General features: G+C 47.2%; 1 protein-coding gene across 1 annotated transcript; it reads right to left on the reverse strand.

Moving 5' to 3' along the window:
* Window positions 1-249: 249 nt before the first annotated feature.
* Window positions 250-100,732, reverse strand: ZMIZ2 (zinc finger MIZ-type containing 2). Its single transcript, XM_035140137.2, has 19 exons — window positions 100,262-100,732; window positions 34,296-34,443; window positions 33,681-33,795; window positions 32,312-32,514; window positions 29,338-29,530; window positions 27,477-27,740; window positions 24,025-24,204; window positions 23,342-23,422; window positions 22,161-22,332; window positions 19,868-20,009; window positions 15,949-16,159; window positions 15,020-15,125; window positions 14,280-14,437; window positions 13,363-13,430; window positions 12,653-12,721; window positions 8,291-8,532; window positions 6,527-6,699; window positions 4,517-4,762; window positions 250-2,021 (listed from the first exon to the last, which is right to left on the reverse strand). The coding sequence occupies exons 2-19, from the start codon at window positions 34,343-34,345 to the stop codon at window positions 1,914-1,916; spliced, it is 2,781 nt and encodes a 926-aa protein (XP_034996028.1). The 5' UTR covers window positions 34,346-34,443; window positions 100,262-100,732; the 3' UTR covers window positions 250-1,913.
* Window positions 100,733-128,853: the final 28,121 nt, after the last annotated feature.

The raw sequence follows: 128,853 nt of genomic DNA on the forward strand, positions 1-128,853 counted from the left end.
ATTGGACCTGATGGTCAGGGGCCTCTTTACCTTTTTTAATGTTCTAATTACAATCAATGCTCCCAATCACTGTGTCTTCTAGGATGTCTCTGCTGATTGTAAGCTAATGTAGCTTGGACAGATAAGCTGGAAAGGGGTAAAGGGCACCCCTGTGAACTTCCCCAAGTTCTGAGAGATGACCTACTGTGTCCCCACATTCACCCTTGATGTTGCAACAGGTATATTTTAAAACCAACAGCACACAAACTATTTGGTGAGCCCCACCAAAAAGAATCCTTTAATATATAGCAATAATGAAACAAGATACACAAAACTCAACAGAGCTGTCAGCACTTGGACACAGGGACTCCCTGGCTCAGGAAACCCGGCCACAAATAATGGTTTGATTCTTCCACAGGTAAGGTGACCTTTGGGACCTCTTTGACACCATCCCAAATGCAACCTGAACTGAAGTGGGCTCCTGAGTGGGATGGAGGGGGAAGGGCAGGTCAACACACACACATTGGTTTTTTTGGATGGGTGGGTAGGGACTGACTTTGCTGCACTTATTTCTGGGGCTCAGGATTAAAATGAGTTAACTCTCAGCATCCAGATCCTACTTTGGTGGGACGCACACATGTCAAGATGCAAGGGCTGGACCCCAGCTATGGCTAAACGCATCAAGTCTCTGAATAGTGCACACAGCCCCATGTGGAATGGTCTATATTACAATCTAGGAAGCTTATGCACATTTATACAGAGGACTTTCGCCCCAAGGCTGGGAAGCCCTGGAGACTATACAACAGTGTGATGTGGCTTGCTTTTAAATAGTTCCTCCCCTCCCTTCCCCACTTTCCTCCCACCCTCACGTTTGTTTCCTTTAGTGTTTCTACATTATTTACATTGTTGTGCTTGTAGGCGGATCCACTGACAGATGGAGGCAAGTCTGTCAGGTTGTGTCCTGGGAACTGTCTTTTTTTCCTTTCCACCAGAGATGCGTTTCCTTGCTGCTGCTGTAGTCCGTGGGGAGAGGCAATGGGGGGGGGAGGGAAAAAGTTTTCCAGCTCAAGTTCTTGTGGGTCTGTTGGACAGGAACGGAGCATGGGGAGAGTGGACAGGTTTCTGATCCCGATTCATTTGGGCACATCTATGAGGCTGGGAGCCGTAAAAGAGAAAAACCACTGCTATGCCCCGTCCGAGGAGTTTGGGAAAGCAGAGGTGGCTCCTGAGGACCTCCAGGTTCAAGAACATGCAAGAGCAAGCAAGCTCCATCTTCTTCCAGACACCATCACTCTCTGTCCTTTCTTACTGGAGCTTGTGGCTTAAGAATGCTTGGGAAATGTATAAACAAGGAGGAGCCAGTTTCATTTGACAGTGTCACATGTTACAGGTGGGCCTGCGTACCCCAAAGCTAAGATCCAGCATGATGTGCCCGAGGAGGGGAAGGTTATTGACTGTGCTAACATTTCAGGGGAAACCCTGTGGCTCTATTTCCTCCTTCCCTGGCTGTGGGTTTTCTAGGCTGTTTCGGGGCAGGGGGGCAGATCGGCTGAACTGCTACAGCTGCCATGTGGCTAACCTTGCCCTGATGTGAGCATCTTGTTAACAACTAAGTCTTCGAGGAACAACGCCCCCTCCCCAACTCTCCTTTGGGCTTGAAGGGTTCCCAGTATGGCTAAAGCAAGCTGCTCTACTGTCCACTGGAGCCCTTCTGGAGGGTAGAGACAATTCTGATAAAACTGGATTACTGCCTGGCCAAAGTTTCTCGGGCTGCCTCTCGCCGGCAGGTTTCTGCGGGCACTGCCACTTTACCTATGGGATGCATTATGTGAGTGTCGATGTATGTGTGTGTGTGTGTGTGCTTGTGTATGTGATGTGCAGGTGTGTGTAGGTGGTGTTTGGAGCTTGGTGACTGTGTTCCTTAAAGGGTGACTTCAGTTGTTCTCAAACAAAGAAAGCAGGTCATCGTTGCTGTTATTGGGGAGGTCAGGGGGTCCTAAGTAGGAGAGCAGCTCATCTGGATTCGTCAGCTCAGGAAGAAGCTGAAGGCGAAACAGAAAGAACAGGGTTAACTCGTAATCACCTCTTCTGCCTCCCCTCCTGAAATTCCTTCATGGGCTTCCCTGACTGGGCAATCATTGATCCTGAGCAAACTTCTTGTCACTCCCTGTGACCATGCTCATCCAGTTCCACCACCCTCATCCTGCTACCTCATACGGTTCCACCAGTTTCCCCTTGCTGCCCCATATGCATGGAACTGCCGCCTGGAATGTCGTCATGCAACCACCTCCCTTATTTCCTTCAATTCCTCCCCAAAACATGCCTTTTCCAGGAAGTCTTTTGGATGGTTTCTTTAGCCCAGGCATCCCCAAACTTCGGCCCTCCAGCAGTTTTGGACTACAATTCCCATCACCCCTGACCACTGGTCCTGTTAGCTAGGGATTATGGGAGTTGTAGGCCAAAACATCTGGAGGGCCGCAGTTTGGGGGTGCCTGCTCTAGCCCTTACTGAAAACAAAGCCAAATACGTGTAACTGAAGTTGTTGCTATTCTTTTCCTGTCTATCCAGGCCTCCATTTCCGCCCTGCTACTGTTGTTTCCCTGTCTCTATTTTTAGACTGTAAGCCCCCTGGGGCAGGGAATTTGTCATCTCTGTACTTTATAAAGTGCCATGTGGGCAGATGGCGCTATATAAATAAGCAAGGGCTAACTTCTACGCTTTTGAACCGAACGGCAGTGCAATGAGCATCCTGAGTAGGACCTGGACTTGAGAATCAAAAACACGCCCAGAAGATTCTTCAGGGGAGAGGATAGGTGAAGCTCTTGCAAGATGCAAGGAGGCGTTCTGCATGATGCACCATGGAAATATTTTTTGATCACTCACAGAATCAAGGTTCCCCCCTAAAAGTCAAGTCAAGATCTGATCATCGGAAGGGATACACTCTCCTTCCTTGATTAAAGGATTTCCCCATGAATTCCAGGACCAGGACACAGGAAATTGGTCACCTGTAAGTTCTAGTGACTGATACTCAAGAGACCTGTGGCAAGGAGTTCCACCTGCTGCAGTTGATGCAACTAGCTGAACAAGGTGGAAGGAGCCACGCCTGCCTCCTTCCTTCCCCAAAGGACTGACAGGACCAGCTGCCTCGTCTCCAGTGGGTTTAGCGTCCCAGTTCCTAGATTCCCTGAACAGCCTGATAGTGAAATGCTCAATCCTCAGGCAAGACCAAAAAAATAAAAAGGGGGGGGGGTGGGAAACCATGGTAGCGACTCTAGCAGGGGTGGGGAGCAACCTTTTACTGTCTGAGGGCCACATGCCAGGGGTGGGCAGGGCCTGAGCTCTGATAACGGCTCAGGACCGCAATATCTCAAGGACCGCCTCTTTCCATATGAACCTAACTGGACCCTGAGATCATCTTCTGAGGCCCTCCTTCGTGTGCCTCCTCCTCGAGAGGTCTGGAGGGAGGCAACAAGAGAACGGGCCTTCTCTGCAATGGCTCCCTGTCTGTGGAATGCTCTCCCCAGGGAAATTCATAATACATCTTTCTTTAGGTGCCAGTGTTCCTTTTTAACAAGACCTTTGGTTGATTTGAATGACACCCTAAGCCCTTTTAAAATGTAGGGTGTTTTTTGGAGGGAAGGGGTTATTGGGTTGTCGTTTTTATTTTGATTATATATTTTGTCCCCTTCATGGATCACTGCCTTGTCGTGGCGAAGGGGCTTGAATAACTCCAAGAAGCTATGAGCTATGCGGCGCAGGCCCACCCAAGACGGACAGGTCATAGCCGAGAGTTTAGACCACTGTTTCTCAACCTTGGGTCCCCAGCTGTTTTGGGACTACAGCTCCCACCATCCCTAGCTAGCAAGACCAGTGGTCAGGGATGATGGGAATTGTACTCTGAAAACAGCTGGAGACCCAAGGTTGAGAAACACTGGTTTAGACTAAATGTGATCCACCTGGAGAAGGAACTGGCAAACCACTCCAGTATTTTGCCAAGAAAACTCCATGGACATAAAAAAGGAGAAGCTTTGAGAAGAAAGTGAGAGTTCCCAAGGCATGCTCTGGTTCATGGGGTCACGGAGAGCCAAACACGACTAAAGAACAAGAACAAATCTATTTTGTGGTTTTATATTTTGATTTTGTTCTGTGAACCGCCCTGAGACCTCCAGGTACAGGGTGGAATAATAATAATAATAATAATAATAATAATAATAATGCCTCTTGCTTTTCTGCACGGAAGATGGAGAGGAGGGAGGGTGTGCCTGGAAACAAGTCTATGTCACAAAGGCAACCTCTACATTTGTTGCTCTGCTCACTTCTGCCTCAGGCCCTGTCCTCCGCTGACAGGTGGCCCCAAGAAGCTTGCCCAGGAGCGAATGCAGCCCCCGAGCCAGACAAAACATTTCCCGCTCCTGCATTACGGCTTTGAAACTGAGGCCACATGGTGCTGAGAGGAGCAGCAAGGCGGGAGACAAGTGAGACCTTCTCAAGCGATGGGAGGGTTTGCGTGGGGGGTGGGGAGTGTAAGGCTACTTACATCAAGGGAAGGCTCAGAGCCTTCTCCAGGTCCCGGTGGACCTCCCATCCCTGGCCCAGGATTGAAGGCGAGATCCCCTGCGTGCGCCTGACCCCCAGAGGCTGGCTGTCCCATGGGCTGCCGCGATTGTGGCGGGGGAGGGTTCCGATGGTGGAGCTGCTGCCCTTGTTGGCTGCCAAGGTTGGGGTTGTTGAGCCCCTGCTGCATAGGGTTGTGGGAAGTCTCCATCCTGCTAGATGGGGGCATCTGCAATGGCAAAAGAGGAAAACTGAGAAACACACAGTGGCAGAGGTGCCATTTGGGGCAGGGCTGCAAGCACGCCTTACGTTCTGTACCCCACCACCACCACATGCCGCACCCACATCTCTGGGTATGCTGGTTTGCAGTTTTGCATATTGGAAAGAAATGGCAACAGTAAAGTCACAGGTGTTTGCATATGCTATGGTACTACACAGCAGGAATTTGGGGTGGGGAACTGTTTTGTTGTTGGAACTGAACTCCCATCGGCCTCTGCCAGCATGGCCAGCAATCGGAGATCATGGGATTTATACTGGAACAAGTACAGTGGTACCTTGCAAGACGAATGCCTCGCGCAACGAAAAACTCACTAGACGAAAGCGTCTTGCGATGTTTTTAGTGACTCGCAAGATGAAGTTTTCAATGGCCGTGCTTCGCAAACAAAGTTTTTCGGCGGTTTGTGTGTGTGTGTGTGTTTTGCCGCCCGTGCTTCGCAGGATGAAATTATCGCTAGATGAAGCGACTTACAGCATGAATTAATTTCGTCTTGCGAGGCACCACTGTGCAGTCAAACCTCAGTTTACGCCTACCCTTGTTTGCGACCGCTTCGGCGAGCAACCACCGCAGACCCAGAAGTGTTTACATCCAGGTTCCGCGGCGTCTGATGTGCAGACGCGATCTGTGCAGCTTGCGCATGTGCAGAAGCAAAAACTGAGAAACACACAGTGGCAGAAGTGTGCCTTCAGCGAGCAACCGCTTCGGCGAGTGACCGCCTCCGCAGAACGGATTGCGGTCCCAAACCGAGGTACCACTTTATATGGCAGGCACCCCCAAAATTGGCCCTCCAGATGTTTTGGGACTACAGGTCCCATCATCCCTAGCAGGACCAGTGGTCAGGGATGGTGGGAATTGTAGTCCCAAAACATCTGGAGGGCCAGGTTTGGGGTGGGGCTGGTATATGGAGAACCTTCGTTTTCCCAGCCCAGGGCTATAAGGAGAAAACACATCAATGGCTCAGTAAGCTCTACAATGCCCCCTGGTGGTTATAGAGGGAACCCAAACAAAATCCTGCAGCCTCTTCTCATTTGCTACTGTGGGCAAAAACATCAGCCCAATGCCCGATTGTCACACGAGAGGTGAGCGAAAATCGATGGATTTATGTTCGGATCCCCTGCAAAATGATGCTTAAAGATTCTAAGGCTCTCTGGTCCCAGGGCCATTTCTACAACTCTTATTTCAAAGGCACTGCCTCTAAAAGGAGTGGGCAGCCTTTGGCTCTCCAGGTGTTGCTGAACTACAATTCCCATCAGCCCCGGCAAGCCCAGCTAATAGCCAGAGACGATGGGAGTTGCGGCTCAGTAAAATCTGAAACGCCTGGAGGTTCTTGGGAATCTAAACTGCACTCTGAACTCCTCCAAAACCCAGCAGCAGGGTTGTTCTATGTCGGGGTGGGAAACAAATCTGGCAGGTTGTTTCAGTATATCCAAGAACTGTACAGCAGCTGCAGGAGCTGAGCAATGGCAGACTTTGGGCTCTCAAATTTCAGCAGCGCCCTGGGGAATGCTAAAATTTGGAGCCTCCTGCCTCTCACGCTCCATTTCTACAGCATTGTTGTGGTGCCGCCCCCCCCCCCCGGTGCAGCAGAATGGGTTGTGCTACCCTAAAACTGCCTCTGAGCTGAGATCCCGGAAGGAACAGGTGGTGCAGAATAAGCCCCGCCTCCTCCTTCCTCCCCCCCCTCCTATTCCACCCCGAGAGGAGATTTGTGCTGACCTGTCCAGGGATGGAGGGAGCAGGTGGCTTTTCAGGAGTCAGCATACTGCTGGGAATGTCAGACTGGTATGAGATGGGGGGAGGTCCTGGGTTGAATTCATTTAATGTCGGGGTGCCGGGGTTCACAGTAGGGAAGGAGTCAGGAAAAGTTCCAGGACCAGAAAAGCTTGAACCTGTTGAGAGAAGGAAGCAAAATACAAATCATTGGGGGGGGGGGAGCAAGCAAAAGGGTGACTCAGGACACAGAGATGGTTCTCCTTATGCACAGTTCCAGGAGCCAAAAGGTGGAAGAGGGGCGGGAATGTGAGCAAGAACCAGACGTGTGAGGTGGTTTGGGACTCTGCACCCCTTTTTAAAACTTAGTGCTAGGTAGAGAATTCCTTTGGGGATTGGTTAGTACTTATACAAAGATTTGGGTGCTCAAGTCCACCATCAGAAATGCAAAAGTAATGAGTTCTTTCTATCCAATGGTAGTTCTAGGCTGTGTGCACACCATATTTTTAGAGCAACACACACAGAAGCACCCAAGAATCCTGGGGACTATAACTAAGGGTCTGCTGTGATCAAGTTGCTTAGCACTTTGTGGACAGAATCCTTTGTATCCTTTCTGACTTTGACACTATAATTGATAACACGTCCTGTGGATGTAACTTTGGCCTTGGATTATCCATTGTTAATGGGTATTTTTCAAATTTTACAGCCTGAGGATGTGGACACGATCCTTGAACATGTGTGAGCTACCACACGTGTGCTGTTTTTGTTGCAATTATTTGTATATTTTAAACAGATTTTATACATGTATATAGTATATACATGTATAAAATTCTATCAGCATTTAATTGCTTTTAAATGATGGCTTTTTTCTATATTTTTAGCAATTTTTATCTGTAACTGCCTGGAAAATGGTGGGATATAAATATTACAATAATGATAATGTTGTTGTTGTCATCATCATCATCAACCACAACAACAACATGTCACAGAGCTACAATTCCTTAACAAACTACAGTTCTCAGGGTTCAGGGGAGTGGAGAGATATGCTTTAAATGTACAATGTGTAGGCACACTCAAATTAATGACCCTAAATTAGTCATGCTCATTAATCTCAACGGTTCTGCTCTGAGTAGGGCAACCATTGGATACGAGTCAAGGTCTGTTCTGTGCTGTGCACCAGCTCTTTTCTCTCTCCGCCTAACTCAGCCCCCATTCCCTGCTAGAACTGCGTCCACGTATGTGTAACTGGAAGAAGCCACAAAGTTCCCCCGCTGTTAACTCCTCTGCCTCCCCTTCTGTCTCCTTCCTCTGCTTTTATCCAGTGTCAAATCTTAGCCTGTAAGCTCCTTGGGGCAGGGACCTGACCCACTTGTGCTCTGTAAAACACCGTGCAAACCAATGACGTTATATAAAATAAACAAAAAAATAAACAATATGGAAGCTTACAAGGATGAAACGATCCAATAACAGCACTGGACGTACAAAGGTTTGGCTTTCTGGTGACAAAGTGGAGATGTCATTATTGTTCAGGGGCTGCAAAAGAGCCATTAGCTGGACTAGGGAGTCTGTACTGCTGCAAAGCAGGACTCCCTTGGAGGAGGAAGGTTGCATCCTTGAAGAACGAAGGCTTGCCTCTCATGCTAGTCCTGCTCAGAGAAGCTCCCTTGGGCATTGCTACCAGTCATTCCAATGGGTCTACTCTAAGATGCATCCCAGTGTCCTTTCCCTAGTCCCCCCAGAGAGGTCTCTCTGCCCCAAACGCAGACTCACTTTGGCTGGTGTAGTCGCTGCCGCTGGCTGGCGGGGGCTGCAGGGGCCCAAAGGGTGAGGGGCCCGGCCCCAGGGCGGCAATCATCTCCATGACGTTGGGCATCACCATGTGGGTGGGGCTCATGGTGCGGCAGCGCTTCAGCACAGGCCCGTCCTGCTCCTCCTTGATGTGGATGTCGGGCTTGATGGGCACCGGCTTCCAGCTGCACGTCGGGTCAATGGTGATCTCCTCGTACTCGGAGCTGGGCAGGGAGGCAACGGGAAGGATGGTCAGAGGCAGGGGGTCTGGAGAGATGCCACCTTCAAGTGTGGGTGCTACCGAGCTAAGCAGGCGAATGCCTTGGCAAGGTGTAAACAGCACCCTGTGTTCCTGCGCCTGCAGAAGTTGTGCCCCTACGCAAGAGTGCCTGGATTCAGGGCTCCTCGTGAGCCGGCGCACAAAAGTAGCCTTGCACAGCTTCACGGCCATTTCTAGCACAGCAAGGAAAAGGTGGATTAAGTGTGTGCCCTTCGAACAACCTCAGGAGGGCTGAGAGCTAAGCCATCTCACAGCCCTGTCTTAAAACAAGAGGCTGGAGGCCCATCACTGGACGGAATTTCAAACTCTGCTCATTGGAAATTAAGTGCCCAGCTGCTGTTTGTAAGCAGCCCTGAAAATGGAGTGCTTTTGACTCTATTTCAGACCTTGTCAGCCTCAGAATGGCCCTTAGGGAATTGAAAACCTAAGGCTGACATGATGCCCAGGGCTGCCATCTCAGCACAGGACCCCATGGAAATACAAGCCCCGTTTTCTAGAACTTCCCAGGCTGCTGGCACAGGACCCCCCCCCCCTTTTTGGCTCAAAGATTTGTCCTTGGCAGTGTAAGTAAGGGGAGGGGGGAATAATGCAGTGAGTTATAACACCAAGGCCGGAACATCACTGCCTCAGTGCCCAGCAGGTTTGATCTGGTTCCTTCTTGTTTATGTAAAGCAATGCTGCCTTTTTATTTTTCTTCTCAGCAGTGAAAATTGGGAGCACGAGGCCCTCAAATGGCAGAAGGGAAGCTCTGCATGCTGGCTGGACTTGGCTCTGTATTCTGGGATAAGGGAGGCTCAACTGTGACACCTGGGGCAGCTGCTGAGTCAGGAGGATCCCTGGGGCTGGGAAGAACAATCAGCATTCAGGGAAGGGATGGGGGTCACTGGGGAGAGGGATATAAAGCTGCCTGGGTATGAATTCCCTAAACCAGGGCCACCATCCCTGACCACTGGCCATGCTGGCTGGGGCTGATGGGAGTTGGAGTCCAACAACGTATGGGCGCTCATTCTTGCCCTAAACCGTGATGCCCTGGAGATGATGTTGGACTCCCACCCCGATGGTAGTGGGTGGTGGGTGTTGCAGTCTAGCAACATCTGAAGGATAAAAAGTTGTGTGCCTAAATAAATAAATGAACAGGGGGGAAAGATGAAAACAAAACACCACAAGGAAAAGAATTTTACCCACTAGACCAGGCACCCCCAAACTGCGGCCCTCCAGATGTTTTGGCTTACAACTCCCACGATCCCTAGCTAACAGAACCAGTGGTCAGGGGTGATGGGGATTGTAGTCCAAAACATCTGGAGGGCCGAAGTTTGGGGATTGCCTGCACTAGGCCAGTGTTTCCCAACCAGTGTGCCTCCAGATGTTTTGGGACTACAACTCCCATCATCCCTAGCTAGCAAGACCAGTGGTCAGGAATGATGGGAGTTGTAGTCCCAAAACATCTGGAGGCACACTGGTTGGGAAACACTGCACTAGGCTAAAAATACTGTGTTACTGAGTAGCAAAGAGAAGATGCTACTACAGTTAATATGTATTTCAGTATACAATCTGTTTTCCGGCTCTAATCTCACTCATTGCCACAACCACCTTGTGAGCATCCCTGTATATCTCAGGTTAGCCAGAGACAGCTTGCTTAGAGCTCCTTTATGGGCTGCAGCTCAGTGGCAGAGCATCTGCTTTGCATGCACAAGGTCCCAGGTTCAATCCCTGGCATCTCCAAGTAGGGCTGGGAGAAACTCCTGTCTGGAACCCTGGACAGCTGCTGCCAGTCAGTGTAGACAATGCTGAGTTAGATGGACCAATGGTCTGACTTGGGTACAAGACAGGATGAGATACAAGATCAGGGAAGCAGGGCAAATGGCAAAGCTTGTCAGTTGTGGCTCCAATGGTAAGCAGGGATAATTTAGGAAATAATAGTAATGCCATTGTGGTATAGTGGTTAGAATATTGGACCCAGACTTGGGAGACAGGGGTTTGAATCCCCACTCAGCCCTGAAGCTCATTGGACAACCTTGGGCCAGTCACCATCTCTTAGCCTATGCTACCTCACAGGGTTGTGAAAGAAAAGGGGAGGAGACCTGTGTACACCTTGAGCAACTTGGAAAAAAGGAGAGATATAAATGTTGTAATAATAATATAATAAAAATAGTACAGAAACCATTACAAAGCATTTTTTATCTGCTCATGGTGAACCTTTATGACTGATATTCTGAAAGTCTGAGCTCCCTCAGGTTCTGTGCTTGCAATATTAGAGCTGACTGGCTCCCCCCCCCCAATTGTGTGCGTCTTGTGTTGCCTTCGAGGGCTGTGTAATCGTGCCTTGTTACTGTAAGCTGCCTGAGAGCGTGGGATATAAACGGAATAAATGAAACTGTGGAGGATGTCAGGCTGAGGACAGCGGCTGTCCAGTGACTCAGCCGGGGTTCAGCAAGGATTTGACACAGGGCGACCAGTCCCCAAACTCTGCCTCTCGGAATGCTTTCTGGCTGGTATAAATTTTAGACTCTGGACTTACCAGCTTTATTGGGGAGCCTCTTAGAGGTTAATATACATTGACTTCAGAATGTGGTGAGTGACCCTTTTTGGAGTTGGGGTCACTCACTTTGCTAAGGCCATAGACTTCTGCCTCAAGAGTCCTACCCGAATGACCCTTCTCTGTTCAGGCCTATACCTTGACCCAGAATACAAATTTGCTTCAAAATTTCCACAATTTTCTGAAGGCAACCCTGTATCAGGAAATTTTTTTATGTTTAATGTTTCACAATTTTTTATGTGCTGTAAGCCACCCAGAGTGGCTGGGGAAACCCAGCCAGATGGGCGGGGTAATAAATATAATAATAATAATAATAATAATAATAATAATAATAATCTTTCACAATAACCCTGGAAAGAAGAGGCAGCAGCTGGCCCAAAGTTTCTTGTACAGTGGATGCTTGGGTTGCAAACGTGATCTGTGCGGGAGGCACGTTCGCAACCCGCAGCGCTTGCAACCTGCAGCACTGCATCTGCACACGTGCGGGTTGCGATTCAGTGCTTCTGCGCATGCGCAAGCGCTGAAACCCGGAAGTAACCCGCTCCGGAACTTCTGGTTTCGGTGCAGTGCGCAACCCGAAAACGTGCAACCTGAAGCGGCCGCAACCCGAGGTATGACTGTAGTTTGCTTAACTGGCTGAGCACGAAATTCAACCCAGACCTCTCCTCTCCTGTCCTCGTCTGACAAGACACCCCATTGCATTGGCACTCTCTTCAAAATGGGTCTCTGCTGACTGCCTCTTTTGTTTCCAAAACCTCTGGTCTCAGTGATGAGCAAGTTTACCCAGGGCAGAGGTGGGGAAGCTGAGGCCCTCTAGATATGAATGAACTTCATCAGTCCCTGTCAATGGTCAGGGGCGATGGGAGTTGTAGCGCAGCAATATATGGATGGCCACAGGTTTCCCCATCCCTGATCTAAGCCCTTTCCCTACCTGGATTCTCGTTCCGTTCCTATCCCAACACAGCAGGTTTTGTCTAACCGCAACAAAATCACAAAGGAAGGGGTAATAGGCTGGGGAGGGGTCTGGCACTTGGCTGCCCTCAGGTGGTGAAAAGCCCGTACTATTATAATTATAGGCCCTATTTTGGGCGTACGGTACCTGTCCTTGTGGTTTGAAAAGGGTGAAAATCTTGCACGTATTATTACACAGTGTGCTTTGCACAGCGTGCTGAAGGAACAATATCTGGGTCAGATTTTAAGGAAATACACAAGGAGACTGTAATCTGTCTACTGTGTGGAAAGCATAGACACACAACTGCAAAGACGACGCATTTCCCACTTAAATTACTTGATGCTAGGGATTTTGGGTCAGGACAGTCAGAATCTTAAGCCTGTCTGTTTTTTAAATATTTACATTTTATTTTGGTTTGTGTAACTTTTATTTCTGCTAACTCGTCTTATATGGATATGCAGTTCCTTTTGATTTGACTTTTTATTTTTTTGCTTTGCAAATGGTCTGAAGTCTAAATACAAACACACAAATCTGAATCTGATGGTAGCTGGTCACTTTTTCTGAATGGACACTTACTTTTGAATGTAGATTAGGATCCCCAGCATGTACTGATCCACTTCGAGTCCCTCCAACAGGGCTGTTTTACTGAGAACAAAGCAAAGAGTACAATAGTTAGTAGTAATAGCGGTGGCAGCAACAAACACTGCTCAGAGAAGTGTAAAGGCTGGGGGCTTGCAATATGCTTCTGACTACATATACTGAAGGTGGGGGCTTGCGATTGTTCAGGTGGCGCTAGACTACAACTCCCATCATCCCTGACTATTGACCATTCTGGCTGATGCTTATGAGGACTGGGAGCCCAACATCTGCAGGGCCACAGGTTCCTCGTCTCTGACACACACATACAGATTCTTCAACTGCTTCTTTCCCCTTCTCCATGTCCCACACGAGTCCCCATGGTTTGTTCACTATTACTGAAGTTTAGCAGATGTTTGGCACAAGGAATAGACAGGGCAGAGAGAGGGAGGCATCTTGCCAGAGTGGCACAGCAGGTGAGTAGCACTGTAGCTAATAGGGGAGAGCTACTGCCTTCATGCCCTGCCTGTGGGTTTCTAAGAAGCATCTGATTGGCCGCTATGGGAAAACAGGATGCTGGGCTTTGAGTGGCTAGTCTGATCCAGGAGGGCTCTTCCCGGGTGCTTATGCTGCTTCGCTGACTACATTCTTGCATTTCATAATGCCACCCACTCATGCAAAGGTCACGGTCCCCACCCACAAATACTCACTTGCAAACAGGACACCTCCACGTCCCCCTTTCACAGTTCAGCTGCAGATAGGATTCCAGGTCAAAGCACTGGGCAAAAGACAGGAAATTTGGTTGGGAAGAAGATGTAGATTTCCCCAAATGTATCCAACATTAGTCACACTCAGGCTGCAAACACACACACACACACACACACACACACACACACACACACACGCACACATACACACTGACAGTGCAACCCCTGCTCCCAAGGATCCTGAGAACTGTAGTTTGCCCCTTGCAGAGCCACAATTTTTAGCAAAATTATTATTATTATTATTATTATTTCTACCCCGCCCACCTGGCTGGGTTTCCCCAGCCACTCTGGGCAGCTCCCAACAAAATATTAAAAATATGATCAAACATAAAACATAAAAACTTCCCTAAACAGGTTTGCCCTCAGATGTTTTCTAAAAGTCAGATAGTTGTTTATTTCCTTGATATCTGAAGGGAGGGCATTCCACAGGGTGGGTGGCACTACTGAGAAGGTCCTCTGCCTTATTAACAAACTAGTTCCCAGGATTCTGTGCCAAATGCTGAATGTGCTTTAAATGTGTGCAAGCATCCCTCAGAGTAGACCCACTGAAATTAATTGGCATGGCAAGGTTAGGTCTATTAATTTTATTTGGTCTACTCTCAGCAGGCGTTAGCAGGGCACAACCCCTAGTTTTGGAGTGACAGCAAACCTCCTCCCCACTCTAGCTATCTAAAAAATGGCCTGACAGTGTAAGAGGCAGTTCAGTTGCTGCCTAGATGGGAGATCACACAGGCTCAGAAGCCACTCTGCAAACTTTGGAGGGGCAGCGGGAGATAACAGTATCATTGGTGGGGCTCAATTCTATGTGGCTGCAATGATGCAGCAGAATGGGAAGGAAGGCTGGATGACCTGAGACTCACCTGTATGTGCCTGCAATCATGACCCCTGGCAGGAAGCTGGATTCTCCGAAAAGTAATGGGGCACTTCAGAGACACCTTGATGGCCGTTTGCTCCACTCCGTCTTCCCCATTTGGACCTGGAGTTCCAGGGATTGTGCCGCTGCTGAAGTTTCGCTTTACTAAGTATTGGGAAGGAAAAGGGACGTTGCTGCAAACAGCGGGGCTCTTTGGCCTCCATCACAAAATTCATAGGCAGGAGAGAGCACAGCTGAACTATGGAGTTCGCTACCACGAAATGTAGTGATGGATGGCAAACCACACAGTTTTAAAAGGAGCTTAGACAAATTCATGGAGGAATAAGGCTACGAATAACTACCAGCCACAATTATCTCCAGTCAGGCCCACATCTGACGGCTGGAGTGGGATACCCCAGTTGGCAGAGAGGCACAGGGTGTTCTTGACATGACAGTGTAAGCCCAGCAGGGCCCTGGCAGGGGCCCCTTGGTCAGCCTAGCTTTCCGAGGCCCGGGGAAAATGTACCAGGTTGCCCCCCTTTCCGCCACACAGGCCTGCCTCCAGTATTAAGTAAGCCTCCGGATGCCAGTTTGCTGGGAATCACAAGCAGGGAGAGTGTGTTGCACTCCTGCCTTAACTTGCGAGCCTCCCGTGGGTTGGCCACTGTGCAAACAGAATGCTGCGCTGGATGGGAATTTATCCAGATCTAGCAGGTTCTCCTTATGCTCTTTGAGCGCATAACTCACTTTTGGTGATGCAGTGCTCCGCTGGCAGAAGCCGTTTTTTTATCAAGCCTTGCAAAACGGACCGCACGGAGGGCCTGTGGACCAGCTGCAGGACGAAGAGGTGGGACTAAGGAGAAAGGAGGAGAAAAGAGGTTAGCAGCTCTGTCTGGGAAGATTCCATGCATGGCATGAACAAAGCGAATAGGAAAGAGAGGGTCTCGTTCCCTTCAGAGCAACAAATCCACAGAGGCTGCACGTCTTTGACTAGCAGCTGCTGAGGAGCAACCCTGGGAGAGGGCGATCTATGGCTGTCCTATACTGCTTGTGAGCTTCAGGGCTCTGCATTGCCACCCGCCGCTCCTGCACGGCAAGCTGGAAGAGAATGTGCTACCGGTATGTGCAAAATGCACCATTGAGGCCACATACAAACATTGAAAGCACTATTGTACCTAAGCAACCATCACTTCCCCCATAGAATGCCAGCAACTGTAGTATGTTAAGGGGACCAAGCACTTCTAAGAGACTCTTATCCCCCCCAAAAAAAGCAGTACAATTCCCAGAGTGGTTAAACAATCAATCCCTCTTCTCAGGGAACTCTGGGAATTGTAGCTCTGTGAAGGAAAAAGGGGTCTCCTTACAACTCTCATCACCCTTTACATACTACAGTTCCCAGGATGCTTGGAGGGGAAGCCATGACTGTTTAAAGAGGTATAGTGGCCTTAACTGAGAGCATTTGGCTAATTCTCATACAAGGGCTCAGCATTTTTACATGGCCATAGGAACTTTCAAAGTATTTAGCGGATGCCCACAATGAATTTGAAGAGAAGGCACAGTTGCAGGGTGTTCTCCTGGGTAAACAGAGGCAACTCAACAGTGGGCTCCATGCAGCTGTGGGAACAAGAGATCCCCGGGGAGCGTCGGGGAGAGAAGGAATCCCAGAGGCAACTTACACAGCAGCAAGCGGTGACGGTGATCTGGATGGTGTTCCTGCCAGGCTGGCACACCTGCTTTAGGTAGAGCGGCTTGTGCGATGTCTTGTTGTCTCCCCGCTCAATGGTCAGGGGAGTGGCGTTCACGCTGACCTGCACTGAGGCTGGCCAGTTGGTGTTCATCTGTCGGTCTTCGTGGTGGTAGCATTTAAACTGCAGCTCCAGGTCAGGCCTGGGGAAAGCAAATGAAACTCATTTCGAAAAACAGCAACGAAACGCTGATTCCTTGGGAAGCCCACCAGCGACACATGCAAGACCCTGAGAATAAAGAGGAGGGCCCTCTAGTCTTCTCTATCTGGCCCTCAGAACTCCACTCAGGCCATGTGCTCACTCTTTTAGGCTGCCCCTCTCGCTGCCCCTGCTCTGCATCTCATGCATGGGGTATGTCCTTGAAATCTGATGGTGCCTCTTGCATTGATAATGCCTCCTGGGTGGAGGGGTGTGTGAGTGAGCCTTCTGTGCAAATGTAAAATTTGCATGTGTTGCTCCACTCATTTTTGCTGCTGCCCGATTCGCCCGTGGCATATAAAGGCCCCCAAGGGAACATCCCTACCCCTTCTGAAGGCCATGGCTCATTGCAGGAACATACGAAACTGTCTTATAGCAAGTTGGACCATTGGCTGCAAGCATTGCTCCATCTGGACACAGGTCCTTCCCTGTGGAAATGCTGGGGATTGAAACCTTATTGATGCAAATCATCCCTATACTATGGATTTAGGGCTGACAGGGACAAAGCAAGTATCTCTCAAGACACAGAAAGTCTGGCATGTTTCTTTTTTAAGCTTTTCTCCTTGGGAACGCCAGAAAAACTTCTCTACGTAGGAAGGGGACAGAGAGAAGTTCTTCAGAGCCAAGGGGGCAAATTATTATGATTGTTAAGTTTGAATTATTAACCACCCTTCACCATAAGGTCCCAGAGCAATTCTAAAATACAATATTAAAATCAGTTTAAAACAAATGACGGTATAGGGTGGTCAGTTGTTGAAGACTAGGGTAAAGAGGTGCATCTTCACCTCTGTGGTGAAGGAAATTCCACAACTGAAAGGCTGATGAGATAATCTACCTCTACAGTGCGGGGGGGGGGGGAGTATTTGATCCTCTGCTAAATTTGCCTGTTTGCCCTCTGATGAAGAAATGACCAGTCCATAATTTTAATGGTAGGGTTATTGTAGCTGTGAGAGACAGAATAACAACAGGAAAACCCCCAGAAGACAAAAGAATGAGTGAAATAAGTATTTGATCCCTTTGCAAAAGATGACTTAGTACTTGGTGGCAAAATCCTTGTTGGCAATTCAGCTCCCTCCACAGATTTTCGATGGGATTAAGGTTTAGAGACTGGCTAGGCCACTCCAGGACCTTAAGGTGCTTCTTCTTGAGCCACTTCTTTGTTGCCTTGGCCGTGTGTTTTAGGTCATTGTCATGCTGGAATACCCATCCTCGACCCATTTTCAATGCCCTGGCTGAGGGAAGGAGGTGCTCATTTATGGTTTGACGATACATGGTCCCGTCCATCGTCCCTTCGATGCGGTGGAGGTGTCCTGTCCCCTTAGCAGAAAACACCCCCAAAGCATATGTCCTCCTCCATGTATGACAGTGGGGATGGTGTCCTTGGGGTCGTAGGCAGCATTCCTCCTCCTCCAAACACGGCGAGTTGAGTTGATGCCAAAGAGCTCGATTTTGGTCTCATCTGACCACAACACTTTCATCCAGTTCTCCTCTGGGTCATTCAGATGTGCATTGGCAAACTGCAGCGGGGCGTGTACATGTGCTGCCTTGAGCAAGGGGACCTTGCAGGCTCTGCAAGATCTCAGTCCTTCACGGCGTAGTGTGTTACCAACTGTTTTCATGGTGACTACCGGGTATGGTCCCAGCTGCCCTGAGATCATTGACAAGTTCCCCCAGTGTAGTTCTGGGCTGCTTCATCACCGTTCTCATGAACATTGCAACTTCACAAGATGAGATCTTGCATGGAGCCCCAGACCAAGGGAGGCTGACAATTATTTTGTGTTTCTCCCATTTGCGAATTATTGCGCCAACTGTTGTCACCTTCTCACCAAGCTGCTTGGCAATAGTCTTGTAGCCCAGTCCAGCCTTGTGCAGGTCTACAATCTTCTCCCTGACATCCTTGGACAGCTCTTTGGTCTTGGTCCACGGTGGCTACTTTGGAATCTTCTGGATTGATTGCTTCTGTCGACAGGTGTCTTTTGTACAGGTGCTGTAACGAGCTGGGATTACAGGTAAGACCTCTCCCTTACAGCAGGTGCTTCTAATCTCAGCTCGTTACATGCAGTGAAGATACCAGGTAGCCTGACATCTGGCTGGTTGATAGGGGATCAAATACTTATTTCACTCATTATAATGCACATCAATCTCTGACCTTTGTCTTCTGGGTATCTGGGGTTTTTCCTGTTGTTATTCTGTCTCTCACAGCTACAATAACCCTACCGTTAAAATTATGGACTGGCCATTTCTTCATCAGAGGGCAAACGGGCAAATTTAGCAGGGGATCAAATACTTTTACCCAGCACTGTATGTGGGAAAGTGGGGCTTTTGATCCTGTACGTGCCCCGACGCAGGCAGTCTGTGGCTCCACAACAACAGTGAACTTGGGGAAGCTTACCCCCAAGCCAGTTTGGCCCACCAGAGTTATAACCTGCGGTAGTTACTGTTGATACTGGGAAGGTGCCACTCAAATTAAACATGGAGCTGCAGCCAAAATGGGAGTGGTTGATACTGGAAGTCTGATGCTAGTCAAACAATGGCTAGGAAAAACTTCAGAAATGAGCGTCTCAGAAGCCTTTGTTGAATGTTCAATGCAGATCTCTTTCTGGCTACAGATGTGAAAGCCCTCTTCCCTTATCTTCTTTCCCCCCAACTGAGTCTGGATGCCCCCCTTCTTTTCTCACCTCTTAAGATTTTCAGTTCTGTCTCTGACAAGTTAGGAACGTTGGGAACACAGGAAGATACTTTAGATATGGAGTCAGACCACTGCCTGGCAGGCGCAGTTCGCCAGGCTTTCAGACTGTGCCATCTCCCTATCTGGGGATGCTGGGGAATGAACCCGGGACCTTCTGCATGTAAAGCAGGGCTCTACCACTGAGCTATAGGGCCTTTCCCCAGATAAAACTGAGGATCAGTTTTGGAACTTACTGCCAGACCTATTTTGGAGGTTCAGAACAGATGGTGAACTTGCTACCTCCACCCCTTGCAAAGAACAAAAACCAGTCAATTAAATAACCCACTGTTTCTTTTAAAAGTGTGGTGAATGGCTGCCCAGAATGTCTTACAATCTTTCCGATGTAAGACTCAGCACACTTTCAGACTACCTGTGTTCCAGGTATGTGTGCAACCGAGTACTTGGATGGTCTAGTGCAGGGGTCGGGGACCTTTGGCACTTCAGATGCTGTTGGACTCAAACTCCCATGATCCATCAGCATTGAACACTTTGGCTGGGGGCTGATGGGAGTTGGAGTCTGACAACATCTGGAGGGCCAAAGGAACCACAGCCTGATACAGGGAAATAGGGGGCTCTCTGGTCTTAAGGAGCTGAAGAGGCCCAAGGAACAAGAAAGACCTTTCTGGGTCACAGCCAGTTCCTCTCTTTGTTCCTGTGCAGACTCTGAAGCACGGATGCTTTCTCTGTTCCCAACAGAGAGCGTTCCTGGTGACCTTCCAAGGCACACCTGTATCCTGGATCTGCTCTTCCATCTCGAAATGCCACCCTGCTTATCAGTAATGGCTACAGAGGCCCCTTTCCCAGGCCAGAGAGGGGGAAAGGCTGCACGTCCCTTTACATTCTGGAGTCAGTGGGAGGAAATGAGCTCCTCCGCAGGAAGCACAACAGCGATAGGGGGAAAAAGGAGGAGGGCGGTTCTCTCACCTGAGCATCAGAGTCTTGTAAACCGAGTCCCTGAGCTGGAAGACGTGATTGCTGACAGCCAAGTTGTGCTGGAGGCGGAAGGGCTCCAACACTACCCCGTCCCGCACGGGGAAGGTCAAGCGCAGCTCGTCGCAAGGGTTTCCTGGCAGGGCGAGATGAGAGAGAGGGTTGGCGGCGGGCTGGTGGCGCAAGGCAACGGGCACCGTGAGGTATCGCAGGGGCACCAAGGCCGGTGCGGAGGCCAGCTTGATCCGGCAGCCGGGGATGCCGTAAGGGACGTTGTGTGCCTGGGGGCAAAGCAAATGCCTGGCAGGTGGGATGAGGAAGCAGGTGCCACAGAGAAGAGGCCTGATTGATGCTCCTTCTGTGGCTCCAGGGGTCTCACCAGCCTTCCCCTCCCTCACGACCCTCCACTTTCCAAGCATTTTGGGGGGGCTGCGGAGGGGGGGAGGAACTCCTTGCCCTCCTTTCCACCCCACCCCAGACTGTACCCACTGCATATTAATGAGGTCCGCAGGCGCCCTCCCCCCCCCACGGGGGCCAAGCACCCAACTGCCACTTCTGAACTGCCGTGGAATCCTCTAACCACTGAAATTCTGCTGTTTCCCCCGAATCTGGAGCAGAATCAAGCGATAAAGCTTGTTTTGGGCTGAATCACTTTGGGCTATGGGACCGGGGAGGGGGGAGTGTGGCAAGGGGGAGGTAAAGGGGAAGGAATCATATTTTTAATGCCATTCCATGAAAACGGCCGCCCCACTTCAAAATGTAAACAGCACGTTGAGAAGGCTGGGGTTGAACCTCTCTCACTGACATGCATTTTCTATATACAGGAAAGTGTGTGGTGTTTTTTTGCGTGTGTTTAATGCTTTCTTTTCAAATATATATATATATTTATTGAGTTTTACATAACAAATTTAAATTCAAACATTAAATGTCAACATCACCTGAATCCTTCATGTTTAATATTTTCAACCCCTCCCAACATGCCGTGTGAAGTCCTGCCATCAAGAGAAACTTTACCATGCCACTCTCCTAAATGCACAAACTGATGGCTGGTTGAGTCAAAAAAACGCCACCTCCCTGTGTGCATGTGTGAACTCAGTTCTCCCTACTTAGCCAAATCAGCCCCACCATTCATGGGAACCCCAGGGTTTCGAGAAGTACAAGAAACCTTCAGGGAGGAGGAACCTGAAGGGAGGAACTTCATGGCTAAAGCAGCTGTCGGGCCTAGTCCTGATCTGGTAGTAGATTTGGAGGATGAAGTAGACACCTCATAGATCAGGGAACTTGAGAAGGCAGGGTCCTCTTAAAACCAGTCCTTGAGGAGCCCTCTGGGTTGAGACCTGCTGCAGAACTCCTGAAGCTTCTGAGGATGACCTTGGTAGAACCACCATCACCCGGTCCTCTTGAACAATGGCACCAAAAGGCCCAAACCCAAGTCAAAGAGTCATGGATCATCTTCTGAGCTAGACAGATTCTGCGTGCTTAGCCATGGTTTGCTTGGATTTCACTGCCTCGGCAATGATGCCCTTGTTGTCGAAGTGCTTTGGTGAGGGACCTATTCCTTGTGGAACTGGAGCCCACTGGATTGTGGCAGTAGCCCAATGCGGACAGACTGCTCAGTGGCCAAAGAAAGCAGATTGATTGTTGCCAGGGGTAGGGAGTGGAGGAAGGAAGCAGAGAACTGTGTGGGATGGAATGTCCTGAAAAGGGTACAGCTGACTCTGAACAGGAGCACTACAAACTGCAACATTCTATTGTATAAAGTTTCTAAAGAGTGTAGGTAGGAGATTGGATATTCCTCCTGCGTACCAAGCAGAAGAGGTGCCTTATAGCCCATGTTCAGTGAGTGTCCAGTGAAGCCATTTGGTTTAAGCTTAGCGTTCCACAGCAGAGCAGAACGATTTTATTAAAGTTAATATAAAACCAAGAATAAATTATAATAACACTTTTTTCTCATCTAGAGTCGCCAAAGGACTGTACAAACAGAAGTGCTGTTAATAATTCAGGCTTACACTCAGGTTGGAGCTCTGGGGAACCTCCCAAGGAAGGGAATCCCGTAAAAGATCGCAACAGCTACCAATACTGTCTTTGTGTTCAAAGCTGGTGTTGGGGATGGGGCTCAAAGGGCATTCTCGTTTGCTCTTGAGAACTGCAACACGATTCAGAAAGGAAGGAGCCTAAGGCGTCATACTGTTTTTGAGAAAGTTGACTTCAGTTAAAAGGCTTGCCCCTCCTAGTTTAATGACTGGCAGCCAGAACACAGGGGTCTCGATATGAAAGAAAGACTTACCAGAGGGAGACGGATGCAAAGAGTTGATGTTGGGTTTGATGTCTGGAAGGAACGGGGACTTCACGTCCTGCCCTGGGGACATGTATGGGGGGATGTTGCTGCCAGGTGTCATTGGAGGGGTGGGATTCCCAGGTAGTGGGGAGCTGGGGTAACCAGGCATGGATCTTCCAGGCTGAAAGGAGAATCAAAACATTGGGCTAATGGACAGAGACAGCGTGACTGCATTCCCACATACCACTAAATCCTGGTTTGGTGTGATTTGTACAAACAGGAATGAGCCCCAGAGAGCTGTGGGTTTGTGCGCTGCCGCTGATCCCATGAAACCAGAAGTAGGAGCATAGAAGCTTTTTCTTCTGCTTTTGATTGGTCACAGTTTGCCTTGTTGTCCAGATCCAGGAACTGGGATTAATCTTAACAATGGCGAGTCAGTAATTGCGGTCTGAAGGTAACTTGTTCGAAACTAATCCTAGTTATTGTTAACCACAGTTTATCAGCCCACCTGACATGATAAACTTAGGTTAAGTGAAAACTTCCAAATTCCCCTCTGATTGCATGTGGTTTGTTCTAACTGATACAAATCATGCTAAGCTATGGTTTAGCACATCAGCTTTTATTTCTTCAAGGCCTGAATTTCCTTGGGAGGTAAGCTATTGGGGACCATATGACAGTGGTGGGTTGGCACCCAGTTCTCTCTCTCTCTCTCTCTCTCTCTCTCTCTCTCTCTCTGCCACACTCTTAGAGCATGATGCTCATAATCTCAAGGTCATGAGTTTGAGCCCCACGTTGGGCAAAAAGATTGCTGCATTGCAGAGTGTTGGACTAGATGACACTTGCGGTCCCTTCCAACTCTACAATTCCATGATTCCTTGCCACCTGTATGACATTGGGTCCATGACCCCACAAAATTAGAAAAAGGGGCCAAATGAGACCCCCTGGGCTGCAGGTTGCCCCCCTCTGATTTACCAAGAGAAAAATCAGTCCAAAGAGGACAGCTGGCAGCTGGGGAATGAATCCCTATTGAGTGTATGGACTACAACCACCAAGAGTACCATCAGGGCTTTGGAAAACTTAGGGAAACACAAAAGAATTCCCTGAGAAATACTAGAGATGAGTAACTGGTGTCCGCATCATTGCAACATGCCTAGATAAGTCTTGAAGGAGCAGAATAGTCATAGACTCACCCCATTCATAGTAGCCTGTCCGTAGCTGTTGAAGTTGCCTCCGTTGAAGTTGGCATTTTGACCATTGAACTGATCCGTAGGCTGGAAAGGAGAAATCGAAAGACTGGTACCAGAATAATGTGCTTCCCTGGTCCATCCTTATTCTCAAGACAAAAAATTACCTTAGCCCTTCCCCTTCTCAACCCTTTGGAGTGGGAATCTACCCATCGTCTTCTGGTTGAGGTATCTAGCTAAGTGACACAGTGGCTCTGTTACCTGAAGGATGGCTGCTTGGGGAGGGGGGTTCTTGGCATATTTCCGCTCCTGGTTTGCTGGTTAACCTTGGTGGAAGCCCTTTTCTTCTGCCTGCTGTTCCCCGCCCCCCTCACCCCCTTTATACAAAGGCGATGAGCGGCCAGTTTTGCTGGGGATTACTTTCTTAGCATCTCTTTGGGCAAAAAGGTAGGGATGGAAGTATTAAAGCACTGAGGGAAAGGGCAGACCCAGATGATGAAGCATTCCCGTGCCATAGGTCAAACCAAAGTGACACACAGACCGCCCCCTCTCCATCACTTTCACTTACGCTGGATCTATTCCTGACACATTTATGACTACTATTTGGGGGTTCTCCTTCTCTGCAAGGAGGCTGAATTTCTCCCACGCATCCCGAGAGAAACTTGGCTACTTCCATAGTAACTGGGTACCTTATAGTATGGGCCACCGGTGCCAGAGCCAGAGAGATACTGGCTCATTCCTTGTTGCATGGGCATCCTGTGGCCAGGATACGAAGGGGACGGAGCAGACGGCTGGGGTGCAGAGGGGGCATATTGTCCGGCTTGAGAGGGATACTGGCCACCCTGCATGTACTGCTGTCCTGGATAACCCTGGAAGAAAGAGCAAAGGTAGAGAATTATGATGGCACAACACTATTTCTTTACTAACAAACGGAAATACTTCTTCACACTGATTTTTATTAATTTTCCAAATAAACATTTAGAAACAACATTCCAAACAACATTTAGAAACAACAAAACATAAACAACAAACACAACAACAAATAACAACAAACAAAATTTTCTCAATTTACCATCTATTCAACTATTCTATTTTTGCTCTGCCGAGCTTGGACTTCCCTCCCTCCCATCCTTCGGTTTTATTTCCCATTCTTGTCTTGCAGTTCCTTTTAGTCCACCTAGGTAAAGGGACCCCTGACCATTAGGTCCAGTCGTGACCGACTCTGGGGTTGCGCGCTCATCTCACATTATTGGCCAAGGGAGCCGGCGTATAGCTTCCAGGTCATGTGGCCAGCATGACAAAGCCGCTTCTGGCAAACCAGAGCAACACATGGAAACGCCGTTTACCTTCCCGCTGTAGCGGTTCCTATTTATCTACTTGCATTTTGACGTGCTTTCGAACTGCTAGGTTGGCAGGAGCTGGGACCAAGCAACGGGAGCTCACCCCGTCACAGGGATTCGAACCGCCGACCTTCTGATCAGCAAGCTCTAGGCTCAGTGGTTTAACCACAGCGCCACCTGGGTCCCTGACCACCTACTTAAAGTCAATTCGTAGGATTTATTTCAGACCTGCAAGTGTTTTCAAACTTCTACAGTTCTTCTCCATATAGTCCGCAAATTATACCATTCCTTTTGGAACCTTGTCGCTCCCTGATTTCGGGTCCCGCAGGTCAACTTTGCTAACTCTGCATAGTAGTCAATCATTTTCGTCTGCCACTCCTCAATCGTTGGTAACTCTTGTGTTTTCCATTTTTGGGCTAATAAAGTCCTAGCCGCGGTTGTAGCATACATGAATAATTTTTTATCTCCCTTTGCAATCTCCTCTCCTATTAGTCCCAATAGGAACGCCTCAGGTTTTTTTTGGGAAAGGTGTATTTAAAAATCTTTTTCAGTTCATTATATATCATTTCCCAAAATCTTTTTACTTTTTCGCGTGTCCACCACATATGATAAAAACAATGAATGTCTTTTAGAAGGTGATTAAATAAATTCACAGCTGCCAGTCTCAATGGCCATGAAAGGCACTGCTAGAGATTACAAGTGGGGGAGAGTGATGCTGCACTCAAGTCCTGCTTGTGGGCTTCTTGCATGCATTTGGTTGGCTACTGTGAGAACAGGATACTAGGTCAGATGGGCCTTTGGTCTGATCCAGCAGGACTCTTAGGTCCTTAACACCAAACCCTTAGCGTTACATCTGTAAACAGCCTACGAGTCTAGAAGTTAGGAGAGCTGCAGCCCTTATTCTGACTAATTCATTGGAAATCAAAGGAGAATGATCTTGTCGGTGCTGTCATTGCCGGCGCCATGTGTTTGCCACTTTCCGTCTGCCAAGTGCCAATTTCTGCGGTAAGGAATCGTCGGAACAGATGTCGCGCATTGTGCTTTAGCTACAAGTTTCCTCCTCAGATTGGCCTGCCATATTCTTAAAACACTCCTTTCCATTATGGCTAAGTGTAATCCTTCTTTCATTCCGTCACAACCTTAAAATAGGTTGAGTGGTTCTGGCGGTTCCCTCGCTACGAGAAACTAAGTTACAGGGAACCAGGCAGAGGGCCTTCTCGGTAGTGGCGCCCACCCTGTGGAATGCCCTCCCACCAGAGGTCAAAGAGAACAACAATTACCAGACCTTTAGAAGGCATCTTAAGGCAGCCCTTAATGTTTGATGGATTTCTGTATTTTAATGTTTTGTTGGAAGCCGCCCAGAGTGGCTGAGGGAACCCGGCCAGATGGGCGGGGTATAAATAATAATATATTATTATTATTATTATTATTATTATTATTATTATTATTATTTAGTATGGTTTGTTGTTGAGTCCTTGCTGAATTTTCTGTGCTTATAACTTTCATGGGGTCCCACACCATCCCCAAACCAAAGGACTTCAGGATTATGGGGTGTCTGCACTGTGGAACACGGGAAACAGCCTTAAGAGAGCAGGAGTGGGGAACCTGTAGCCTCTCAGATGTTGTTGGGACTGTCATCTCCCATCACCCTTCATCACTGGCCATGCTTGGCTGAGGCTGACGGGAGTTGGGATTCCAGCAACCTCAGGAGGGCCACAGGCCTGCACATTTCTCTTACGTACATACGTTTCCCTCGTAAGAACTCCGGGCTTCAATGTTCTGCTTATTATTATATTTGTTAAAAAAAGCAATAGCTAAAATAGCATAGGATATGTTCAATTACACCCACGCCAGAAACCTTGATGCACGGTGCAAAAATGAAACAAGGAGGAATGGAAGCAGCCCTACGATGTCTCCATGGAGTTGTGAAATAGAAAGGCAAAGCCATAAATGTTACAGACGTTTCCCCTCCCACCTAAAAACCAATTGAGCAGAATGAGTTGTGGTGAATGGGTAGACATCTACAAATCAACCTAATTTCTTTCTATTCGTTTCCTTTTTTTTAAGGACAAAGACTCTGCTAATAAAACAGGAGAGGAGGGAGCTACACACAGGAGGAAAAGGAACGCAGGCATTTAACCCAAAGCATCCTGGGAACAACGGAGGCTCTTTTTTTGGATGAGGTTGTAACTTGCATTAAAAAAAGGATGCTACCTGGGCCATTATCGGCTAATGAGCTGGTGCAGATATGGCCTTAGGTAGGCATATGAGAAAGTACCTTATAGCAGAAAACAGCCAGGTGGTCGTGGCAGCAGTGGCTGAAAGTGCTACCAACACTGCTGGTGGGTGGTATTGCTGCTTACTGCCTTGTTTTTAACATGAGCACGCATTAATAGATTTGATGGGACACAGCAAGCATGGGCGGCGGCCTAGTATGCAGTGCCTCCTAATAGTTAGCCCAAACTGGCTTCCTTACAATTTCCACCAATAAGTTAGTTAGGAAGATAGGAAGCTTCATCATACCGAGTCAGACCACCTAAAGGTAAAGCTAAAGCTAAAGGACCCCTGGACGGTTAAGTCCAGTCAAAGGCGACTGTGGGGTTGCAGCGCTCATCTCGCTTCTAGGCGGAGGGAGCCTGCATTTGTCCACAGACAGCTTTCCAGGTCACGTGGCCAGCAGGACTAAACTGCTTCTGGCGTAATGGGACACTGAGACGGAAACCAGAGCGCATGGAAACACCGTTTACCTTCCCACCACAGCAGTACCTATTTATCTACCCCCCCACCCACCCTGACCTCACCTCATTGGAATACGTCCTCTTGACGCTTTGCCTGGGGATCGGTTGGCCTTGCGGGGGACCAGGGTAGCCATGCTGGGGCATCCGCTGGCCACCGTACAGGGCGCTCATGCCAGGCGCCCTCGCTGCGTTCATGCTCATGGGAGACATCCCAGAAGCACCCATCACGCCGCCCATGTTGGCAGGATTCATCCCAGGGGGCACGGATGGCCCTCGCGGCCCCGAGTGAGGAAGAAACTGGTTGTTGAAGGGCTGCCCAGCTCCCATCTTCAAGGGGGAAAAAATAAGAAAGAAAGGTTACTACAATATGATATGAAACTAAGCCCTGTGTGGAATAAAGGGTTGTGAGAATACAGCACACCTCAACAGATGCCCAGGGCTGGTCCCTAGCAATATTTGTTCTTCTTTATTATTTTATTTACATCCTGTCTAAAGAGCTCAAATATGGTATACATGCTCCCTTGCCCAAGATGATCTTCACAACAACCCTATCGCCCAAGGCCACCCTGTGAGCTTCATTTGGTCTCCCGTGTCTGAGTCTAACACTAATGACTACATCACATCACTGTTCCAGCACATCTGCCGCAGCCAAGCCAGCTCCTCTCCACCCTGGCATCTTTTTTAAATAAAAAAGTAGGGGACAGGTGATGGGAAATCTTTCTTCACCTGAGATCCTGGCAGTCAGCATAGATACTGGGCTGGAGGGAGCAACTGTCTTGACTCAATGGCTGTTTTCACACAATCAAATCATGGCACAAGCTGTGTGCAACCCCCCCCCCTTCTCCCACTTTGCTCTTCCCTTTCAGCGAGCAGAGAAACAAGCTAGGAAGACACAGCTAACCATAGTTTCTTTCTCTCCACAAACCGGGAAACAATGGTTAAGGTTTAAAATTTTTATTATAATCAAATTATTATTTCTATTCTGCTCTTCCTCCCAAAGGAGCCCAGGGTGGCAAACAACAAAGCAGGAAAATCTATAATTTTAAAAGCTGGTTGATGAATCCTGGCTTGCTTGGAAGCCATTAACCATAGTTTCCTGGTTTGCACAGAACAGGAAGCTATGGTTAAGTGCGCCTTCCTGGCTTGTTCCCGTTCGCAAAAAGGGGAAAAGTGAAGGGGCTGCAGTCAAAGACACTGAGCTTGTGCATATCGTGGCTTATTAAACCATGATCAGATCCTGTGAACCAGGTCAGCATTAGGCCGCTCTGTATAGTCATCTGAAGCTCATAGGGGATGCAATCTCTTTGATCACCCATTAAGGTGCAATCCTGATCTGCCACCCAAAGCAGGGCCCACCTCACCATTTCCTGCTACAGCTGCAACTGACTCACACAGGTGGGGAAAAACCAAGAAGACCAAAAACTTTAATAAAGAATGGGGGAAATTCATAATTTGTCTGGGAGGCTACTGTAAGCAGATGAAAACATTAGCAGGATTGCAGTAACACTTGTAATGCTGCAGATACTATGGACAAAATGGAGTGATATACAATATGGATTATAGAACAATATGCAGTCGAAAAGGTTGGCAATTGGACCCATGGAGGCAAAAGTGGGAAGTCTAGAAATTCAGAGAAATCTCTAAATATGGATATGTATTTTGTATTGTTATAATTCTATATCTATAAAATCAAATAAGAATTATTTCCAAAAGAAAAAGACCACCCGCACCTTCTGGGAAGGTGCCACTTCACTCTGAGCAAATTCAAGGCCCTTGGCCTTTCATTATAGCATTGCAACAGATGGTGCTCCTTTGGCTTCATGCTATTTCCCCGGCTGCAAGTTACATCCTGTGAGCTCCGCTCTTCACCCTCGAAAACCCCCGGGAATGATCAATCGCTGAAATCGCGCCGCCTGCATCTTACCGCTCCGTATTGGCTGAGTTCCTGGCTTTGCTTCTCTTGCAGGGCGGCCACGGTGGCTGTGGCCGTGGCTGTGGCCGTGGCGGCGGCGGCTGCAACAGCGGCAGCGGCAGCTGCTTGGGTGAAGTCTGCAGGGGGTCGCCCAGTATGTGAAGGAATGCCCATTCCCCCGGGGCCGTTTGGGCTGCCTGCATAACTAGAAGAGAAAAAGAGGCGTCTTACAGGCCAGGCAATGCACATCTACGCAATAGGCAGAAGAACCTGGTATTTGAAGTGGGAAAAGAAGGGTGTCCTCAGAATCTTTTTTTAGGAAAGCAAAAGGTTAGATCCAGAGGGCATCTTGTGGAACAGGGTGGGCAGAAGGCGACTCTCCTACTTCCTTCTCCAGTGGAGGCTGGTTCATTGGGGGAAACGGGCGTGCTGCCCCACCGAGTTCGGCCTGCTCTTACCCAGCCCACCCTCCTACTTACAACCAGTCCACAACTTGTCAGCTTTGTCTCCATGACCTCTTGGAGAACTCAGAAGGGAGGTGGATGGGGACAAAACTAGAATGAGTTGGTTCTGACAGCCATTTGCTCTGGCTTCCCACTTTCTGCCCCAATGGGCACCAGCTACCACTGCCCGTCTTTCCTTAAGGAGGCTGCCCTGCCAACCGATGGATCTCTGATGAATATGAGTTCCACTTGGCCTCTGACATCAGGGAAAGCAGTAGCACCACAGTCCTTCTGCAAAGCACAGGGAAGCCCGGCTGGAGTCGGATGATGCTAGAAGAGCGAGGTGTCCTGGTGATTGGGAAACCAGGCCTGGTGACCATGAGCTGGCAAATCATGCTTAGTCACATGCTCATGCCCTTTCCCCCACACACTCGGTGGCGGTGACAGAGGGAATGGGATGACTACGCAGCAAGTGACAGGCGTCTGACAGCTCAACTCCCCACGCACCCACTAAGCGTCTTGTTCTCCCACCATGCAGAGCGTTGATTCACATGTTAAGAGAATGCTGCAAGAGGAAGAGCCACGGAGGCAGACCAACTGCTTTGCAAGCCGAAGCTCCCAAGTCCAATCCCTGGTACTCTTCCATTAGTGCTGGGAGACACTGCTGCCAGTCAGCGCAGCCAATACTGAACTGGATGGATTAATGTTAGAATCATAGAGTTGGAAGAGACCACAAGGGCCATCCAGCCCAACCCCCTGCCAAGCAGGAAACACCACCAAAGCATTCTTGACATATGGCTGTCAAGCCTCTGCTTAAAGACCTCCAAAGAAGGAGACTCCACCACACTTCTTGGCAGCAAATTCCACTGTCGAACAGCTCTTACTGTCAGGAAGTTCTTCCTAATGTTTAGGTGGAATCTTCTTTCTTGTAGTTTGAATCCATTGCTCCCTGTCCGCTTCTCTGGAACAGCAGAGTCCGCTTCTTCTGACTCAACATAGGGCAGCTTCCCTGTGTCCTTAAAGAAGGATTCCCGTCCCCCTTTTTAAAAAAAAACCCTTCTGTTTTAGGATTCCAAAGAAGCAAGCAAACTCCTTTCTACCCCAAGGAAGAACAGAAAAGGGAGAGCGGAGGTATCAGTGTGTTCTTGGCAGATGGGGGTGAAGGAGCCACACACCAGCCCAGATGTTTCAAAACAGGAGCATCGTCTTCCTATCAGCAGCCATTGCTCTCCCCTTTCTATTGTGAATTTGCTATATAAACGTAGACTGGAGAAAAGCAGGCTTTTAAAAAAATGTCTCATCCGGAACTTGCTGGGTCAAGTGATGCCTGAAAACATCCGCAAAAATCAGATCTTCAAATGCATCCAGAACAGCCTCATATCTGACTATGTATTTATTCATTTCATGAACTCTATAGAAAACAACAACAACAACAAAAAACCCACTTCAGAGCATACACAATACAACAGATTTGTACTGCAAGATTGTATATTGAGATGCATTCTTGGTGGGTGAACCACGGTTGTGAAACTACCTGGAACAGACCCATCAAATTCCTAATGGTTTAAACAGTTTTCCGGAAGCACTGTGAGACCTCCTTGTTTAGGGAAAAAATTAAACAGCTGGGGTTAAGCAGGCCTGGGAGCTGTTATATTCAATGTAATATGTAATATTCTGGGTGAACATTTTATTCATCGGATTTATTGTGGAATAGGTAGGTTAGAAATTCAAAATACACAAATCTCAAGCAAGCCACCCTTCTGACAAATGCTTTTGGGGGTGGGAAGGTTGAGTGAAGTCCTTCTTGGCCCCACGCATACCAATAATAATAACCGATTAACAGAGCATTCCTGTGCGTGTTTATTCAGAAGTTAAGTCCCACTGTGTCCAACAGGACTCGCTGCTCCCAAGCAATTTTGTGTACAGGACTACGCGTAGAAAGACTTTTGCAGCACCATCTTACAGGCGTTGGCAAAAGATCAAGTTCCCTGGAGTGCAATGAGGCTTACAACCAGGAAAGCAAGTATAGGGCTGCGCCCATAATTTGCTAAAATGGTGCCCCCAATTAAATAAGACTACTAATTTCAATAAAAAGCACTTTGAAAATTCCAGATGGCAAGCCCTGTCTTTAAAGAGGCACCCCTTCTTCCTTCTCACACAGAGGAGAATGACTCCTTCTATGTACAAAGAACCTCTGCATCGGGCCAAAGGCACACCTTTGAAACCCCACAAGTGCCTTTGGGAACCCCACAAGCAGGACCTGAATGCAACTGAACGCTCTTCAATGCTCTTCAACTGATATTCAGAGGCATGCTGTAAGCCACAATAGTTTTATCTTTGATGGATCTCTCTAATCCTCTAAGCCATCCAAGTTCGCGGCCAGCAACACATCTTGTGGGAGTTCCACAGTTTAACAACGTGCTGCGTGCAGAAGTGGTTTCGTTCCTCTGACCTAAGCTGATGCCTGCTGCGACCCAGGCAGGCAGGCAGGGAGGCAGGCAGTACGCAATGAACCAAGGTTGATCTGCTAGTCCAGAACCTACCTTGTGGTGAAGCCTGGACCACCAGGGTAAGTGTTGCGACTATACATCCCTTGCTGCACGTAGCCCTTGTTGGTAGATCCCTCTGGGAAAGGCTGCTGTCCCATGAACTGAGGTGAGTTCATTCCAGAACCGCTGCTGGCCACGCTGGGCATCATGGGGTTGCCAGAGGTGTTCCCCCCAGGGCCCATGGGGTTTCCGAAAACCTGCAGAGGTTGAAGAGCCCAAGTGAGGAAACAAGAAAGCACAGGAAGCTGCTTTCTATGGAGTCAGGCCATTGGCCCATCTAGGTCAATGATGTCTACCTGGAGATGCCGGGGACTCAACTTGGGACATTCTGTATTGCAAAGCAGATGCTCTACCACTGAGCCATGGCTTATCCGCAAGCGTAGGAGCGGTGGGAGACAAATAAAGCAGAGTGTGACTTATAAGCCAGAGCCTGACTTATCATGACAGCATGAATGGGTTGGCTTCAGAGAAAGAGCTTTCTAGATCAGTGTGGGAATTGGCTAAGCCATGGTTTGGTTCAGTGAACCCCTGGTTAAGGTTTCGTAGCCTACAGATGGGGTGGTAAAGGAACAAATACCTTAACCATAACCCCAGGGTTCAGATAACATGCCAAGCCAAACTTTGCCTTAGCTGCTGTGCCGACCTAAAAAGGATGGGCAGAAGTAAAATGGCTAAGAACTGCATCTCAGGAGTGATCACTTCCTCGCAAAGCCACAATTTGGCTTGGTGCGAGGTCCGGATGCAGCCGCTAAGTTTCTTTGGTGGGGAAAGTCGGAAGTTTAAAATGGTAATTAAAAACAGTAACAGCACGCACACTGGGGAGAAATAAGACTTTTATGGTTTTATATTTTGATTTTGTTCTGTGAACTGCCCTGAGACTTCTGGGTATAAGGAGGTATATTTATTATTAATAAATAAATAAATAAATAAATAATACAGTAGTAGTAATAATAATAGGTTAACTAGGCAGTTTTGATGGCAGTGTGGTCTTGTAGGGCAGGGCTGGGGAACCTCTGGCCCTCCGGGCCCCTCTGTCTGGCCCTTGAGACTCACCCCAGGCCACACCCCCTCTCCTCAGGCCACACCTTTTGCCTGGATGGAATGCACCCTTCAACTCTGATAAGGACACTCGCTTGTCTGAAAGGTGAAATCTGCATTCATTGCTCTGCCCACTTCAGTTTCTGCCCTCCCATGTGGCCCCCCAAGAAGTTTTCCCAGAAGGGAATGCAGTCCTTGGAGTGGGGTTAAAAAAAAGGTTCCTCGCCCATTTTAGGGACTGATTACCAAGATGGCTGAAAACACGCAGCCCGGACACCCCACTTCCCTGCCCCACCCCATCATTTTGGAAGACTGCGAAAGGTACCTGACTCTGGGATGTGTTGCTGACTCCCCACACCGTGGTTACCACTGAGAGAGATCCTGCAGGCTGATTGGTATTCTGTTGCCAAGGAACTGACTCGTAGGCATATGAACCATCACTAGGAAAAGCAACAAACAACGCACAACGTTTTAATTAGGAGCCTTTGGGGAAGTGGCAGAAAAGCCTGGCAGGAGGCGGCCGGGGGGGGGGGTGTTGCTGGACCACAGGAAGCAGCCCAAAGCAGAGCAAGAAAATGCAGGACTGATGCTTATGCAGGAGGGGGAATACAAGAGTGAATGCACGCGCGCATGTTGATCGCTCAGCGGCTGCAACATCAATGGGTGTGCATTACGTTACGTAAAGTGAACCTCCATGTTCAGGGGCAGCGTATCTTCAAAATTCTGATTGGCAGAGGGCAAACGGCAGGGAAGGGCTATTGTTTTCACTTCCAGATATCAAGGGTTGAAATCACGAGACTTTCTCAATCACCTATCCATTTCTGATGCCTCTTGGTTGTGCAGAATACACCCGGCTCAGTTTATTCCCAAAGGTAAGACAGAGAGAGAGGGGTGCGTGAAGGAATACAGATATGTCTGGGGCAAGCTTGGCCATACTTACCCATGTGGGGTGGGTGGGAGCGATGGTTTCATTGGGTTCATTGAATTCATTGGCTACAGAAAGGTGACGGGGTTGGGAGCAGGACCTTCCAAGGCAACACCAATGCGAGGAGCAAGTAGCCTCTTCAGTGTTACGGCTCTATTATGGGCTATAGAGAAACAGAGAAAGAGAGAGGTTAAAATCATGTTCTCCCAGAAAGCATGCAACAGGAATCGGGCTAAGCTTGGTGGCTGGAACACTCTCAGGTCGGGGCAAGCTGACCCACAGTAATAAATCTAAAGGTGTTCCTCAAGGCATGGGTGTTGAATTGAGCTCGTCTGGCCTGAAGAACTAGTGAGGAAAGCCTAGCACAGAGACTTAGATCAGGTTGATGTTCCACATGAAATCCACTTTAAGTCTCTGCCCTTGGTCTTTCAAGAAGCAAAACACACATAGGGACAGAGGAAGCAGCCTCATGCTGAGTCAGAACATTGGTCCATCTAGTTTAGAATTATCTACACTGACCAGGCAGGAGTCTCTCCCAGCGTTTCCTGGAGATCCTAGGGATTGAACCTGGGACCTTCTCTTCACAAGGCAGATGATCTGCCCTTCACACAGTGACATATACACAAGGCACCACCAGCTGCTTCTGAAAGTAACCCACCAGGATGTCCTATAGCTCTGCCCAGCAGAGAGGGAAAGAGAGAGGCTGTTCCTAGGTCATTCAGCATGTTTCATGGCTGACTGGGGATGCGAGCCCAGTTTACATGCTGAATGACCTAGGAAACATGCTGAATGACCAGTGTGTCTCAAGCTTGGATCCCAACAACAGCCCTAGCTAGCAGAACCAGAGGTCAGGGATGATGGGAGTTGTTGTCCAACAACAGCTGGGGACCCAAGTTTGAGAAACACTGCCTTAGTCCGAGGCTACATCCACACCATATATTGAAAGTACTATGGTATTACTTTAAACAGTCATGACTTTCCCCAAAGAGTGCTGAGAATTGTTAGGAGGCTCCTCTTTATCGCTACAGCTCCCTGCAAAGAGGGACTGATTGTTAAACCAACTCTGCAATTGTAGCTCTGTGGCTTGTGTGCATACAGAACTTCTCTGGACATAATTTTTATTGCGCGTTCATGATGATGAGTTGCGCTCATGAAACTATCACTGTTGTGACACGTGATCCCACGTTGAAGGCTGTTTGTGTCTGCCGAAGTTTGGGGGGCAGCCACACTGCTTCGTCAATGCTGAAATCCCATAATTTCCCATACGTTCTGGTTTATCTTTGGCCCCCTTATTGTGCTCACAGGAGCCAACTCCTAGGGGCCGAGGGGTCTTCGCCCCCAATACAATATTTGAGGGTTCCAGGACCTTCTAAAGTGGATGAGCATTGCCATTCAAATGGCGCGTGTGCGCACTGCATCATGTGATCGATTATGCAGGGTGTGGCTTACCTGGGCCCCCCAATATATTTATTCGTGTTTGTTGTGCTCTTATCTCATGTTTCTATCTTATGAACCGCCCTGAGATCTTTTTGAAGAAGAGTGGCATGTAAATCCAACAAATAAATTAAAAACAAAATGAAATATTGCCGTGCCATAGGATACCGCTTTAAATGTATAGTGCAGATGGGGCCCAAGTCCTTGAGGTGCCACGAGACTGCAAGAGACTAATATGGCTGCTTCTCTGGAAATAAGGTACAGACAAGCGCTCCCTCTATGATACAGCCCAGAGATGCCTTGTGTCCTTAAGTGCACTCTTATCCTCAGGCAGCGCCAGCCAAGGCCACGAGTGGGTGGCAAAACCTGGTGCCCTCTCTCTGCAGATGCCTCTTAGCCTTTTCGTTCCAGATCAGGAGAAGTCTCCCCCACCTCAGATAGAAGGTCACTTGATTTCTGTGCTGGACAGGTAAACCGCCAGCCAGCCAGCCAGCCAATGGGAGTTCTGCCCCCTCCCTAATGACATTCTCTCTCCCCCTGCCCAAGCTTGCTCCCAGTTTTCCGGAGGGGAAGTGGTCGCATTTGTTCAGCAGAGGCTTTTCGCTCTGACTACGTCAACTTTATACAGCGGCCAGAAGGAACTTGGCGTACTGCCCAGATATGGCAAAACAAGGTCCTGGCAGGCGCAGACTGGAGGGCTGTCCTAGTTACGCCAGATTAACTCTCTGCTGCCCGCACAGCATCCAGGCAGATGCAACTCTGAGCCGGCCAAGGCAGCACGCCGGCCAGCCACACGTTGCCTCTGTCCTGTGAGGACAGCCAGGCCCATCACGACCCTTGCTGCTCGGGAACCGGAACCGGGCGTGTGTATTTCCTTGGTTTCACCCTGCGAAGCAGCTTGCCCTTTTACAGAACGCGGGGGCAGTGGGTGGCTACCTTTTAGAGGGACAAGGGGACCCGTAACCAAGCGAGGGAGCACGTGTTTTTGGAGGCAGGGAGTTCCCAGTTCCAACTCCTGCGTCCGCAGCCAAAAAGGATCTCTGCTGGGAGACCTTGAAGAACCACAGCCAGCCCACTGGGGCGCTTTCAGCGTTTGTCAAAGGTTTCTTTTGAGCAGGGAGATCAGGAGACTTTGGCTTTTGGTGAGCATTCCTTCTGAATTTGCAAGGTACGGTTGCCAACAATGCAATCGTTCCCCCTAAACTTCCCAGTGCGGGTCCTTTGTCACTTTACCGTCGTATGGCTGAATCCCAACTGAAAACAGCCCCTGTCTGGAAGCACACAGAATAGACAATACTAGGATGCAGAGGCTAACAGTACAGTAGTGCCTCGCTAGACGAATTTAATTCGTTCCACGGGTCTTTTCTTATAACGAAAAATTCGTCTAGCGAATCCCATAGGAATGCATTGAATATTTGTTTTGCCCATAGGAACGCATTAATTGAATTTCAATGCATTCCTATGGGAAAACGCGATTTGCTAGACGAATTTTTCATAAAACGAATTCGTCTAGCGAGGCAACCGCCGCTCGAAAAATCCTTTCGTTAAGCAGGGCATTCGTTAAGCGAGGCACCACTGTATAAGCTGGCTGAGGCTGAAGGGAAATGGATCCAACAACCTCTGGAGAGCCACAGGTTCCCCCACTCATTCTGGGTATGCTCAGAAATGCCCTTTTCTTTGTTGCTTCGCAGGATCCCACAAACCCTCGTGGGCAAACTTCCAGGGCCCACACATCCGTGGTGGGCACAGGCAGGAGCAAAAAGCAGGTGTGGCGCCACAACAAGTCTCTCTGTCCAGGCTAGTTAAAAGGCATCATCACAGTTCAAGGTCCCTTTCCCGCCAAGCAAAAGCACTCCAGGAGTGGAGCACAGCCACTGAGGAGTGTAACCCGGGAAGGAGAGTAGCCTGAGCAGAGTCCCAAGGTCTAGAGCAGCGTTTCCCAAACTTGGGTCTCCAGCTGTTTTTGGACTACAACTCCCATCATCCCTAGCTAGCAGGACCAGTGATCAAGGATGCTGGGAGTTGTAGTCCAAAAACAGCTGGGGAAATCCTGGTTAAGATAAAGAGAGCTGGAGGTCAGCCTAGGTGCTCCAGGGGTTGGCAGCGGCGCCCACCCAACTGAGGTATGGGCTTCAGTGGTTCCCAACAATGCTGAGTTCTGAGCCAGCCCTGTCCATATGCTAAAATCTTTGCTCTGCGCATGGGAAAGGGAGGCACCCCACCCACTGGGTGACTTTCTTGAGGTCAGCCATACAGGAGAGTCAAAAGGAAAGGGAGACTCAATTCTGGATAGCATCCCAGCCTAGCTCAACTTATCTTTCCCTCTTTTGCTTGTAGGTTTCAGGCTATGGGAATGTACTGTTTGACTGCTGAGAGAGATAGGAAAGCGTGTTTGGCAAGAACCGCTCTGGCAAGGTTTTAAGGATCCTGTTCTGAAGGAGGAAAAGGTGGGTGGGGGTGGGGGGAGACTGAGTGAACCAAGCGCCCTCGGCTAGAAGCTGGGAAAGTAGGAATCTCTCGTCTGCACCCCACATTTTCTAGGTCATGGGAGTGAAGAGGAGGGTTGGCAAAGTCAAAAAAGCCGCCTTTGCTCCTATGGGGCTGGTTGTCAATGCCTGTCCCAGAGCAGGGACAATTACGGAGCCTATTCCCAGCTGCCTCTGCTTTGGGGGGACCAAAAAGCAGAGGCAGCTTTTCGTTGGGTTGCTTCTCACTATTCATTCCACCAGAGAGAGATGGCGAACCGACCAGGAAAGTGTTCTGCGCTCCCGATGGCGTGCTCCAGCCACTGATGTTCTGGGACCTTCTGAGCATACGCCTTTCCTGGGGCAGGGAAGGAAGTTTCCACCAGCAAAGGGAGTGGGGAGAGAGGCTGAAGAGAGGAGTGGGGACATTCCATTCCACCATCTGCTGGGTGAAAGAGGAGTCAGTGGAATCGGAGAGCCAGGGAGGGGGAAAGGGATGGGAGCAGCCCTAACAACAGGCCCCTCATTTACTCATGCATTTGAGGGAGGGGAGGCGAGGGGGGCCTGCCCCAGGAACCCTGCCAAGCTGACCTCTCTCCCGCCCCCCCCCTTTCCTGGCTCTTAGGAGAAGGGCAAAAACACTTTTATTTCTTCTGCTTTCGAGGGGGCTGGCTAATTGCTAATATTGTTAAGACCGGGTGCTGTCTGCAAGCTTTCCCCTCTGACTGGGGGGGGGAGTTGTCTGGTGGTTTTTCGTTTGATGTTTTAATTGGATGCTTTTAAATGGCCTTAAGTGGCTCTGATTGCTATTTTATGTGAACTGTTGTGATTTTTTTAAAAAAAGGCAGGTCAAAAAAACAAAAACATACAACAAAATAAATGATTTCCAGGGGTATGAAAAGGTAGGGATGGGTGGGGTGTGCGTGTTCAAACCGAACAGGGGTCCCCATATGCATTTGGAGCTTTTCGGGGGTGTAAACTTCAGCGGATATCTGTTGGCGGGATAGTTCTCATTTATTGTGTCAGCAAAACACTTAAGAGTGCATAAAGTGAAGCACTATAGTGTCCAGATACAAAAGTGAACAGGGGTACTCTTCCCACTTTAATCATCATGTAGCAGACACAATTTTCTTCACAGCAATTAAAGGTGCAAAAGCCTAGTCCTCTTTTTCACCTATAGGGCATTGAAAGACACACTGTTCTCTATGAACAGTAAATTACACTGTACAGTGGTGCCTCGCAAGACGAATTTAATTCGTTCTGTGAGTCAATCTGTTTTGCGAAAAATTCGTCTTGCGAATCCCATAGGAATGCATTGAATTTTTTTTAATTATTTTTTGCCCATAGGAACACATTAATTGAATTTCAATGCATTCCTATGGGAAACTGTGATTCGCTAGACGAATTTTTCACAAAACGAATTCGTCTTGCGAGGCAACCTCTGATCGCAAAAACTATTCGTCTAGCGAAAAATTCGTCTAGCAGGGCATTCATCTAGCGAGGTACCACTGTATATATCCACTGAAGTTCTTTGAAAAAAGAGGTAAAACATGAGACATACAACAGTTATACAAACAATGGAAAGGGGCAGCTAAAATATAAAAATCATACCGGAATTAAAACTGCATTCTCATTACCCAACACACACACACACACACACACACACACACACACGTGTGCCTTATCTCAAAACGGTTGCCCGCACTCCATACATTATGATAGGGTGCCTTTCGCCTGAAGAAGAAATCCCATGCAATTCAAGGGAACTGTGCCCTGCCCATCGTGGCAAGCCCCAGCTGATGGTTTCCCATGAACTCACAAATCACACCTGCTTCCCTTCCCCTGGTTTGGCGTTAATATCAAAACGGGAGAATCGTGATTTGTTCCTCTCAAACAAACTATGACTGGGAAGCGAAGAACGAACCTTGGCTTTTATAAAACCCTGGTTTGGAGCAAAACAACAACACTAACCCTGGTTTGGATGTGGAACATAGAGGAGCAAGCTATGTGTTCATGGTAAGCCATTGATGGGCTCACAGTGTTGTGTTTTCCAAATGTTTTGTTGCAAGTAAACTTTGACTCCCAAAACTGTGCCACTGAATTGAGAAATACAGGTGTTCTCATAACAGGGTTACAAGCCTCAAACACACAACTAGACAGACAGGGAAGAAGTTAACCCTTTAATTAGTTTTTTTTAAAAAAAACAAAAAATAAAAAACCTCCCATATGTGCTTGTATTAGGGAATGTGTTGTTGCAACATGAGAATTATCCCTATTGATAAAATGCACCAAAAAACTCTCATAAGCCTATGATTTCAAAGAAACTTGGAAAAGTGGCTTTGAAGAGGAAAATGCTACAAAGGGGGGGGGGCAGCTAAGATGGCCTAATTCAGACACAGTTCTAAATCTTACATTCATAAAGGGGACCAAGCAATAAAAAGACTACTCTGGGCTTAGTTTCAGGAATTACTTTTCAACGGAACATTTGGAGAGCAGAATGTTTTTGTTTTGCAGGGTCAGTTCAGCTGAATTGGTTGTTTGTTTTAGGGAAAGGGGAGAGGAGATTTTTCTGGCAATGTTGGCGGTGTTTGTTTTGAGTGACAGAATCAAGCTTTAATTCTGGCATGTTTCATACGACTGCTACCCCTTTCCATAGTTTGTACTATTATTGTTCGCGAGACTCTTTTGCCTCTTTCGGCACACTTTATCAACGATCTATTTCAACAGCTAGGCATCTCTTATAAATGTACAATGCCCCTGGCGTAGATTCTAACTGAAATGCGCCGAGCCTAATAAAATCAGGATTTGTACATCTAGACTTCCTTTCCTCTTGTTTTTGCAGTAAATTACGGGATGTCAGCTCTATGTATCTGGAGGATTGCAATTAAAGTGCATATTCAGAGGATGAACAACCTAGCAATACAGACGAAGCAGAGAGTGTGTGCTGAACAGGACAGGGATATGGAGTGCAAAAAAAGACAAAATTGAAGGGTTCCATCTATAGCAGGGGTCCCCAGACTACGGCCCCCGGGCCGGATGCGGCCGAATTGGCCTCCCAATCCGGCCCGCGACGACCCCCGCCGCCCACTCTTACGGCGCGCAGCGCGGCGGCGATCTTCCAAATCGGAAGAAAATCGCCGAAAATCCTTTGTGCGCATGCGTATGGGCCTCTCCTGACCCAGAAGAGGTCATTTCCGGTGCACTTCCGGGTTGGGGGAGGCCCATACGCATGCGCACAAGCGATTTTCGGCGATTTTTTCCGACCGGGAAGCGCGCCAGTGCACCAGTAAGTGTGTGTGCGCATGCGCACGGGCGCACACTCCCCCGCCCTCCGGTCCGCTGCGCGCGCACTCCCCTGCCCTCCAACCTGCCGCGCGGTTGGCGCGGCGGGCACCGGCCCAAAGCCCGGTAAGTTTGGGGTCCCCTGATCTACAGTATACATTTAAAGCAGTATCATACCATTTAAAACAGTCGTGGGTTTTCCCCAAAGAATTTTGGGAACTGTAGTTTGTTAAGCATATGGAGGCCAAGGAACAGAGAATCTAAGCTCTCCAGATGTTGGTGGGATCCCAAGGTCCTTCAGCCCAGCCAGGGATGGTGTGAGTTGAAGTCAGACAACATGTGCAGGGTTACAAATTGCCTATTCCTGAATCCTATGGTATAATCTAAGCTATAAAGGCTCCAGGCACCCAGAAGGGTCTCAGCTGGTTCAAAGCAGGACTTGAAATTAGCCTTTTGTGTTATCCACATTTTCCCCCCTTTTGCACTTTCTTTGCATCCAGGAGCAGCTGGATGAAAGTTTCGTATGTGAACCCCCAACAACAGAAGGTGGCATGTGCAAAGGACCTTAAGTCCTGAGCCTACCAGGACATATAATCTGACACCAGCTCCCAAGTGTCACTCTGAAACCCCATTTCCCCCAAACCAAGGCACTGCCTCACCTGGGAGTGACCACAAGCCCTGATTCCCCAGACATTAAAAGGAGAAAGATGCTCAATATTTGCAAAGTGATGCAGGGTGGTTGGTCAGAAGGGCGGGGGTCAGGAAGAAGTAGAGAGATGCTGTCATATTGCCTATGCTTTGCATATATATGGAAGAAGAAAGCCAGTTTTGATGTGTGGCCAGGAGAGGAAGAGCACACAGCAGAAAAGGAGTCTGGACACTGGGGGGGGGGGCTGCAAGGAAAGGGACTCCATCTCCTTCCTGGGTTCTGTGTTGCATCCTGGCCCACCAAAGAAATGAAAGGAGAAAGAGAAAAGGCACAAATCGAATTCATGCCAAAGTGGGGTTTATTTATTTTTTGGGAGGGGGGAGATGAAATTAGTTCAGAAATACTTTTCAGCAGTTGTGCCTGTGGCATTTTGCAAGAACACCATGTAGTGCCTCTGCTATTGGGTGGTGGGGTGAGGAGGAGAAAATCTACCAGCCTGAGTTGTAATTTGCTGTTCACTGGCTTGCCTGTGGCTAGCAGACTTGCAAATTTTTAAACAACAACCGCCACCAACCAATTCCTTAATCCACAGATTTAACCCATAGACAGGTAATAATAACACAACTCCCTGGCATGATAAAGTTCACCTGCTGATGCCTGCAGAACAAGGGGCGGTTAAAAGTCAAGCTGCCAGGTTTTTTTTTCCTGATCAGTTGGCAACCCCATCCCCAGCACCTGCATGCCAAAATAGTGGCTGGCTCTCTCTATCTTCTAGAATTGGAAAGAAAGGGGTGGGGAAACCCCTATGTGCTTCATGGAGGAAGAACAAGGTTAACAACCCAATAAATCAATGATAAGTGTTTTTTGTATTTCCGTTTCACAAAAATAATAATAAAAACTACTAGCTTTCAGACTAAAATGATGGGAAACAGTTAAGCTACAGTTCAAGAGTTTCCCATCTCATGTGTATCTTGCATTTATTGACTGTTTTGCCAGTTAATTGATAAATAAGATACACATGTACCAGAGCCTGTCCATCATCAGGTAATGGATACGGAAGGAGATGAAAGCGCTTGCCCTCTTATTTCTGCAGTGGTGACAATTGTCACCATGGTGCTGTCGTGCCCAAAAAGTGGGGGGGGGGTTGGGTTTGGACCAGGATCATTGCACACAAAACCATGTGCTCCATTGAAGAGATAAAGCCAGTGCTTTTTTTTCTGGCGGTATGCAAGGGAACACATACCCCTAGACATTTTGTGAGTCTTTGTGTTTTTGTCCAATTACTGTACTGTATTTATTTTTCCTGATTTGAACAATAAAATGGTGGTTTTCCTGAGTCAACATGAGAGTACCCCTAACATTTTTTTAAGAAAAAAAAGCACTGGATTCAGCCGTTTCCCTAATGTACCCTATGGAACAGGTGCGGGAAACCTTTGGCTGTTCAGATGCTGCTGAACTACAACTCCCAACAGAAAGAAAGAAAGAAAAGGGATAACCTCACTCACTTTTAGCTCACCGCTGCTCGTGTGCGGCCCCCAACAGATTATTCCCAAGGGAATGTGGTCCTCAACAGACTATCCCTGCTCTACAAGACTGGAGGATGCACAAGCACTGGAAACAGTGCAATAGTAATGAACCAAAACTGCATTTATAAAATTGGAGGCAGATTATATATATTGGCTTACCCCCCTCTTCAAAAAGCCACTCAATCCGGTAAAAAGCAATACAACCACATGCCTACAAGATGGGCATCAAGGGAAATGTCTGCTTTGCTGTGCTTCATACAAGATGAAAGTTGAGTTTTCATGGTGCTTCCCAAGGCTTTTTCATCATGATTAAAAAAAAAAACCCATTGCTTCTGCAAATTCTTTCACAAACCAATCAGGCACATGGAGGCTCCAGCTCATAAGTGGTTTCAAGATGAATTGGCCATCTTAGCAAGGTAGCTGTGCAAAGTTGCTGAGAAAAAGTCAGGCCTTTCTGATTCTCCCCACCCGTCCTGAAAATAAGAGGCAGTTAGAAAAATAAGTCTACTTCCTCCGCTGCCCAAACACACTTCCTGCCCTAAAAACCGTAATCCTAGACCATGACAAGAAAGGGTGCCGTTCAAGAAGTTGTGCACGTTTAGAAAGGAAACGGTAAAGTGGAAAGCTTTGCTATCCACATTTTAATAAAAGCAGAAACTGAGAACCAGAAGTATAGATGTGGCAGATCCCCTTGTTGGTTTAAGATATTTATATGTTGCTTTATTATTCACATTTCTAAGCGGTGTGCATAAAAACAATCCACACCATATGGGACAATGAAACAATAAAAATTATCATAGTGCAACACTCTAGCTTGAAATGCCTGATGGAACAAGGAAGATTTGGTCATGTCCCTGAAATTCTGCAGGGAGGGCGCTTGTCTAATCTCATGTGGGAAGGAGTTCCACAGGCAAGGCTTAGATTTGCACTAAAACATAACTTGCTATGACTCACACACTGTGGTGTTTGTGGGCTCTCAGGGTGACCAAGGTAACCCTGCCATTATTAGACTAAACTCAGTATTAAAAATGTTGAGGCGCCGATACATAAACGTTAATTAATCTCAGTTCGCCTCCACACCGCACACTGTATGCACTTTTAAACCATGTTAACAGTCATGGCATTGTAATGTCCCTCAAAGAATTCTGGTAACTGCGGGTGCTGACGTCACAGAGCTCCAATCCTCAGCATCCTTAACAAACTACAGTTCCCATGTGTTCTCCATGTGCTTAATCTGGAGGACTTGCTTTACCACCTTGTTGGGCTGAGTTCCTCTCCTCCCTCCCAGTGCTGTCTTGGGGGTTCCCCCCAACCACCCTGAACCAATTTTGGAGGAGGCAGGGAGGGGATCTGCCTGTTCCACAAGCCTCATTAGCGGAATCCCACCCAGAAGCCAAAGCTTGGCTCACATTAAAAACTGCATCACTGACAAATGGTCTTTTCCCTTCTTGGAGGAAAAGAACAGACACAGTACACTGAAGGAGCCATGTCATGTCAGGAATAAAGCTCAGATGAGGTTCTTTTCCAGGTAGAGACTGGCTTAATCCTAGGGGGTGGGAAGAGCCAATGCAGAGTTAATTGGAGACAAATATTTCTCAAGTCCAAAGTGTAGCACAGCTGTTTATAACCCGACCCGAGCAACTCAGCGCTCTAAATCTGGCACCCTTTCCATTTAGCTTAATTTAACTAAATGAAACTTTTGTTTTTGTTTTGCTCCTTTTCGGGTGGAACTGACGTTCCTTTGGTTGGGGTGGGGAAGCCTACTCTTTACTTTTTTAAAAAAAAACAACACACACCCCAAAAACCCCCTGCCAATATGAACAGAAACCTGAAGGCCAATTTTGAAAACCAGAAGTGGGTCCTCCTTTACTGGCACTGTGATATAAATGAGGGTGCAACCCACCCAATCTCCCGGCCAGGGAAAATGGATGGCTCCTTTTGACTGAAGCAAGAGGGGTGGTTGGTATGAAAATGGTATTCTGGTGAGAGCAGAGATAGGAAGCGTCCGGTTTGGCAGGTCTCCCAATTTTCACCACCCCCCCTCCCCAGGCCCACAACACACTAGAACACTAGAAAATAGCCACCAGCTGATCGGATGAAAACAAATGAGCTGCCAAGCATCCTCGGCTCACTTGCATGGCACACCCACACCATGTATTCAACAGCACATCCAATGCACCTTTAATTTACCGCAAAGATTTCTAGGAACTGTAGTTTGTTAAGGTGACTCGAAATTGCAGCTGTGAGGAGGAAACTACAATTCCCAGGGTTCAGGAGTCACTTGCGAATCAGGTTTCCTAAAGAACTTACAAGCAAGGCATAGCGCAGGGATCTTTTCCCTAGATGCTTCTCTTATGGGCACACGGCAATGTCGTAAGATTAACTAGACAGAACCAAGGACAGAACTCTTGCACCTTTGTGCAGAAAGTGTGTCTCGTGGGGAGGAGAAAGAGGGTGCATTTGCTCCAATGTGATCAAAGCTGTCAGTGGTAAAATTAACTCCTTTTTGTTTTTGGTCTCTCTTTTTTTTGTATGCACAACTATTGCGGGGCATCCTCTCTCGCAATAATGGTCACCCTGCCGGGAAGGTGGAGCAGCTCTCCACAGCAACAGTGACACAGTGTCATCCCGTTACTGCGCCCGCTCCCCCTTGCCGGCTGCCCAGGCCCCAGCGTCGTCAGGAGGACTCTGGAACAGCACGTCCCGCTCGCTCTGCTCAGCCTCCTGTAGCTGCAGGGAGCCAGCCAGCAGCAGACCACAAGGAAGGAGCAGCACCCAGGAGCGCCGGCTCCCCCCCCTGCCCCCGCCCAGTGTCCAATGCAAAAGGAGGCAGCAAGGCCTGGCAGCAGAGCAGGAGAGGATTGCTGTAGGAAAACACAGTTTGCCTCTCTCCTGACCCTGACATTCCAGGAAAAAAAGGAGCGAGAGATACACAGCCAAACAGAGAAAGCAACCGAGGGCTTCCTGGATCATCTCCCAGGCCAATCCTCCGGCCGGTGTGGGTTTTCCCCAGCCCTCAGTACTGAAATATAATCCCAAATCCCTTCCACTATTGTTGTGTGTGGTTTTTTTGTTTTAATCCTGAAACAAAAGAAAATGCAATTCTGTTTCACCCCCCATCTTGCTGTTTTTAAATTTATCTCCAGCTTTGCTAATAAAAAAACACACAACCGTTGCGGTGTTTTGTTTGGTTTAAGTCTGCCTTGTGCACAAGCAAGGGACTGGAGAATTTTGCTTACAGCTAGAATTGGGATAGCTGCCGGATTGAATATTTCCAAAGGATGTCGCTTCTTTTTCTCCCAGCATGCACTGTTACACCATGGGATCTTTTTATGACCTCCACCTCTCCACTCTATCTAGTATAGCTAGCAACATGTTTACTCAGAAGTAAGCACCACTGAGTTCAATGGAGCAGCTTACTTTCAAATCAGTGTGCACAAGATCAAAACCTTAGACCAAAATCATTTGCACACTGCTAAAGTGGTATGATAGTGCTTTAAACGTTTAGTGCAGAGGGGGCCTTGGTAATGTCACCCCAATTTACCTAGAAGGGGATTAATCCTGGAAAGAAGCTGTGATAATAAAGAAATTCTGTAATAATGGGTGTCTCCTTTCTCTGATCTCTTGGAAGGCCATCTAGCCAGTGCCTTCTGCTTAGTCAAGGATCTTGCAACTACAACATCTGACAGACGGCCACCCAGACTCTGCACAAGCATTTCCAGCAAAGGTGATTCCACTGTCAGACAGTTCCTGCTGTTAGGAAGTTTAATGACCAGTTGAAATCTGCTTCCCTGAGATCTCCACCCATTGGATCCCACCTTGCCCTCACTGTAAACCTAACAACCACCTTGCAAAAACAGCCACCAGGCTACAGACAGTCAGCAAGTTCACAACAGAGACTAAGATTCCAACTAGGGACTTCCCAATTCACAACTGGTGGGAAGCAAAGAAGGAAAACAGGCCCTTTGAAGCCTTGGTGTCAAGGGGAAGACAGAAAGCACAATAAGCTGACTATTTGTTCTCCTTTAGCCCAGAGGTGGGGGGACCTTTCCTGGCTGCTGGGTCAGATCATTATCTCCCCAACTGCTGGTGGGCCAAATATCACAGCTGGACAGTGTCACCCATCTGTGAATCACTTGACATTGCGCTTTGGGAGCTACAAATGCTGGGACTTCAAAGCGCAGCGTGGGGCTGTTTGAAAGCCCTTTTGCGAGCAGCCCTGTTCTGCTATTTAAGGTTCTGAAAACGGGGGAAACTGCTTCCCCCTCCCAGCAAAGGAACAATTGGGAGATGACTTTATGCTCCTGATTGTTCCTTCGAAGCCACGTAAGTACCTGTCCCAAACCTGACTTGACATATGATGGGGGAAATGGCCATGCATATCAATCTGGGACCCCTGGTGGGTCATGTTTGGAGATCCCCTGCCCCCAATCTGGCCTATTATTGTTTGCTGCTCTGACTAGAAGCGACCCCTCAGGCTCTAGGGCAGTAATGGGGACCCCCCCCAGATGTTGTTAAGACTCCACTGCCCATCAAATCCAGCCAGCATGGCCAATGGTGAGGGCTGATGGGAGCTGTAATTCATCATTTGAAGGGAAAGATTCTCCATCTCTGCTCTAAGGCCATGCAATGTCCAGCAGGGTCTCCTTGGGAAGATCATAAATGATCAGCTTGGCATGCATTGGGGGAAGGTGATCTGCTAGGCAATCTGGTCCCTGGTTGTATAGGGCTTTACATGTCAACAAGAAAATGTTGAATCTGGCAGTAACAGAGGCCAGTAGCAGCCAGTGCGGATCTGTCAACAAGTGGGTAATGTGTAAAGCTGGGTGTCCCACTAAGCACCCTAGCAGCTGCTTTTTGCATTAGCTACAGCTTCTGAACAAGCTGCAAGGGTAGCTGGTGCTCAAGAATTGGTTCCTGGATCTGGAATCCACCTATCCATAAGGCAGGATTCAGTCGAAGTTGTCTGGGACCCAGGTGGCGCTGTGGTTAAACCACTGAGCCTAGGGCTTGCTGATCAGAAGGTCGGCGGTTCGAATCCCTGTGACGGGGTGAGCTCCCGTTGCTTGGTCCCAGCTCCTGCCAACCTAGCAGTTCGAAAGCACGTCAAAATGCAAGTAGATAAATAGGAACCGCTACAGCGGGAAGGTAAACGGCGTTTCCATGTGCTGCTCTGGTTTGCCAGAAGCGGCTTTGTCATGCTGGCCACATGACCTGGAAGCTATACGTCGGCTCCCTCGGCCAATAATGCGAGATGAGCGCGCAACCCCAGAGTCGGTCACGACTGGACCTAATGGTCAGGGGTCCCTTTACCTTTACCTTTACCTTACAGCTTCTGAACAAGCTGCAAGGGTAGCTGGTGCTCAAGAATTGGTTCCTGGATCTGGAATCCACCTATCCATAAGGCAGGATTCAGTCGAAGTTCATCAGCCCCATCTTGCCCATGACTGCACCCAGTTTGGCACATCCACGGCATCGTCTGATTCAGATGCAACAGAGAACTGGAGCAGTCTAAGAAGAAATGCAAAGTCAGAGAGATCTTTCCTCTCATCTGCTACCAAAGAAATTTTTAACTGGCGGGTTGAAATTGGCAGCTTCTCTATGCAAAGCATAGTGGGCTCTACCACTGAGCTAGGATTCCTTTGCAGATGCAGGAGGGGAGGGCTCCTGTACTTTTTAGTAACTCTGCAGAAGAGAGTGATTTCAGGTGGTGCAGTTTTTTTTTCAACAAACCTGCATCTGTCAAAATGAATCTCTTCTGCACAATTATGAATACTGCTGGAGCTCACCCATCCTTTGCACCTGCTGTGATATGTTAGTTTATCTGCAAGGTCTTCGCCATTGGAAGCAAGTCAATAGATAGCTCCCTATATAGGCCAATATTCAACTTTTGATCTGATGCAATCATATTCTTACTAAAGACATGAAAAATGTTCCCCAACACTCATTACACCTCCTGTGTTTTATTTAATTAATGAACCTCAATATCGTATCTTATTTCTCCCACCTTAAACCTTAGTGCAGTATTTTCTGAGTTTGGCTTTTATTTATTTGCAGTATGAATGGTTTGTATCAGCTAAAGTGTTGCCCATGGTTAATTCCAGGTACCAAGGAATAGGAAGGGGAGAAACAGGGGTATTTGTTTTACCCAATCAAGTTATAAAAGGTAGATGAGACTACACAACACTACAGCTTTTTCTTCTTATTTCAATTACTGTGTGTGATGAAAGGGCTAGGAGACAAGGGCCCTCCATTCTCAGACACTTGTACTACCAAACAGCTATGTAATTCCAAAATATGGGGGAAATAGACATTAAAAGTCTTGTGTAACTGTACTACTTAATGTACTTAAGTACCTATTAATCCAAAGTATACATGCATGCCTTTTAAACATTGCTCAGTGCGGGTGGCACTGTGGGTTAAACCACTGAGCCTAGGGCTTGCCGATCAGAAGGTCAGCGGTTCAAATCCCCGCGACGGGGTGAGCTCCCGTTGCTCAGTCCCAGCTCCTGCCAACCTAGCAGTTCGAAAGCACGTCAAAGTGCAAGTAGATAAATAGGTATCGCTACAGCGGGAAGGTAAACGGCGTTTCTGTGCGCTGCTCTGGTTCACCAGAAGTGGCTTAGTCATGCTGGCCACATGAACCGGAAGCTGTCTGCGGACCGGCTCTGGGGTTGCGGTGCTCATCTCGCGTTATTGGCCGAGGGAGCCGGCGTACAGCTTCCAGATCATGTGGCCAGCATGACAAAGCTGCTTCTGTCGAATCAGAGCAGCGCACAGAAACGTCGTTTACCTTCCCACTGTTGCGGTACCTATTTATCTACTTGCACTTTGACGTGCTTTCGAACTGCTAGGTGGGCAGGAGCTGGGACTGAACAACGGGAGCTCACCCCATCGTGGGGATTTGAACCGCCGACCTTCCTATCGGCAAGCCCTAGGTTTAGTGGTTTAGACCACAGCGCCACCCGCGTCCCTATAAAATAAATAATACTTATATACATAACAGAATTCAAGGACCAGCAGGAGTGGGTTATGGGTTACACATCTGAAGCTTAAAGCAAACAGGCTCGGCTGCTCTGCATTCGTGGTTTATATGTACTAGAATGTAAGGAATATTCTGTTTGCTTTGAGGAAAAGCAATAGATGATACTATCACTACTATCACTCTTTCGAAGTATCAGTTCAAGTGTTTGCTCAGCCTCAGACACGTAAATAACCCTTGGCTTCTGTGGCTGTTATCCCTACCTGTAATCATGTGACAATGAGTTCCCCTGCTCACTCCTATACAGTGTATTTAGGTGGCTACTCCCCTTTTGCTCTGTCTAATGGGTTGGTTAAGGTTAAGGTTAAGAGTACAAGAAGCAGCTGCAGGGGGAAAACCCAATGTGCAGTTTCTAGGCTACTGACCACAAGAACTTGCTGTTTTAGGGAGGGGCTGTGATCTTTAAGTAGATGGGAGAAAGAAGAATTCTGGCAATTTGCCTTGGAGTATTTGGTGTGTGAACCTCCATCTGCAGAAAATTATCCCTTCTAAACATAACACAGCTATTATAAGCACAAGAGCAGAGTCCTGTCCTGAATCTGGAACTCATGGGCGAGACAGATTATCCTGACCCAGTTAAATCTGTCTGATTTTTGGCCTGATTTTAGGGATGAGATTGCCTTGGTTGCTAGAGCTGAGGACATATGCCGGTAGATGGGCAGAGGGAGTATGACCCCATTCAGTTTCTTGAACCTCTCAGAAACTTACAACCACCCATCAATCACTAGTCTAGTTTGGGAGGTGGGGGCAACGCATTGGTTCAGTTTGAGCACAACGCTGAGCCAAACCATTGTTTCGTGGGAATGAGAAAACATGCAGGTTCCTGGAATGAAGATCTCAACCACAACACACCTCACCCCCCCCAAAAAAATGCTTCTTCCCTACCACCCTACCGAGGGGCAAGCCATGATTTCTGCTCTGCTCTGCACTAAACCATGGTTTGGCTTAGCGTTATGTCAGCAGTTATGCTCTTGATGAGAAGGTTTTGAGAAGATCTTGATGAGAAGGTGGTGTCAAGAGGATATGGCGTCTGATGCCCCCCGCATGTTAACAACAATTCTCCTTTTCCTCTCAAGCAAAGAGGACACCTGTTCCAGAATTTAGGGCCAGGGATGAGCTGGGTAACAGTAAATAAATCAAAGCCTGATGCTCCTTAGATGGAACTGTTGATGGTGAGACATCTAGCTGGGAACTGAGAGTAGGTGAATGAGCTTTTATGAGATTCCCCCACTCTCTCCCAAATGTTCAGGTTTATAGAGTCTCCTGTGGCTTGATTACTGAGGTTCCACTCAACGTGAACACATCAGTGGTGGTTAACCTTCAGATCTAGTTGGAATCCAGCTCCCATCAGTCCTATACAGTGTGCCCAATGGTCTCGGGTGAAGGGAGCTGTAGTCCAGCAATGTCTAGAGGGCCAAGGATCCCCACCCCAGCTCACTTTGTCCCACCCACCCATTTTATTCTCACAACAAGATAGCTTCATGGTTTAGGATTTAAACTCGGGTCATCCACTACACCACCCTGGGTCGACACTACTCCAACTCCCATCATTCCCTGACCACTGATCATGTTTGGCCAGGGCTGATGGGAAGTTGAGAGTCCAGCAACAACTGAAGTGCTACAGGTTTCTCAGCCCTGCCTTAAACAGCTCAGGCACACCTCCTTTTCTTACATACCCCCCACATGCATTAAAGTTTTCCTGAGAAAACTCAAGAGGTCTGAAGCAACACCCAGGGCCTTCATGGTGGTTGCTCCCTTCCTGCAGAACCGGCTCCCCAAGAAGCTGGTCAGACCTACAGAGTGTTATTGCAGGGCAACGTGCGGTCTACGAATTGAGAAGCACAGGTCGCCAGCCATGTAAGACGACCCAGAAGGAGCCGGGTAAACAATCCCTGTGTCTTTTATTTTCACTGGCACAAAGTAAAAATAGATGTTCCAGCACCTAGCAGCCCGTAATCAATGGCTAGCGGGCAGCATTTGGTTTGGTGAGTCACACTCTGCGCAGGCTTGCCGCAGGAAAGCACATGAAGAATGAATGGCACAAGAGTTTTACAATGGGATGTACGTTGGCTACTGGGCAAGGATGGAGGAGACCTGGGTTCAAATCTCCTGCCCCTGCCCTAAGACATGAAGCTCACTGGCTAATCTTGGCCAAGTCAGCATCTCTCAACCTAACCTACCTCAAAGGGCTGTTGTGGTTAAAACTGATTGGGCGGGGGGCAAAACCATGTGTACCACCTATAAAGATGCTATCTATCTATCTATCTATCTATCTATCTATCTATCTATCTATCTATCTATCTATCTATCTCTATCTATCTACACCCAAAATATATTATAACCCACCTCCAGCAGTTCCTTCTAAAGTTTATGTGCAGGCAATTATAACGCATTACCAAGACTTGCTGAAGGGACGCGGGTGGCACTGTGGTCTAAACCACAGAGCCTCTTGGGCTTGCCAATCAGAAGGTCGGCAGTTTGAATCCCCATGACGGGGTGAGCTCCCTTTGCTCGGTCCCTGCTCCTGCCAACGTAGCAGTTCGAAAGTACGTCAAAGTGCAAGTAGGTAAATAGGTACCGCTCCGGCGGGAAGGTAAACAGCATTTCTGTGCGCTGCTCTGGTTCGCCAGAAGCAGCTTAGTCAGGCTGGCCACATGACCCGGAAGCTGCCTGTGGACAAATGCCAGTTCCTTCGGCCAGTAAAGCGAGATGAGTGCCGCAACCCCAGAGTCGTCCGCGACTGGACTCAACGGTCAGGGGTCCCTTTACCTCTACTTTACCAAGACTTGCTATGGGAAGGGTCTTTGGCTTGGTAAACCTCAGCCAGCCATGGCATTAGTGTTACCTGACTACACCAATTAAAATCAGAAATATTACACATTAAGGAGTTCTTAGCATCCTATCGCAGGTGAATAGAGGAGTAAGAACCTAGAGCTCTTACACTGAGGGCAACGGTTGGTTCACCTAGCTCAGCACTGTCTACACTGACTGGCAGCAGCTCTCCCATGATTTCAGACAAGGGCAAGCATTCCCAGTCATACCTGTATATGCTGAGGATTGAACCTAGAGCTTCTGCATGCAAAGCAGGTGGGATATATCTATTTAATAACAGCCACCTTCCCTTCTCCGTTGTTTTAAAAAATGCTGAGCAGAGCAGGGAACCAGACAGAGGGCCTTCTCGGTAGTGGCACCCACCCTGTGGAATGCCCTCCCACCAGAGGTCAAAGAGAACAACAATTACCAGACCTTTAGAAGGCATCTCAAGGCAGCCCTGTTTAGGGAAGCTTTTAATGTTTGATGGATTTCTGTATTTTAATGTTTTGTTGGAAGCCGCCCAGAGTGGCTAGGGGAACCCGGCCAGATGGGCGTGGTATAAATAATAAATTATATTATTATTATTATTATTATTATTATTATTATTATTATCCTATATAATAATGTCCAAGTTGTCCCTGCGTCCAAGCTGTCCCGTGTGTCCCTGGGTCACTGCGCATGTGCCCCAGGGATACAGGGATTGGACAGCAGAGACTGCGCGCGCGCACTCTCCCCCCCCTGCGCCTCCTCCAACCGCCGCTCCCGCCGGACACCGCCTCACTGCAGGGCACGTCAGGGAAGCGAGGGTGGAGGCCGGCGAAAGCCTCCTCACAACCCTCCCTGGCCGTGAGGAGCGGCGGTTGGAGGAGGCAGGGGGGAGAGTGCGCGCGTCCTTCCTGTCGGCGGCTGGGGGAGAGGAACGGAGGAGGAGAACGCGGCGCTTTCTCCTCCTCCGTTCCTGTCCCCCTGCCGCCGACAGCAAGGACAGGTCCCAGGGTTCGGAGAAGCGCTGCGCAAGCGCTTCTCCTAACCCTGGGATGTCTGCTTCCTGTCGGCGGCTGCGGGAGAGGAACGGAGGAGGAGAAGGCAGCGCTTTCTCCTCCTCCGTTCCTGTCCCCCTGCCGCCGACAGCAAGGACAGGTCCCAGGGTTCGGAGAAGCGCTGCGCAAGCGCTTCTCCGAACCCTGTGATGTCTTCTTACTGTCGGCGGCTGCGGGAGAGGAACGGAGGAGGAGAACGCAGCGCTTTCTCCTCCTCCGTTCCTGTCTCCCTGCCGCCGACAGCAAGGACAGGTCCCAGAGTTCGGAGAAGCGCTGTGCAAGCGCTTCTCCGAACCCTGGGATGTCTGCTTCCTGTCGGCGGCTGCGGGACAGGAACGGAGGAGGAGAACGCAGCACTTTGTCCTCCTCCGTTCCTGTCCCCCTGCCACCGACAGCAAGGACAGGTCCCAGGGTTCGGAGAAGCGCTGCGCAAGCGCTTCTCCGAACCCCAGGATTCTAGCGCCCGTTATTGAACGGGCTGAAAACCACTAGTTATTATTATAAATACATGAACCTTTTCCCAGCCCTGCACTTGCACACCAGGGAAAACTTCTACCTGTTGAATTCCCGTCTGCCCCACAACTGTTAAAAGAGGCCTTTTCAGAAATAGAAATAATAATAATAATAATAATAATAATAATAATTTTATTTGTATACCACCCATCTGACTGGGTTGCTCCAGCTCCTCTGAGCAGCTTCCAGGTAGGCAAGGCTGCAATCCTAACCCCACTTACTTGTGAGTAAACCCCTATGGATTTGGTAGGTCTTATTTCTGAGTATACATAGGAATGGCAGCTTGCACAAAAGGAATCTTTTATAGGTATTTCTAAGCACACAAAAAATACCACCTCTGTATGGAAACTGTGTGCTATCTATAATTTTAACCTGGAGGAGGCTATTCACGCATACAGCTTGGAAAGCCTGGTGATGTCCTTGGTTTGCGATTCTGCGCACCCCCCCCCATGTGTGTGGAGGAGACTGCTTGTTTGGATGAAGCCGGCTCCCATCTGAACAAAGGGGGCCTGTCTGGGGTCCTCTGAGCACTTTCGGCAATCTTCCCGCAGAGCGGTGCTAGGCAGCTCCGGTGCTGCAGGGGTTAATCGGATCTGTTTCAACTGGCAAGGCTGGGTGTGGGAGGCTGGGAGCTCTGGAAGAGTGTTGGACATGGTATGCAGAGTTTTCTAGGGGAGCAGAGGGGGGGAGAAGGGGTTGCAGCTCCATAGGCGGAAAAAGAGACAGACAAAACCATCCTTTGCAAGGGAGGATCCTGGAGACGAACAGAGCAGAAATTGCTCCAGACCCATAAAATCTCAGGCCAAATTTGGCAGTGATTGGGGGGGGGGCTGAGATGTCCTACAGCATTTGTGGGCCTCACCCAGATATCCCTTCTTGCTAATGATGTTGCAGGATAAAGCCAACAAGCCAGGAGTGCCCCCCCCCAGCATCTTCAGCAGAAAGAAAGAACTGTTTGCCAAAGGCTGTAATCTTATGGGTGCTCACTTGGGAGGGGAATTCAGTGGGATTTAGAACTGAGTAAACACGCAGAGGACTCAGGAATGAGGTGGCTGGATTTCAAGCAGGGTGACCCTAAGGGAGGGAAATGATTAAGCCCTTCCCGAAGGCAGGCAGACACTCTGCATGGCCAACAAACCCACTTCCTTTTGATGACAATTTCCTCGATTCTTATTAATTTAGTAGAAGGGAGCTGGAAGTATGGAACATTGGGCCAACCCTCAGCACTTGGGGCTACGCCAGGCCAATAAAAGTAATATTAATGTGCATTTGTTTTCAACCTTTTTGGGTCCAAGGCTTGACCAGCTACATTCTTTCTGCAGCACCCCTGTGGGGCTCAGAGCCGACAGCACCTCACCCCGTTTTGGACACCCTCCCTTTTGGAGTGTTCCCTCAGCCTCCTCTCCCTTCTTCTTGGAGGTCCTCCAGGCAGCCGCTGCTGCCACCCCTAGTCTCTGAGCTGTTCCCCTGTCCCAAAAAGAGGTGCCTCCTCACACTGCCCCACAGGGGTCTGAGAAGCACCCCATGGCCAGCCCCAGAGACACCATTCGCCTGGGGAGCTTGTATCCAAGGCTGCTGCAAAGAACAGCTGTGCAAGCCTTTGGTAGGCAGAGACGCGAGAGCGCGTTAGAGGAAGGGAAGGACGGAAAAGAGGGACAGGGGCCAGTGTTGCCCATAGCACCCCTGACCATCATTCAGGGCACCCTAGGGTGCCACAGCATACTGGCTGAAAACCACTGGTATAGGGATTTCAAGCATTCAAAGTATTCACTTGCATTGCCTACTGGTAACCTTTACAAGAGCAGATCTTGGTGAACTGTAACTCCCATCATCTCTGACCATTGGGCCATGCTGCCCAGGACTGATGGGAGCAGTAACCCAACAACATCTGGAGGGCACCACTTTGGCTATGCCTGCTTTGCAGCAGCCACAGAACCATGGGATCTGTGCCTTCCCCAGGCATAGATGGTGTTGAACTACAACTCCCATCATAACTGACCATTCGCCATACTGGCTGGAGCCGATAGGGAGCTGGAGTCCAAAATTATCGGGGGGGGGGCGGACAAGTTCGCCAGCCTTGCTGCAACGTAATTTGTATTAGCACCTCCCATGTTGCTGAGAGAAACTGGCTGGCCTAAAGGCACTGGATTGTGCATAATGCTGAACCAGGAACTTGTGACTCCTTTGGGGAGAAAGGTCCATAGTTCAATAGCACAGCACCAGTCCGACATGCAGACGGTTCTAGATTCAGTCCTTGGAAAAGAAGATATTAAAATTGGGGTGGGGGGTGGGTTTGCACTTCCTGGTTTGCAACTCAGGCTGTTGGGGAAAACACAACTCCAAGAGATACAGTTTTGAAAAATTCAAGTGAGGGCTTTTGCCAGTACTCTGCACATGAATGGTGGCAGTTCTGCCGAACTCTAAGCAAATTAATTCTACCGTTGGTCCAGAAAGATGGCATGCAGCAACACAGAAGTAAGCACTACAGCAGCCAAGTGATAAAAAAATGTGAGATGTGAAGGAGCCGCAAAGAACGACACTTTCCCTCATGCACCTCCAGCGCTCTAATGGGGTACACAATTCAACATCACAGAGAGAGGCTGAGTGTCCCCAGTTGTAGGGAGAATAAAGAAATGGCAGATTTGTAGCTGGCTACCGCCAGGTCATGATCACTGGTGTGCAGGGAACCCAGCGTTGACACCCGAGGGGGTACTTCTTAGTACCTAACTTCAGCCCCCACCCCCTTACTCCTTTGCAGAAAGCTTTACAAGGTCTGTATTTTATCAGCAATCGATTCCAATAAAGTGTCTTTGCCCTGAAATGAAAACTGAACCCTGCTGGGCATCGCTGTGTGCAAGGACTAGAACACAGCACATAATGTTTGGAGCTGGGTCTCTTACCCTCCCCTTGATCACTTCTGCAGGGTCAATTTCCTTTATAGGCAACTCCCCATTTACGTGGATTCTGTTTGTACATCGCCCAGGACTGGTATGAGGGCCAGGCCGCGATGGCTGCTTCACCAAGTGGTCTATCATGAGTGAAACCGCCGCTGCGTCTGAGTCCCTCTGCTACCAGCACCCAGCGTGCCAAGGGGCAAGTTGGAGCCCAGCACTGGCGGCAGAGGGACTCAGGAGAGGCAGTGGTGTCACCTGTTATATACCACCAGGTGAAACTGCCATTGCAGGTACGCAGGTCCTTTAAACTTCTCCACTGAGGGGCACACAGTTGCCCACCCCTCAGCAGAGAAGTGTAATGGAGCCCCTACCCCACCTCCGGCTTACACAAGCCACCTGCGAGGTGCGGGCTCCTTTACAGTTCTCCAACAGATGATTCAAGCAACCCTTGACAGCACACCCCAGCCTGGTGGCGGCGGCTTTTCGGGAGGGAGTGCCCTATATCCGAAGGACAGTGAAGTTAGCTTTTAGGCAGCGTTCAGATATTGATTCAAATATGGACCCACACCACTCAATTAGCCAGCACAGTGCCTCACAGTGTTGCATTGTGCCAGGCAGTAATCATGGAAAATGGAGCTTTGATTAGTTTCAACCTATTTACACATGCACCTCTCTTGATGTTGCAGTTGCTGGGTGAAGAATGTGTGCTGTGAACCTTTTGCTTTTCCGGATGCCCCCTGGGAATCCTGCACGCTGGAAGGGAAAAATAGGCCTGGCGATGTGGGTTTTAGCAGCAAACCGTCCCCAGTAGCAAGGTCGAGACTGTGGAGGGTCCAGCTGCCTGCTTATTGCCAACCCACTGTGTGTGACACAGCAAGAACTCGCGCTTTCTCTCCGAACGCCAAGTGCCTTTCTCCAGAACATGTTCTGAGAACAAGGAAAAACAGGCTGTTCCATCCCGGCACTGCAGCCTGGAACTACAGCACTGCGGGAGGTGACCAGAGACTCAGGCAGTGGGCTGTGCCTAGGGGCAAAGAATGGCCTCCTCACCGTAATCCTCCCCCCCACCATCTCCTTCCCTCCCCCAAAACAACCAAACGGCTTGCTTGGTTTCTGCCCAGATTTGCAAAAAAGCAGTGGAAACATTTAAAAATACTGTATATAAATCCAGGATGTTAAGAGGAGAGCCGTTTTCTCCCCAAGCCTTGTTTTTTAAAAAATAAGCAGCAGCCATTATGTCTTGTAGAGCTAAGGTATTCTACAGTATAAAAAATATTCCCTCTGAGGATACCACTTACTCTGCAGACTCCCCATGTTGCTATTTACTAATCTAGACACACACACACACACACACACACACACACACACACACACACACACACACACACACACACACAAGTTAGGGTGGTTTCCTGTTCTTGCCTCTGTTCCCAGACCCCTTCGAATAAGCTGCCACTTCCTCTACTGGAAGGTAGGTTTTGCTAACCCGAAAGAAGCAATCTGCATGATGAAAGCTGGAGGGAAAGTAATCTTGCTTTCTGGACTGTTTTTATGCCTGAATCCTTGCCATCTACATAATTTGCAGCAGCACAAGGAAACACCTTTTTTTTTGGTCTTGATGTGGCTGAGTATCTGATGTGCCCCCCCCCCCAGCTTTTGCAAGTCTTTTCTCTGCCAGGTGTTTCAGCTTCAAGTGCCCTCCTTGGAGAGAAAGGATGCACTTCGAGTCACAGACAGTTTAAAATACCTTGGTAAGCATGTAGGTGTGTTAACATGCCTATGTGAAGACTTCTAGCACATCTTCAAATGGCTTGTTTTACACAAGAAGGAACTTGCCTTGCATTGAGACAGACATTTTGCTCCATCTAGCTCAGTACTGTCTACTCGGAGTGGCAGCGGCTCTCTGGAGACCTTTCCCCAGACAATCAGGATTTGAACCTGGAAAACTTCCATACCCAAGGCATCAGATGCTCAACTCTGAGCCCTTTTATCACCAGCACATTGCATTTCAAATACGGAGTGCTTTATGAACCTTAGCCCCGTCTTGAAATTGCTCTGTTCTGCAGAAAGGCAAGCAATCCATTTCAAGACCAAAACTTAAACCCCACTCCCTGGGAATGTCTCTGTGCCCTTCAACATAACCAGCCCGTGGTACCTCTCTAACATTCTAGGCTAACAGAGCCAAGTACGTGCTCAAATTTCAGTCGCAGAGCCTCTAACTTAGGCCCTGGGGTTCTGGGTTTAGAGCATAACACTGTATTTTCTACCCGGGAGGGAAAGGGGCGAGAAAAGGGTTGAGGCCAGGAAGTGCCTCAGAGGCTCCAGTTCCTGTTACGGGCTCTGCAGATTCCCCCCCCCCCCCGCCCTGGAGAGAAAAGGCTGTGGGGGCAGCAGTCTGTGCAAATGGTAGCAAGGAAAGAAATGCGCTGGGGGAGGGAAGAGCCGCAAAAAAGGACTGGAGGAGTGGCAGGGTGGAGGCGGGGGTGGCTGTGGTAATCCAATAACCCACCCCTGGGATCGAGGAATCCATGACCACCTCCTCCCTGCTTGGAGCTGAGCCATATGGCCTCCATAGCAAGGGGAAGCTGGGGGGGTTGGTGAAGGGGGAGAGAGAGTCTGGATAGGCAAGAGCATGCCTTCGGCCCAGCCTGCTCCAGTGAGATACTTCCAACTGCAAGGGTGGCCAGAATGCAGATGTGGCCCTACTGATAAGACCACCAGGCGATTTTCCTGCACAAGAGCTAAAAGAGGTCCTGACTCATCAATTGCCATGTCATCAATATTATAGTTACAGGTAGGTAGCCATGTTGGTCTGCCGTAAAGGTAAAGGGACCCCTGATCATTAGGTGCAGTTGTGACCGACTCTGGGGTTGCGGCGCTCATCTCGCGTTATTGGCCGAGGGAGCCGGCGTACAGCTTCCAGGTCATGCGGCCAGCATGACAAAGCCGCTTCTGGCGAACCAGAGCAGTGCACAGAAACGCCGTTTACCTTCCCGCCAGAGCAGTACCTATTTATCTACTTGCACTTTGAAGTGCTTCCGAACTGCTAGGTTGGCAGGAGCTGGGACCAAGCAACGGGAGCTCACCCCGTCGCGGGGATTCGAACCGCCGACCTTCTGATCGGCAAGCCCTAGGCTCTGTGGTGTAACCCACAGCACCACCAAGCACCACTTGGTCTGCCGTAGTTGAAGCAAAATAAAAAAATTCCTTCCAGTAGGCTGTAGCACCTTAGAGACCAACTAAGTTTGTCATTGGTATGAGCTTTCGTGTGCATGCACACTTTTTCAGATACACTGAAAGGGAAGCTACGAGACCCTTATATATAGTGAGAGGGTGGGGAGGGGTATTACTCAGAAGGGTTTTAAAAAAGCTTTTTCCTGTAAGACCAACTGCAATCGTTAACAGCCGTCAACAGGTTTACCACACCTATCAGCCAATCACCCATTCCCACCACCCTTCTGAGTAATACCCCTCCCCACCCTCTCATTATATACGGTATAAGGGTCTGGTGAATTCTGTTTCAGTGTATCTGAAGAAGTGTGCATGCACACGAAAGTTCATACCAATGACAAACTTAGTTGGTCTCTAAGGTGCTACTGGAAGGAATCAATATTATAGATTTTTATATCTTGCCTTTCCTCCAAGGAGCTCAAGGGGGGCATACATGGTTCCCCCCTGACTTCCGCTCTCCGTTTTGTCCTGAGAGACTGGCCCAAGGTCACCGTGGCTGAGTGGGGATTTGAACCCTGGTCTCATCCAAGTCCTCAATGAGGCTGTTAGAATCACTGATCCACAGTAACTCATGCACAGATTTGTTTGTTTATATAAAGGTTGCCATAGTGTACCGTCCAAGGGATGCCCTATGTAAATGGCTTAGCCCCTTGAGCTAATTATTCTACATCTAGCTTTCATTGGTGCAAAAGAAAAACGGAAATAGCAAAGTAGATTCTGCAAGCCTTAAGTCTGACCATGCTGCTTTACTTGACTATCAGTCAATCAATACCACAATATTAAAGAATCAGGGGTACCGGACACACCCAAGGCCTCAATGTCTCTCGGCTGCACCCTTGGTCACCTGTCTAATGGAGTTTGGGTGTTGCAAGGGGACACGGAGGAAGCCAAGAGCTCATCCAAAAAACACTTTGCTAATGTGATATTTTTTAAAAAACAAAATGAAGAGACATCTCCACAAAGAAAAACCAGCTACCACAACCCAAGGGAAAAACAAAATGGAACAGGAAGCTCTTAAAATAAGTGTTCAAGGCAGGCGCTAAGAACATGCCAGCGAAGTCCACTGGATCAAGATTTGGACTTGGATCATTTTGCTTAATACAAGATGTGGGCTTAGAGGCAGCGTGAGTGACTCAGGTATTTGCTTTTAGTGCAATTTCTGTGCATCTCGAGCGGGCAGAATGCTGGGGGGGGGGCATGCACAATCTAGACGCGCAATACAAGTGCACGATGATTGCCGACACACTGCATGCTCTCTGTGCAAATCTCGTTGCTAATGCTGCATAATGTGCAATAGGTAGTTGGCTAACTACAGTATTCCATTTTAATCCCCACCCTTCCTCCATAATGCTCAAAAGCGCATTCCACGGTTCTTCTCTGCCCACACTATTCTCACAATGCACTGAGCATGAGAGGATGCATATGCACGTTTGGGGGGGGGGGGAGAGAGTTGGAAGGGAGCAAGGTGCCCCGGTGAGCTTTAAGTCAGAGTTGAGATTTGAACTCGGGTCCCTCCCACCCCACTCCTAGCCTGACACTCTTTCTGTGACCCCAACACTGGGTCTGAAGTACAGTACATGGAAGGGAACATGGGGAAAGGCTCAATGGTAGAGTTCTCTGCCCTTCAGAAGGTCCCAGCTTCAATCCCCAGCATCTGCAAGTAGGGCTGGGACAGACTCCTTGTCTAGAACCCTTAAATGCTGCTGCCAGTCAGTGTAGACAATCCTGAGGACCAGTGGGTCCGGTTCAAATGAAGGCAGATTCCTAGGTTCCTATGATTTAAACCCAGCAGTATGAGTGTGGAAATTCTGGTGCGAAAAGGGGAGGTATAGTCCCACGCAGGCTTCTCTGCCTTGCAGCTCTGCTTCCTGGACAGGGACCCGTCCCCAGGAGGCTGATTTCAGCAAGCTGCCAGTTGTGGATTCCTTATCCAGAAAGCAGCAAATGTGTTTGCGCAGCAGCCGACAGGAGCAGCAACAACAGCAGGGTCACCTGATCCTAGGAACAGAGAAACATCCTAGCCTTGGCACAGATGCACCCAAGCGCAGTTCCAGCTGAGAGCTCGGCTGGCAGTCTGCCCAGAGCCTGTGAGGGCTGCGTTGCAGCTCCTTCTGCGTGAAGAGCAGATGGCAGCTCTCCTTCTGTTTAACATGGAGGGGCTGGCCCTAGGAACTACAAGTCCCAACATGCAATGCTCTATGATAAAAGGGTCACAGGATGGGAAAGGGCTGCATGCAATTGGAAGGAGCAGGGAGGGTGTGTGTGTGTGTGTGATATACAAATGCCTGTATTTGGGGGCAGCTGCCACCTTCCCAAAATGCACTTCAACAAATGTACTTCTCTGAAGAAGTGTGCATGCACACGAAAGCTCCTACCTATGACAAACTTAGTTGGTCTCCAAGGTGCTACTAGAAGGATTTTTTATTTTTATTTTGACTGCGTCAGACCAACACGGCTACCTACCTGTAACTTGTACTTCAACAGCTAGGGATTGGTACATATGGACGCAAACCAACAAACAAGCAAGGAATGGGCATACTGTACTACGGTAAATGGAATTGAACATGAAAAGGGAGAGTGTGTTTGTGTGTGTGTGTGTTTTATAACCGCAGGTCTCGGGCACTAGCTCATTTTGAAAGTGATGCCAGTTTTGCATGACTTTGAAAAGCCAGTACACCCCCCCCACACACACACAAAGAGCTATTTAGCATTGCAAGACATATTGCTTGTGCCGTCCCCAATACCTCAGACTTTCATCAGTTAGCGTAGGTTTCTGTTTCTCTCTCACTGCTGGGGCTGCAAAATAGGGCACCCTGGGTGCTGCCCCATATGGCAGAGGTTTGCCACCCCCTTTCTCGGGCCCGTGGACACATTTGTGAAGCGGAGAAACTGCTGTGAGCCACCCCAACACCCCACAACCCGGCTAACACTACAGCCTACTTTATTGGTTACAATAGATGATTCAATTGGGGGGGGGGAGGCTGTGGCATGTCCCCATAGGTGCGGTGCTGGTGACCTCCCCCCACCAGTTCCAGATTTGAAGGGGTCCCTTGGCAAAGTGTCCCCATACTCGCTTTGCAACACCATGAATTTGTTGGGCAGCTATGTTTTTAAGTTCCCCATGTCATTTTGGGGCCCTGTGAGACATTGAAATGGTGCCCAATGCTCAGGGTGGGTGTTGGGGCAGGTGGGTCTTGGCACCTCCCTGAGTAGGCCAGCCCTGCTACTTCGGATGAATAAAGCCTGCAAAGTGCCTGAGGAAGGCGAGATCTTGCTGTCTAACACAGTGCCTAGTTTTTTGTTTTAAAGATTTGGCTTAGCGGCAGCAGAATGATTTCCCCTTCCCAGCGGCCTGTCCCCGTTTCGGCTAGGAATTTGCTTGGTGGACCTAAGACTCCTCGTTCTCAGTGCCTCAGCCTATAAAATGGGAGCAGCCGCAGCCTGCCACTCAGGTTTGTTGGGAGAATAAATCACCCACAGATTGCAAAGGTGCTTTATGTGCCAAGACGTGTCACTGAAATTATAAATAATAGCCTCTGCGGCCAACTGTTGCACACACATTCCTCTCTAATTATTCTAGTGAGAGTCCTTAATACACTTAAGAGAGGCCTAGTGGAACATGCCCTGGATTAACAGCTTTAAAATCCGTAATTTCTGACGGCCTCGAATAACCCCCCCCCCACACCTCCCTCAATCTTCCGAAACCTAGCCCAGCAACTTTCATCATACGTGGGAAACGCGGCAGAACATTGAGAAAATTCAAGGAAAAAAGTTAGTAAGCAATGAGTAACACCCCCCCACACACAATACACCCACTTTCCCAGACCTCCCCCTCCTGTCTCTTCCGATAATCTTACATCTTCTGCCAACTAGAAAACAGAAAAACAGTTTTCTCCTCCTCTAACATTTTGGTGCTGTTTTGCAACCTGCTAAAAACCAGGATTAGAAACACATGCTCTTTCCCCAGTTTTCTCGCTTCAAGTCTTAAGACGTAGTAGGCCAAGGGGAAGAAATAGTCCGGACCATCTCAGTGTTATGGAGTTGGATGCCAAATCCTTGGGAAATATTAACTCTGTTTCCCTGGGTATAGGTTACTGAAGGACAACTGTCTGCAAGTTAATTAGCCCACGACTTATTGGACTGCAACCCTATGGGATAACCTACTATGTACAGTATATTATCACAGCCAATAAAAATATGGCGCAGCAAATCATGCACGTTCAGGAGTCCAAGAATCCTCTTGCCAACCCTGGTGACCACCCATTCCCAGTGCAAACAAAACCCCTTTCCACAGGCTCTCTTTGCATGTTATTGCAGAGAACTCAGAAGACGGGTGGGGAATCTGCAGGTTGGGCATGGAGGACCAGCCCTTTGCTTGTGATTTTAACTTGTTTTAAACTGTGTTTCATATTGCACTTTTAAAATTGCTGTAACGTACCCTTGCAGGTAGGAAATCAAAACAACAACAACTACTACTACTAATACTACAAACCAAGCCGTACGAGGAACTTGGGTATGTTTAGCCTGGAGAAGAGGAAACACAGGCGATATTATTATCTGAAGATGTGGAGCAAGCTTGTTTTCTGCTATTCCAGAGGACAGAACCCGAATCAATGTATTCAAACCACATGAAAGGAGAGTCTGAGTAAACCTTAGGAAGAGCTTTCTGACAGTTAAGAGCAGGGGTCAGCAAACTTTTTCAGCAGGGGGCCGGTCCACTGTCCCTCAGACCTTGTGGGGGGACGGACTATTTTTTTTGGGGGGGGGTGAACGAATTCCTATGCCCCACAAATAACCCCGAGATGCGTTTAAAATAAAAAGGCACATTCTACTCATGTAAAAACGCGCTGATTCCTGGACTGTCCGCAGGCCGGATTTAGAAGGCAATTAGGCCAGATCCAGCCCCCAGGCCTCAGGTTGCCTACCCATGGTTAAGAGCTCTTTGACAGTGGATCGGGCTATCTTGGAAGGCAGTAGACTCTCCTTCAATTGAGGTTTTAAACAGAGGTTAGATAACCATCTTCAGCTGTGATTCCTTCACGACAGGGGGTTCGATTAGATGACCCCTGGGGTCCCTTCTAACTCTACGATTCTACAAATAACAACCCTGCCTCCCTCCAGAGCCGTCCAGAATGCAGGAATCGACACACGCCTTGATCAGTGTTACATGCCCCTTCCCAAATCCCCAAGTGGCGAGAGATTTCAGGGGTCCCACCAGAAGCCTCAGGTTAGGTTTCCTCAGAATGAATGGATATCGCTGGAGACTTTGGTGCCTTTGCAATATATGGTTTTATTTACCACGAACCAGGTGGTGCTGTGGTTAAACCACTGAGCCTACGGCTTGCTGATCAGAAGGTCGGCGGTTCGAATCCCTGTGATGGGGTGAGCTCCCGTTGCTTGGTCCCAGCTCCTGCCAACCTAGCAGTTCGAAAGCACGTCAAAATGCAAGTAGATAAATAGGAACGGGAAGGTAAACGGCGTTTCCATGTGCTGCTCTGGTTTGCCAGAAGTGGCTTTGTCATGCTGGCCACATGACCCGGAAGCTATACGCCGGCTCCCTCGGTCAATAATGCGAGATGAGCGCGCAACCCCAGAGTCGGTCACGACTGGACCTAATGGTCAGGGGTCCCTTTACCTTATATGCTGGTTGGGGGGGGCTCACAGTATCAACACTTGTCTACGGGTACTGGTGCCCCCCATTAGGTTTTGGGGGAGGGGGAAGCTCTGCAATTCCATAGCACTGGATTCTCACAGAGAGTAAAATCGAGGCTCTCTCTCTCTTCCCCACCAAGCCTTTGAAAGCCCAGCATGCTAGACTTGCAAGATGGTGGCACTACCTTTTCACTAGCCAATCTTATCACAATCTTTTCACTAGCCGAAGCCGCCCCCCCCCTTCTCTGCATGCCCTGGGGGCAAGTTCTCTCCCGATTCTAAAGTGGCCAATAAAACTGGGTGGGGCCAACCTCTCCCCACCCCTGCCCCTATTCTTCCCACCATCCGGTTCAGCTACTTCAGCCCAATCCAGGTGCTGGGGTCAGCCAACTTCCCCTCGGCAAGATATGAGCCTTCAAAGATATCGCTGATTCCCAGATTCCTCAGTGCCTGGTGTTGTACAATAGGGAATGAGGTCCCTTACATTGATAGCAGTATTATACCGCTTGTAACAGTCACAGCTTCCCGCAAAGCATCCTGGGAACTGTAGTTTGGTGCTGAGACCCCCTAGTCCCCTCACAGAGCTACAGTTCATAGCACTGCATAGTAAGAGGGTTTGGCAGTTAAACCACCCTGGGAACTGTAGTTCTGTGAAGGGAATAGGGCCCCCCTAACAACTCTCAGTCCCCTTAACAAACTACACTTCCCAGGATGCTTTGCGTGAAGCTGTGACTGTTTAAAGTGGTAAAAGACAGCCTTAAACATGATTGCAATAATTTTGGTGTATACACTTTGGCATAACTTTGTTCAGAAAAGTTTATCTGAGTGTTTCTTGTGGTTTTACGTTTATGTAACTGTTGCATGTTTTATATAAAGACATACAGTGGTGCCTCGCTAGACGAATTTAATTCGTTCCACGGGTCTTTTCTTATAACGAAAATTCGTCTAGCGAATCCCATAGGAATGCATTGGAAATGATTTTTTTTTGCCCATAGGAACGCATTAATTGAATTTCAATGCATTCCTATGGGAAACCGCGATTCACGAGACGAATTTTTCATAAAACGAATTCGTCTAGCGAGGCAACCTCTGTTTGAAATATCCTTTCGTTAAACGGAAATTTCGTTAAGCAGGGCATTCGTTAAGCGAGGCACCACTGTATCTCAATATATCAATGCAGCCATGCTACACAGTTTAAAGGTGAACATGAATAAAAACTCTCGTTACAAATAACAACAACAACAACAATCCCTTAAATGTAAAATGCAGACGGGGCCTGACTTAAGTGCAACTGGGGGCCCAGCCACCCACATGGGAAAAAGGGGAAGTATCGGCAGGCACAGGGGAACTCCAAAAGTTTAAAGAAGTACAAAAACATTTTTAGAAGAAAACTCCCTAAGGGGGCAATAAGTTATAGCTGTTAGCTCTTTCTCCTCATCCAAACTAAAATTCACAGAATTCCCTGGGGGAAGGGATCAACCGCTCTGGAAACTGTAGCTCTGTGAGAGGAACAAGAGTATCGTAATAAATCTCAGCAACCTTAACAAACTACAGTTCCCCTGATTCTTGGCGGGGGGGGGGGGGGCAATGGCTCACAGATTGCTTTCAACGGAAGGTGCAGATGATGTGGCCTTGCAAGCTATTGGGTAGCCCAAACAGGGCGGTGCTAAAAGCCCAAACCAAGTTTTCCACAAACTGCTCTCTTTGGCCTTAGGCAGGCGGGCCTGTGGCCTGATCCAGCAAATGTCTTATGTTCCTGGAGGGGAGATCGAGAGCCGCATACACAGACTGTGTGCCCCCCCCCCCAAAAAAGCAGACAGTCTGGCTCTGGAGCTTGGCACTGAACTGAGCTACAGTTTCTTCATGTTGGCTTACAGGGCAATGAAGTTCCCCATAGCCATTACAATTCCTCACCCTCTGGCCTTGTGCCCTCAGTTGGCAGGAGTCAGCTGCCCCCATGGGAAGGAGCCTGCAAACTCGTCACTATTTTGCTCCGTAGAGATTAAAAGGAAGGGAGTGTCTCCACTGTTCACTGCCAAGCCCGTTCCACACTGCCCCTCTCCTGCACCTCAGCCCAAATACAGGTGGCAATTTGGCTGGCCAACCTAACACAAAATGGCATACTTGGTGAGAGTGACTCAGCTGCTAAAGCGGCAAAAAGGTTCTCCACTCACATCATTGATCGTTTTAATGATAAATGTGTTATTCTGATCATGTACCGCTTTGCTTTCCCCATTCCTTTTGTGCAACACCTAATCGCAACTGTGGGTTATTTTCCTCGTTAATTTGTTATGACAATTAAGTCTTGACAATAAATTGAACCTCCATCCGTACCTGTTCTAACACCGCTTGTGCAATTTCACTCATTATGTATGAGTCAGACGGGAATTTCAGTCTACCAGGGAGAAGCTGGATTTACAGCAGTATTTTGTTGTTGTTTCAAGAACTGTGTGTGTGTGTGTGTGTGTGTGTGTGTGTGTTTTTCAAATATCAAACACTGATTGCCTTTTTTGTTTTTTAAGTGAAAGCAAATTGGACTTGGCAGCTCCGTAGCAGATGTGTTCAACTAGATATAGGGTTGCTATTGGCACAGTTTTTTCCTAGGGTTGGGCCCACAGTGCAACTGGGAGAAAAATGACAGGCCCTCCCTAGTAACAATGTCCCTAGTGACACCACCAGTTGGCCGGGCTGCAAAGAGCTGTTTTGCCCAGAGCTGTTTGCCACTGAGCAAACAGAGCTACAAGATTGTCTTCTCCCTGGCGCATGCAGTTCAAGGCCTTGATCCGGTGTAATTCCCAAGCAGGAATCTGCCTTGGCGCTGCACTGACAACATTCTGGGAAAAGGAAAAGAGGAGCCTGTGTATTTGAACAGACCCTATGGTTCCTCTCTCTGTCCTGGTAGAATCCTAAAATAAACTCCCACTATTTGCTTAATAAATGGGATTTTTCTTTAATTATAGAACTGAAAAACACCAGAGGCTTCTTGTTTTTTTAAAAAAAACCATTACAGTTACTGGGAGGCAGAGGCAAAGAACTGCTGGCTTTTACGCTTTTGTCATTGTTCCATTAAACTTGCTTGCTGAAATCAAAAGTCTTCTTTGCATCGGGTTCCGTCTAACCTAATTAAGTCTGCAAAACATTTCCTTCTGCTCTGTCTTAAGAGTTAAGATCATTACAACCTTCAGGCAGGCAGGCTTTTCCATCCAATCACCCCCCCCTCCCAACCCCACCCCACCCTTGGACCGAGTCCACAGAAGAGTTCTGATACTGAAAAGCATGCTCACCACTTTGTGACTCTGCTGGCCCTAATAAAGGTATCAAACTATTCTTGTTTTTTTTTTGCAAAACATTACACAGTGTTCACTCTGATTTTGCAATGGAATAACCTGCAAATAAATAAAGGAGTTGCGGTTTTATTTGAATTAAAACAAACAAACAGCTAAACAAACAGCCAGCAGATGTGTGAGGCAGGGGAGAGCCTGATCTAAAAAAAGAAGGAAAAGAAAAAGAATCTGCCAAGTGACAATTGTTGGCAAACTATCCCTGGCTCAGCAGGTCAGGCTATATCCATCCTGCCCTCCATTGCACAAAACAAGCCGCGACCTGTCCCAACAGGAACAAGCTGGTCGAGGCACCCAGTTAGTCCTTGATCTCCATTAAACCTGCCAAAACAAGAGGTGGATTGGCATGAGTTACAAAAGAGAGCCTGGGTGTGACACAAACACCTTGGCGCTTGGAATAATAGGACACTTGCTTCATGAATTGCTAATCGCAGGGGACCTGCCTGTGTTGATAAAGGGCACCTGGGAAAAGCTACCCGTTGGACCTGGAGATGTCTAGAAGGGTCAAATTATAGCCTAACCTTCCCCAACCTGACCGATGCCCTCCATTTGCTTGCTGCGGCTTACGGGAGCTGGCGTCCAACGGTGCTGTTTCCCCTATGTCTCAGGAAGATGGTTTTTCCCTTCAACGGCTCCCTGATCCTTTTAACTAGAAATTGCCAGGGACTGAACCTGGGAAATTTTTGCATGCAAAGCATTTACTCTATGCTGAACTATGTGGAAGTGGGAAGAGCATTCCCTGGAAAAGGAGAACAAATCATTCCCCCAGCTTGTTAGGAATCAAGTCTTGTTTCCTAGAAATGAAACCATAATTGAGCACACATTGCGATAGATGCTTTTGTTGGCTGCTGACACAATGCTGAGCATCTTGCCATTAGTTGCACACTTCCAAAAGATGCCCGTTGTGTTGTGGACGCAGGATATAGTTTGTCTCAGAAGGCACTTTCCTCCCCACTGCCAGAACCTGTTATTCCCACAATAATTTTAATCAAACCTTAACTTGTGTGCCGCTTCTCTGCTACACTTGTTCCGAATCCCAGAACCGCCCGCACCATTTCTTAGGGGCCATTATGTTTGGTTACAGACAGAGTTGTCTGTAGTTTTATGTATATAGTGCATCAGTGCACATGGTGCTGTAGAGTCACAACAAGTCCCTGCCCCAAGGAGCTTCCAATCTAAAATGTGACAGTGGATGAAAACACCAGAAGGCTAAGAAGAGGAGGCTCAGATGGGGCTATGGCAGCTTAAGTCCTTCACCCCATCTCAACCGGGGCTCATCCAGTGGAATATACGCTGTTCTAAGCTCAGAAAAGTTCTGGGGGCACTGTGGGGGTGGGACAGGGCAAGAAGAGACTTAGACCTATTCCTAACCCCCTTCAGTTCAGTTGTGTGGCCTAGCAAACCAGGAGCACCCAGGTGGCAAAATGGGGGGGGGGGTTAAGTCAAATTCCTCCTGAACTGAATTTGGAATAGGGGTAACTTAACCGTCTCTATATACCAGTAGTTAAGATTGCTCTGTTGGTCCTCACCCCACACAAGTGTTCTTCAACCTTGGGTCCCAGATATTGTTGGGACTACAACTCCCATCACCCACAGGCAGCTTAGCCAATGGTCAAGGATGATGGGAGTTGCAGTTCAACAACATCTGGGGGCCCCAAGTAGAAGAACGCTGCCATACAGAAAGCCCAAGGCTTCCCCAAAAACGTGGAATTTGAAGCAAGGGATTTGCCTGCATTCTGCAGCAAGGTGTTCCCAGGGAGAAGACGTTTGTCTGTATTCACCCAACGCCTTTGAGCGTATGCCCTTTCACCGCTACTGAGAAACAAGCGGTCAGGCAAGTCCAAACTCCCTGACTACCACCCTCGGATCAGAATTTGTACTGTCTCTCCATGGGCGCACAAGCACACAAACCTAAAGCTTACCAGTTGGCATTTGCTGCGTTTTCTCTGAAAGGCTTCTGCTTACCACCTACCCTTTCAATAACACGACTAAGATATTCTGCCTGAAGCGAGGCGGGAAAAGAGTCTTACTATACCCTTCAGCCCAGTCATGATTAACGTGCTTAAGAATAGTCACAAGGGCTGCAGCGAGGGAGGGATGATACAGGCTCCTGGTAACTAACCAGCATCAAGAATGTCAGGAATGAGCAATGGCACCTTCTCCCCCAACCCCCAAGCTGGTATTCTCCCCTTTAAGTCTGAGGAAATGGGACTCTAAGGAATGAGACTTTAGCAGCTTCTCTGTTTCAGATAAATGTGTGATGCATTAACAGCTCCCAGGAGGATTCCCTACCCTCTAAAAACCAAGTGCAGTCCCTGCTTGGAACAGCACTTCTGAAGGGAATCTCAGAGATAGAGAGTCAGTGCAGAGAATTGAGGGGGACAACCATGTACATGGTATCTGAAGAAGTGTGCATGCACACGAAAGCTCATACCAAAATATAAACTTAGTTGGTCTTTAAGGTGCTACTGAAGGAGTTTTTTTATTTAACCATGTACATGGTTACAGCTAATTTGCATGTGATCAAAAGGACCCACAGTACGTTCCTTGTTGTGTCATCACCTGTCTTTCTTTCACCATGGAACCCTTCCCCTGGCAAGTCACCTTATCCAGGGCACTAACCAGACTTAGGCTTGTCTATCTTTCACAAGGTGGCTGCATCCAAGTGCCTTGCTGGACTCCAGCTCCCATCAGCCCATGGTGGGGGATGATGGGAGTTGTAGTCCAGCAAGCTTTCGAGGGCTACAGCTTTCTCATCCCTGCTTTGCATGAACACAGCTGTTGGGACACATTACATTTCTGCATTTTACTCTTTAGTTACATGTTCCAACTTTTTATATACATATACACCCTTGCATTTTTCCATGTCCAATTTCATTTCTGGTTTACCACACTTGTATCCCATCTTTCCCTCAAAAAGCCCAGAATGGTATACATGTGTTTATTTTATTTTATCCTCACAATCTTTCCCTTTTGTGCCATGCCTTTCAGACTGTAAGCCTGAGAGCTGCATATAAATGCTTGCAGTCAATCAATATGAGGTTAAAAGTAACACACCATTTACATATAGGCTTTCTGTGTCTTATTTTACCTTCCCTTAAAGCTTTGCAAAGACCGAGGCAGGTAAAGTGAAGCTTATATTTGTTCAGACAAAAGGAAGGAAACTTTCTTTTGATATGCCACCTGCATGCTCTCTAAACAGCTGCATAATCCCGATTTCTGCCCTCATTCCCACCCACCCACCCCAATCACACTTCCAGGTGAATTTGAATGCACAAGCAATGGCTGCAAGGTCAGCAGCAGCAAGAGTATAGAGCTGAGAACCTCTGAAGAAGATATAGGAAGGTTCAGTGCAAAAAAGAATTCCATTGCTCATCTCCAAACCTGAATGGCTTACAACACACTAAGCTCTCAGACATCATGCATTCTTCAGGTGCATTAAGGACAACAGGCAAAAAAAATGCACACAACTAACTTGCATGTTTCTCAACACCTGCCTTTGCAACTCTCAGGTGTTTACTTACTAAAGCATTTATACCCTTGTTATTTGTTCAGCAAATGCCCAAAATGTCCTTGCAGCAAATGGAAAGCCTTTTAGGGGGCAGTAGAAAAGTAAAGGGTGATGGGGACACGGGTGGCGCTGTGGTCTAAACCACTGAGCCTCTTGGGCTTCCCAATCAGAAGGTTGGTGGTTCGAAGCCCCGTGATGGGGTGAGCTCCCGTTGCTCAGTCCCAGCTCCTGCCAACCTAGCAGTCCGAAAGCACACCAAAAAGTGCAAGTAGATAAATAGGTACCGCTCCGGCGGGAAGGTAAACAGTGCTTCCATGCACTGCTCTTGTTTCGGTGTTCCGTTGCACCAGAAGCGGCATAGTCATGCTGGCCACATGACCCGGAAAAACTGTCTGCGGACAAATGCCCCCTCCCTCGGCCTGTAAAGCAAGATGAGCACTGCAACCCCAGAGTCGTCTGCATTAGGGGTCCTTTAAAGGTAAAGGTAAAGGGCCCCCTGACTATTAGGTCCCGTCGTGGACTCTGGGGTTTACTGGCCGAGGGAGCCGGCGTACAGCTTCCGGGTCATGTGGCCAGCATGACTAAGCCACTTCTGGCGAACCAGAGCAGCGCACGGAAACGCGGTTTACCTTCCCGCCGGAGCGGTACCTGTTTTATCTACTTGCACTTTTTGGTGTGCTTTCGGACTGCTAGGTTGGCAGGAGCTGGGACCGAGCAACGGGAGCTCACCCCATTGCGGGGATTCAAACCGCCGACCTTCTGATCAGTAAGCCCTAGGCTCTGTGGTTTAGACCACAGTGCCACCCGTGTCCCATCAGGGGTCCTTTACCTTTACCTTTTTATGAAAGTAAAAGTAGAAGAACCGAGACAACCCATAAAACTACAGAGCCCCACAAGAAACTAGCCTCTACACCGGAGGTGGAAAACCTCAAGCATGGGGGCAGAAAGCCGTCCTCCAGCCTTCTGTCTGGACCTTGGAAATCTCCTAGGCCACAAATCCTCTCTTCAGACCACACCCTTAACCCCACAATGCATCACAAGTGTTTATGCCTGACTGGAATGGGTCCCCACCAGTGTTATACTACAACACGGGTCAGAGCCCTCCCCCCCCAAAGTTCTGGAAACAATGCAGCCTTTGTCAAGAGGCTGAAAAAACTAGGAGAAGCAAACTTCACTCAGATGGAAGTTCCATCTCAGTGGCTCAGTTGAGTTGTCACCCACTGCTTTGCATGCAGAAGATCTCAAGGTAGGGCTGGGAAAGACACCCTGTTTGAAACAGTGAGTTAGATGGGAAAAGGATCTGACTCAGGACAAGGCGGATTGCTATGTTCCTTTGATGCAGCGGGACCTGGGAGAAGGCCTCTGAGGAGGGTGTTGGCATTCAGGTAGAGAATTTGGTAAACTCTCAGGAAGCTGGCTAGCCGAATGCCTACAGGAAGTATGAGGAATCAGAAGTTGCAAAAGCCCATTGCCTTCAGCCACTTTCCAATGCACATCTTAAGATTTGTGCGTCCAGGGAAAACTATAGGAGAAGCGGGATGTGCAGTTGAGGAAGAGTGAGTGCGAGTCCTTTTGCGTATTAGGCAGGCAGAGAAATTAAGGGCTTTGCTGCTCCAGCACCATCTCTCCAAACTGCTATTCCTCAAAGAGTCACTCTGCAATCAATGCTCGGTCGGAAAAGGGCTGGTTTGTTTCTCTACTCATGATTCACCATTATAAGAGTTTGGAGCAAACAAAAGAAAAAGTGGGGAGGGGGGGAGAGGATGGCAAGGCCAGGAGAGATGCAGGGAAGGCCAACACTTTTGGAAAGGCACAGGTTGCAGAGGAAATGATAGACAAGGGTCCACGCAAGAAAGATGGGGTGTGTGCTCTCCATACAACATATATGGGGTCTATGGACAAAGATTATCACTGCTACCCATGCGACATGCTGACATTTGCAAAATGCTTTACAACCTTGTTTTTGTTTACTCTCTACTGCAACCTTCAGAGGTTGCTTTTACTCCTGTTGTGTGGGTTGAAATCTTTGTGAGGTGGTCGCACCATGCATTTGAAGCACATGGCTTCCCACAGAGAATCCTAGGAACTGTAGTTTGTTAAGGGTGCTGGGAATTCTAGCACTGTGAGTGGGTAAACGCAGGATTCTTTTGGGTGCAAGCAATATGCTTTAAAAAATATATGGTGTGGATGTTAACCTAACAGCAGTGTTAGAAACTGGGATAGAAAAGCTAGGAGCCAAATGGCTACTGGGACCTGGGTTGTGGGCGCCAAAACAAAATGTCTAGTCGCCACGGGGTGGCAAAACTTTTTATATATTGAAAAGCATGAACTAATACGTAATTCACAAAGTGACACATTGTTAATATCACATTTTTAGCAGAAAATGTTAATACATGTTTAATTTGGTGTTTACAATAAAAAGAGTGTTACCATACTTCAGTTTTCAAAACTGTCTACTTTTTATTGTTAAACTCCTTAACATATTTTCTATCCTTAACATATACTTTGAGGCTTCAAAGCACATACATTTCAGTAATCCTTGAGTATCAGCAGGACACAAAAAATGGCACCCAGACTTTTTGAGGTACTGTACTCACAAATGGAGAATCTTTAGGTGCAAAATGCGGCTGGCGCCCTACTAATTTGGAGCCCTGGGCCACTTGGCTCCTCCCCTCTGGTGTGAGTGGGTGAAACAAACCAGGAAACCACAGCTTAGCTTTATGGCTTCCCACGACATCTGAATCTAGGACTGTGGCTTGCTTCTCCCGAACAAGCTAGCTTGTTAGGGAGAAACAAGCCAAAAGTTCCGACATTGTGGGAAGCTGAGCTTAAGTGCTGTTTCCTGCTTAGTTTCCCCCACTCATGCCATGGGAGGAATGAAGCAGGAGCCATTGGGCATTTGCAATAAACCATGATAAGCAACCCTGGCTCATCATGATGTGCCAACGTGGCCATGGGGATTACCAAAATGATATGATATGCAACCAATAGAAGAGGGGGAATTAGCAACAAAACCAGTCTTGTAATGCACGAAATGGGTTTCAGCCTACCTCTCAGACCATCACAATACCCTCTGGGCTGTTTCTCCCTGCCCTGCCCCACCCCACCCATATTCTCCCCATTCTCTCCCTCTTTTCCCCATGCTTGGGTAGAGAGTGCCTATTTTGCAATGCCCTAGGAATATCCCAGTACAGGGAACCCTCCACACACAGCTCACCTGGGCAATTTATGCAGATTGGATAATAGAGGAAACGTGTACGTTCTCTCCTCAACCTCAGATTCCAGCATTGCACAGTGTTTTATACATAATAAAGCAAGTGTTCTTGGTCCAGTCGGGTGCCTGCTTATTGCATAGCACATTTCATCCATTCACTACTCATAGCTGTCAAGTTCTCCCTTTTTTAAAGGGAAATTCCCTTATGCTAAATAGGCTTCCTTGCAAGAAAAGCTATGTCACTACTGGTGCAGGAATCCAATGTAGCCTCCCAACCCAAGCTCTCTTCCGCAAAGCTGTGCATCTTCTTACAGGGAACACCAAACCATCTCCCACCAAGGGAGATGCATCTAAATCCTGCATTTAGGCACTGATGTCCTGCTGAGACTGAGCACTCCTGACTCTCCTCCGTTGCTGTGCCTTTCAAAAGTAAATCAATGGGCTCTGAGGTCAGAATTGTCTCCACTGGGCTCAGGTGGAGTTAGGGAAATCTGAATTCTCAGATGACATGAACAGGAGCCAGATGGTGCAATTAGGTCTCTCCAGCCCGGATTGTTTAATATTTTCAGTGTGGCAGAGGAAGGCATATTTTCAGCTATTTTGGATCTCCAGAGGGTTGTGCACCATGTGTGTATTCGTCAGCATCTTTTATTTTTAATTGTTACACTTCTAATTAGACATTTTTCCAAGGTGATTCCCAATTTTTTGTTTCAAAGCAATATTCCTATGGTCGTTGTATACATGCACTGAGTGGAACTTCTTTTTCTTTTTTTAATTACAAAAAGCAGAAAGTCTATAGGCATTTCAAGAGTCCTTTTAAGAATCTCAGCTTCTATTTAGTTAAAAGTAAGTTTCCAGCACTCGTGGAACAAAAAATGATTCTGAATAAAGTCTTGAAAATTAAAAGGGATTTTCAAATTTTATTGGATATATTTTTTAAAAAAAAATCCTGAGATTTTAAAGCCAACAGTTTTCAATTTTGGGAAGTTAAGGCATGGGTACTAAACCCTTGACAATACCAAGGTTCATCCTCACTCTGTGTCTTAGCCTGCGAAAAGTGGGAACTGTTCAACAATGAACAAAACTGGGAATGACGTCTCCTACATGGCTCCAGCTCATGATTCGCTTCTCAGGGCCACACTGAAAGTTAACAAGTTCCTACTTACTTTCGAAGCTTTATACTCTTATTACTCAGGATCCAGTCCTCAAAATACAAGACGTAAGCCAAGATTTTTAAAAAATCAAACTACACGCAGACAAGGTTAACAATAATCTGAGGGGTTGTGAACTGAGGGTTTTCAATGCTGCCATAAAAGGTATGATAGCCACTTGTGCCTCTGCCTTCAACTATATTTCAGGAAACAGCAAATGTGCACAAAATGTATAGGATTCACCCCCAATTTCTAATGATCACATAAAACACACAAGAGTCCACTGATTCCACTGACCTTGCAAAGAGTCAACAAAGAAGGGTGCCAGGGGCCCCTTTGGGGTCGTATCTTCCCTTTCCTCTAAAAACTGCTTCCCTTAAAACAGAATAAAACAATTCCTTCCAGTAGCACCTTAGAGACCAAGGTGGGAAATGTGGCCCTCCAGGCTTCTTGGTCTGGCCCTTGCAACTCTCCCCAGGCTGCATCCCATGTCCCCAGACATACCACTCACTGGCCCTGCTCTGCCACCTTGCAAGCTTCTGCCTGGCTGGAGTGCCTTGCTGAGCCAACGCTTGGGTGGAGAGACACCTATGTGGAAAACCTCTAACTTTTGCATGGCTGGAATGCAGCCTATTTTACAAAGGTGAGAATCGCTCTGCTCATTCTTGCCTGTAGATCCACCCAGTCACTGACGCGTAGCCCCTAGTAGGATCCCCACAGAGGAATGTGGCTGGGAGGGTTGGCCTGGGAAGAGCCCCCAAAACCAGGCAGAGAGCCTGCAGGGCTGCATATGGACCCCAAGCCCGAGGTTCCACGTCCCTGCCTTCAAGTTCAAAGCTTGTAACACCAATAATTTATTCTGGATGTGCCAAACCAGCACAACCACCCATGAGCTGGAAGAGGAAGGACAGAGCCTCTCGAGGGCAGGTTCTAAACACGCCCTGGTGGCTGGGGCAATTTTTTAAAAAACACAATCGCTGCTGGCACGGCACCAACTTTTTCACATCCTTTTTTGCGGCTGGGTGGGCGGGCAGTGAGGAAATTGCTGGAAACCTTGGTGTGGAGGAGCCCAATCTGTTCAGCCGGGAGGCAGGGCCCTGTGTGCACACACACAACCCATCCCCCAGTGCAAGGAATCCAGAGCTGCTGTGACCCAGATTTTCAAAAGCCTCGCAGGCCGCAGCTGATCAGATGATACTCCCAAGCCTGCTCTGCGCTTGGCCTCTTGTCTGCTCATCCTCTGCTCATCTAAAGCCCAAGCGTTCTGCTCTCTCTCCCTCCCCGTCCACAAAACGGCAGGAATCCCCTTTCTCTGTGGGGTTGTGGGAAGGGGTTATCCCTCCTCCCCAATTCTACCCTCTCATTTCTTGCTGTGTTATTTTTGGCCTGACACGGGAGGAGTTGACGAGCTAAAAGAACGAGAAGAGCAACACAAAAACACACAGGCAGAATGCGCCAAATGAGGTTTTTTTAAAAAACCACCTCCAAAATCTGGCCCTATTGCTATAGGGAGGTGGAAAAGTGGGGGAAATTCCTCTCTCCGAGAAAGAGACAACAACCACCGAGAAAGAGACAACAACCACCCATTCCTTCTTTCCAGCAACATCAATTAGCTCGTTAATTAATCTAGCATCGCTCACATTTCCCCAGCTCCTCAGCAACCACAACTGACTCTGCATAATTGTCGGGCAGCACCCAGTGAAAGAAGGGCTAGGGAGGGACCCACCCTTTCACCTCTATTCAGCCAGCTTGCACAGAAGTCCATGAAAGATAATGATCCCCCACACAAAATATGTTGACTAAACCTGCCTGCTAGTACACACAGACAGCTTGAAAGCCGACAGTGAACACCCCGTGGTTAAAAGGGTGTTTAGTGGGGTACCTAATTTGCATGATGGAATGGTCGGAGGTCTCAAAAATTCCCCAGGACTCTTGGAAACGCAAGGAAGGAGGCAGTGGGGGGGGGGAGGGGGCGGCCTGCAGAAATGAGACAAGGCTTGCTCACTTAGGGAATCCCCAGGCCTGGGGTATTCTTTTCGAGAGTCAGGGTTTTTGAGAGAGATCTTTGTCACGTGGGCTACAGATCCAGCGTGGCATAGTGGTTAAGAGGGTCAGAGCAGGACCAGTCAGACTAGAGTTCAAATCCTCCATCGGCCATGAAGCCTCTCAGCCGCAACCTACAGCACAGGGCTTTTGTGGGGGTTAAATGAGGAGGTTGTACACACCCCCTTGAGCCCCTTGGAGAACAAGGTGGGAAATAAATGCAACAAATAAATAAAAATGAATGAATACTCCTTTTAATTAGTTTTCTTTTAACCAATTGTTAGAACTTATACTTATTGTCTATTTTTAGATACTCTTGTTTTCTTTTATTGTTTTTATGTATAGCATATTTATGTGTGCTGGTAAAGAACCGTAACAATAAATCAAATCAAATCAAATATATGGTCCCAAGGCCAGGGACTGGACGCCTTTCAAAATACATGCATTTTAAGTAAAGTATGCATATAAGAAGCTGTTGTTGCCTCAGGATGCTGAACACTTGGTATCACTTTCTGTATTAGTATCGTGTACTGAAATAACAGCCCGTTTTTGACAAAATGGACATCTCAGGCCTGGCAGAGACACAGATCTAACATTTTGAGGAAAGTTTACACTTACAGTACATGTTTCCCACCAGCCTGCTAGACATCCCAAGATAATGTCAATAGGAAGAGTGAAAAAAGTCAACAAGAACAAGTGGGGTGTGGTGAGCAGAGTCAGATATGGCACAGAGAAACTGATGCTTGCCTGTGAATCTTACTTGAAGATGCTGAACCAAGTCACCGTCACTCAGCCTAACCAGATCTCCCCCTCCATAGCTCTTGTCCAAGGTCCAGCTGGGTCCCCGCTTCTGAGTTTCAGACAAGCTGTGAAGATTTTGTTTCATCTGACTTGTGGCTTGAGTTAACTCTATGAACTTTTTTAATTGTACGATTAAAAAGCCAGTGGAGCCAGTGTGGTGTAGTGGTTAAGAGCGGTAGACTCGTAATCTGGTGAACCGGGTTCGTGTCTCCGCTCCTCCACATGCAGCTGCTGGGTGACCTTGGGCTCGTCACACTTCTTTGAAGTCTCTCAGCCTCACTCACCTCACAGAGTGTTTGTTGTGGGGGAGGAAGGGAAAGGAGAATGTTAGCCGCTTTGAGACTCCTTTGGGTAGTGATAAAGCGGGATATCAAATCCAAACTCTTCTTCTACGATAAGTGCATATTATTGGAATTATTTTTGTAAATGGTTTTGAGGTGAAGCAGGAGGAAGCTGGCTTTTAAGACCGAAAAGCAGGGTATGAATAAAGAAAAACAAAATAGCCTTCCTCACAGGATTGTTGTAAGGAGAGGTGGTGGGGCAAGGGAGATGGACCGCACAAGCTACTCAGAACAAGCTGGATAAACGGTCGGATTAAAACGTAATACTAAATATCAGAGGAAGCCTGAAGATCGGATCGGATTTGCATGTTCTTAAAATAAGCAATGGAAGGGGAAGTACAAACTCTCTCCTTCTCCTCAATGACATCCCAAAGTTACTCCAAAAGCCATTTCTCATTTTATTGGTTGTGTCTCGTTAGGGTTTCCCCCCAGCCAAAATACACAAGCCTCTTGGCAAATGTGAAGTGAGCACCAATGCCCCTTTAACCTACTCTGAAAAAAGTCCTTCCCCAATCCTTTCTGACCAGCCTTCTCAATATTTTTAAAAGGACAGGTGCCTAATTCAACACAAACATGAGCTTCACGCTTGACAAAAGTTTTGTGCGCTATTTTGTTCACACCCAGCTACAAAAGCTGGAGTGAGAACCAGTCCTCAGAAAAAATAACAATGGCATTTGTGCTTACCAAGCCAAGATACGGGCAAGCCTTTTGCCCCAGTCCCTTTGCTCCTCTCTTCACAACAAGCAGCCATGAGTCGGGAAGTCTCTAATTAACCATCGTTTCCCATTTCATCTGAACCAGGAAACTATGGTTATCATCTCTGGAACAAGCCATGATCTGAAATCATAGTCTGACACCATTTAAAGATCCTAGCTTGTGCTGAAGCAGGCAGCCGTAGCTTTCCAGTTCAGATGAAATGGGAAATTATGGTTCATTGGAGACTTCAAGTTGTGCCACAAATAGAGGACCAAGGGGGCTGCTTAAACAGGCAAAGGTTTTGCATGTTCTTCAGTTTATTAAGCAGTAATATGATTGTCTGAAGGAAGCCTCAGAACACTAGGAGACATCAAACTGTGTGGAGAATAAGCCTCTGGTCACAAAAACCTTGGTTCCCCACCCCCTCCAGAGGCTCCTTTGTCATGGAGAAGATTAAGCCTTGCCAGGGGACCTTTCACCTCTGAACTGTGCATTCCACTGCTGTCCTGACAATACCCAAGCAAGAGGTCAATCAAGACAGGCTCTCTCCAGAGGGTGGAGTCATGATGCTGGAGGAGTGGAATGGAGCCATGGATTAAGAAATACTGTACCCTGAGCTGGCAGACAGAGTTGAGAAGGAAAAGACTAATTGAATCTAGAGGAAGCTGCCACCATCAGATCTCAGGCAACACTATTGGAAAAAGAATGGGACAAGAGGAAATGGAAGAAATTTCTTACAAATTTTAAAAAAAGAAAAGAAAAGATAATTTTCTCCTAAATTAGTATGCAAAATCATGGCCAACAGGAAATGGGATCTGGGTGTGAATTACTGAATATACAATAGATAAATGACTATGGGTTTCTGCTCTAATATATGACCACAGTGAAGAGGCTTCTGTGGGAATAAAGATCAAGGATTTGTTATTTTTCAATAATGGAGACAAATTTGTTATGTTGGACTGGAGGAAGACGATTGTTGACATTTATCAATAATAGCCTGGAAAAACTCTTTTAGACTTTTTGCCTGAAAAGAAAAATGGATGAACTTGAGATGTCTGCATCTGAAGACTACGAAAGCATTGCCTAGCTGTGGTATGGACAGAATACATGATTTGCATGCTGAGTGGAAGACCAAATGTTTTGCATGAAATCAGATTCAAACCCTGGCATCTCCAAGAGGAACCAGCAATGACTCCTGTTTGAATCCCTGGAGAGGTGCTGCTCGTCAGTGTAGGGCTGTAGGCAATACTGATTTAGACTGACCAGCAATCTGACTCAATAAAAGGCAGCCTCCAAAGTTCCTATGACAAATGATGTTTTCTGCCCAATCCCCCACCCACATCAGCGATCAGGAGAGTACAGAGAGGCAGGCTTTCTTTTCTGCAGTTCCCCTGATGTTCCTAGATGGAAAAACCCGGAAGAATGCTGCAGAAGAGAGAGAACGAACCTGTCTGCACAACTCTTTTGCATGCCCAAATTTGCTTCAAAGTTCAAGAAGGATGAAGTACACCAGGAAAATGTCTTTTGTTCTCTGAGCATACAGTGTGATCATACTTTCATTTTCTCTCAACTGAAAGGATCCGACTGAAAAGCAACTTACTGGTGCCTTTTCTGAAAGGGGTTATCAATAGGGCAAGGCCAACATGAGTTCTCAAGGACCCTGGGGCTGATAGCTAGGAGGAGCTACAGAGATCTAGCTCTAGATAACACACATCAGGACAGGAGTAGGCTAACAAGCATGCATGTTTTCAACTAACTTAATAGTAGTTGCAACCACTTTATCACAGGTTTAGATTCTCTAGTTGCCATAAAAAGGATGCTTGGTTATCACAAAAGAAGGTGAAATGACCTGATCGTTAGGCAAGCCATTCCAACCTCACTAAGCCATGGCCCCTCAACTGGCAGACTTGGGCCAAATCACCCACTTTCTCTGCCTAGCCTACCATGCAGGGTTGTTGGGGAGACACAATGGGTGAAGGGGAGAGAACCATGAATGCAGGGTTGAGCTATTTGGATAGGATAAAAATGCCACTCTGAATGTGTAAACAGGACTATGGTTACTCAGCCGGAGAAAAACAACATGCCCTCTCTTCCTTTCTCAGCCTCTCATCAAAGGCAGGGTCTTACTACTAGAGGGGGAGAAGCTTAAGTTCAGGTATGAGTCATGATGTCATGAGTCAGGTAGATCTTGAGCCAATCAAAAGCATCTAGCATTTTCGATGGCTTTTTGGAACAAAGGAATGAAGTCTGACTCACTCTAAAGAAGAAAGAGAGCAGCTTGTCCAGTAGGGACTGATTAACACTTAGGAAGAAGGCATATCTGGAGAGGACTGTCTGCTAGCTCCAGTTTGTGGAAAATCCTCATAATGCACAATGGGAGGACCAAAAGTAGTCAGACCTGATGAGCAGAGAGTGTTTATTTTGATAAGAGCAATTTAAGAAGGAAAAAAGGTGACTGTCCCTTGGGCAAAGGGGCTGCCAACATTTAACATTTAACATCATCTCTGCCAGTCATTGTGTCCAGTTTAAACATTGGCTCAACTAGTCTAAATTGACTGTATACACACACACAAAGCATGCACACACATACTAATCTACCATGTAGTGCTGGCATACAGGAGCCAATGAAGTACAGTGGTTAGAATCCAGAGTGTTGGATTAGGGACCCGGGAGACCAGGGGTCAAGTCCCCACTCAGCTATGAAAGTCACTGACTGACCTTGGGCCAGGCCTGTCGACCTCAGCCTAGCCTACCTCACAGGGTTGTTGTGAATATTTAAATAGCGAAGAGGAGAACCATGTACACCACCTTGAATTCCCTGGAGAAAAGGTGGGAAATAAATGCAATAAATATAAAAAGTCTTTTCTTACTACAAAAGAATTTCAGAAATAGACTGGAAAGAGAAGTTGCTGAATTGCAACTTATCACCAAGCTTAAAACCATGGAAAGACCTGGTTTGAACAGAGACGTTGGAATCGGATTCTTATCCATTATACATGATAAAGCGATCTTCAGCCATCTCACCCATCTCACCCCTTGCTTTTTCATGCAAGACCTCAGAGCAATGCCCTTTTATCTCTTAACACTCTTGGGCTCTGTCGTCCACCAGCTACGTAAGCATCAGCACCCTACGGCAGTCTTTGCAGCCTGGTGCCTTCCAGCTGCTTTGGACTACAACTCCCATCAACCATCCTGGCTGGGACTGATGGGAGTTGTAGTCCAAAACAGCTGGAGGACACCAGGTTGGCCAAGGCTGCCTTAAGCAATCATGAAACGGCAATAAAGACTGTGCAAATCACAGCAGACCTGCTGCACAAATATCCAAACTCTGTCGAAAGCCAATCATAAAAGTCAAGCCTGCTCGTGGGAAATAAGTATGTCAGGCAAAAGTACGGCTACAAGCTTTTCCACATAGGAACATTTTTAATTTTAGGTATTTGTTGCTTCCTACCAAAAGAGTCTCAAGGCAACCGAGAACAGTAACACTCCTATGCAGATGCAATTCACATCATTACAGTGTTTAAAACTAAGGACACCACACCAACAGTTCATCATCCTCTAATAAAAATTGATAAAGAAAGATTTCCTTTCCCTATTCAACACAAGCACAATCAGAAAAGAGCCCAGCGAAAACGGCTGCAAGAACCGAACATTATTAGCACTCAAATGCATCAGACAATAAAAAGGTCTTCACCTGTTGCCCAAAAGACGTTGGTGTCAGGCAAGCTTCCCTGGGGAGAGTATTCCAGGCTTTGGGGAGTGGCACAACTCCCATGATCCCTAGCTAACAGGACCAGTGGTCAGGGAAGATGGGGATTGTAGTCCAAAACATCTGGAGGGCCGAAGTTTGGGGGTGCCTGCTTTATAGGTTAAATCCAGGAAAAAATGGCCCCAAAACAGTGCCGCTCCAGGAAGTTGCTCTATACCAGGCATGTCCAACAGGTAGATCGTGATCTACTGGTAGATCACTGGACAATTGTGGTAGATCACTGGCAGATCACTGGCTCCCCCCAAACAGGCCTTCTTCCTCCCTAAAAAGCTCAGTAACTTAGCCCTGAACCCAAAAACCAGGGCTTTCATTCCCCAAAAAAGCTCAACAACTTTCACCTGAACCCCCCCAAAAGGGGGTAGATCACTGCCAGTTTTTAACTCTGCGAGTAGATCGCAGTCTCTTGGGAGTTGGCCACCCCTGCTCTATACTACCAAGTCAGACCATTGGTCCATCTAACTCAGTACTGTCTACACTGACTGGCAGAGGCTCTCCGGGATCTTTCCCAGTCCTATGTGAAGATGCTAGGGATTGAACCTGGGACCTTCTGCATGCATATGATGTGCTCTACGGATGAGCTACAGCCCCTTCCAAACAATGCTCACTACCTTTGTGCTGAAGCAACACAGTCCCAGGTCAACGAATGGAAGTCAGAAGAGGTCACTCTTAGCAATGGAGTGCTTGAGGATACAAAATTGTTCCTTGCTAGTCAGGGGACACTCCCAGCTATCACCTTGAGGAACACTACCTGGGCAAATGCATCAACCCAATGTCATAACCAATTTATGCTGATGATACACCTTTTTTTTAAGCCTCTGGGCAGGACACCTAGATATTCTCCCGAGAGAGTCATCACAACACTGATCTTTTCCACCTATATCTCTCCATGGACTTCCCCATGACTGAATCCATTTGCTTAAGACACGAGCCAATGGAAGCAAATGGGATCTTACAAGTGGCTAAACAGAATATACATCAGAGGGCACCGACTTTTTCTCAGGCCTGTGGACACCTTCTCAAACCTGATGAACTATCAGGGGAACGACACACACAAGCACAAGCACACACACACACACCCCAACCCATTCTATTGGCTACAACAGTATGCTCCTTCCAAGCTGAACCCTACATCAGGACAAGCATAGAAAACTGAAAATAAAAAAACGGGAGCAGCAGGGCAAATCAAACCGTAAAACCTTCAAAGTGCATTGGCAAACAAATAAGCAGCACCATCGGCCACCAAACACAAACTTCTTGTGTAGGTAACACAGAAGCTGCTTCAAAGAAAGACAACCACCGATTATAAACTAGCCATGCTAAGAATCACCTTTAATGGAAGGATGTTCTGCCTGAAAAGCAAACTATGGGTCAGTTCATACGGAAGGCCAAATCAAAAGTGTTGCTACTTTAAAAGGCCGTGTGCTAGCACACGGTCCCATGTTTCTCTGCATAATGCAATGAGGCAGTTGGTGGCAAAGGGCCTTCTCAGTGGTGGCCCCCGATATATATGGATTGCCTCCCTTAGCATGGCACCACACTATGGAGCCACCAGGCCTTTCAATGTACCAACAGGCACACATTTATGGTGTTTATAATTTCTTGCACATTTTCCCTTTACGGGGTTTACATTGGTTTTAAACTGATTTTATCCTGCTGTGTTTCTGCCAGCTTTTACATGGCAATATGTGCTGATTCTTATTGTTTGTAATAGGCTTTCATTGCCTATCAGAGAGAGAGAGAGAGAGAGAGGGAGAGGGAGAGGGGGAGGGAGGGAGATTTGGGGGGGGCTGCTTTGGGGCTGTATGTTGTAGCTTGCATTTTTAACCATGTTATAAACCACCCCAATGGGCAGCACATAAATATAATAAATAATGACAACATTTGAATATAAAACACACACACACACACACACACAAGCTTATCTTGGAGATTATACTTTTGGACGTGCCACAGTCCCTCTTTCAATCCAAGCTGTGTGGGGTGTCCTTTTGAAAAACAAAACAAAACGCTCTGCCTCGTCAGTCACCCGACCCACCAATGCCCGGGGAATCTGTTTGCACCATCATCTGTTTCATACCCTACAGGGCACCAGCTTGTTTTTTTGGCGTTGGTTTTTGCTTCCAGGACTTTGAGTCAGAAGGCTGCCTGGTTTGCACTGAGCAAACAGAGCTAGATTGCTAGGTGGAAAAGTTAATGCCAGTTATGCTTTGCCACCCAATAGCACACTACTGGGCACAGCCCCAAAGCAAAGGTGCACTGCAAAAAAATAATAATCTGAAAATGTGTTGTTGCTTTTCTGTACTCCCTCCCTCCATCCCCCTCCCCCTTCAGTTGTTGAAAGCCCCACTCTCACACTCCAGAACTGCACACCTCCACGTTCCTTCTTTAAAGCACCTGACCTTTAGAGACACCTGTTTTTAAAAGCCCATACTGCATTATATAAGCGAGTGGGCGGATGACTCAGTACTTAACCTAGTTACCTAGTGAACTATTTCACCACTAACGCAATTGGCAATCTCCTTGGGGCAGTGGAGATCCAACAGCACCACATCCGGTGTTGGATGTGCAGAAAAGGGACAAGCACGGCTGTGTCCCGAGAAGCAAAAATAGCCTATAGAGTGCAGAGCCACTTGGCTTCCACGAGACAAGTTTAATGGTCTTAATAAATGCAACCAGACCGTAATATTTAACTTGGTATGCCCCATGGATCAATAAAATTATTATGAATTGCATTCTTCCTCCAAGGAGTTCAGGTACATGATTCCCCCCCCCAAACCCTCATTTTGCCCTGACAACAACCCTGTGAAGTAGGTTAGGTTGAGAGCTGGTGACTGGGCCGTGGTCCCCCGATGAATTTCATTGCCGAGCGGGGATTAGAATGTGGGTCTCCCCAGTCCTAGGCCAACACAAAAACCACTACCCCACACTGGAAAGGCACTGCGTGTCTGCATAAAAGCACAAGGTGGGGGGGTTTACATCCGAAGCAGACACCTCATTCCCAACTTTATGCACGCTAGGAAAAGGTGCTGGGTGCAGGTGTCAAATAAAATGTGCAGGGCATCATCGAGTCTGATGTTCTATGGGGATATGGCAGTCTGAAAAAAAGGAGCTTCAATATGACTGCATTCTGTAAATCAGATACAGGCAACACCAGGTAGCCTTCACCCACACAGGCCTTCTGTTGTCACAGGAGATGGATCTAACCTTGTATCATCTGCTGTGATGTTCCTTGGGCCCCTCTCAAGAGTCTGTGTGATTCGCAAGGTCACAAACATCACATTAAAATTTCCAATGCCACTACCTACTTGCTAACAGAAACAGGACTGCATACAGACAGCATTTTATTCTGTCTCCCCAACATTTTTCCTTAACTTTTTTTTGCATTTCATGTTACGGTACTTTCCCCACAAAGTAAAAGCCACTTCTGGAAACCTAGTGGGATTGAGCAGAAGTTTAGCACTTGTTTCTGTGTTAATGGTTTCCGGAAGAAGAAAAAAATCATTTGCAAATTGTCCATGTCAAGCTTACTCAGAAGTCTTTGGCAAAGGACGGTATCAAGAACTTTCTGAAAGTCAAAGTTCTGTACAGCCTACTGCATCATTCACCAGGAAAGCGCTCTACAAAGTTAGTTCGGCAGGACTTACTTTTACAGAAGGCCATTTTATACTAATTCTGCATCAGCTACACTGACTGCAAATATGCTTCAGGCCCAATTCAAAGTGTTGGTCATGGCTTTTAAAGAATGTAACGGCTTAAGGCCAAGTTACTTGAAGGTCTGCCCTAGGCAGTGAAAACCTGGATAATTTCGAACACTGGGTGCATGGCATGCTAGCATGAGTTCTGGATTGGCTCTGCCAGTGCACTTGTCCATACCCCTATCCAGGTAATCTGCAGCAATGCATGTTATTGAATAATAAAATAAGCTCTGTACCAATAAAACAATTTGTTTGAAAATGGGCCAGCGTGTTTAGACTAATTAATCTGCAATAGCTACCACCTCCCAGTTCTTAACGCTCACAATCTCCCACATCACTTAGAATCGGGCCACACCTATGGAGGGTATGTTGAAAAGTGTGATGAGGAAAGGAAAACAGAAAATAAAAAGTAATCCTCTTGACACTTGACACTCATTTTAATAAACGCTGGCTTAAGGTTGTCAGACTCTCACTGGGCAGGGCTGCAGAGGGGTTGCCAACTTTTCAGCCAGCCCCTGTAACTGTGCCTCTAGCACCTGTCAGGTTTACAGAAATTAGCAGCGATGGTGTCTAGCTCCTTGCCAGGAAAAGCCTGTGTATCAATTAAACGCACAGGAGCATCATCATCATCATCATCATAGATTGACAGTGGCAGCAGTTCCTTTTCCCCTTGGTGGAACCACGGGCAAAAAGGGTCTGAGAAACAAATACAACTCTCAGACCCTCCAAGTGTCCCTATTTTCCAGGGACAGTCCCAGATTTAGAGAAGCCATCCCGGTTTCTGATTTGATCCCGGAATGTCCCACTTTCCCTTGGAATGTCCCTATTTTCATCGGAGAAATGTTGGAGTGTATGGAGTTATGCAACCCCTTAGGCAAGGAGATAAGTAATGTTTAAAGTTTTATTATGTTTTTCTATATGTTGGAAGCCACCCAGAGTTGCTGGGGCAACCCAGTCAGGTGGCCGGTGTATACTTTTATGGCTATTATTATGATTATGCAATAGAACATCCCTATTTTCATTGGAGAAATGTTGGAGAGTATGGATATTAGTTATGGCAGGCATATGCCGCCCTTTATCAAAAGATCTCAGAGGTCAAGCAGTGTTATAACATGAGAAACATATTCCAAAACATCAGTGATTAGAATGTAATAAAAACCTAGTAAAAAGCATACTGACAGACAGCCAAATAGTAAAGTCATCATCATAAGAACAGTCTCTCCCCCACACTTTCACAAGCCTTTGATTATTTAATAGCCATAGGCCTGGGAAAAAGAGGAATGTTTTTGCCTGGCGTCTAAAGACATATAATGATGGTGCCTGGCAAGCCTATCTGGGGAGAGCATTCCACAATCAGGGAGCCATCACAGAAAAGTTGTAGTCCAACAGCACACAAAGGCCAGAGTTTCCCATCCCTGGCTTAATGGAAAAGGTGGACGTCGAAGAAGAAATTAAAGGAATTATGAGGAACTGGCATCACAGAGTTACAGGTAGGTAGCCGTGTTGGTCTGACATAGTCAAAACAAAATTTAAAAAAATCCTTCCAGTAGCACCTTAGAGACCAACTAAGTTTGTCAGAAGAAGAAGTGTGCATGCACACGAAAGCTCATACCTATGACAAACTTAGTTGGTCTCTAAGGTGCTACTGGAAGGACTTTTTTATTTGGTATCACAGAGACATTCTGGGAGGCAGTTCCAGGCATAGAAGTCAGTAAGGAAAAAGCACAGTAATGTGAGGAAGCAAACAACCTCCTGAAATTGTCAAAGAGGCACATTTTTTACGCATTAAATGCCTTGAGCAACACCAATAATGTAGATTGTAGATATTTTAAAGTGGAGCTGACATCAATTCAAAGCCAAAAACCTCAATTTCACCACAGTGATTTTGAACATTTAAGTCATCTGTTCGCAAATAGTAATAACAGCTTCAGGCATAGTAAACTGATTTTCAGAATTACCGGTACAGTATATGTTTCTCACTTGGGCCTAGTGATTGAGGGGTTCTCATACGAAACAGAATAAAATATTTAATGGCTGCAGGGGTGGGGGGAAGATGGGGAAACCTTTGGCCTTCCAGATGTTGCAGTCTCATTTGTCACAGACAACATCACCAATGGTCAGGGATGGTGGAAGTTCCACAACTTCTAGGGTCTTCAAACTTATTTCATTGCTGCAAAAAGATTCCTAAAGACCAAGCTGCCCTTAACAATCACAGAAAGCAGGCCATTATACTCTGGTCACTTGGCAATCCTGTTTCCTGCTTCTCTGCCTATTTAACTATTTCAAAGCACTCCAAACAAGGGGGTGGGGGAAAGCTAGATAGGAGGTATCCTGTAAATCAGGGAACTTTGGCCTTCCAGATGTTGCTAGGCTTACAACTCGCATCATCCCTGACCACTGGGTATGCTGGCTGATGACAGGAACATCTGTACAGCCACATATTCCTCGTCCCTGCTGTAAACACCATGCTATTGCTACATCTTCAGCAAACTATGGGCAGCAGAGGAGCAATCGAATATTTGCATACTTCCCTCCCTCTGCTATGCATTGCAAAACTAGCATTTTAGAGAGGCGGCTAGCCTTCTACGGGCTGAGAGCATTCAAATATTTGACCTCCCTGTTGTAGACTGCACTGGTACAGTCCAACATACAGAGGCATCATGTAAAGGTTGCTGGTTGTTTAATTTCTAAAACCTGAAAAACTTTGTTCCAGGAGACTGAATATCAAGCCCTCCAACAGGCAATTCCACTAAATTTTAACCAAACTGGCTTACTGCCTTGTGTTGTTTGCATATTTATCTCCAGATTTACTACAATCACGACTATTTTTGTTCCCTGGTTCCTAGTTTCCTATTCCCATGGGTTCCGAGAAACATAATCGAGGCTGCAATCCAAGTACACTTATTAGGAAGTAAATTTGGTGGTTATTATTTCTGAGTAAACATGCTTAGGGTCATGCTTGTGAGAGTTAAGGGCTACAAGAAGATAAGCACTACACTGTAAACTTATTAGTATTTATTTTACTTAAAACATTTTTTCTACTGCTCTTAGGTAAACCTCGGGAATTAAATTCCATAAAACTATTTCAAAAGAATACAGTGGTACCTTGGTTCTCGAACTTAATCTGTTCCGGGAGTCCGTTCGACTCCCAAAACCATTTGAAAACCAAGGTGAAGCTTCCGATTGGCTGCAGGAGCTTCCTGCACTCAAGCAGAAGCAGAGTCGGATGTTCCGCTTCCAAAAAAGTGCGCAAACTGGAATACTTACTTCCAGGTTTGCGGAATTCAGGAGCCAATATGTTTGACAACTAAGCTGTTCAGGAACCAAGGTACCACTGTACTGAGGAGTAAAAACTAGATATATATTCCAGATATATATTTATGTGTAGTATTCCTTCATTTTGTTTTACCAGTTCAGATGTCATGATAAAACATGGTATATTGCTACAGGAATGGGCTGCAGTGAGCCTCTAGCTTATGTACTCATTGCCTTCTTCAGCACAGTCATGAGATAAAACTTTTACTTTTGGTTTTGATTAACTGTAATTTAGTGTTACGCCTGGACCTTAAACGGTGGTTAATCTTAAATACAGTTTGTTGAAACAAGCCAGCTTCATAATCCATGGTTTGATTCTTGTATGCTTCATGCAAACAATTGTAGGCTCACATAAATTGTCAACCAAAGAACGAAACGAAATCAGAAGTGAACATTTCCAGTCTCCTCTTCATGGCTGTGCCACAGGAAGAGAAGAAACAAGCGCACAAGCCCAGCTTATTTTCATCATGATAATAAACCATGGTTTGTCATGGCATCTGAACCAGCTCAGCATCTGTGAAAGCCATAAGAAAACTCAACCTTCCACCAATTTCTTGGCTAAAAGTTAACTATTTGTAGTACTATTTGTGGTGGCTACTTTCACTGCCTTTTGTTCTGAAAACAGTAAATCTAATCAGCTACAACCAGTGCTGTTTTTCTAGAAAAAGAGGTGCCGGAACTAAGTTCCAGTGAATTCTGGCTGAAAAAAAGCTCTGGCTACATTACACAGAAATCTGTCTTATTTTGGCTCCGAGCAAAATGCCTGGAGCAAATTTCAGTCAGCTCATCTCAACCAGCTCTTAGGAAGTCCTACATTCCTTACTAGGAGCTCATCCAGAATGCATTTTGTGCTGAGTTTCTAGGCACAAAGTCCGCGCTTCAAAGCTCCGTATCCAAGCGGTGTTTTGTTTTGTTCTGTTTTGGTTCCAATGCTTTCCCTGGGAAAACCAGAGTTTTACCACTGAATTGGAACTGACGGCAATCGGATATTTCATGGCTTGCCATTTGCTCCGGTTCTCCTATAAAATGTGGGTTTTCCCAGGGAAAGCGCTGAGTCCGAAAAAACCCAACAACAACAACCATCTCAGAAACTGTGTTTTAAAGCGCTAACCTGTGCCTGGAATGGCGCTGATGGAAACCTGGATGAGCCCTAGGAGACACTATAAACAAAAACAAACAAGACAGCTGTCATTCATACACTCCACCTACACATGCCATTACCAAGTTCAACCCAACTTGGAGATGCCGGGGATTGAACCTGGAACTTTCTGCATGCAAAGCAGATGCTCTACCACTGAGCCACGGACCTTCTAAAGCAGAGCTTAGTCAGGATCTACTGGTAGATCCTGGGCTGATGTGCAGAAAATGGATTTGCAGCTCCCAATAGTTTTTCAACGCCAGCAAATTAAACTGCAAGAATATTTGTATGAGTGCACCAAGTCTGGTATGTGATAACTGCTTATCGGCCTCAGTGTAGCGGTTGCCCTACACTGTAGAATTCCTGACACCCGCAAAGTTGTTGTGCTTTTTTATGAAGACCCCAAAATTGTTGAGCTGCTTTTTTTTTTGCTCTATTGAGCTTTTTCCACTGCATTGCCGTATATCCAGGTTTTTAAGCCTAGACTCAGTGTCACTTCTTCTGCACTCCCAGGGTACTGACAGGTTGTCTTTGCAAAGTTTTAAGCTGTGTGCTAGAATCCCCCACCTACAGTCACTCAGATGTAGATTTGACCGTGCCTAAGAGCAAGGCATTCTACTATCTCGATTGTGGTGGGCAAGCAGGAAAACTGACTCATTGTTTTCCATGAGGCTACAGAACCATCCCAGCCACTATTTTGGACCTTGGTGGTTCTACTACAAGGCTACAGTACTTCCCTTCTGTGTGTCTAGTGTGTGGAACTTTCCTGAATGCCCCACCCTACCCTTGAGTGTTAGAAACTCAGATATATAAGCTAGGTGCCAAATGACTCCTTAAACCAAGGTGGGTAAGACAGCTCTAAAGTCTTATTTTTCAAATGATGGACTGACTGTGATTGATTCTCAGTTAAACACCTGTCCAGTTTGGATGACAAGCTTGAGATAGGTTGAGCTTTGAAAACTTAAAGAAAAGTCCCTTGATCCAGGGACAGTCCACATATATATTGGCCTATTCCGACCTCTGTTTCTTAATGGTGACTGCTCCTGCTTAGGCTGCACAGAAAAAGCAATTGGCTTCCAGAAATTCATTCCAACTGTGCAGATAAAATATAACTGATAGAATTCTACAAGGCAGAGTTTTGGTGTGTGAAAACAGTCCTGATCCAATGATCCCCAGATGGTGAAGATGTCAGGCGCCATCCTGGCACCCAGGCATCTTCCATTGGCCGCAAATGACCGGAAGACAGGTGCAAAATGCGCCCGGCGCCTGGCTAATTTTGAACACTGCCTCAGTCCAACCCCAACAGGAAAGGTGATGGGCAAAGGAAGAAGGGTCCTAAAAGCACAGCACCAGGCTAAATTCAAGGTGTTAGCACTGGCCTAAATGTCTTGAGCCCCAAGTACCTAATAGCTTGCCTTGGGCATCCCTCAAGTGTCTTGACATTGACCCTATTACCAGCAGGTAAAATCTTGTTGGTCCTGCTGCCACTGGGAGCTGCCTGGCTGGTGTTGACCCGGGACAAGTCCTTTCCAGGGGTGATTCCCTTTGTGGAAAGCTCTTCCGAGTGACTCGCGTCCGTCTCCCTCATTGCTGACTTTTACAAGAAATTTTAAAGCATTCCAGTTTATCCAGGCAACTCTTGGCTGAAAGACAGTATTGCAGGGCAATGTTCCTAAACAGTTTCTAGAATGGTTTTTTAAACTGTTTTTGTAAATGTTTTATCATTGCTGGGTCTGCTCAGCTCCTTAGGGAGGAAAACGCATGGTATAAATTGAATAAATAACAAATAATGTTTATTGATAACATTAGCTGACCATGTCTATGAGCTCTAGGTATAGCTAACAGCTATTGAAAGTTGCTTTGAGTTATCAAATTGAGTTACAATCCTGGAGCGTCTGCAGGATTTGGCTGCTCAAAGAGATGGATGCTGCTACTGTTGTCTTATTCATCAAACCCCAAGAAACTAATTCTATGTGTGCAAGTCATTACAGGATTAACAAACCCTGTAATATTTATCAACTCATTCACTTTTTGACTGTCTCCTCAGAACTTAAGTGTTCCTAACTGACTGGTTTTGACCTGCCAAAAACCAAATACCCCTGGAAATTATTATTAACTGTACTTATTAGTACGGTAGATACACACACACACACACACACACACACACACACAAATTGAAGTAACTTACAATATAATTAACAAAATTAAAACCAATGCGAAACTAAAACAAAATAAAAGTAAAGATCATTCATATGCATAGAGAGCAGTCTAGCATATCCCACCCATTAAAGAAGGCCATAATACCCCAAACTCTCCAAATTAAAGGCCAAAAGCCTGGCTGAAATGGATTATTTTTGCCTGGCGCCTAAAAGAGTGATGGACCTCCCTGAGGAGAACATTTCTTAAGTAGGTGGGGGGGTGCACCAAATAAAAGGCCTGTTCTTTCTTGCATTGCCACCTTCCACATCTCCCTCAGAGGACGCACTGAGAAGGACCTCTGAGAAGGTCCTTCAGACAAGGAACACAGGGTTAGGAATGGCTCATTATTACCTTCCTGACACTCACAGCTGTGAGAGAATGGTGCTACTTTCCCCCCCCCTCACTTTTAGGGAGTTTTTCTTCTAAAGGTTCTTTTTTTGGTACTTTTATAAACCTTGGAATTTCCCATATCTGTTGTCACCTTCTCTCTCTTGTGTGGGTGATAGTGCCCAGCAATGAACTCACTCAAAGCCTGAGAACCTCACCATCGCAACCAGTTGCATGCCAAGTCGTCTCCGTGCATGGATCAATCAGACTGTTCTAAGGATGCCCCCAAATGAGACTGGGAATGGTAGATTGTTAAGGGTGCTGAGAGTTGTTAGGAAAGCCCTATTCGCCTTACGGAGCTACAGTTCCCCGAATGGTTGAAGAATAAACCCCGCTTCCCAGGGAACTCTGGGAATTGTAGCTCTGTGCAGGGAGCAGAAGTCGGCCAGCAACTTTCAGCACCAGAATACAGTGGCAAGGTCTGAGCTGGTAGAGGCAACTGTAGATGGGGCTTTGGGCTGACGTGGGTGATGCACGGCCCCAAACATGAGCAGGAGTCGGGCTTCCAGTAAAGCATTATCCCATGCTCACTTCATGAGGCCATAAAAATGGCCGCATGGAGAATAGCATACAACTCAGTAGTGACCACATGTCTATCATGCATAGGTTTCCAGGAGCAAGTTCCCAGTAACCCCAGTTAAAAGGTTCTCAGGTAGAAGAGCTACCGTAGGAAAGGCTGCTTTCCAAGATCTACTCTGACCACTGCCAGTCCGAGTAGACAACCCTGGGACCAGTGGAATAACCTTAGTCTAAGGCAGCAGCTTAAAAGCCACTTCTTCACTGTCTCTTCAGCTGCAGCAAGAGTGATGGAAACCAATGCGCCAGGGCTCTTAACCGAATACAAAGCTAGAGAGAGTTTATGCAAGGATTGTGCATGAGCAAAAAGACCCCGCAAACCCAACCCTTTTCTCTCTAGCACTGTGAAAAAGCGACTAAGGGAAAAGGAAGCAGATCACATGGTCTCTGCCCTCCCCCAAATTCCCCCTCTTGCAGGTGCCCAAACATCGCCACGGCTGCCATATCCTACTAGTAACATGGTAAAAGAAAAACAATACACCCAAGAGAGGAGGACAGCAGACAGGCAAGATGAGCTTCGCAGAACCAACCAAACCAGCCAAACTCCTGCTGAGTATTCCTGGCTCTGTGATTATTCTGGTTCATTCATGAAATCTTAGTGCTTAAAATGTATTTATAGACTCAAGCTACTGACTGCGAGGACGGGCATGCCCTCCCTCCTACAGCTCCTCAACCAGACAGAAAAGGGGGAGGCATCACCTCACATTGGCAAGAGGTTCTGCTTGATGCCCCATTATTGGCCCGAAGTGCAGAAGACAGGGCCTTTCTGTTTGTGGCACTCAGACTGCAAAGATTCTCTGCCTTGGTTCCGTTGCAGGGAACGGCTGCTGCTTTACTTGCAAATGGTCTCAGGCTCGATCCCTAACATCTCCAAGTAAGGCTGCGAAAGACCCTTACCTGAAGCTCTGAAGCGCTGTAGCTAGTCAGGGTAGGTTATGGAGAGCCAATGTGGCACATTCCAGGTCTTGTTGTCCGTGGTGTGCAGTCAGTGGACATGTCTCCTGAATGTTCGCTGATGCCTCCTTCCCAAAGCCTGTGAAGCTTCGGCCCAGCTTAGGGAGGGAGGCGCAATGCTCACACGCGTAATGTCACGTGCGCAACATCACCCCACCAATTGGCCTTGCAAGTTGGTGCCTCTGGCCCTAACTGCTCCCCTATGAAAAATTTCACCGCACACCACTGACCAGGTGGGCTGGGACTGATGAACGTTGCAGTCCAACAACATCTGGAAGGAACATTGGCTAGCCTTAGTGTGGACAATCCTCAACCAATTCCCCTGGTCTAGATCCAAATGATAATGTTTCATGACCTGGCCGGATATTGAGTACCGTACATCCAACCCTCCTCTCTGTCTCTCTTGGCCCTGCCCACAGTTTCATTTTGTTATTCTTTCATTCATTTGGTTTCGTTTGTTTCTTTATTTGTTTTGAATAAAGTTTCTCTCCCCTGCCCACTTTGATTGACGACTTACGATAGGATGTTTCGCGAAGGGTATTTATGACATGTTTCACTATACAATCCTAGGCATGTCCACTCAGAGATAAGTCCCACTGGATTCAATAGGGCTTACTTCCAGGTTAGTGTGTATACGATCACAGGCTTAACAGATCAAATAAATGAGAATAAAAAGGCCGCTTGACAGTCTGGGAGGTTCCTTGCCTGCTTGCTGGCTTTACGCTGATCCATTAAACCCCAAATTCAGGTAAACCTGGGAAATGCTCTGGCCCAGACAGATTAGCAGTGTCTAGAAAAGTCAGAAGCACAAGATGAGTTGAGCAACCAGCAACCGGGAAAAGAGGATGCTCTCTCTCCCACCCCACCTTGCTGCATTCATCCGCCCAAAGCAGTAAGATAATTTTTTAAAAAAAATAAATACCAGAAAACAAGAGCAGTGTCAGCAGACAGCTGGAGACCTACCCCTACTTGCCAACAGACCATGATCGGTGCACAAAACAGGAGAACGATGGAATCTCAAACTTGTGTTGCAATCAAAAGGCAGAACAATAAACTTCTCTTTTTTGTTTTTGTGCTTTATGGGATATAAAAATTCCATCCAGCTCCAGAGAAGAACAGATCTTAACTGTGTGAATATCCTAGGAGCCCGACACTGTCCTGTTGTCTACTTTGGACTCATGCAAGTGGAGCACCTCAAAAGGGGTGAAGATGTGGGGAGCTTCCTAAGTTTCTGGCTTTGAAAAAAAGCCCTGCTGGCCTTGAACCCACCAGAGATGACTGAAACTGTGCATTAGACTTCCACAAGATCAGTCAGCTACAGGAATTAAAAACTAAAGTCACCCGATGAAGCATCTTCCAATCTCTCTGCAGTACCTGGTCTTCTCACACTCTCCCTTTGGAGTAGGGTTTTAATTCAGACACAAACTATAGGGCGGCATTTGAACAGGGGCCTTGGCATTTAAGATGTCCTCTAACAGCCATGCAAAAGTCTTGCTTATCGGAGGAAGAGATATCCTTCCCAAGTACCCAAAGTATCTCCCCTTAAAAGAACCAACGGCAGCGGTGCAGGGCCACCTCATTCTCCTCAGTCTGACTGCCCAGGGAATGGCATCCCTGCCTGCAGGAACACCAAGTGATTTTAGCCTCACCTCCACAGCACACAGGAGCCAACAGCTGGCCAGGCAGCAGGTGCTCTTCGCAACAACCCCGCTCAGCCTCACAACACCCCCCTCCCCAGGTGCCCACATCTCCCATAGCAGGTGCCACATCGTGCCCACATCTCCCCATGGCATCAGTTTCTGTTGCCATAGAAACTCACTTTCTCTCTCTCTCTCTCTCTGGCACACTTTAGCCAATAATTATAATTACAATATTTTTAAAAGAAAAATTGTTTTCAGAACAGCCAAAAAAATATGGCACCCTGGGTGAGGTGGGTGCCCCCAATAACTGGGTAGGGTCCCCACCTCACCCACCCACCCCTCTCTCCGCCTCTTCTCTTTCTGCCCACCACCAAACCCTCCCAGTTGCCAGCATGGAAAAAACAACAGGGAAATCCAGCAGCGCCCAGCAAAGCCACCGATACGAACAAGAGGGAGAGATATTTCTCAGTGAAATAGCAATTGGAGGGGGGGCGAGGTTTAAACACACACAACACACAAAGCTCTCTCACACACACAACCTCTCCTCTCTCCTTGGGGAACATGCCCCCTCCACCTTCCCCCCCCAAAGAAAGCCACAATCAGTAACACAACAGATCCACCTTGCCTCGCCTCCCCCCCAAAAAAACCCCCCTTCAGCCGCCACTAACCTCCGAAGCAGGAGCCTGCTGCTGCCCAAGAGCCCGAGCTGAGCCACGTTAAAATGGCCTTTTTCTCGCCTGGCTCCTCTTGTCTCTCTTCCTGGCTTGGAGGGAGGAGGAGGGCTCGGATGAGCCGCCGCCGCCGCCGCTCTCCCTTCTTCTTCCCTTCTGGGGTGTGTGTGTGAGAGTGTGGGTCTTCAGCAGATCCTTGTGGCTCCTACAGATCTCTCTGCCCTTGCTCCATCGCGTCCGCTTGGCTGTGGCTGGCGGGGGGCTGGATGGGAAACGATTGTGTGCAAGTAACAAAGCCCCCCCCCCTCCCCGCTCCTCCCCCTCTTCCCTCCCCCGGTGCAGGCGGCTTCTGCTGCTGTTGGCTTGCTCGGCTCGGCTGCTGCTGCTGCTGCTGCTGCTGCTACTGCCGGAGCCACAAAGCTGCGAGCGCATCGCCGCTCTCCACCTCCATTCTGCCTGCGCTTTCCACCTCGCAGCTCCAATTGCACAATAGAGCCCCGGCAGCCTCATCAATATTCATGGCCCTCCTCCTCCTCCTCTTAGGCTAGAGCAATGGAGCTCCTATCTCCCGGTTCGAGAGGAGGAGGAGGAGGATGGTAGGAGGGAGGGAGAGAGAGAGAGGAGAGCTTGCTTTGCATTTTGCATTGCACTTTGCATTTTGCAAGGAGCGCGCGCCGGGGGAAGGTTCCTCCCGGGGCGCGAGAGGAAGGTGATGCTCGCAAGAGGGAGCAGCGTCTTCCCGCGGGTGGGAAGGTAGTGGAAGGGATCAGACAAAAGAGCGCTGGCTCCCTCTCTGCCTCCGTCCCCGCCGCCACTGCCCCCGGCCCCTCTGTTCAAAAGCTGCAGCCCTAGGCGCGTTTAAGTCTCCTTGAACTCAGTGGGGTTTTTCATTTTATTTTTTCCTGAATTGCACGGGTGGCTGTGCATTTTATTTTACGGTGCCACCCCGCAAAGATGGGTGGGGGAAGTAACGTGGAGGGCTGCTCTCTCTGTGTGTGTGTGTCTTTTTTTCTCTTCCCCCAGCCACAAGCCCACACACTGCCTGCTCGAAGAAAGGTTTCATCACAACGAGGAGAGCCTGCAGCCTGGTAGATGATGAGACGGACGTCCATGCCTCCAGCGGAGGGGCCGCCGCGATGACGAGGCTGAGCTGGGAACTCCCCGTTCAAAGCTCGCCGCAGCTATGAATACACCACGGCTCCCGATCCCCATACGCAACACGTACTCGAGACGGGAAAAGCCACACAGGGACCGTCCTGCCTCCGAGGCTAGTGGCGCCCTTACAGCCAGGCGCGCGCTGTCTTCGCATTGAGAGATAATAGCGCTGCTTACCTACCTTACGGGGTTGTTGTGAGAATTGCTTTTCAGAGCCAGGGCGGTTCAGGGGTAGAATGTTGGAGACCTCGGTTTGAAATCCCCATTCATCCAGGAAGCACACCACACTCTGGGTGGTGTTCTAAGAATTTTAAGGTATTATATATATAAAATAAAGGGACCCCTGACTGTTAGGTCCAGTCGTGACCCACTCTGGGGCTGTGGTGCTCATATCTCATTACTGGCCGATGTGGCCAGCCTGACAAAGCCGTTTCTGGCGAACCAGAGCAGCACATGGAAACACTGTTCACCTTCCCACTGTAGCGGTACCTATTTATCTACTTGCACTTTGACGTGCTTTTGAAATGTTAGGTTGGCAGGAGCTGGGACCGAGCAATGGGAGCTCACCCAGTCATGGGGATTCAAACCGCCGACCTGATCGGCAAGCCCTAGGCTCAGTGGTTTAACCCACAGCGCCACCCGCGTCCCTGGTATATATAAAATAGATGTTCATAAATGTACCAAGCAAACACATACAAATATGTAAACCACATGTCTGAAACCCACAGAAAAGTCCTGAAACCATTTTCTCTCTCCCAGAATGACCTCAAATATTTCTCTGCAACGACGGATGGAAATCTCCCCACTGTCTCTTTCACAAATCCTGTCTTAAGGTCACATTTAAGATATGAATAGGGTGTGAGCCTGTGACCTGAATTTAGGAATTGAGTTGTTATCGTAACAAAAGTGGCCAGGATGTCCAGGTAACCTGGCAGACAGGAAGAAACAACACACCCAGATTTCCACCCCTTCTCTGATGTATTAAGGGGGTGGTCTTGGGCTACACCCCTTCTGTGATCTATGTATGATGTATGGAGTGGTGGTCTTGAGCTACAGGGTGGGCAGTTCAAAAGTCTATATAAGGGCTTGCACACCTTTGTCCTGGGTCGTCCTCCTCTCTCCTGCGTATGGGGGGAGCACCCTGTTGCAACAGCTTTAATAAAGATCATGCTTACTAGCTGCTTTGCTTCTCAATATTCTCTGTTATTTTCCCCTACCGATGGAGAACCTAAAAAGGACTCTATAAGGGCTCTTGTGGACCCCATAAGGGAAAGGGAGCAGTTTTTCTTTACAACAGTGGCTTTGGCTCCTGTCTCTTTTCAGACCAGCTTGTTGTGAAGACAAAAGAGGAAGCCTCCTTTCGCTTCTTGGTGGAAAGGGGAAATACAGGGGAAATAAAATCACTAAGCATTTAATGAACCTGAAGGGCTTTTTATTGTACACTCAGAAAACACAGCTTTATCATTCCCTCCAAGGTCATTGGCGATGAGCCCACAGTGTCCCCTCTTCTTAACCGCAGCCCTGCGAGGTAGGCTAGGATCCAAGATAGCAACGTGCCCAAGGTCACTCAGAGCTTTGTCACTGAGAATGCAGACCTGTTTGTGTCTGGGTGACGTCCCACATTTGCTACCATGGTGAAACTTGCATTGCCATGCGAGAGGCTCCTTTTGCCAAGTGGTCTCCATCCATGCACTGGCTAGATCTTGGTGGGCTTAGCTTCCACACAGTTCCTGCATCAGGTGTCTTCAGACCAGACGCTGCTTGGACCAGGTTATGGCATCCCTCTGAAATGACTGCATCTTGCTAGGATCCAGAGCCTCCTTGGCTGCTGTTTTCTTCAGTTGTTTTCCAGCTCAGCTGTGCCGCCAAGTATGATTATGCATTTCATTATAGATATTATTATTTTTATAAACGCACAGAAAACGTCAAGCAGACTCATTCCTCCACCCCAGCTCCCCAAACAACGCAACTGCTTCAAAAACATATGTTTGCTGCAGTCCCCACCATGCGCAGAGCGCATGGAGGGTCTTCCTACTACAAACACCGGTGACAGGCGGGCCCCCTGCACACACGGTTGTGCAGCTACAGTCATCAAATTCTTGCACTACAAAACGTGAGGGGCTTTGATTATACTGTGACAGCTTTTCCCAAACACGGTTCTCCAAATGATTGCTGGACTCCATTGCCCATCCGCTCAAGCCAGCTTGGCCAGTGGTCAGGGCCAGGATGATGAAAGTAGTAGACACCCAGAGAGCCACCAGAGGACGGTCCTTAACTGGAGGTATTTATTACATTCCACGCCAAGCAGTACCAAAATTCCATGGCAGAGGCTGTAGTACAAGGGTCAGCAAACTTTTTCAGCAGGGGGCAGGTCCACTGTCCCTCACACCTTATGGGGGGGCAGGACTATATTTTTTTCGGGGGGGGGGGGGAGAACGAATTCCTATGCCCCACAAATAACCCAGAGATGCATTAAAAGCACACATTCTACTCATGTAAAAACACGCTGATTCCTGGACCATCCGCGGGCCAGATTTAGAAGGCGATTGGGCCGGATCCAGCCCCTGGGCCTTAGTTTGCCTACCCATGCTGTAGTGTTTTAAGATATATGGTCTATTTTGCACCTATATACACTGAGAGTCTTCCATGAAGAGGGAGAGTTCACAGCATTACATCTCGAGCAGGTCTTACTCCTTGCAGCTGCGTAGCATTACAGTCCAAGGCATGCTCACTGCGAGAAGTGGGGTAGCAGAAAACCAGGTGGAGGACCTTCTCGGTAGTGGCACCCGCCCCATGGAACGCCCTCCCATCAGATGTCAAAGCAATAAACAACTATCTGACTTTTAGAAGACATCTGAAGGCAGCCCTGTTTAGGGAAGTTTTTAATGTTTGATGTTTTAGCGTGTTTTTAATATTCTGTTGGGAGCCACCCAGAGTGGCTGGGGAAACCCAGTCAGATGGGCGGGGTATAAATAATAAATTATTATTATTATTGTTATTATTATTATTATGCACACCATTCTAGTGGCTTTCTCCCAGCTTCCCCCCCCCCCGAATTCTGCCTACTTCCTTTCTTCTTCCCAGAAAACTATTGAGCCCAAACCCCCAAACCTTCCTGTAACCTCACATCCGTCCCCACCACTGTGGTAACCTCTGTTTTGCACAGACCTGGGAGGGGATTCCTTTTGACTGTCTGTTGTTTCAGAATGACTTTCACTTAGCTAGCCCAGCCAGGTTAGTTTGCATAGGCTACACACCCAGGAGAACGGCTGCAGGCTGTGTTTTCCCTTCAGTACCCCAGATATTAGCTAGATTCTGACATGCATTAACTTATTGGGTTTATGGCATCACCTCCCCTTTTGAAAAAGGGACATCTTACCACAGATGCATGCAAGAAATAGCAGAAAGAAAAAAAGAATAAAATACAAACATCCTGTAAAAAGACATACCACAGAGTTAGCAGGCCCAGCATTAACAACAACAACAACCAGTCTCAACACTAACACAATGACAGCTCCTTTCCAGGCAGTTCCTGCCTTTGCTGGAATTCCCCAAGCTCTCCCCTTTCTCCTTGGGGTACACCCTGGTTTGTTCTGCATCCTAATGCAGCTGACCCATTTGGCAGCCCAAATGGTGAGTTTCATAAGGACATGTTTAAGGGTGAATGCAACCCTCGGTACCAGAGGTGTCCCCCCCCCAAGCCCCTCCTTCACCACTATCCTCATTATCATCATTTCTTATCAGAACAATTCTTAAACCTCATCAACAGTGTATGTATTTGTTATAAGAATTTTAAGGTCTTATATATATATAATTGTCATGGATATGGCATGGGAGTTATAGTATGAACAACTCTGAATCCTTGGTCAAGAGCAATGGATGCTGGGAGAGACAGCAAGAGCAGGCTGGGCCTTTAACAAAACTTGCTAAGTCCCTCTCTGCTAGCCCCAATTAGCTGCCTGCAAAGGAATGTGGTAATTGCCTTTGGCTGAAGAAGAAACACTGGTGTTCCCTATTTCCTTATGGTACGGATGGGAGGGGGTTTAATCACTCTATCCTGTCCACCTGGGGTCGGCTTGACCCTGATGAGTTGGGAGGGAATGAGAGAACTGTCTTACTATCTGCTAGTATTAGATCAGAGTGTGAAGCAAGACAGGTGAAGACAAATGGGTTACACCTGAAATCATTGGTAAACTGCTAATTGGAGCCTCATTTCCATTGGTGGGAAAACGGAACCCCACCTGACCCTTTCCCCATAACTTGGGAGTTCTAGCATTAGAACTTCGCATTTTGCCACTTGCAATTTTGCCAGAGCTTCTGTGAGTATGAAGCTGTGAGAAGAGAAGGGGGGCCTGCGGGCTGCGCCTTCTGAAAGCTTTGCAACAAGTTATATCTGCGTAACCGTATGTATCTTTTAGTTAGAGCAATTTGTATGCTTATGTTTATTATTTGCGATCTCTGTAACCTCACAAGAAATGTGCACTGCTATTTTTAAGTTGTATGTTTTACACTTTTTAATAAAGCCTTGAAAAGGTATATTTTGGTTTGGACCTTGAGTATTGTTCAGGGTGGGGCAACTAGTCCGGTCCCTTGACCATTTGGTCGCATACTGAGTGTTGGGCTGCACAAGTGAGTGTGCCTTGGTTTGAGTAAAGAAACCAAACCAGTTGAATTTCTGCCTGCTTTATTAAGAGTAGTCAGAGGCTTGCAACCTTGTAACAAGGCGGAGTAGCTATCCCTTTTGGGCTCTCTGGCCAGGTGCAAGTGAGAAAGGGTGGTGGTAGCGAACTACTGGGAAATTGTTTTGACTACGGCTCACAAGAGAAGTGCCGAGTTGTGTGTTTCCCACAAGCTGCTCAAGCCAGGAGATTGGCTGGGACAGGCAAGTGAGAGCCACCGACCATTACAAAAATAGATGTTCATAAATGTACCAAGCAAACACATACAGTGGAACCTCGGTTTACAACTACCTCCGTTTATGAATGGTGCAGACCTGGAAGTGTTTACATCCGGGTTCCGCGGTGTCAGATGCGCAGACGCGATTTGCGCAGCTCACGCACGCGCAGAAGCGCTCTATAGGCGCTTCGCGCACGCGCAAAAGCGTGCCTTCGGCAAGCGAATGCCTTGGAGAGCGAACATCTCCGCGGAACGGATTGCATTCGCAAACAGAGGTACCACTGTGTGTATGTGTGTGTGTGTGTGTGTGTGTGTGTGTGTGTGTATTTCTTCCAGTAGCACCTTAGAGACCAACTAAGTTTGTCATTAGTATGAGCTTTTATTTTGTTTCAACTACACCAGACCAACATGGCTCCTTACCTGTAACTACATACAAATATGTAACCCACATGTCTGAAACCCACAGAAAAGTCCTGAAACCATTTTCTCTCTCCCAATGTGACCTCAGATATTTCTCTGCAAGGTCGAAGGAAATGGGAAATCTCCTCACTGTCTCTTTCACAAATCCTGTCTTAACGATATGAATAGTGCGAGCCTGTGACCTGGACTCAGGAACTGAGTATTTACCATTACAAAGGAATCGCCAGACTGCCCAAATGTAATCAGTTATCATTCTCAGGTAACCTGGCAGACAGGAAGAAACAACACACCCAGATTTCCGTTCCGCCCCTTCTCTGATGTATTAAGGGGGCGGTCTTGGGCTACACCCCTTCTGTGATCTATGTATGATGTATGGAGTGGTGGTCTTGAGCTACAGGATGGGCAATTCAAAAGTCTATATAAGGGCTTGCACACCTCACCTTTGTCCTGGGTCCTCCTCCTCTCTCCTGCGGGGGGAGCACCCTGTTGCCAACAGCTTTAATAAAGCAGAATAAAAAAATTCCTTCAGTAGCACTTTAAAGACCAACTAAGTTTTTATTTTGGTATAAGCTTTCGTGTGCATGCACACTTCTTCAGATACACTTGAAACAGAAGCAACCAGACCCTTTTATATATTCAGAGGGTGGGGGGGGGGTGATGGGCTGTAAGAGTGGTAAACCTGTTGATGGCTGTTAACGACTGCTGATTACTGCAATAGGTCCTGCGGGGGAAAAACAAGGGCTGAGGCTAAAGAAAGCTTGATCATGCATAATGAGATAAGAATCCTATGTCTTTATTCATCCCAGGTGGCTCTGTGGTTTTAAGCTTGGTAATGATTTCCAATTCAGCAATTTCTCTTTCCAGTCTGTTCCTGAAATTTTTCTGTAATAAAACAGCTGCTTTGAGATCTTGTATAGAATGTCCTGGGAGATTGAAGTATTCTCCTACTGGTTTAATAAAGATCAGGCTTAGTAGCCACCTTCCTTTTGTATATCCTGGTCTGGTTTCTGTTCATTCCCTGACCAGTTTGAGCCTTAAAAGGTACACTCTCTCCAAAGGTCCAGTCTTCCTTAAGAAGCTGAACCCCTTGAAGGGACCCCATTTTTATTCTTATTTCATATTGTAGTAATTCAAGCAAATTATCCTAAACCCCTCAGCAGTGTGTAAATAGACACACTTGAGTGCTGCCTGTGCACATGTGAGTCCACACACACACTTTTAACAACCTTTGTAACCTCTGTTTTGCACAGACCTGGGGGATTCCTTTTGAGGTGAGGACGCCTGTCTATTGCAGGAGAACAGCCTGCATCCTGTATTTTCCCCTTCAATATCCCAAATATTAGCCAGATGCTGACATTCATTAATTTCTTAGGTTTAGGGAGGACTCCTCCTCTCAAACAGATACATTTGTACTGTGTCTTGTTGTTCCCTCTCCTCAGTTATTTCCATTAACCTGAGGCCCATTGAGGGCAGGTGGGGCAAATATTTGTTTACTTCTGAGCCCAGCCATTCCTTTTTGAGTTACAAGTTTCCTAATGTACCAGACTTGCACAAAACACTGAATTAAACAAAAATCAACTATATTGCACCGAGCCCTACCAGCAACCCAACTGAAGAGCACCTCACCTAGGCAAGCAGGTATTGTGGTGATAGCTGGCGTCCAAAAAAATGTCCCTGCATGCCTATTAAAAACGTACAAGCGCACAATACACTTCAGTACACCCACAGCGGGCTAACACACAATTTAATGTCAGTTTTTTCCTCCTTAATATCGCCTTATCTGCGGATCGTGAAACCTGAAATCAGTAGGGTGGGCTGCCCTTGGGTGCGGTATATGCCAAGTGGATAATATCGAAAATGTGCACACATGGATGCATCGAATCCACTGTAAACTGCCATGTTTAGCCACCTCAACTAGTAACATTTTCTTTCTGTAGCCAAAATGGCACCCTCCATGCATGAAATAAAAGTACAGTGGTACCTCTACTTACGAATAACTCTACTTACGAATGGAGCTCCGTCCGCCATTTTGGATGCGGTTTAGATAGGATTTTTTCTACTTACGAATTTTTAGATAGGGTTGCTTCGACTTACGAATTTTTCTCCCAATGCATTCCTATGGGATTTGACTTACAATTTTTTTTCTACTTACGAATGTGTGTTCGGAACACATTAAATTCGTAAGTAGAGGTACCACTGTATCGGCCATCCTGGGGAAACCCCAGGGTTTGCAGAAGTGCAAAAAAAGAAGTACTCAAAAAAAAAGTTTGGGAGTGGGGGAAACCCTAAGGTGGGAAACCCCCCAAAACCTCAGTGATGACAATGCAAGTTCAGGGGGGAGAAACAAAAGACATGGGAGGTGGATTCAAATTCTTGGCTGCCTACAATCCTAAACAGGAGCACACTATACATTGGATCATTGGACTTTCATTGAGTCAGAACACCAGGAGCTTGAACCTGAAGGCAAATGGTGAATCTAGCCAGTGATAGATTGGGGAGTGGGAGATCCCTTGACTTCTACAGAAGAGAGGGGAGATATGTAAATGCCATCCGTCAGTTTGTTGTTTCAGTCTTGAAGCTGGCTGTGCCACAGTTCCCCAGATGCTCTGACAATGGAAGCAAAGGGTTTGTTTTATTTTATTTTTTAAAAAATTATAATGCTCAATTGCATAAGCAACAGCTCTTAAGCGGTTTACAAAAATAGGACATTAAGCATTAAAATTATAAACAAAAACAGTTAAAAACAAGTATGTGAAAATATTTGTGTGTGTGTGTGTGTGTGTGTGTGATAAGCTGCCTTCTACTGAGTCAAACCATTGGTCCATCTAGCTCAACATTGTCTGCACTGACTGGCAGAAGCTCCCCAGGACTTCAGTCAGAAGCCTCTCCCAGACCTACCTGGAGGTGCTATACTACTCTGTGTGCTATACCACTGAGCTATGGCCCCTGTTCTAATTATTTTATTGAGAAGTTGGCGTGATGATGCACAACATTGCAGGTGAGACACATCTGTGGCTCAGGGACCACATAGTCCCCCAGTCTCGTTTAAAGCAGTCCCTGCAATGCCTCTGACCTGAAGCCACCCCATTTGTCCATCCAATCAGAGGTCCTTCCTATTTCCTTTTCCCTCTTTTTATTTATACTTTTCAGATATATACATTTCACAGATTTTACAATCATTTTGACATTTCAAAACTTGACTTCTTTCCCCCTCTTCCTGTGGTTCCTTAAATTTATTTTTAATATCTTCTGCATATCCAAATTAACTTACTCATTTGTTTGTCTTCTTTAAATATATAGTCTTATGTAACTGCAGGTTATTACAATAATCCTGCCAGTGTTTTTATCTGTTTACAACTTATCTGTAAGTATTCAATAAACCATTTCCATTCTCTTTCTTATTTTTCTTGACTTTTACAAATGTTTACCCTCTCTTTTTGTGCAGTTTAATAAAACTGGAAGAGACAGTATTCTAATTTGTTAAAGATACATTGGGGTGTTTTAATTTTTTTTTTAAAAAAAATCCTGGTTCTATGGCTTGGGGAAATAAGTCCTTCCTGGCTCAGCAACAAACTGAAATAAAGCTGGTAAACTTTGGATGTCTGTGTCTGTAGCTGACTAAAGTCAGAAAGAAAATACTTTCACTTGCTTTCCACACGTGGCAGAAAATCCTCTACATGCTTATTTGAGAGGAACACCATCAAACTTAGTGAGTTTACTTCTGCATAGGGCTAGGAATACTATCCCCTTCATGGATCAATGCCTTGTCGTGGCAAAGGGGTTTGAATAACTCAGAGAAGCTATGAGCTATGCCATGCAGGGCCACCCAAGATGGACAGGTCATAGTGGAGAGTTTTGACTAAACGTGATCCACCTGGAGAAGGAACTGGCAAGCCACTCCAGTATCCCTGCCAAGAAAACTCCATGGACAAAGACAACAGGCATATCCATAAAGAAGGCTGATCGCCAAAGAATTGATGCTTTTGAATTATGGTGCTGGAGGAGACTCTTGAGAGTCCCATGGACTGCAAGAAGATCAAACCTATCCATTCTTCAGGAAATCAGCCCTGAGTGCTCACTGGAAGGACAGATCGTGAAGCTGAGGCTCCAATACTTTGGCCACCTCATGAGAAGAGAAGAATCCTTGGAAAAGACCCTGATGTTGGGAAAGATTGAGGGCACTAGGAGAAGGGGACGACAGAGGACGAGATGGTTGGACAGTGTTCTCGAAGCTACGAACATGCGTTTGACCAAACTGTGGGAGGCAGTGCAAGACAGGAGTGCCTGGCATGCTACGGTCCATGGGGTCACGAAGAGTCAGACACAACTAAACGACTAAACAACAACAAAGGAATACTATTCTGAAATAGCCAGGGAGGAAACTGGAACAGAGTGATTGTTGTTCCAGAATAGTTAATCCAGAACAGTTTTTCCTCCTGGGGTTCTTCCCATCTTCAGCTCTGGCTCCACTCACTGCTGGCATGCGGCCCTTGACAAATTATCTCTGAGGAAATGTGGCCCTTGGCAGAAAATTGGTTGACTACCTCTACAGTAAATAAAGAAGCTCATTGTAGAGTTAGTATACCTCCCACCCACACAAAAAACCCCAAACCAAGCCAAGTGATTTTTATGCAGCCTCCTGTAAAAAACCCTGTCCAGATTTACAATCAAGTAGTGTCTAAATTTTGTGAAATAAATAAGCAAATAAATAAACCTTCATCCTAGTGAGAATATATGTGAAAGAGAATCAAAAGCTTGTAATAGTAAGAATTTGCACACAGCAATGGCAGAGGTTGGATCTGCACACAGGGGGTGAAACGCTACCGATAAGTCATAAATTAAATCGTTATAACGAAAGAAAAAAACGCTATGTAAAAAATCACATAGAAAAGTTTTGTGCTCTGCAGAGCCATCTGGTGTTGCATGCTTATAACACATTTAAAACACTGTTTTTTGACGTAGCTGAGTCCAGATATTTTTTTTATACATAGGGAGGAAAGAAAGAAAAATGGTTATCATGAAATCCATATGCTACTATAAACCCTAGGGACTGACTTTCCACTTTCTGGTATATTTGTTGATGACAGCTTTAGAAGCTCATCAAGGGATCACTGAACTCAGGAGTCTAGAAAACCCCGATGTAGAAGCTTGCATGACGTTGCTGCCAAGATGCCTCTTAGACAAGCAAGCCCTGAGCAGACCTAGCTGTCATGTGAACCATTAACCTTCAACCAACCAACCCCGCAGCTATTCTGTTCTTAACCATAAGGGTACCCTGCTGGAGTTAAGAGCAGGTGGTTTTCAGATTTGTTGGACTGCAGTTCCCATCATTGCTGACCACTGGTCATCCTAGCTGGGGGCCAGTGTGAGTTGCGAGTCCAGCAAGATTTAGAATGCCACAGATTCTCTACCCATGGTTTACAGGGATGGTATATAGAGGATGAAAGGTCAACAGAGGAAATAGCTAAAAGCAAACTGGTAGCTTTCTTTGTACAGTACAATGGTTCTCAAATGCCTTGGTACTCAAACAACTTGGAACCCAAACACTGCAAACCCGGAAGTAAGTGTTTCGGTTTGCAAACTGTTTTCGGAAGCTGAACATGCTCCGTTTTGAGTGCCACACTTCTGTTTTGAGTGTCACACTGAGGTCTGTCTGTTTTTGCTATCTATTTTGAGTTTCTGTTTTTGCAGCTTTTTTTGTGAGTGTGTGTGGCTGTGTGAAACCCAGTTCAGCTACTGATTGATTGATTGATTGTGTGACTGCAGTACATTGTTTATTGCTTTCATGTTATGGATCAATGGTCTCGTTAGATAGTAAAATTCATGTGAAATTGCTGTTTTAGGGGTTGTTTTTAAAAGTATGGAACGGATTAATCCATTTTGCATTACTTTCTATGGGAAAGGGTGCCTTGGTTTTGGAATGCTTTGGTTTTGGAATGGACTTCCGGAACGGATTAAGTTTGAGAACCAAAGTACCATTGTATTTTTCAACATTACGAATGAAGCAGAGCCTGCAGAGCACTCAGCTGAGGGAGCCGGCGTATAGCTTCCAGGTCATGTGGCCAGCATGACAAAGCCGCTTCTGGCAAACCAGAGCAGCACATGGAAACGCCGTTTACCTTCCCGCTATAGCGGTTCCTATTTATCTACTTGCATTTTGATGTGCTTTCGAACTGCTAGGTTGGCAGGAGCTGGGACCAAGCAACGGGAGCTCACCCCGTCACAGGGATTCGAACCGCCGACGTTCTGATCAGCAAGCCCTAGGCTCAGTGGTTTAGCCCACAGCGCCACCTGGGTCCCTGCAATATACAGCATTAAATCTCCTGGTCAAGGCTGGTCATGCAGGAGGGTGCCACTCCTACCCCCCCCCCTGTTCATTGAAATTCCAGAAAAGCAGGATTTTATCCTGTATTTTTTATCTTGTGAACCGCCCTGAGATTTTCACATGAAGGGCAGTATATAAATTTAATAAATAAGTGAATGAATGAATGTAAATGAATGAATGTAAATGAATGAATGAATGTCTATGATGGAGGTGGCAGGATCCTGATGGTCACCCAACTATGGACCGGAATGAGAACGTGACCCAGCCCTAAGAGAACAACTGCATTTGTTAAGATTTGTCAGAAACTCACAACTGGGGAGCACCAGGCATTTCTCAGACAGCCGCATCCATCCAACAGAGCGAAAACGACAACAGCAACAAGGCCAGATTGGTACCTAGGCTAGGAGCAATTTACTAGTCAAGGACAGAGCTGGAAAAGAAAATGATAGACCACCACTTACTGTCATTTAGCCTGCAGTTAAAACACTGAAATGTATCATTAATGATCTACAGTCCATCCTGGGCAAAGACACTTCCTGCCCATGCAAATTGAGTGGCAGGTTGGTGCTTGGTTACAGACAGCCCCCCCCCCCACCACCACATTTAAGTGTGCACCTGAAAATGTACCGTGCTTTGAGGGTTACATCCAAAGTGTGCTTCTTAAGCACATGGCACAAGGCACACCTCAAAGAATCCTGGGAACTGTAGTTTAGCACCCTCTTCATAGACAGAGAGATTTGGGGGCGGGGAATCATTTCACCGAATTCCTCCAGGGGGAGTAGAAATTATCCAGTTCTTGGGGCTGGGGTTCAAAATTAGCCGCCATAGTAAATGTAATAAATTCTTATCGTTGCAAGTGACAGCAGCAGCAATTGTGCTCAAAGCGTGGCCAGCATTTTGCCTCCTCTGTAACGCTGTGGACCACGTAGCATAATTCCACAGCCCCTGGGGGGTGAGTTGTTGGCAGCCACCACAGAAATGGTGGAGGGAAACTTGGAGGAAATTCTGCAAAGTGGCCTTCTCCATGTGGGTGATGATAAAAAGGGGAATCTCAGAAAAAGGACTTCTGTGACATTTTAGCTCAGCTCTAGTTCCACCTGACGGCTTCCATACCTGGAAAAGTCATATACTTGAGCAGGGCCTCTCCAGTTTATCTGGATTCCCAAGTACTACTGGCAACCTCGCTGTGTGTCCAAGGTTCCCCCCCCCCCCTGTATCCAGAAAAACTGGTTAGAAGAACAAGGGCTCTTTTCTTCAGTTCCGTGGCCTCTTAATCTGCTTGCTTCCATTCACTGATGGGAGCTAAATTGCACAAGGTAGGGAGAAAAAGGTGCCTCTATTACCTGGACATATGGTACACTGAGTATACGAATAGTATATTCAGCGCAGTATCGGGAGGAATGCAAAGATTCCCTTGCACTTCTTTCTGGTATCTTTCTACACTTGCAAATGCTTGCACATTCCACTGCCTGGAACCACGGCCCGCCCACTAGTTTCCAAGCATCACTATCAAAGGCCCACTCAGAGGAAATGATATACACCAATTCCTCCAGAAAAATGAACAGTGACTAGGACTCCGTGTAGGCGGCCCTCCAGTTTGCCAGTTTAAGACATACTGTATATAATAACTGGAAAAGCTTTACATTCTGAGTAGAGCAGATGTTAAAAAGTGCGGAAGTCCTGGAATTTAAACAGGCTACTGAGAACAGGCTGTGTTTAACACAAAACTAACTCCAGACACAACTGCCTAGTTCTCATGAAGGTGTTTTTCTAATGTCACAAGTCAAACAAACTGTTATTTAGCACAGCGTTAAGTGTGTGTAAATATAAAAAGTTGCATATAAGTGATTGCTAGATGACTATCTATCTATCTATCTATCTATCTATCTATCCATCTATCCATCTATCTGCATAAAGGCAGTAGGCTATTTTGTTGGCTAAACTTTTTCTTGTGCATAACAAACAAACATAAACAACTGCTTTTGCCAGCAAAAGCCAGGCAGTAGACTGGGATTCAGTCCAGAACACACACACAAAGGCAAACACCCAATTTCCCCTCCCGCCCCACTGGGAATGCAGTATATGAGCTTCTGGGAGAGTTAATAAATTACCTGGTCTGATGTACACTTGCAAAAATCAGTGAATTTCTGGAGGAAAAACCTATGTACACACTGTACCTTTAAAGCACATTTGAAGCACATTCTTTCCCTGACAAAATTCTGGGCACTGCAGTTTGTTAAGGGTTGCTGGGAACTGTAACTCTGTGAGGTATAAACTACAGTGCCCAGAATTCTTCGAGGGAAAGAATGTATTCCAAATGCGCTTTAAAGGAACAGTGCGCTCACAGCCCCCTACCCTCTCAAATCAGGGATCGGCAAAGTACATTGGTGGCCTTGAACACTTCTCCTGGAGCCCACAAATCCTTTTTTTTTAAATAATCTTTATTAAATTTTCCAAATATACACTAAAACAAAGCATTACATTCATTGGTATTTCAAATTCCGATTATTCCAATATTGTATAACAAATTTATGCAAAAAAACAAAAATAAAAAGTAAAAAAGTAAAAAAAAGTTACTAATGTTAATCATATCTACTGTTGTTGTTCTGCGACTTCCCTTCTTTTTCTGTTTCTTACTGTCATCGTTTTCTTGGCGTTGTCTCTTTCAATATTCGAATTTACTTTATACTTTTTACTCATGTTTCACAGATATATTTGACTTATCTATATACAGTTTATTATTGCCTGAATTTATGACATAATAAAGTCTTTACAACACTCATTGTTGTTATGGTCATATATCATTTCTTATTCCATATTGACCTTTAACAGTTCGTGGTGCGGTAATTTTACTTCTAATTAGTTTAGTCACACAATTTATCAATATATTTCATAAATTTACTCCATTCTTTTAAGTAGGCTTTGTGGGGAGCCCACAAATCCTTTGAGCCCTGTCGTGAGGGTGGTCACTTTTTTCTCCCTTCTGACACTCGTTCCCTCTTTCAATTCTGCTGGATTTGACTTTTACCCAGATTCCTCGAAGAAGGAGTGCTTCCACTTTCTCTCCGTCTGTCTCTTGAGGTGGGGGGGGGGGTGAAGGGCAAGAGGCTGATTTAAGGAGAGAGGAGAGAAGTGACCAGGGGACCGTGACACCCATGGGGCACTTCCTAAAAAATCAAAATGCTGCCACAGGCCAGAAAAGGTTGCTGACCCCCTGCTGCAAATGATGTGAAAGACTATTATCTAGTTACCCCTTTTGAGCTTCCTGTTACTCTGAACTGGCTTTCGGAGCTGTTTCCCCCACCCCCCACTCTAAAATACAGATCCACACCTTGCCTGGATTGTATAGGTTGGCAGAGAAGTCCAACTGGGTGTTCCTTAATCCCTTAGGTGAACAGGCGAGTCAACATTCATTTCTGTCAGCAGGCCACACCTAACTCAAATCTGAAACTCAAATCAAAACAAACTCCATATATGTGTGCTGCAAAGATCCGCTCTTTGTAGAAGCAAAACAGAACAAAACATTGCCTTTCCTGCAGTCCATCTTATAAACAACATATAAATCTATGGGATTTGCTTCCGAGTACTCCCTGCACATTTTATATAGACTTTAATTGATGAGAGGGATGCATGGGGTGTTAGGGGAGGAGTAGCACCCATGGTGGGACGCGGGTGGCGCTGTGGGTTAAACCACAGAGCCTAGGGCTTGCCAATCAGAAGGTCGGCGGTTTGAATCCCCGCGACAGGGTGAGCTCCCGTTGCTCGGTCCCAGCTCCTGCCAACCTAGCAGTTCGAAAGCATGCCAAAATGCAAGTAGATAAATAGATACCGCTACAGCAGGAAGGTAAACGGCGTTTCTGTGTGCTGCCCTGGTTCGCCAGAAGCGGCTTTGTCATGCTGGCCACATGACCTGGAAGCTGTACGCCGGCTCCCTCGACCAATAACGCGAGATGAGCACCGCAACCCCAGAGTCGGTCACGACTGGACCTAATGGTCAGGGGTCCCTTTACCTTTACCTAGCACCCATGGTGGGGGAGATGTCACGTTCCTTCTGGGGTAGGCTATCCACATTTGGTCCTCACCCAGTTCTCACCTGGGGTTCCTGGAAGCTGTCAGCATGCATCAGAGGCCACACCCTGGGAAACGGCTGCAACTGGCTGGCTAAACCTGGTGAAAATAGCTAATGGGTCTCAAACCCTCAGGCTCTGGCGGAACAGAGCGAATGAGACCATGAGTGGGTCCAATGGTCAAGAAGGCAGTTTCTGCACATGCTGTAGAGGGAAGTGAGGGCAGATGGGGCTCATCCACCTGGGAAGGTAAACCATCTAGGAGAAGGAAGACTCTGATCTTAAACCTCCATTGCCTTGTGGTTTATCTTCGGGAGGAGAAAAGGCTCAGGAGTAAACCCTAAACAAATCCAGAGCAGAGTCCTTAAGACGGTTGGACGACGCCTAGTACACCTCCTTGCGGCAACTCCTGCAGCCAAACTGGTGCCCAACATCCTGCTCTGCTTTCCTTTCGACCACATTAGCAGAGGCTGAAAGTGGGGTCTCGTCCTCTGGGCAGCCCAGGACCTCCATACACACTGCCCAGGCTTGCGCCCCGGTGAAGTCACTTCAGTGCTGCTAACACAGCCCTCCATTGTCTCTCGAGATGGATGGATGTCAACAACAAATTGGCGAGAGATGAAATTTTAAAAGAGAGAATGCTCTGCTTTGCCAGGGAGATTCAGAATTTTAAGTTGACTGTGGTTTTGCAAACTTTTATTCAGATTTATATCACTTTCATTTTATTTCTGTCATTTTCGCCCAGTGCTAGCCAGCCTTTGTGAGCCCAAGGAGACTAATATCAAATCTGGAGGACTCTGCAAAAGACATTATCCTCCCTTGGGACTTATTGTATGATCAGTGGGGACAGGCGGCTTTTGAGGGTAGAAAGGGAAGCCAGCAGCAGGTGGAGCCAGAGCCAAAGGCAGGCTGAGCTAGAGCCAACAACAAGGGGAACGAATTCTGGTTTTGTCGGAAGGCTCCTCCCTGCTGAAATATACAACGGCAACACTGGGACTGAGGAGGAGGAAGCTGACATTCAGTGCCACTCCTTGGAATGGTTGTAAGGAGCTAGGACAGGGGTCCCCAGACTACGGCCCGGGGGCCACATAGGCCCCCGGGGCTCTTTTATGCGGCCCCCAGAGACCCTCGCCGCCCGCTCTTACTGGTGCGGTGCGGCGTGGCTGCTTCCAACCCAGAAAAGCGACAGAAATAGCTTGTGCGCATGCACATGCGTAATTTTCGGTGTACTTCCGGGTTGGAGGAGGCTTCTGCACATGCGCACAAGCTATTTCCGGCGCTTTCCAGGTCGGGAGTGTGCCAGAAATAGAGTTTGCACATGCGCATGGGCATGCACAGCCACACACTCCCCCACCCCCGTGCGTGCTCCCCCACCCCCCGGCCCACCACGCAATCGGCGCAGCGGGCATCCGGCCCGAAGCCGGGGAAGTTTGGGGACCCCTGAGCTAGGAGCTGGCTGAGGGCAGAGGTAGAACTTGGTGGGGCCTGACTTCTTACATCCAGCGCAGGGAGTGAGTCTGGCTGCTATCTTCCTCTACCTGTAGAATTTGGCAGGAAGAAATATGGCAAAACTAGAACTGCTTGGATCTGCCTGCCATTGGCTACTGCTAGCCACTCTGTCTTCTGCCCCATCAGTCCCAGAGGGCACCAGCCAGCCCTGACCAGATCAATCCCATCCAGCCCAATCTTGCCAAGTCTGACTGGGTCTCGTGCAGAGGTGTTTCCCCCCACTGCCCCCATCACCTGCTGCTTGATTTCTTTTATTTAGTGGAGATGCCATGTTTCAGGGTTTGAACCCAGGGCCTTCTGCAAAGCAGGCATTTTCCCACTGAGCCACAACCCTCTCCTTTCGTACCTCCCTCCTCTGCCATCCTTACCGAAACCTGCTTCCCATTCGAAGCTCACATCCACACCATATAAAAAACGCACGGCTTCCCCCAAAGAATCATGGGAACTGTAGTTTCTTAAGGGTGCGGCGGACCGTATCTCTGTGAGGGGCAAACTACAGTTCCCAGGATTCTTTCGGGGGGGGGGAGCCAGGAGGTTTTTTTAATGTGCTTTCAATGTATCAGTGGCATACCACAGGTTGGGTACACGGGCAATCACCCTAGACACAAAATTATTAAGGGTGCGAAATTGCTGCCTCAATACAGCTGCACACTTCTGTCACCTGGAAAGGGTGCGAACCAAGGGAGTGACCTCTCCGGTCAACGGAACGACTCTTTATTTTCTTATCTTTGCGGCTGCAATCTCCTGGGGCATGCGGACACCATTAGACATTGAATGTGCATTTGTACCCCCCCCTCCACATGGCAACCCATGCTACGCCACTGAAATGTGTGGTGTGGATGTGAATTAAGTCAACCGGTCTTGACATGGGGCTGTTGCCTGTTGGCAATGAGAAATGCTTCCTTGCTGCCTCGGCCAGTAACAGAACCCCCACCTCACATCCCAGCTGTTCCACCTTAAGAACCTCGCCCCATATTCTTTGGGCTGTTGCAAAAGGTTGTTGTGGTGGGGATTTGAGGCCCCTACGTCTCCACCCCTTTGACTCACCCCGTTTTGTCAATTTTTTTTGAAAAAAAATCGTCTCCGGAAGCCAAATGAGGCAGGCATGCTGCTCTCTCACCTTGGGTGACCTTTCTTCTCCCTGTGTGTGTCAGAGAAATGTTACTCAGCAACTCTGCCTGACGTGGCTTCTTCAGTCAGAACATCCTCATGGCGTAGGTGGGCGTGATGGGTGAAAGAGGAATCGGAGGCACGATGAAGGCAGCCTCCGAGCATCCCAAAGGAGGCTTACGCAGCGCCAGGCTCTGCAAAGTGGGGGGGAGTTTGCACACCCCTTCTTCACTTGTGTCTCTGGGGTGGGGGTGGGAGGGTGAGGGTGCTGCCGATTGCATTAATTCTTCTCTTCTTGCATCCCTGCCTGGCAGCTCTGAAACTACCCCTAATGAAGTGTGCATGCACACGAAAGCTCATACCAAAATAAAAACTTAGTTGGTCTTTAAGGTGCTACTGAAGGAATTTTTTTATTTTACCCCTAATGAAATCGTGCCAATTCAAGCAAATGTCAGCTGCCTTTTCCCAAAAGCAAAGGTCACAGCTAGTAGGCACGGATTCAACAGGTGCAGCGTCTCTCCAGCATGAAGAAGCAGCAGCATGGAGCAAGTTTATTGTTGAGCAGCTTCGATTTGCAGTTACTGACCCCCTGTTAATTATATGGCTTTAAGATTTTGTTAGTCGCCCTGGAAGCATTTGTGCTGCAGATTGTGGGATACAGATATCATCATTATCATTATCATCATCATCATCATCATCATCATCAAAGTGACCCTGGCTGCCCATGAATGTGACCCACTGGACACATTTTAGTGCATTCAGTCACGAAGTCAGACGATTTCAGCGGTCCCTGAAGGACCGGCCCTATCATTAGACAAAGTGAGGTGACTTTTGCAGCAGATTCAGGTGGCGGCAGCAGCGGCAGCGGCAGCGGCAGCGGCAGCGGCAGCAGCTTTCCGGTTATTCCTCCGATCCTCTTCTGTTGGAAGACAGAGCTGTGCGTGCTGCGTCTTCCAGCTGCCCTGCGCTGGCCCTCCTGGACCAGCCTGCTTCCTCAGATGCCATGGATGATGCTATTGTATTTATTTATTTATTTGGGGTTTGTATACCGTTTAATCATAGAGGCCTCCAAGCACTTGACCTAAAATAAAAAAATGGGCATTAAAATTATTGATAAAATTCAGAGCTGAAAACATGTTAACCTAAACAAAACTAAAATGTGACAAAATAAAATATTTAAAAGTATGCATTCTATAAGATAAAATCGCATATTAAAATTAGAACGCTCCCTTGCATTTTTCCAGGGGGCCCCCTAGTCCTTCACACCTCTAATTAAAATACATATCACCCTTACGAAAAAAAAAGTTTTGGGCAGGTGCCAAACACAGTGTTACAAAGGAGCCTGCCTAATGTCAGATTAGGTCTTTGGAGCAGAAGACCAGGGTCCCCCACTCAACAGCATTACCACAAATGCTGTTGGGCTGGCTTAATCACATGATCACTTCATACACAAAACGCCCTCCTCCAAAGAACTCTGGGAACTGTAGTTCTCACAGAGCTACAATTCTCAACACTCTGCACAAACTACAGTACCAGGGCCGGATTTAGGTTTGATGAGGCCCTAAGCTACTGAAGGTCATGGGGCCCTTTATATGTCCAGCTGTCTTTTGTCAACAATAAATTGTCGCTGTTTTTTGTGTTGAATATATGCTATATGGTAATTTATGGACCTAACAGGTATCTAAAGCCATTTGCACATGTTGCCATTCAACCAGTCCATGCAGAATGTTCTTGTTTAGTCGTTTAGTCGTGTCCGACTCTGTGGGAATGTTAGGGATGTGGATTAGGATATATTATTAGATAGATCCTATCCAAGCTTGTGTTAGCAAGCTTCCAATATCAGCAGAGTGACATTCCCCTTTTGTGCGCAGCAAAGCGTGAGCGTTAGGTTTGTTAGAACCTCTGCAACAATATTATACTTCAATATTATACTTCCTGGCAAATCCCCTTTGTCCCTCTTAAAAGAAATACACGACACAATAGTATTAAAATAAGATAGAGTTTACTCACATGACATCCTGAGTTAACAGTGTAATCTCAGAAAGGCAGGCTTACGTAGAAAAGTTACAAATATGTACATGTGGAGACTACTTAGTAAAGTAAGGCTCCATTTGGTCTCTCTCTTGGCAGCAGGCCAAGAGGGAGAACCATCCTAACTGGAGATTCTCTGGAGATGTGTTCCCGTTGAAGGAGAAAAGGCTAAGAGAGAGAATGGCTGCTGGCTAGGGGCTTTTGTTTGCCAGCTAATCCATCTCATCTGCATATCTGGAGGAACAGGAACTTAGTCAGGTGTCCCTCCAGGTGAGTTCCTCTTAGTGGACACTCTAGGAACTGTTGTGACTTGTCTGCCCCAGTGTTCCATCCCACAGACTCTTCGTGACCCCATGGACTAGAGCACGCCAGGCACTGCACCCTATATATAGAAATGAGCAAACCAGTGATATTTTAGGGAGCAGGATAGCAGGAGGGGCCCATTACTTACATCATAGGAGCCTACACAACACAAAACACTGTTGTATGTAGGTTTTATTTTATTTGTTTGTTTTTATCTTATATTTTGGAAATGTACATCCAGGGTTTTTTGCCCTTTAATTTTTTTGGGGCCCCCCAAGAGAATGGGGCCCTAAGCTATAGTTTGTTTAGCTTATACGTAAATACGGCACTGTACAGTACCCAGGTTTATTTGGGGGTGGGTGGGCAGGCAAGGAAGTGTGATTTAAATGTATAGCGTGTGCCCAGCCCAAGTGCAAAAATACACATTTCTGTTTGCGTGCCGAGGCCCCCCAGAAAATTCCCCCCAATAACTCAGACAGACACATCATTTTAGGTTTTGTTTTTGGCATAATTTTGGCCACAACTTTATTTAAATTACAAATTTTAAATTGAGTGTTGGCCTTAGGCTTTGGTTAATTTTCTGCCCCACGGTGGGACAGGACCAGCTCTGGCTTTCCTACGATAGGAAAGTCAAGTAAACATCCCATGGGGGAGGAGACAGCTGCGTCCAGGCGATCTCCCCCACCAGAAATGTTCCCCAAGGCTCGTGCTCTGTATTGGCCCCAGCCCCGCACCATTGCGGGGGTGTAAGGACTAGAGCCCCGGAGCCCCAGGATTCCTTTAACGGAATACTTCTATAAGAGCATCACTGAGGGGCATGCACCTCCATGCGATACCCCTCCCAAATTTATCAACCAAAGCCTAACCGCCAACCTAACAAGTTGTGACTATTTGCTGAGCAGTAGGCAAAAACCAAATGGCCACAGCCAATCGGCCAAAGGGCAAAATTCCTACTGGCCCCTGAATACAGGCGGCCCCAAAGGCAAAGCACGGTCATTCTAAACCTGCCAAGGAAAGGAGGTGGGCGGGAGGGAGATTCAATCAGCTAGCAAAAGTGAAACTGAAAGCTAAAAATGCTGAGTCTTAAGCACTCACCCTGTCAATCAAAGAACGGATACATGCATTTTACCCCAGCAACACTCAGCCCTCCAATTACCTTAACTCCCTTACTTTTAGACCCACCCTTTAACACACACACAGGCTTTTTCTGCTATTTCTGTTTTGTTGGAAGCCGCCCAGAGTGGCTGGGGGAACCCGGCCAGATGGGCGGGGTATAAATAATAAATTATTATTATTATTATTATTAGGCCCTTCCACAACACTCATTATTCCCTAAGGGGTTAATGAGCTCTACAGAGGGACCCCTCCAACCAATATGATCATTCAGCCAAGAGTCTACAACAGGCATCCCCAAACTTCGGCCCTCCAGATGTTTTGGACTACAATTCCCATCTTCCCCGACCACTGCTCCTGTTAGCTAGGGATCATGGGAGTTGTTCTCCAAAACATCTGGAGGGCCGCAGTTTGGGGGTGCCTGGTCTGCAATGACTTAAGTCCGCCACAGCCTTCTGTTCGAGAGGAAGGAAGCATCCATTATGGTTGCAGCCTTGCAGGGCAGGGAGGGGTGGATTAAAGTTCTGTATCCTGTTCTTGATCTTTGCATGAATAAGGCCAGTGCATCTTAAAGAAGTCTCTTCAGTTTTTCCCCTTGAGGCTGAGATATAGAAGAACCCACCCACAATGATATGTTTGCCTGCGACACACAGGCTTTGGGCCAACTGGTAACAGCCCAGGGTGGAGAAGAAATTCCCCCAGATGCTGAGCTGTGAAAATAAGGTCTGAAACTAGGCGACTCCCATCATCGCTTGTCTTTGGGTCAGCGATGCCTGGAATACATACTGTATGTAAGAGCACTCCTACATCTTGAGCAGGGCTAATTCTTTCACTTCCACACGCGAGAAGTACAGGGGTTGGAAAATTCATGGGGCAACTTAAAAACAAACATACAACCTAATAGGGGCTGGTACTCATTGAGGCAGGTGGGACGGAAGACAGGTGGAGCCAGAGTCCAGAGCCAATGGCGGTCAGCGATAACTAAGTCCAGTTTCTAGAAAGGGAAGAAAAAGGCCAAGCAAACACAAAGTGTCCTTTGCTCCTTGGTCACACCCTATTCCAGTGGAGGTTTCTACATTGGAGTCAGTCCTTCTTATCTCCTATACAGCAGTGATTCATTCATAAATCTGCCCTAGTTCAGTGTCTAGCAGGCACAAAGAAGAAGAGGGGGGAATTTGCTATATAAAGATGTAACAAAGCATTAACCGCCCAAAGATGAAGGTGAAGAAGAGGAGGTTCGGGCCAAAAGGAAGGTGTTTTAATATGGGTTGGGCAATTTGTTTTAAGTATAGAAACATCCCATTCTACCCTCGTACAATTTGTGTAACATGCAGTCCCCAACCCTGCCTGTCATTTAAGGGCTTAATAAACATGTATGTCTAACTGCACATTATTAGCTTTCTTTTAAAAATAAATAAATTTACAAACAATCACAAAGCAAACATTTTAATAAAAAAAATCCATAAATTCCCATGGACTTTCCCCTTCCCCTTTGTGGGTCCTTCTGTTCATTTTTTTCTCCTGCATCTTCTCTTTTAATATTATTATTATTTTATAATATTATTATTATAAATAATATTATTAATAATATTATTTTATAATAATAATATTTTATAATAATAATAATATTATAATAATATGGTGCTGGAGGAGACTCTTGAGAGTCCCATGGACTGCAAGAAGATCAAACCTATCCATTCTTAAGGAAATCAGACCCTGAGTGCTCCCTGGAAGGACAGATCGTGAAGCTGAGGCTCCAATACTTTGGCCACCTCATTAGAAGAGAAGAATCCTTGGAAAAGACCCTGATGTTGGGGAAGATTGAGGGAACTAGGAGAAGGGGACGACAGAGGACGAGATGGTTGGACAGTGTTCTCGAAGCTACGAACATGCGTTTGACCAAACTGTGGGAGGCAGTGCAAGACAGGAGTGCCTGGTGTGCTCTGGTCCATGGGGTCACGAAGAGTCGGACATGACTAAACGACTAAACAATTATTTTATTATTATTGGCCAAAACAGATTTAAATACATAGTTAACAAAAACATCCGTTAATGACCAATAAAAAAAGAAAAGAAAAAACATACACATCTACAAACATAAGAAAAAAGAAGCAAAAAGAAAAGATAGTAATCAAGAACACTGAACTACCGTATATCAACATGGTAACTTAAACAATCTCGGTACCTATCACCTGATAGGAACTATTTGATATGATTCAAACCTATGGTTGAATCGCTGTAATGTGAATCTTTTCTGTTAATCCAGGTCTATTAAATCTCCATTACAACCATAATCCAACGTTTAACTACAAGTGTCATTCCAATCCTGCTATAATAATTTTAATTGTTTACAGTGATTTTTTTTTAAGGTAAATTATATATTTCCCCCATTCCTTATTAAAATGTTGGTCTTCCTGATTCCTAATTCTTCCAGTCATTGTTGCCATTTCTGCACAGTCCCGCACATTATTAGCTTTCCGACTGCACAAACCTTTTCCGAAGTCCAGGTGCACACTAACAGCAAAACAAAACTTGGTTAAACTCTGGAACTTAACCTGCCACAAATATGTGGTTATGGACCTCAATGGCTTTCTAAGGGAACGAGACGAATTGATGGAGGAGGAGGAGGAGGGGGCCCCCAGCGGCTAGTACTAGCCAGAATGGCCATATTCTTTAGGGATATGCTTCTGAATACCAAACACTGGGAAACAACGGTAGGGAAGAGCTATTATCTTCCTTCCCTGCTTGTAGGCTTCCTATAGGCATCTGGTTGGCCACTGTAGGAAACTGACTACCGGACTACATAGCCCTTTATTATGTCCTTCTTATAGAGCTGTTCTGGAACAATGAGACTTGTGTGCTGATGGAGATCATTAGTGCAAACCTCCAGAAACAGAGGAGATTATGCGCAACCCACTCAGCTGTGTCTTCCTTTTCTGTTCTGCTAAGAAAAAGCCCATCTCTCACAAGTAGCCATTATTTTTCTGCCACGTACTAGTGTGCAACCTCTACTGCCAGATGACATCTTTGGAGGCACTGATGCTAGCGGAAGTGCTTTTTTTTCTTTCAGGGGGTACTCAACGGCACGCAATACCGACACCTCTTTTGTTGTTGTTTTTAAAAAGTATGTCACGTACTGTAAAAACTTCCATGGTGAGTGCCGGTGATGTAAAAATTAGGGTTTGGCTTTTGCTGCCCAGCTCCCCGTGGGACTCTCAGTCCCCTAAGTCCACGATCGGTCAAAGAAGAATGGATGGAGGCAGGATCCAGTAGAAAGCAAGGCAGAGATTTATTTTTCTGTTGCAACAGAGTCCCCTCCTTCCAAGGAGGGAGAGACCCTGAGCAAAAGTGTGCAGGAACCTTTAAAGACTTTTGACATTGCCCAAACCCCTGAGCCAAAGACCACCCCAAAATTGTCATACATACATCATAGGAGGTGGTCTGCAGCAGAAATCCTGCCTGCCAAGATACCTGATAAGGGTCGCTGGTTGCATTACCTGGGCAGCCTGGCCATTCTTTTGCGATGGTTAATACTTTAGTTCCTGAAGCCAGGTCACAAGCTCACCCTATTCATAAGAGAAAAGACAATGGCAAGGCTTTCCCCATTTGCCTCCCTTACTGCAGAGGAATATTTGAGCTCATTGGGAGAGCCAAAATGGCTTCAGGATTGCTCTCCCGTACTATTTCAGGAACGTGGCTTATAAATTTAGGTATGTGTGCATTTATGAATATTTATTCTATGTTTGAGACCTTATAACAGAAATTCTTATAACCTATTTTTCTAGGGGAAAAGGCTAGCGGATAGCCAGGGCCGGTGCTAGGGTTTTTTGCGCCCTAGGCGAGATCACCTTCTGGCGCCTCCCCCCATTAATAAGAAATAAATAAAAATAGAATAAAATAAAATAAAATAAAAATAAAATAAAAACCAGCTCAGAGGCTCCACTGCACCTGTCAGCTGAGCCTGTTGAGCAGCTTCAGGCTCGCACTCCCCACGCACCTCCGGAGCTTCACGCGGGGAGCACGAGCTGGGACCGCCTTCACTGCGCTTGTCAGCTGTTGAGCGGCTTCAGGTCGCGCTCCAGAGGCAAGCGCGCGCTTCAAGATAGCAGCCTGAAGCCGATCAACAGGTGACAGGCGCAGTGGAGGTGGCACCGGGGGGTGGCAGCGGGTGGTGGGCAGGCTGGCCAGCGGCACCTCCATTTTGGCGCCCCAGGCAGCTGCCTAGTTCACCTAAATGGACGCACCGGCCCTGCGGATAGCGTTGGATTTGCACTTTGCGCCCACAGCCTCTCCTATCTTACAGGATTGTTGTGAACTCCTTTGGGGAATGATACAACATACATATGAGAAATAAATACATAGCTTTAACTGTCTGGACAGTTGGAGCTGAGGCTCCAATACTTTGGCCACCTCATGAGAAGAGAAGATTCCCTGGAAAAGACCCTGATGTTGGGAAAGATGGAGGGCACAAGGAGAAGGGGACGACAGAGGATGAGATGGTTGGACAGTGTTCTCGAAGCTACGAACATGAGTTTGACCAAACTGCGGGAGGCAGTGGAATACAGGAGTGCCTGGCGTGCTCTGGTCCATGGGGTCACGAAGAGTCGGACACGACTAAACAACAACAACAACTGTCTGGACACCACATTAGACGGCAGTTTTTGAAGCACAGAGAGGCGGCACATGAGCTCTGGGATTGTCACCCCCACCCCACCTTGCCCAGAGGCTCTACGTGTTTAAAACTGCCCGACCCTCAAAAAAGCAGCATGCTGGTGCATCTCTCAGGATAGCAAAACAGTGGCTTCTCTGCAGTGGTTCCCTCCTACCTGTGGAACTCAATATCCAGGGAAGTTAGGCAGGTGCTGTCTCTGATCTCTTTTAAATGAATACACCCTTTTAAAGAATGGCTTTTGGGGCTACAAAGAGCTTATAACCCACCTAATCTCAGAAGCCAGGAGCATCATAGCTAGACACTAAGAGGGACTGGTCAGGAATGACCTTACTAGAAAAGCTAACCAACAAATAAAAGAGGATGCCTTCACCCCAGTGTGGCTCCCCTTTATTACACAAACAGCCCAACAAGACAACAAGAACCCACCGAAAGCATCTGAATCAATATGGCTAGCTTGACCCAATAGCCCCCCCTCAAACAAATATCATTGCAGCCAATGAGACTGAAGGCAACGAGCCTCCCCTGCCCCCCAATGTTTCTCCTTGTATGTTTATATATGAAATCAACATTATTATTATTATTATTATTAATTATTATTATTATTATATTGGCATTTTGAAGCACTTTTCCCTTATAGCAAAGAAATTGTTTAGGAAACTAACTATTTAAATGTATATTTAGATATTCACGCTTTTACTGCCACATTGGGACGTCACAGGAGGAGCTGCCTAAGGCTGCAACCCTCATTTAGTTGGGAGCAGATCCCATTGAAATCAGCGGAGACTTCTAAGTAGAGTAGACAATCAAAGGAGTGTGCTGAATATCACACTCCTATGAGATTTCACACACTGGCAGGGATAGGTCAGATGGAGTATGCTGTTTATGCATGTGGCAAATGCAAAAAATGCTGACCTCTACTGGGGAAAACCCAGAGTTGCTTGTGCATTGCGCCTACCAACATCTTACGGAAAAATAAGTACAGTACTGG

Source organism: Zootoca vivipara, chromosome 15 (assembly GCF_963506605.1).
Source record: "Zootoca vivipara chromosome 15, rZooViv1.1, whole genome shotgun sequence".
NCBI classification, from domain to species: Eukaryota; Metazoa; Chordata; class Lepidosauria; order Squamata; family Lacertidae; genus Zootoca; species Zootoca vivipara.

Excerpts from the sequence above, each read along its gene's own strand:
- ZMIZ2 (XM_035140137.2), bottom strand. The coding sequence starts at position 34,345 with ATGAATTCAATGAACCCAATGAAACCATCGCTCCCACCCACCCCACAT. Across the intron at positions 24,205-27,476 it reads AGAGGACGTATTCCAATGAG|GGTTATCCAGGACAGCAGTA; the intron begins GTGAGGTCAGGG and ends TCTTTCTTCCAG. Across the intron at positions 4,763-6,526 it reads CTCCCTCCATCCCTGGACAG|ATGCCCCCATCTAGCAGGAT; the intron begins GTCAGCACAAAT and ends TTGCCATTGCAG.